This window comes from Syngnathoides biaculeatus, chromosome 14 (assembly GCF_019802595.1).
Source record: "Syngnathoides biaculeatus isolate LvHL_M chromosome 14, ASM1980259v1, whole genome shotgun sequence".
Taxonomy (NCBI): Eukaryota; Metazoa; Chordata; class Actinopteri; order Syngnathiformes; family Syngnathidae; genus Syngnathoides; species Syngnathoides biaculeatus.
This window is the reverse complement of record NC_084653.1, coordinates 18,569,577-18,695,887: the sequence shown is the minus strand read 5'-3', so window position 1 is coordinate 18,695,887 and position 126,311 is coordinate 18,569,577. Positions and strand designations below refer to the sequence as shown.

The 126,311-nt window shown below is 41.6% G+C and overlaps 5 protein-coding genes, 2 long non-coding RNA genes and 1 pseudogene across 14 annotated transcripts in view; 3 read left to right on the top strand and 5 right to left on the bottom strand.

Annotated features, from left to right (window-relative positions):
- Positions 1-6,669: 6,669 nt before the first annotated feature.
- cryba2b (crystallin, beta A2b) lies at positions 6,670-11,640 on the top strand. The gene is made up of 5 exons (XM_061841488.1): positions 6,670-6,692; positions 7,567-7,775; positions 9,369-9,510; positions 10,238-10,380; positions 11,086-11,640. Exons 2-5 carry the CDS (start codon positions 7,618-7,620, stop codon positions 11,231-11,233), a joined length of 591 nt encoding a protein of 196 aa, XP_061697472.1. The 5' UTR covers positions 6,670-6,692; positions 7,567-7,617; the 3' UTR covers positions 11,234-11,640.
- LOC133512144 (uncharacterized) lies at positions 7,637-13,701 on the bottom strand. The gene is made up of 3 exons (XR_009798109.1): positions 13,462-13,701; positions 7,834-7,904; positions 7,637-7,753 (listed from the first exon to the last, which is right to left on the bottom strand). It is a non-coding gene; the product is annotated as an uncharacterized LOC133512144 (long non-coding RNA).
- Positions 13,702-18,256: 4,555 nt separating this feature from the next.
- Positions 18,257-23,852, top strand: fev (FEV transcription factor, ETS family member). Of its 2 annotated transcripts, XM_061841595.1 has the most exons (4): positions 18,257-18,305; positions 18,780-18,851; positions 20,091-20,688; positions 23,507-23,852. In XM_061841595.1, exons 1-3 carry the CDS (start codon positions 18,257-18,259, stop codon positions 20,660-20,662), a joined length of 693 nt encoding a protein of 230 aa, XP_061697579.1. In that variant the 3' UTR covers positions 20,663-20,688; positions 23,507-23,852. The 2 variants fall into 2 exon arrangements, with proteins under 2 accessions (XP_061697579.1, XP_061697578.1); XM_061841594.1 differs by lacking the exon at positions 23,507-23,852 and having other exon boundaries at positions 20,091-22,773.
- Positions 23,853-32,745: 8,893 nt separating this feature from the next.
- On the bottom strand, positions 32,746-36,263 carry cdk5r2b (cyclin dependent kinase 5, regulatory subunit 2b (p39)). The gene has a single exon (XM_061841596.1). The coding sequence runs from the start codon at positions 35,889-35,891 to the stop codon at positions 35,043-35,045; it is 849 nt and encodes a 282-aa protein (XP_061697580.1). The 5' UTR covers positions 35,892-36,263; the 3' UTR covers positions 32,746-35,042.
- Positions 36,264-44,522: 8,259 nt separating this feature from the next.
- Positions 44,523-89,397, top strand: LOC133512463 (uncharacterized). Of its 6 annotated transcripts, XM_061842127.1 has the most exons (4): positions 44,523-44,675; positions 53,833-53,917; positions 88,460-88,892; positions 89,046-89,397. In XM_061842127.1, exons 3-4 carry the CDS (start codon positions 88,472-88,474, stop codon positions 89,135-89,137), a joined length of 513 nt encoding a protein of 170 aa, XP_061698111.1. In that variant the 5' UTR covers positions 44,523-44,675; positions 53,833-53,917; positions 88,460-88,471; the 3' UTR covers positions 89,138-89,397. The 6 variants fall into 6 exon arrangements, 5 of the variants coding, with proteins under 5 accessions (XP_061698111.1, XP_061698108.1, XP_061698106.1 ...); XR_009798196.1 differs by lacking the exons at positions 88,460-88,892; positions 89,046-89,397 and adding an exon at positions 69,234-69,493; XM_061842124.1 differs by having other exon boundaries at positions 88,505-89,397.
- wnt10a (wingless-type MMTV integration site family, member 10a) lies at positions 81,120-116,405 on the bottom strand. The gene is made up of 4 exons (XM_061842267.1): positions 116,368-116,405; positions 111,692-111,957; positions 102,135-102,508; positions 81,120-82,404 (listed from the first exon to the last, which is right to left on the bottom strand). Exons 1-4 carry the CDS (start codon positions 116,403-116,405, stop codon positions 81,874-81,876), a joined length of 1,209 nt encoding a protein of 402 aa, XP_061698251.1. The 3' UTR covers positions 81,120-81,873.
- LOC133512786 (5S ribosomal RNA) lies at positions 103,069-103,187 on the bottom strand (annotated as a pseudogene).
- Positions 116,406-120,542: 4,137 nt separating the features above from the next.
- The window catches only part of LOC133512464 (uncharacterized), a 9,884-nt gene continuing 4,115 nt past the window's right edge, over positions 120,543-126,311 (bottom strand). Inside the window, exon 3 of one of the 2 annotated variants that reach the window (XR_009798197.1) lies at positions 120,543-120,707. This is a non-coding gene — a long non-coding RNA (uncharacterized LOC133512464). The remainder of the gene's footprint in view (positions 120,708-126,311) is intronic. The other variant, XR_009798198.1, reaches the window with a different exon arrangement.

Below are 126,311 nucleotides of genomic sequence, written 5' to 3'. Positions count from 1 at the left end.
TAATCATGCAGCCCTCCATTTTGTACTGCTTTGCCCTCATTAGGGTCCCAGGTGAGCTGGAGCCTTTCCCAGGGGATTTTGGGACGCCCAATCGCAGGCCAGATGGAGACAAACTAACATTCACTGAATATTCTCTCATGTCATTCAGCCAAATGGTGCATAAATGCTGAATTCCATATGTTTCCAAAGTACATTTAATTTTATATGATCGCCAGCCGCTGCAGTACTACACACAGTTTGAGCATCCTATCATATTTAGATAAAGGGACATTTGAGAAAAGAATCAATCTCAATCCCAATCCCGATCGCAGGGCACATGGAGATAAACAGTCGCACTTACAATCACACCTCGAGGCAATTTAGAGTGCCAAATTAATGTGTAACGCACATAAATGTTCAATAAAATTGTAAATAAATGAAAGTGAAGCGGCTGGGATGAGAATCAGCACCTCCTTAGTCAGAAAAGGGTGGCGTGCCCTCTTCGGGTCGGGGATGAGATCCTTCCCCAAGTGGAGGAGTTCAAGTATCTCGGGATCTTGTTCACGAGTGAGGGAAAAATGGAGCGGGAGATCGACAGACGGATCGGTGCAGCGTCTGCAGTGACGCGGACTTTGTATCGGTCCGTTGTGGTAAAGAGGGAGCTAAGTTGAAAGACGAAGCTCTCAATTTACCAGTCGATCTACGTTCCTACCCTCACCTATGGGGATGAGCTGTGGGTCGTGACCGAAAGAACAAGATCCCGGATACAAGCGGGCAAAATGAGTTTCCTTTGCAGGGTGTCCGGGCTCTCCCTTAGAGATAAGGTGAGAAGCTCGGTCACCCGGGAGGGGGTCAATGTCGGGACGTTGCTCCTCCGCATTGAGAGGAGCCAGGTGAGGTGGCTGGGGCATCTGATTAGGATGCCTCCTGGACGCCTCCCTGGTGAGGTGTTCCGGGCATATCCCACCGGAAAGAGACCCCGAGGACGACCCAGGACACGCTGAAGAGACTACGTCCCTCGGCTGGCTTGGGAACTCTTCGGGATCCCTCCGGAAGAGCTGGGGAAAGGAAAGTCTGGGTATCCCCGCTGAAGCTACTTCCCCTGGGACCCGACCCGGAAAAACGGTAGATAATGGATGGATGGATAAATGAAAGTTTAGAAACAAGTGCAAAGCGTATTGTGCTAAAAAGTGAAATATGACTTCTGTAGCGAGGGAGTTGATTCTTTTGCACATCACTCGTGTGACGTTGAGGATCACCGGTTGAAGGGGTCTGACAATTTTGAATGTGATAAAACACAAACGGAAAATGACTCCTTTCCTCAACTCAGATATGAAGCGGAGTTTTATTATTCCGTTTTAGTATTTTGTACATGTAGGTGATGGCCCCCGGGCCTTTGTGAGAAAATATTTGAAGACTCATTTTGGGAGGAGCCTGTCACCTGTTTGGCTAAAATACACGTGCAATACTTTTTCAGTTTTCACCAAAAGCCAGGTCGGAGCTTTTGACGTCATCTTTGCTCCGTCGAAACGGAGCGCAGACGTTCAACATCACAAATACACTCAATTGGCTGAACCTCCATAAAGGCTTCCAACAGACAGACAGATGGACATCAGTGGCCTTGTGAACTCTGCTCAAATGTCGAGTTCCCTTTTTGTCTCAGCAGCATCAAGACTCGACTTTGTGTATCTGGACAGCAGCCACATGATTGCATTTGTGGAGCCTGCCAAACTGTCGCGTTCGACAATCTCCAAATGGCTGGCTGAGTAACTCCCAGAGGCTATATGTATGTATGTGTGCGTGTGTGTGTGTGTGTGTGTGTGCGTGCGTGTGTGCGTGTGGTTTCCTCTGACAGTTACTGATAATCAAGAGTCATGCAAATGCCCGAGGCTTGTTCCCTCTGCAGGTTGGCCAGTTTGTCGCTTTTTTTTTTTTTTTTTGCAGCTGCAGAAATGAACCCAACGCTGCTCTCATGCAGCTAATGGTGACTGGCCGAATACTACAGTATTTTGGATATGTCCTTTTTTAATTTATTCAGCGTCGGTGAAGGCGTCCATTATTGTTGGACAGTTTGTAATGTTATTTGGGCAAACGGCAATGCAATACATGTTGTACTTTTTGCTGATCATTTATAATGTCAGGTGTATTGTTTTAATATCATTATGGTTCATTTGATAGTACAGTATGTCCTTGGAAACTAAAAAAACGTACTCACAACGTATTTCATTTGAACATGTACATCGGGTGTGCATGATTAAAATGTTTTTAACTAACATATATTATTTTTTAACTAACATATATTCTTTTTCAATAAAAAAAGAGAAATTATGTCATTTTAGAACTTTTTTTTTTCATTCATTCATTTTAATTTTCATGACAAAAAATTGTCCAATTAATGTTGCTTGTTTTTGGAATGTAGGAAGAAACCGGAGTGCCCGGAGGAAACCCACAGAGGCACGGGGAGAACATGCAAACTCCACACAGGCGGGTCTGGGATTGAACCCGGGACATCAGAACTCTGAGGCCAACGCTTTACCGGCTGATCCACCGTGCCGCCTTAGTTTAATTATTATTAATATAAATATTGTGTTTGTGATGGGCTGGCAACCAGTGCAGGGTGTACCCCGCCTCCTGCCCATTGACAGCTGGGATAGGCTACAGCACTCCCCGTGACCTTTGTGAGGATAAGCGGCTAAGAAAATGGATGGATGGATAGATGGGTGGATGAATAATACCAGTGTTTAATTAATTATTGGAATTATTATTAGTAGCATTAGTAGCACAGGTTTATTAAGAGTGTTATTAGCATTATCTTTAGTTTTAGTTTTATTTGTGTTCTAAATTGTACTGCATCATTGTTATGAGTACTGGATTATTACCAGTATTAGTTGTATTCGCTTTTGTAGCACTAACAGTTGTATGAGAACAATTGCTATTGCATTAGCATTAGCATTAGCATAGTATTAGCACAAATTGAATTAATATTCGCAGTACAGTAGTGCTTTTGGTATCAGGTATCAAAATTCGTAGTATTTATGATGATCAGTAATTGTAAGATTGTATTCTATTTTCAAGGACTTATGTTATTGGGTTTTGGGATATTTAATGAAAAAAATCTTTTTGTCTTTACTGGTGACTCCCCCCAAAACAAAACAACAACAACGACAAAATACACATTTGCACTACTTGATGTCACTAAAGTCACCAACAATGATTCATGACTCAATAAATACTAAAAGTACCCTGTTTGAATGGTTACTACTGTGAATGTCTGCAAAAACTGCATTAATGCCACGAGGTCACCGTGTGTGTGTGTGTGTGTGTGTGTGTGTGTGTGTTTGCACACTGGACTGACATTTTCCATCTTGTGTGTGTGTGCGCACATGCGCCTGTCAACACAATTCAATACTGTATTATATTCTGCTGATCATAATAAATGATGATGCACCCTCGCACACGCACACACCCACAGACACACAAAGTTGATAAATTGTCGTTTTCCAGCTGCTTTGTGGGAAGTCCACGCTCGGATATCAACGCGGGTCGTGGGGAGCAGATGTCCCGCTCGCATCGTCCTTACCTGGATTAGTTGCCATGGCAACCTTCCACCTGAAGAAGGGCATTCAATGATGGGGCATAAAGTCACGTGTGTGCGTGTGTGTGTGTGTGTGTGTGTGTGTGTGTGTGTGTGCAAACAGTCGAATGTGTGTGCAGGTGCATTCACTGACTATTCAAATAGTTGTGTTCATGCTGATTTCGAAGCGAGCGCTCACTCATACAAAACATCTCCAAGCACAAGTCAACATAAAAAATGTCTAAGTGGTGTTCTTGAATGACATGAACGTTAGAGTGTTGTGAGGAAAGATTTTTTTTTTTTTTTCAAAACCCGGTAGAACAGCAGCGGCGGAGTCGGACGGGAAGTTGAGCGCTCATCGCATGCAAATCCACCGCAACGGATTTTACAGGAAAATGAGTGCGTTGACGTGAGAGGTCGGCTCGGTCGCCATTGTTGGGGATGTGTGACTCTGGAAATGTTGTCGGTAACAATTAATGAATTACAAGTGTAACTATTTCAATTAACTCTGCAATGGAAGTTAATTACATTTGATTTGATGTCTCTTAGTTTTGAATGAGTGCAAAAACAGGGCCGCTTGCATATTAACGACATTACTCGTATGTAAATATGCATGCCCCCATCCATCTATTTCCAAACCACTCATCCTCATGAAAATTTCAACAGATGTGGGAGTAACCAAAGTAATCCAAATATGAAAAGAAAGTACAGCAAATAAAGACCAGATATTAAGTTGTGTGTAACAATGTGAAATGACAGGGGGGAAAGTATTGGTATTTATTTCATACTTTACATACATACACTGTGCAATGATGTATGTGCAATGTACCAGTAGCACAGTTGTGGATAAAAAGCAGAACTGTGTGAGTGTGACTACTGGATCGTATTACAGTGTGCGAGTGGTCATTGTCTAGCAATTAACGATGAAGCATTGTCGCGCGAGGAGCTGTGAGACCCTCCGGTGCTGCAGGCTTTTGGAACAGCACACGCGTGTGACATCTGCGTCCACATAAGCTTCACCTGCCTCAACCTCACCTGCTCCGCAGACACAAACATGCCCAACAACAATGGATGGCTTACAAAGGTGCTGCTCTCTTTCTCCCCCCCCCACCCCCTTTCTCTCTCTCTCTCTCTCTCTCTCTCTCTCTCTCTCTCTCTCTCTCTCTCTCACACACACACACACACACACACCACACACACACACACACACACACACACACACAAATTCCCAACCCCCTGTGGTTCCACTTCTACTGCAATATCCATTTGAACACTAGATGTCACTCTAATAAAAGAAAAAAATATTTCCGAGAGCCAATCATTCACTCCGATCACTTCCAAAGTCAAACCTGTGGACAATATTGTCTTCAATGAACCTAAGAGATTCAAACCCAGATCTTTTTTTTCTGTGAGGCACATACTGTATACTAATCAACTAAAAGACTGCATGACGTTCCATTACATACAGTTTGAATTTTTAATTCAGTGATTCTGTCACACTAGAGGGAGCCACAAACCACTGATGGCACGATTCGTCCAGCCTTTTTCCGCCCGGCTTATCCTCACTAGGGTTGTGGATGTGCTGAAGTTTATCCCAGACTCTGGACAAGAGGCAGGGTACACCCTGGGCACATATAATAAACAAACAACCATCGCATTCATACCTAAAGAGAAGTTAGTCTTCAATCAACCTGCCATGCGTGATTTTGGATTTGGCACATGCAAACTCCTCATAGGCAAAGCTGGATTTAAACCCAAGACCTCAGAACTGGGAGGTCTAGGGTTGGGATGTGTTAACCAGTCATCCACCAAGCCACCTGTACTCGTATACAGCCTCTGCTTTAAACGATGGATATTTGTACACAATTAGTGTAACAACACATGTAAACAGGCAATACAGCAGTGCTCATAGTCACATAATTTTCTTTATCATTGTCAAAAATGACTATATTATCCACAGGAATCTAGGCAGGAAACACCCAGCAAATATTTGGCTGCTACATCAAGGCAGCAAAAATAAGTGTACAGTAAGTATGAATTGGTATTTATACTGCCCCCAGCAAAGAATGCAGGTGCAGCACGACGTGCACTGAATTGAAACAAAACATGTAAATAAAAAACGTGTTTTCCAATTATGTTGTTCCTAATGAGTAACAATTTCAATTAAGTTCTCAGAGTAACATAACTAACCACATATAATTACATTTCAAGTCCAAAATGATTTGAAACTATTCAAAAGTGGTGTAACTGTGGATTTATCCATCCATTTTCTTTGCCGCTTATCCTCACGAGGGTCGCGGGGAGTGCCGGAGACTATCCCAGCTGTCAACGGGCAGGAGGCGGGGTACACCCTGAACTGGTTGCCAGCCAATCGCAGGGTACATAGAGACAAACAGCCACGCTCACAATCACACCTAGGGGCAATTTAGAGTGTCCAATTAATGTTGCATATTTTTGGGTTGTGGGAGGAGACTGGCGGGCCTGGAGAAAACCCACGTAGGGACAGGGAGAACATCCTCAGAACTGTGAGGCCAATGCTTTACCAGCTGGACCACCATGGCGCCACTGTGGATTTAACCTTTTCAAAACCTCAGACAAAATGATAGATTTTACAAAAAGGTGGCACTTTCAGGTCATATTTGGAAAAATATGTCATTTTCGTACTCCACAGCAGAGTGGATTTTGTATGATTTGTAATTAAATGACCCAATGTCATTACATGTAATTACCGGGTCTCCAACACTGTTACCTCCACAGTCCTCCCCTGTTTGTGTGCGCATGAGTGACAGAGAAAAATCCAGAGAGGATCATCTCTCAGAATGTGTCTATTATCCGTGGCCAGCAATCAAAGTGTCACGTCAGTACGTTACCGTTGTCAGGCCGAGACCGGCCACGGGTGCCATAGTGATGACTAAGTCCGTCGCGGCCTCCAAGGACAATGGTGGCGTGAACCCGCCACAAAGCTCGGGGCTAATGCTGCCCTTTCACTGGCGAGGCCCGTTCGGTCTGCTGAGTGTGCATGGATTCCCGGCTCATGGACCGTAGGCGGGAGGGGGGGGGGGCGGCCCTATAAAAGCATAAGCGAGGGTCCCCACCTCATCACTGATTGTACTGGATCTGTCCCGCGTCGGTTCTGTCTGTAAGTATGTCAATATATTAGGCGGAGCGAGAGAAGTGAGATCAGGGTTGAAGCTACGTGGACGCTTTTGACGATAATGCTGGAGTTCGTAGTCAAAATGCGAATCATATTTTAGACTAGAGTGATGTGATGTGAATGCATAATCAATGTCATAGTTGGAATGGTAGGTATGACTAATCTTATATAATAAAAAAATTGCATCTGCCGAACCATGTCATCTATGCACGGCTAAATTTCTTATTTAATCTCTTTCCGATGAGCAAGTTCCATACGCTAAAGCAGGGGTGTCAAACTGTTTTTTGTCACGGGCCACAATGGAGTTCCAGTTTCCCTCATCGGGCCGTTATGATTGTGAAACTGTTAAAAATCTTTGATCGCCTCATCATATTTCCACATGGAATTTCTAAATTATTTTTGGAATCAGACATCAGGGGGAATGTGTTTTTCAACTATTGTTGTTTGGGAACACAACAATGCTTACAATACCACAGAGTTATCATTTATGATATGACAATTGGAAATTTTGGTACAGATTTGAAGAAAAGTTAATATGCAAGCTTTAGCTTCGCGGGCCACATAAAATCCTGTAGCGGGCCGGATTTGGCCCCCGGGCCTTGCGTTTGACACCTGTGTGCTAAAGAAAAATATTTTTTTCCCTTGTGAGATTTTCTCCGTCAAATTGACCCATTTGTGTTAAAAAACAAAAAATGTGTTCAAAATTGGGAGAAAAATGATAGGATAAACACAAAATTTTTAAAAACATGTTTTGGAATTTTGGAAAACTCAGAGAGTGTCAAATCGACCTGTTTAATAGTGTAAAAAAAGGAGATAAAACTCCTTTTATCTATTTAATAATGTATTTCATTGTGGTCAGTGGTCGTTTGCTCAGCGAGTCAACTCGAAGGCAGCAGCGGCAGCGGCAGCCATGAACACGCAACAGATGGAGCAGATGGGCCAGTTCAAGATCACCATGTGGGAGGAGGAGAACTTCCAGGGAAAACGCTGCGAGTTCCTGCTCGAGTGCCAGAACATCATGGAGAGAGGCTTCAACAAGATCCGCTCTATCAAGGTCGAGAACGGACCGTGAGTACAGCAGTAGCGCTGGCTGGAAAATCGGAATGTTGAAGAATGTCATACATACCATCTACACCGAAGAATGGTGGTGGTAGCGTCACGTTCTGGCTCTGATTTTTCCTCAGACGGAATTTGGACCTAAGTCAAAAACGAGGGAATTATGAACAGTTCCAAATAGCCAACATGGTAGCAAAAAAACCTTCCGCCTTCTGCCAGAAAACAAAAATAATGTCAGCAATAGCCTACTAGAACATCTAAACTTCATTTGGGGCTGCTTTTCATTAGCTGGAATTGGTTGCACGGACAAGTCGGAATTATGAACAGTTCAAAATAGCCAATGGTGTGAGGACAAAAACTACAGCTGGCGGGGGGAAAAAAATGCCATGAATAGCCTACTTGAACAGTAGAACTTTATGTGGGGTTAATCAGCAACCCTTGTGTGCAGAAAGTGGGAGGATTTCCATTTAACATAAATTTGAATGTGATTGGTTCATTCAGAACATCTCAATAATAAAGCACCATTGATTTTCCAAACATTTCATTGAGTTGGATAGCTTTAACGGCACATTAATGGGGCAAAATATCAAATTTTTTTCTACAAAAAAAAAAAAAAAAAAATCACGCTGGCATCCAAACAGGTGTGCGTTGACATTTTATATCCACTGTATGTCAAAACGCTTGCAAGATTGCAATATTTTTTAAAGTGATGACATGTTGCCATTTTGGGGGAAGACAATTGTGAAAAAAATGTATTCAAATTTAGCATTTTTTTTGGTCTCCCTTAGTCCTATTTAAAAGGTTATCGATAATTTTAGGAATTCATAGTCAAGGCACTGTATATTGACAGTTCAAAATGGTGGTGGGACATTGAAATATAATTCTTTTTATAACAATAAAGACAAAACACACAAGAGCAAAGATATAAAGAGCTTCATAAAAATCATGCAGGGGTGCACAAATTATGTGTTGCCCTTCAAACGTTGCAAATGATTGCAACGACTCAAAAAATCCATTGCACTCAAGTCTTATTACACTTGGAGGTAACGGTAAAGACAAACAATAGTTCTGACATGTTCACATATTCATACATATTCATTCATATCTCTCAAGTAATGTTAGAAACAGTTATGACCTTCAGATAGATTACAACTACCACTAATTCAAATACTCATATCATAAAATGCGTTGATTTGCAAAACACATTTAACCAAAAAAAAAAAAAGTCAAATTACATGAAAATGGCCCATGTATTAAATTCTCACAGTAATATATCTTGTTTAAAAAAAAAAAAAAAAAAAAGCACATCAGTGATGGAGTGTTATTGCGCCGCTGGTTAGCATGCACCGAGCGTGACCGGCTTGCGATATGAGCCGGACCGGGTCGGCGCATCTGCCGGCTCCGAGCCATCATGGCAGACTGACTGCTGATCAGATAACGCGGCTTCAGCTGCAGCCCTATTAAATGTTTGCTTTGTGCTTCCTTTCAGAAGAAGCAGCTGCGTGCCATGTTCATTAGAGGCCATTGTGCGCGCGGCCGTATTGTTGAACCAAACGTAAAGTCGCATCCTAACAACCGTCCGTCATTTCTCGCTCCTCTTCGAAGCTGGGTGGGTTACGAGTACCCCGAGTTCCAGGGCCAGCAGTTTATCCTGGAGAAGGGGGACTACCCTCGCTACGAGGCCTGGAGCGGCAACAGCAGCTACAGAACCGAGCACATTCTTTCCTTCAGACCCATCAAGTGTGCCGTAAGTTCCCGTATGCTTCTGGCACGAGTCTCGAGGTCCAATACGGTGGCTGAACTTGTAAAATTGACTGACCCGTACAAGCAGCTGCCTTGACGTTTCATTTTATCGCGTCTTATTGTAAGCCACTGTAAGATGCGCCTAAATATAGGAACATAAATAACAATCCACAAATTAAATAACTTCAGATTTTTTTGGGGCTATCATTTAATGGACATTGTGCTACTCCTTCTGGTGTAAACACCTGGGCCACATGGGGGCAGTATAACTTCCATAGAGACAGACATAAAGACCAGTTTCACAACAGACTCACGGCGTTTTATGCAGAGGATAAATAATATACGCCTGTGAGTATTGTTATATTATGTGTCTACTCCACAGTTGTTCAAATTTCCATTGGTTTAGTTAAGGATTACATAACACAAGTCCATCTACGCGGTTTTGCAGATTTGTTAGCATCAAGCTAAACGGGTCTGATTAAGGCCCCTTTGTGGTTTTAAATACGCAACATACAATTGCGTTTGTTATGTTTCTTTGACAGAAAACTTCAACTGGAAGTATCAAGAAACAGCTTGTAGTCTCTGGTTTCTTTTGGGAGGGTTGGGCAAAAGTTATTTACTCTCTGCTGTACTGCTTGTAACACCTGAAGGAGCCCACGTACCAGTAGCGGTACTGTTGTAGATGAAATCGTGTTATGACTGGTTTGTGGCCCAAATGTCATCCATCGCAGAACCACAGTGACAGCAAGGTGACTCTGTACGAGAGCGAGGACTTCCAGGGCCGTAAGTTCGAGGTGTGCGACGACTACCCGTCTCTCCAGGCCATGGGCTGGTTGACCAAGGAGGTGCCCTCTATCAAAGTGAATTCCGGAGCGTAAGTGATCTTCCAGTCTTTTGCACCTTGAATTATTGTTACCATTTTACTTCTCCCTTCCCTATTTTGTGATCTTTTTATGCATACGTCCATTTCCTAGCTATAGCATTTGCAATATGGTTGACAATGACTCTGCCAATTGATTTTACCGGCGGTGTTTTAAGCATATATTTTGGATTACTATATTTTGGTACCTTGTACTTGATAAACCAATTGAAAGAGCACCAGCAGCTGTTTTCATCCCTTCCCTCTATCCTAACCACCCGTTATGTAATACACTTTGTTTTAACTGGCAGTGGCAGGCCTTATTTAATTAGCTAATGGTGGTGTTAACTAGAGATGTATATTTCAGTAACTATACTGTACTGCAGTCTACAAAAGAAAAATAAAACTGCGATGCACTGAAGCCACAATAAGTAAACTGCAATATGGCGAGGGGTGACTCTACTGTCACTTTCAGCAGCATTTTATCTAAGACCTGTTGTACCATGCAGTTAGGAAGATAAATACAGGAAAATATCAGTACTCAGTCAGAGTTAAGACTAAAACAATAAGTGTCTTAAAACCACAAAAACTTTATTAATCAGTTCTATGTAGCACTTAGTGACCCAGGCGATTGCTCGATTGCCTGTTGGCCTGATGCTAAGTCCAAAGCATGGTCCTTCATGGAAATTGTGACCCGTCCCTGGCTCTCTCCCAACACAGCTGGGTGGCGTACCAGTTCCCCGGTTACCGAGGCTACCAGTACATCCTGGAGCGGGACAGACACCAAGGTGAATACAGAAACTACAACGAGTTCAGCACCCAGGCTCACACCAACCAGGTGCAGTCTATCCGGAGGATCCAGCACTAGGCTTGACCCAGCCTCGAAAAAACTGACTACTTTCGTCATCTCCGACCTGGACTGACCCCTGTCACGGAACTGTAGACGGACTCAGTCTTTCTATCTCACTGTAGCTCTACACGTACGGATATCTGAGCGCTTACTCCTTTTACCGTGCTCAAGCATGTTTATGGAAACAGGAAATAAAGGCTTTTCTTCAAAATTAGGGTGGTCTAAAATGATCTTTTGACATTAAAATTGATCACATACACGGTAAATACAGTATATAAAATTTATGGTACCTATCTGTGTTAACATTTTGTATTTTACATCCGAGTACACGCAGTTAAACTTGAACCCTGCACTCAAATCAGGACTTTTTTGTAACTTAATGATTTTATTAAAAATCTATTGCATATAAATTCTACATAGAAATAACTGAAATAACTGTTTATGAAAAAAAAAACCAAAATAATTCTTAGAAATACTCTAATAAAAAAAAAGTGAAATACAACTAAGGCTTTGATTCATTCGTGTGCCACTAGAGGGAGCCCATCCACACAGATCACAACACAGATGGAGGTTAAGTGAAGTGATTTGTTTATATGTATTTTTCATTTCTTCATACATTTCTTTTCATCTTAAAAGAATCTAGTGGTATTATGATTCAAGCTAAAGATACACCATTAGATTACTAAGTAAACTGCCGACTTCATATTCAAAGTACTTGGACTTTTTAATCTTCTTTGCTAGTCTTACCACGTATCGAATCTACAACTAGCCCTGCAGCTTATCTCCCTCTGCTTAACAGCGCAGGTACTACACAGAAAATATAACAACAGTCACAGGAATATATTTTTTATCCTCTGTGTAAAATGACTGATATTACTGCTGCTGACTGAGGGCTATTGACCCTCTTCTCCATTAAAATTGTATATTTGACTTGCTTTGCATTCGAGTGGTGTAGTTGTGTTTTGTTGTGTAGCATAAGAGGGGGCTCAACGAAGAATTATGCCACAATTAGGGAAAATGAAATAACAAGAGAGGAATAAATATTAAATGATTCACATTGCTGAAGTTAACTCTTGTAGCTCTTGTGAAAGAGTTACTAGTAGAGCTTGAGACCAAATGGATTCTTTTGTCTTTTTTGTTTTTGGTTGTTTTTACAGCCTGCTGTTTGTGCTGGAGTCATTTTAATTTACATGCTAATGCCTGCTCATTATTTATGCGTATTGTTTCGGAAGGATGTGTCTACAATCTTTACCCACAATGTAGTAGTGGAGTGTAAAATTAGCAGGTTGTCCGTTGCTGAATATTAGATACTCTTGGAGATTCTTAAACTTAAGTGGGGGGCATATTTTGCCATTTTGAGGCCTGAAGCAAACCCAGTCAGGGGGCCGTCCACATCCGTGTCCTGCAAAGATTTGGAATATTAATATTTGTCATCAAGTAGCATTTGGAGCACTCACAACTCGGTGATGAAGGTCACGTCACCCTCGCGGAGTTTTGCTGGCCCCTCCCTGGATCAAGTTTGCATTCGAAGAAAATGGAATAGTCCATTGCATGAGACTAGAAATGTAGATTTCCCATTTGAAAGAGTTTTGAAGCATTGGATTGAACACTTGAGAATAATTGCTTTCATTTGCAGAAGGAGAACTTTAGTAATGAATATCATCAGATGTTCAGGTCCCCCCAGGAAATCTCAGGCATAAAGTACAGTATATACAGTAATTTATGGGTTGTTTTCATCTGATGTCACCCGTTGGGCTGCCTCGAACGGCAGCCATTTTCAATCCCTGCGCTCCTTTACTCATACGTAGGCAAGGTGGACGACATTATGTTTTTAACCGCATTCATTGATGACGCGACTGACAGCACATCAAGCCCAGACTGACTATTAGGTTACGTGGCATACACATCATGGGACTCAGGACTGCGTAACATAGGCAAAGTATTGTGCCCTTGATCTTTAACTCTATGTGACAGAAATCACGAAGGAGGAGAAATTTACCTGTATGCTAACACGGAAAACAAAAGGCAGTGGAATAGTTTTTTTTTTTAATATTGAGGCAAGCTCCATTTATTCCATTTTTTTTTCAAAAACTAAAACCTGTATATTAGTTCACCAAAAGCAAAGCGAAATGGTTATTATTTGTTTAAAATTTGATGACAATGGCAGAAAGACAAAAGAATAAACAAATCTGGTATTTCATAAAATTCTTGAATCTTTCAAGTGACTAGCAAAAAAGGATCTTAACTGTATTGTTGGCCTTCTGGAAAGAGCATCGATTAAGCTCGTTAGCTTAGCTCGGCGACACATCAGCACGATGGAGGTTGAGACAGGGCAGCGTGATACCAGCGTCGGGCACTCGTCCACAAAGCCAGGTCTCTGTGAAGCACAGAGCCGCAGAACGTCCAAAGTCTTTCGTCGGAAGCGTTAGACGATGTCCCCGCTTACGCAGCCGGACTTGTGTACTGGATCGCGAGGCTTTGAAGAGCGCAGCGACTAGCAACTCTGGAAAATGTTTCAGCGAATTGGCGAGAGTTGTTGAAAAAAAGTCAAAAGAAAACTCAGAAGAAGGCTCTCTGATGGTTAGCAAGTCCTCTCTTGTGTACTCATACCTGTCAACTCGTACGGTTTAGCCGTAGTTCATACGGATTTTGTGGTGAATCTTACGTGTACGGCCGTATATCACAAATCATACGTATCCTGAAAATTTCCGTTTGTTTTTGCCCAGAATGGCACTAGTCTACTCTATTGAGGGGAAAACCCAAAGCTGGGGAATTCCAAACGTAGCCTGCATCAAAGATTTTTGTCGCAGCAGGCATGATGTTTAGCACAGCGGCAAATGTTGATTTAGATGATCAAAATACTTTCATTTCTGGTAACTTTCCAGTCAATCCTTGCCCCGGATCGAGCACCGCCGAGCCCGACACCTCACCACGGCAAACATGGAGGCTGCACCTGAGGAGCTGCTGGCGGGCTCTCGGCTACCTGTCACGATCGATCAAATTGTTAACGATACGCGATTGGTGACGCTGACCTATCGAGATAGGAGCTATACGGGGATATTACTTGACTGCAACAAAAAGTGAGCGTCATTTTTTTTTTATCTTGAGTTTGATCATTTCTGGCTCAAATTAATTTGACTTACCTCGTAGCTAATGTAGCATGTATGCTCGCTAGTTAGCCACCTGGGCCTCATTACAAATACATGGGATTATTGTATCTGACACTGTAGCTCTCTTGCTAGCATTGTAGCTCATGGTCATGTTTTTATAACAGCTGACAATAATTGAATGCAGTGTTTTCACCACAAGGGTGTCATATGTATGTCAAGATAGACGTTCCATTTACTAAGATTGAGAATGGCTTCATGGGAACAATGTCAGTCAGTGAGTTCCTCTATAGCTTATTGTTAGCCTTATCACACAGATCAGCTCCTTCCTTATTCACTCAAAATAAGGAATTGATCATCGGCATTCAGTAGATATGTAATCTTTCAAAACATTTTTCTTTTGCCATCACTGATTCTCTTCGGTGAATCTCTCTTCCAAATATCTAAGGTATTGTAGCCTGGCTGATAAATAGCCATCTTTTTGATCATTCTACTTAGTAGAATAAGACATTAACTTCAGATATTAGCATTATGGAGATCTACAATAAAAATCATTGAAAAACTTTTGTGTTTTTTTTCCCTCTGTTATTTTGACATATAATTTGCTTCGGTATGTTATAAGGATTTTTTGCTTTTTATAAGGATTTTTTTTTGGTAGTTTATACAGGTTGGCACTCTGAAAAGTGGACAGGTATGTATACTTGAGTCCCGAGATGCCCGTGAAACACAAAAACACAAGCAGTAACCGAGAGTATTCAGTAGACTTCCACACTGGGTACGCGTTAGGTAGGGAGGTTAAATGGCGGCCCGCAATGGTGTGTGGGAAATTCAGCAAAAAATGTGACATTAGTGAAAACAACCCGTAGGTCTGTTATATTTTTCCCAACCAACTAGCAAGTGGCAAATTAGTTTCAAGGACACGTGCAAAACGTTCAATACGATAAAGAAAAAAAAATTTTTTTTTAATAAATATATATGTAATATGCACGTGTTTTATCAAATCAATAGTGATAACAACAAAAACAAAAACGGTACAACAGTATCGCTATTCAAGACCACAGTTTCATTATCCTGCGACATTTTCACGATGATTCCACGAGGAGACCAAAGGAACTCTCTTGCAATATGAACCAATCATTGCAATTCTTCAACATTACCTGAGAATGAAAAATGGAATGGAAAGTTAACCTTTATTTGCCTATTCTAATCTACAATTACAGTCACCCACCTGGATCCTGGAGTGTGTTTGCATCACACACACGCACCCCTCCCATGTCCTTCCACGCGCACGAGCCCGCATCAACTCAACAGTCCCACGCCCAAAAAAACAGGATATTTTAATAAATGTGTAACTGTGTGCACAGTGCACACCTTTCTCAAATATACATTCCTCCGCAGCCGGATTAAAGCAGCTCCGGCGCAGCTCGGCTCGGACTGACGCCGCTCGCTTGTTCTCGTACACTTGGCGGCTTGGAGCACAAAATCGGTGAAGGTAAGTGAGCTCGCTCAGACGGGCCCGGCACTAATCGGAACTGCGGTTTTTGCTCAAGGACTCGGGAGCGACTCCTGCTTCTCTCCAGCGGAGAAAAAAATTGCGTGAGTGGATTCGGAACGTCGTCGCATCGCGAGTGAATGCGGTCTGGCCTTCGAGGCTTGTTTTAAGTTGCCTGCGACGTGTACTTGGACACAGGCAGCTAAAGCAAGTCTGGGATGCCAGAGACACCTTTCAGCCTGGGGGTCAAGGGTCAATTCCATCCTCTACTCCGGCCAGGATTGTATGAGGAGGGAAACACAATAGTTTGATAATTAAAGAACTGCATAGCAATTGTTTGATTAATTTTGTGGACATTTACGTGTATGTACAAATCCTAGTTGGCGTGATACGCATAAATAAAAAGGTTGCCCTTCTGTTTGCTGTAATTATGCTTTACTACATCTGTCAATAAAATGACGCCTCTATTTAGACGTAAGCACAAACTGAGTGAAATATATATTTTTTTCATCTTTATCTCGAGTATATTGATATACTGCGTGTCATTCTGCTTTACTAACACGTCTGATGTTGGAATGTCTACTGTTAACATGTGAACATGAAAAAAAAAAAGTTAAACACAGTTGAACTGTATCGAGGCAGCGATTCTTTGCAAATGGGCTCCCACTAGTGGCGTGTGGGAGAAATAACTATCTTCAATATTCAAATTGTCCTTATGGTTACAGTAGCTCGATTACTGTAGTTTGTTTTTAACCCAGTACAGGAGGGCTACAATAGTTAAGGATGATTTATGTATTAATATTATTATTATTATTTTGCAATTCCTCATTTTAAAACATTTACGTACATTCACAGGAATATTTTTCTTTGGTGTCTTTGCGCACTACATTTTATTTGAATCATAGTTTTTTTAATTTAATTTTCCAATTTAAGTGCAGTGTTAATGTTCAAACTGTGCATAATTGTATGTAATTTTAACATTATAATAGTCTCATTATACGTATATTGTTTCACACCAGTACCCATATGAGTATCCATGCTTCAGTACTCACTGATTCAGAGAACTGACATCACAAGTACTTTTGATACATAAAATTTCACTTAACAATGACAGATAAATGTAAACAAAACAAAAAAATTCTAGCACATGAAGACTCACTGAAGTATCACATTGTCCCAATGTAGTGCCAACTAGTGGCGAGGATGACTTACTGTATGTCAGATCATGTATATATCCATCCATTCATCCATTTTCTTCACTGCTTATCCTCACAAGGGTCGCGGGGAGTGCTGGAACCTATACCAGCTGCCAACAGCCAGGAGGCGGGGTACACCCTCAACTGGTTGCCAGTCAATCACAGGGCACATCGAGACAAACAGTCGCACTCACAACCCACGCAGGCACGTAGAGAACATGCAAACTCGACACAGGCGGATCCAGGATTGAACCCGGGACCTCAGAACTGTGAGGCCAACGCTTTACCAGCTGTTCCACCGTGCGCCTTATTATATAGCTTTTAAAAATGTAAAAATCTTGAGGGTTGGTACCATCACCCTTCACGGGTACCCAGTACATTGAAGTAAGGCCCGTACTGATACTTGGAATGGGTACTTGCGCGTACTTACTTTTTACTTGACTATTACGAACACTTTGGCCGACTGTATTTTAATGTTGGTCATGATGGTGGCACTTGGGGAGCTCAGTGTTTTGTTTTACAGGTGGAACTTGTGATAATGGAGTTAGTTGGGGGTGTCCTGCCCCCCAGCCTCCTCTTTCCACTATCTTTCCCAATGTAAGCGTTGCGTTGGTGCCATTTAGGATCTGTGCAAATCACAGAAGGGGAAATTAGGTAGCGTGGGGGCAGCGGGAGGTTTTGCACGTGGGCTGCAATGTCCATGTTGTCCGAGGTCCAGCGGAGCGTGTCTTTTTTCAAGGTAAATATACTCACCGCCGCTGACGCCCGCTATAAAGTCGTCGCTCTTCGTTGTTTGCAGAGAGCTAAAGAGGCGTAAAATCAAGCAAGACGTAAACTGGTTTCCATGTCAAACACTTCAATTCACCATAGAAACTCAGATCTTAACGCGGCGACTTTATTAAACTGCGATGGCGGATTGATAAGGGGCCCAATTTCTATCGCCCTCTTTTTTCCCCTTCTTCTTCTTTTTTATTGTGCAGGGCGCCTTGCGAGGCGGGCTGACAGAGGTAAATTGCTCTTTTAATTAAAGCAATGCAGCAGAGGAAATTGCTGTCTGAATATTGTCTCCGAGATGGGGGGCCAGTGACAGTTGCCTGGAAACTTCAATCTGGCCACTCGCGTTTATTCCAGATCACAGTTATGAGATAAAGTTTAATAAAAAAAAAAAAAAAAAATCCCCTTTTCCTCCTCCTGCTGCACCAAGCAACCAAATGAAATCCAAGCCTTTTGTGCACAAGTGAGCACAATGAGAAGGGACTGCGACGGAAAGCTCATGTTCAACATGTATCTCTCAGGTGCGTCATTGTGGCCCCCAAAAGGAGTTTGAACAAACGGAGGTTCGACTCGGTCCACTTCATTGTGCGGCGCGGGCGGGCAGGCGGAAGAATCCCCATCGGTTTTTTTTCTCTCTCTCGCTCGGGAGGCTCGTCCGCTCTTTTGTCGGAAATCGGAAATCCCTTTTCCTGGACGCGTTTCCTGCAGGCTCCTCAGCGCCGAACCCGCCCGGACCGACAAAAGTCTTCGTCACTCGCGCAAGCTCCTCACTGCCTCGCCACCTTTCGGACATTTGCCAAATCGTCATTTTCACATTCCATCATCAATAATCTAAATGCTTATTGTTTTAGTTTACGACATATTTTGGACTTTCATCCGATTTTTCGGGGCCTCTTTGAGATATTCCCATGCGCCGAATGTGACGGTCCAAGTTCTTAACATAATATAAGTCTTTTTTCTTTGTTTTTTTTTAAATTTTGCTTTTCATATTTCAGATCCGACAGAAAATCTCTTGAAAGATAACAAAGGAGCATCATGGGCTCCAATAAATACCGGAGCCCAAAAAGGTAAGGGGAAATAATAAAATCAATTAAAGTGTGTGATGTAAAAATAAGTGTAATACCGTACTGGATAAATTCAAAATATTTGTAAATATCCTCTAAAATATCAACCAATTAACGTATTGACTTTGATTTCTAAACAAGCATTCGTCGTTTTTATACCACACTTGCTTTTGTCAACATTGATAAAGTCGCAAAATGCATAAAATACGGAATACTTTGTGTAGCTGTCTTCGTTTCATAATACAGGTTATAAAGTATTATTTGTTTTGAGTAATCGGCATTATTACCATTACTACACAACACGACATTAACCCTAACCCCCTGCCCCACAAAAAAAAAAAGATATTCGAAAAATGTGTCAGAAAATGGTAATAATGACAAAAAAAAAAAAAAAAAGCAGGTTGGTGATAGTAATAGACTTGTTGAAATTAATATTACTAAACTACAATTATTATCATTTTTGATCGGGCCGAAAAACAAGTTATACTTGATTTTATTCACATTTCCAATTGGAAAAGGTGCCAGAAAATACTATAGCGTGTACTAGTAATAGTGCCAATTAAAAAAAAACAATTCGATAAATTATTATTTCTGATATTTAGAATGATAAAATAATATGTAGCATATAAGTAAAAGGCAACAAGTTCATGGAATAACCCGCCTCCTACCCGTTGACAGCTGGGATAGGCTCCAGCAATCCCGCGACACTTGTGAAGATAAGCGACAAAGAAAATGGATAGATGGAGAAGTAAAAGGTTAAGATCAAACATTGTAGACAATGTTTCATTTGATCATATCTTGCTTTTAAAATCTGTCGGAAAACAAAACGAGAAGATGAAAAAGAATACGAGTACGAAAACAAGAATTATATTTAATTTCATTCTAGGAATTAAACAGATGGAATATATATGTAAAAGGTTAAGGCTTTAAGAAAGTATCATTGCTATTTTATTGTGATCGTGTTTTGTTTTTGGGAGAGGGTGCAAAAATAAGGGCAAATATAAAAAGGAATGAAAATTCAATGTTGAGAATAAAAAAAATCGGTTTCAGACGTGTACATGAACTAAACACAATTACATATGAATCAATTGAGATAAAAGTAAAGTACGCAGCATCCCACAATATGTTTTATGTAAATCGCCATCATCGTGCAGTTATTACTATGATTGATTGCCTTCATAATTCTGGGCTGATTTTTCGTTCGTCCCCATTTTTTTTTTTTTTTTTTTTTTTTTTGCTCAGGGAGCGGTCAGATCCAGCTGTGGCAGTTCCTGTTGGAACTTCTGTCGGACAGCAGCAACGTGTCGTGCATCGCCTGGGAGGGCACCAACGGCGAGTTCAAGCTCATCGACCCGGACGAGGTGGCCCGGCGCTGGGGCGAGCGCAAGAGCAAGCCCAACATGAACTACGACAAGCTCAGCCGGGCGCTGCGGTACTACTACGACAAGAACATCATGACCAAAGTGCACGGCAAGCGCTACGCCTACAAGTTCGACTTCCACGGCCTGGCGCAAGTGTGCCAGCCGTCGTCGTGCGCGGAGCAGGCCATCTACAAGTTCCAGGGCAACTTCTCGCCCTGCATCCCCTTCTCGGGCATTTCCAAACTCAACCTGCACGTAGCGCCCGCCGTGCACGGGCCCTCGGGCTTCTCCTACTGGGCCGGCTCGCCGTCGGCCGCCGCCCTGTACCACCACCACCATCACCACCACCACCACCACAGCCACAACCTGCAGCCCCCCGCCGCCGGACCCTTCGCCGCGGTGCCCCCCGGCCACATCAACACTTTGAGCAACATCAACAATCACTACAACTGAGCCCGCGTGGGGTGACGTCACTGCAGGTAAAGGCTGCACCTTGGCGAACTTTTCATCGTTATGTGTAAAAAAAAAGAAAGAACGAAAAAAAAAAAATAGTTAAGATCTCCGTGTACTAAAATTCATGTTGACGAAAAAAAGGACCTTAAGCTATATTTAATATGGAACGTACTGTAACATACATGCACACACATGTATGAACAATAACAATGAAAAAGAAACAATAGTAATCAACTAAAACCGGCGGCACACAAAAGACATCAAAGATTTTTTTTGGCGGGGGGGGGGGGCGTGTGATTAAAGTTAAATAAAAGTTGACTCTACATATAGTTTAAAACTCACTTACATATGAGAAGAAATTACTTTGATAACTATTCAATTAAATATATATTGCATTTTGACACTTACAAGTATAAGATCAATAGATAAATAAATTGCGTCAAAAAGATACTGCATTATTGCCATAAGAAAAAGAAAAGCTGTACTCCAGTCGTGATTCAGTTCAAAAGCATTGCACTTCTTCACACAAAAAGTCGAAAATGAAGGCAAATATTGCACTTAAAAATGAAATACAAATGAAGTGTAACCACTAGGTCGGTCCAATTAAAATAAAAACGAACACTACTTCTGGTTACCCAAATCCTTTTCGTCCACGTCATAAATGGTAGAAAATAATAAAATCATTAACATTGACTTTTTTTTAATGTACACTTCTACAAAAAATGGTCTAGGTGACAAAATACAGCAGTTATTTACTTTCTCCTGTATTTCCTTTTTCACACCTGATTCATTTTGGACAAAATTTCCGGTGAAAAATTCTCACATTCTGGTTTAAAATGTAGACCAAGGGAGAATTCTCAAGTTTGAATATTATAAAAAAGCAATTCTTCAAGAGTCTGCGTATATAAATAGCTTTTATACGTGTATCTATGGTTACCAGTGCAAATTCAATTCAAAAGAATTACCGAGATGCATAATTAGTCTAATGGCGCCCTCATGCGGCCAATTGTTGACAATAAACGTCTGATGTATTTTTATCATCCAGTGGTCTTCAAGTTACGACGCGGCTATGCTACTCCTGGTGCAACGCGAATTTGGATGAGGGCCACAAATAAGGGATGATGAGAAAAAATGTCAGAACTCATCTTACGTTCTTACACTGCGTGACCGTTCGTATCTAAAGAAACGACGTAGGTCGATACAATCCAACACCACGTGTATGTTTGTTAGTGCATGTGGTTGTAGCTTGCAGTAGTTTAGAACAACACTGCATCTCACTCAGAGCTATTGACATTCATTTAAAATAATTGAACATCCATCCATTTTCTTCGCCGCTTATCCTCACAAGGGTTGCGGGGAGTGCTGGACCCTATCCCAGCTGTCAACGGGCAGGAGGCGGGGTACACCCTGAACTGGTTGCCAGCCAATCGCAGGGTGCATAGAGACAAACAGCTGCACTCACAATCACACCTAGGGGCAATTTAGAGTGTCCAATTAATTTTGCACGTTTTTGGGATGTGGGAGGAAAGCGGAGTGCCCGGAGAAAACCCACGCAGGCACGGGGAGAACATGCAAACACCACACAGGCAGAGCCGGGATTGAACCTGGTACCTCAGAACTGTGAGGCCAACGCTTTCAAGATGATCCACCGTACTGCCATACTAGAACATGTATTTGATTATTATTAATACAGAATGTAATTACCTGAAATCAGGATGATGAGTACAACTAGTCCTACTAGCTATAGTAGAATACACCGCTTCAAAATACAAGTAACTCTTCAAATAAGCATTGTGATCTTTAGGCAAGAAACAACAACAATAAAAATAAAAAACAATTATTCTTGTTAAATAGTAATTGGAATAATTTTCTTCCTTTTCTTCTTTTCCTCCCATTATTGTCGATGCAAAGTGATGCATATCAGATTTTTTCAAACTTTTCATTTAAAAGTTACTTTTTATTATATTCTTTGTTTGGATTTTATTTATGTATTTACTTATTTTTGACTGGTGCATTTGAAAACATTTATCTTTATGATTACGCAATTAAAACAGTACTTATACTATTTTTCTCATTTTCCTATTCTTGTTATTGAAAAAAGATCATTCTGTCATGTCGGGAAAATGTTTTCATTTTAATTTCATTAATTTATTTATTTGGAAATATTTTTTCTAATTAAGTTATTTTTGCATTTGATTTTGATTGTGATTAAGTTACTCATTTTATCAATCAAAAATGACAGTAGTAGTTTCCTTCTCAATGTGTGTTATACAAACGTGTTATTATTTTAAAAACATTTCTTGCACTTTTTATTAAAACTGTTCATTAGGTCAAACTGTGTTTTTACGTTTATTTCATGCTTTTTTTTTTTCTTTCTTCAATTTCACAACTGACAAAGCGTTGACCGGACTTGCGATGACCACCTTGCAACCAGATGGCGGCGCTGTCGCTTCATTACCCGGAAGAGCTCTTACATAACTAGCTATAGAGCCTGGATGCATCTGCAAATAACAGATTAACCCCGAAATGTGCAGCGGTAGCCCGCAGACACTTTCAGTAAGCCTAACCATCTATTGCTCGGTTAATAAACATAAACACACGCACGCACACACACTTTCCATATCTTAAGTGGTAATATTAATCGCATTAGGCCAACAAAGAGCAAATTGCAGAGGGTTTAATAACGAAGAGGTTGACTATGGGTTAGGTTACTAATAGGCAGCTCGTCTTTACTGCGACGCATGCGGCTAATCTTACTTTTACTGTTGCTGCTAAGCAACTCTGCTCATCATCAGCACCCTTGCATAACACTTGGTGGGTGTTTTTTTTCCTCACGATCCGCAGGAAGAAGAAGAAGAAGAAGAAGAAGAAGAGTGTGAGCTCTTAAGACGGGGAGGGATATGAAAACTCCATCATGAGGCAGAGCTGAAGACGTTTTATGACAGACAATGGAATGATACTGGAATCATGATTCCTGAGAAAGATGCGATTCCATATGTGCTGGAATAAAAACAGGACGTGACTTCAACTGTATTTATTTCTTCGTATGGCTGTGAAAAAGCCCGTTGATGTGGGAAACGACATATTTTTTTTGGGTATACTTTTGCAATATACCGATTGACGAACGCAAATCAAAAGCACTTTAAATAGTGGCAGGTGTGTACCACCTCCTAATTAACACGGCACAGAGACATCCCCAGTTATAAGAGGGTGTGTGCACTTTTGCAACCACATTATTTCACATTATCCACCTCATCTTCTGCTAATCTTTTCATTTTTTAATAAAACATTTCAAATGATTTATCTTGGTGTTATTTTTGTAAAAAATAAAACACTAACAACAACGCTGCTGTTTGATCAGGGGTGTGTAGACTTTTTATAGCCACTACAGCTTCCCTCATCTTCTTTAATAGTTGCATTATTGACTGCGTTGATTGTGTGAAGAGAAATAAATACACAAGTAAAATGTATGCTGGGGTAATGTTTTTCATAGTTGTATGAATAATTTTGGTGGTGTCAATTCACCACAATTACGTGTCACTTATAATAATAATATAAATAATCACTTGGTCCATTTCTACTGCAGCACTATTCGATCTAAGCCTAGAACCCCCCCCCCCCAAAAAAAGGTATCTTCCTGAAGAATTCTGTGCTATGTGGGCTCCAATGAAAAGTGTTCAAAATCATCAAATGGCAATGGCCCATGGTGTCCCTCTAGGGTCTGTTCTTGGACCCCTCCTATGTTCCTATATTCTACACTTGGGTCATATTCTTTTTTTGACTATCATCGCGATGCAGATGACACAAGTTATAGCCAGTAGAGTCTCCAGATGACTCCAGTTCAGGTGAGATTTTGTGTCACTGTCTAAAGCAGATAAATAACTGGATCACTATCTTTAAAAACCAAAGACCAAGTCTGAAGGTTTGGTGTTCTGAAAGAGTCCGACCTGCCTTTCAACATTCATATCAAATCAATGACTAAAACTGACTTTCTTTAGTGAAGGCTTGCATGTGTCAAGCAGACCTCGAGAAACTCATCCACGTCGTAGACTTGACTATTGTAATGGTCTTCTGACCAGATATGTCAGAGCATATAACGCCAATTCTAAAGTCTTTACACCGCCTTCCAGTCATCTTTAGAATAGATTTCAAAGTACTGCTACTGGTTTATAAATCACTAAATGGTTTAGGTCCTGAATATATAAAAGAAATGCTTATGGAATATAAAGCTAGCGTGACACTGAGTCTGAGATTGACAGACTCAGGTCAGTTTAGAGCTTTTAATTTATATATTTTTTTGCATTCGATGCTGATTGTACTTTGACAGTTTCTCTTTGTTTTAAACGTTTACAGGCAGTTTTTTCGTTCTTTGTTTTTAAATGATTTTAATCATGTCAAGCACATTGGCACCGTGGCTCAGCTGGTAAAGCGTTGGCCTCACAGTTCTGGGGACCAGGGTTCGATCCCACCCCCAGTTTGTATCTTCTCTCCGGGCACTCCATTTCCTTCCACATCCCAAAAACATGCAACATTACTTGGACACTCTAAATTTCTCCTAGGGGTGATTGTGAGTGCGGCTGTTTGTCTCTATGTGCCCTGCGATTGGCTGGCAAAAAGTTCAAGGTGTAGCCTGCCTCCTTCATGTTGACAGCTAGGATAGGCTCAAGCACTCGCCATGAGCCTCGTGAGGATAAGCAGCAAAGAAAATGGATGGCTGTCAAGCACATAGTATATGTTTGAACGGGTTAAAAGAAAAAGAATACACAGGTTAAATATATCTGAGTGCTATTTTCATAATTGTGTGAATAATTTCTTGATGGGTGCCTTCTTTTTGGGCTTGAGCGCCTGGCCACCGACAGTGTCTGTGCACATGCCTGTTTTTGCATACACATTGCCGCATGGCAGAAGATGATTATCGTTTGACCTTGAAGTTAAAATAATCATGTTCACATTTTCCAAACACTTTAACTCATGTTGGGAAAACTAGATTTCTATTTGCGAGCTCCAAGATAGTCGGGAACCAGCTCGGGCAGTCCGGGGGGTTCGTTCTTGTGGCTTTGTGTCAACACTGCAGTCATTGAGTCACTCTCCCATCTGGAGAGAATGCTAACTAATTAGAACAGAACACCGAGATGCCACTGAAATAGACTCGTGAACACGAGGGAGCGAGACGGAGAGTTGAAAATGGGAGGGGTGGTGGTGGTGAGAAAGTAAAGAATATGTTTGCACATCTGGGGCAGGCTGTGGGCTATGAAAGACACACTTTGGTGCAGTGTGAGTGGTGATGAAGCAAGCCTCCAAATAAATGTGATGAATATGGAAGCTCGGGGAGATCACACCCCTCTTGCTTGACAAAAACCACGACTGGACTAAGGCTGTTATATAAGGTAAAAAAAAAAAAAGAATGAATAGGGATGCGGATTCACACCGCGTGAAATGATTCATCGGCAAATTTGAAAGAAAAAGACACCAAAGAAGACTTTGTAGGTGTGGGATGAATGGAGCGAGCGAGCGCATGTTGCGTAACACATATGTCTCAATTCAAAGGAGGCGGAATTTATATCATGTACGAATGATGTGGCGAACACACGGAGGGAAGAACTGTCATGTGAAATAAAATTAGATTGGGGCGGCTAAGCCTCTGTTCACCTCAGCGCTTTGAAGCAAACGGGTCAACGCCGCAGTAATCTAGTTGGAGAGATTAGTCGAGTTGAGAGGACAGCAAAATAGAAATAATCCCAAAGAGGTGTCGTCTTACTTTGTTTACGTTTGTTCTCTTTCCCACTCTTCTTATGACGAGGGACAGTTGGCCTCCCTCGCAGGAGACAGATAAAAATACTGTGCCCGCAGGGTAGTCACTGCCTTTCATGGTAATCCTTCTCCGAATGTTGCGGTTGCAGCATCCATTGCAAGTGGAGCAATATCTTGTATATACACCAACCAAATATATCGAGTATATACACCTGATATTATGAGTGATTCAATTTACTGCACTGAATTGTTTTATAGTTGTATTTCAAACTCAACTGAAGGGATCTTTATCCCTGAGCCAACTGCGATGTGCTTTTGAATATAATTAGATGTGTACCTAATGGGCTAATGGAGCATGAAAGAGATTCTTATTTGAGGGAATTGCACATGATATAAAAATGTTGCGTGGCGGCCCGGTGGATCATGGAGGAAAGTGTTGGCCTCACAGTTCTGAGGACCCGGGTTCAATCCCAGCCCTCCCTGTGTTTAGTTTTCATGTTCTCCCCGTGTCTGCGTAGGTTTTCTCCGGGCACTCCGGTTTCCTCCCACATCCCCAAAACATGCAACATTAATTACCCCTGGGTGTGATTGTCAATGCGACAGTTTGTCTTTGTGTCCTGCGATTGGCTGGCAACGAGTTCAGGGTGTAGCCCGCCTCCTGCCCAAATGACAGCCGGGATAGGCTCCAGCACTCCCCGCGACCCTTGTGAGGATAAGCAGCTAAGAAAAGGGATGGATGGATAAAAATGTTGCCACCTTTCAAAATTTTGTCTGTAGTCTTTCTGTCTTTTTAAAAATTAAAACACTCCATTCATTCATCCATTTTCTTTGCTGCTTATCCACACAAGGGTCCCGGGTAGTGCTGGAGCCTGTCCCAGCTGTCAACGGGCAGGAGGGGGGGCTACACCCGAAACTGGTTGACAGCCAATCGCAGTGCACACCGAGACAAACAGCCGCACTCGCCATCACACCCAGGGGCAAATTAGAGTGTCCAATTAATGTTGCATGTTTTTGGGATGCGGGAGGAAACCGGATTGCCCGGAGAAAACCCACGCAGGCACGGGGAGAACATGCGAATTTCACATAGGCGGGGCTGGGATCAAACCCGGGTCCTCAGAACTGTGAGGCCAACGCTTTACCAGCTGAACCACCGTGCCACACCCCAAAATTGCTTATCTGGAATCAAATCTTCACAATCACATCATTTTATTTTTAATCATCCCAACAAACTGCATGAAACTTCACGTTTGACCAGCTCGCTAAACTGTCAAATTAGCTTGTCTTTTCTGACGTCGTTATTGTTGTGTTTTTAATGCGCGAGTTGCAACCCATGCAAATTGCCAACTCTTTTTGCAGACTTCATCAAAAACTTCTTCTTCTTCTTCTTCTTTTCCTTTCGGCTTGTCCCGTTAGGGGTCGCCACAGCGTGTCATCTTTTGCCATCTTAGCCTATCTCCTGCATCTTCCTCTCGAACCCCAACTGCCCTCATGTCTTCCCTCACCACATCCATAAACCTTCTTTTTGGTCTTCCTCTCGCTCTTTTGCCTGGGAGCGCCATCCTCAGCATCCTTCTACCAATATACTCACTCTCTCGCCTCTGAACATGTCCAAACCATCGAAGTCTGCTCTCTCGAATCTTGTCTCCAAAACATCCAGCTTTGGCTGTCCCTCTAATGAGCTCATTTCTAATCCTATCCAACCTGGTCACTCCGAGCGAGAACCTCAACATCTTCATTTCTGCCACCTCCAGTTCAGCTTCCTGTCGTTTCTTCAGTGCCACCGTCTCTAATCCGTACATCATGGCCGGCCTCACCACTGTTTTGTAAACTTTGCCCTTCATCGTAGCAGAGACTCTTCTGTCACATAACACACCAGACACCTTTCGCCAGCTGTTCCAACCTGCTTGGACCGTTTCTTCACTTCCTGACCACACTCTCCATTGCTCTGTATTGTTGACCCCAAGTATTTGAAGTCGTCCACCCTCGCTATCTCTTCTCCCTGTAGCCTCACTCTTCCCCCTCCACTTTTCTCATTCACACACATATATTCTGTTTTACTTCGGCTAATCTTCATTCCTCTCCTTTCCAGTGCATGTCTCCATCTTTCCAATTGTTCCTCTGCATGCTCCCTGCTTTCACTGCATATGACAATATCATCTGCGAACATCATGGTCCAAGGGGATTCCAGTCTAACCTCATCTGTCAGCCTATCCATTACCACTGCAAACAGGAAGGGGCTCAGAGCTGATCCCTGATGCAGTCCCACCTCCACCTTAAATTCCTCTGTCACACCTAAGGCACACCTCACCATTGTTCTGCTGCCATCATACATGTCCTGTACTATTTTAACATACTTCTCTGCCACACCAGACTTACGCATGCAGTCCCACAGTTCCTCTCTTGGTACTCTGTCATAGGCTTTCTCTAGATCCACAAAGACACAATGTAGCTCCTTCTGACCTTCTCTGTACTTTTCCACGAGCATCCTCAAGGCAAATAATGCATCTGTGGTACTCTTTCTAGGCATGAAACCATACTGTTGCTCGCAGATACTTACTTCTGTCCTCAGTCTAGCCTCCGCTACTCTTTCCCATAACTTCATTGTGTGGCACATCAACTTTATTCCTCTATAGTTCCCACAGCTCTGAACATCCCCTTTGTTCTTAAAAATGGGAACTAGAACACTTTTCCTCCATTCTTCAGGCATCTTTTCGCCCGCTAGTATTCTGTTGAATAAGTTGGTCAAAAACTCCACAGCCATCTCTCCAAATTGCTTCCATACCTCTACCGGTATGTCATCAGGACCAACTGCCTTTCCATTTTTCATCCTTTGTAGTGCCTTTCTGACTTCCCCCTTAGTAATCATTTCCACTTCCTGGTCCTTCACTCTTGCCTCTTCAACTCTTCCTTCTCTCTCATTTTCTTCATTCATCAACTTCTCAAAGTATTCTTTCCATCTATTTAGTACACTACCGGCACCAGTCAAGACATTTCCATCTCTATCCTTAATCACCCTTACCTGCTGCACATCCTTCCCATCTCTATCCCTCTGTCTGGCCAACCTGTAGAGATCCTTTTCTCCTTCTTTCGTGTCCAACCTGGTGTACATGTCTTCATATGCCTCTTGTTTAGCCTTTGCCACCTCTACCTTTGCCCTACGTCGCATCTCGATGTACTCCTTTCGCCTCTCCTCAGTCCTCTCAGTATCCCACTTCTTCTTCGCTAATCTCTTTCCTTGTATGACTCCCTGTATTTTGGGGTTCCACCACCAAGTCTCCTTCTCCCCTTTCCTACCAGATGACACACCAAGTACTCTCCTGCCTGTCTCTCTGATCACCTTGGCTGTCGTCGTCCAGTCTTCCGGGAGCTTCGGTTGTCCATCGAGAGCCTGTCTCACCTCTTTCCGGAAGGCTGCACAACATTCTTCCTTTTTCAGCTTCCACCACATGGTTCTCTGCTCTACCTTTTGTCTTCTTAATCTTCCTACCCACCACCAGAATCATCCTACATACTACCATCCTATGCTGTCGAGCTACACTCTCCCCTACCACTACTTTACAGTCAGTAACCTCCTTCAGATTACATCGTCTGCACAAAATATAATCTACCTGCGTGGTTCTACCTCCGCTCTTGTAGGTCACTATATGTTCCTCCCTCTTCTGGAAATAAGTGTTCACTACAGCCATCTCCATCCTTTTTGCAAAGTCCACCACCATCTGCCCTTCAAAGTTCCTTTCCTGGATGCCGTACTTACCCATCACTTCTTCATCGCCCCTGTTTCCTTTACCAATATGTCCATTACAATCTGCACCAATCACAACTCTCTCGCTGTCTGGGATGCTCAGAACTACTTCATCTAGTTCCTTCCAGAATTTCTCTTTCAACTCTAGGTCACATCCTACCTGTGGTGCATAGCCGCTAACCACATTATACATAACACCCTCAATTTCAAATTTTAGTCTCATCACTCGATCTGATACTCTTTTCACCTCCAAGACATTCTTAGCCAGCTCTTCCTTTAAAATAACCCCTACTCCATTTCTCTTCCCATCTACTAATCATCATGTCAACCAACTCCTGTGCTTCATCAAAAACATAATCCTTAAATCCAAATTTTGTCAGTTTTGGATCTCCTTCCATCATTGCTCATGCAGGCTGTCACGTCATACTGGCAAATGCGCACCTGCAGACTGTGTTGCCAGGTTGGCGCCAATGCAAAATGGCTATTTAAAAAAAAAAAAAGGCAAACATATTAATCAAAATACAGATTTCGAACTCTATCCGAGATGACTTGTCAAGTCATGTCAAGTTCCTTGGCTACCAAGTCTAAAGTAAAAAAAAAAAAAAAGCTCGCAGCATCGCTGATAATGTTTACTGAAAATGTAAAAAAATCAATTTTCAAATTAAATGTTTCTTGAAATTTAAATTGGCAGATCAGATAAAAAAAATGGAGGATGCTGATGAGCCTCAAGATGGCAAATAATTGTATCATAATTAATTTGTCCCGGTCAGTAAACCGACTGTCCTGAGTTGTTTTGTTGTTTATTTGGGGACGGGGGCACACAGGTTGTGCGATGGTTCAACTCGCTCTCTGCTCCATCAGCTCTCATTCACTTCTCGCCGTTGCTATAGCGACGCAGCAGAAGGAGAATGCAGCAAGCGCGTGACAGAAAGACAGACGGGCAGACGGAGACCTGGGCTGAATGCTAAGTGTGGTGCGAGCTTCTTACATAAGACTGCTGCAGGAGCTGCGACGAAATCACAGCACATTCCGCAAACAAGGGCTGACGAGCCTTCAGTGAATATTACCTTATTATAGAAATAATATCTTGTACAATATTCTCCCGGCAGAAAATGCGTCAATTGCACATTTACATCTCAAATGCAGGATTGCATCAAATTTGTACGACAGGATGCCGGAGAATTGTTTTGTGTGTGTTTAATGTGTTCTTGCGGTCCTCTTTTCTACTTTCTCATGGTATTTTTTTTTTCTTCAGTTGCTGCTGCTTCCATTTTGCTTTCTAAATAGATGCCACAAATCCCCGTGAATAGCGAGTAAGGGAGCGAGAGAGCGAGAGAGAGAGAAAGATGGTGACTGAGAGTTTGGAGACTGCAGCAGAATCCAGCCAATGAAATGAAGGGATTGTCCGGCCCACCTGACTGCGTCCTCCTCATTCACACAAACGAGGAGGAGACCAGGAGGAAACCTCATTCAATTCATGTGAGACCCTATTCCGGTTAACCTCTCATGCACAACTCAAATGCTCTCATACTGAGTGATTTTTTCTTCTCTTTCTCTCATTTGCATGACAAGTATTTTTCTCTCAGCTACTGTACACACTAGAAACACTCACACACACACTCATGAAATACTCTTGCAGAAACTACAGAAATGCTCTCACGCACATATTGTGAATGCTCTCACACCCCTGACAAAAACAAACTCACACCTTGTTTTTTGCTCATACGCCACTGAAAAGTTCCCTCATTTGCAACTACTGAATTGCACTCACACAAACTACAGAAACGCTCTCATACACACTCCAGAAATGATGTCGCACTCATACCTGAAAACACTCACACAATGTGTTTTTCTTGTTCATGCACAACTCAAAAGCTTTGTGTTACACACTCGAGTCAAATGCTTTCACACACAATAGGAACGCTCTTACACAGACTGCAGAAATCCTCTCACACACGAAGGAAATTCTTTTTTTGTATTTTTTCACTCATATAATCGGACTGGGCAGCATGGTGGTTCAGATGGAAAGCGTTTGCCTCACAGTTCTGACGTCCAGGGTTCAATCCTGACCCTTGATTCCAGATAAGCAATTTTGGGATGTGGCACGGTGGTTCAGCTGGTAAAGTGTTGGCCTCACAGTTCTGAGGACCCGGGTTCGATCCCGGCCCCGCCTCTGTGGAATTTACATGTTCTCCCCGTGCCTGCGTGGGTTTTCTATGGGCACTCAGGTTTCCTCCCACATCCCAAAAACATGCAACATTAATAAGACACTATAAATTGACCCTAGGTGTTATTGTCTCTATGTGCCCTGCAATTGTCTGGCAACCAGTTCAGGATGTACCCTGGCTCCTGCCCATTGACAGCTGGGATAGGCTTCAGCACTCCCGTTACCCTCGTGAGGATAAGCGGCAAAGAAAATGTATGGATGACTGAAATGTTCTCAAACTCTAAAATACCCATAGGTGCAAATCTGAGCATCAGTGGTTGTGTGATATGTGCCCCACGATTAGACTGGCGACCAGTCCAGGGTGTACACTGCCACAACAAAAAATGCGCTAGAGAAGATGTTTTAAAAGATTTATTTCACCCTGGTAACCATAAACAATAAACTGCACTGACCATTTACTGCTTAAACATGTAGCGAGAACGAATTGTGGCGCGATAAGAGTGTTGAACACACCGGTCAAACGGCACATTAAATAACACTTTCCAGTCCGATAAGAAAACGAGCTGTACAAAATATGAAGTTCACAGGTGATAGTCCTTAATTCGTAGCTGCAAATTTCAATAAATTAATGGCAAATAATCCAGCGTCCGGGAGGAGTTCTTTGTCAATGATCATGAGTCACGTGTGCAAAACATTCAGTTTGTTCACGGGTGTGCAAAAAAATGGCGGCGTGACATTCCACAACACAACATCGTACAAACGATGATGACCGTACAACATAACTAAAGATACCGAGATTTGTTGTCCATGTACAGTATAAAGTTGCTTTCTGAGGCATGTCATACTTTAGTTCATATAAACTGACACAAATGTGCAAATGATACAGGACTCACATTCACTATTTACATATCATCCGTCTAAAAAAAAAAAGAGTATTGTTTGTTCTTAAAATGCTTGGCCCACAAATAAAATAACAAAAATGCAAATTATGATGTAAACCGTATTGTAGCAGGCAAAGACAATGAAACGGTTGGCACATACGAGATTGTCCAAGTATTTTCTTGGCAAACCCCAAAATACATTCCCCGAAATACAGTGGTGCCTTGAGAAATGACTGCCCTCAACTTGGACCATTGGACAAATTTGTCATCTTGAGATTCGAAGCCCGAGACCTGCCACTGGTAGATGGCAGAAGCAAGCTTCATCGGACCCAGCCACCAAATCCCGCCAAAAAAGAGTAAGGAAGGACAAAGCATTAGGTGCAGTCGTGTTTGCGAGTTATGTGCACAGCAAACGCCCCTCAAGTGTTTTATACAGAACAATTCTTTAAAGTGCAGGTTTACATTCAGACCAAAAAAAAAAAAAAAAAAAACCCAAAACAAATCAAAGTCTTATCTCAAGGCACCACGGTATTCACACACACAAATACAATCAGCTGCGATACATATTCGACCAATAGGAAGATGACCTTGCTCACCTTGTACGGATTAAACTACTGTATCCCCTTTTGTGGATTAACCTTAAGCGTCATTTAAATTCAAATCATACAAATGTCTACCAAATATGATAATAGCCATGCAGCAGTTTGTCCTTTAACATTTTTACAAGTGTAAATATCAGTATGTGTATTGTCCCCAGTCAGCGGGCTGAGAATAATTTAAAACGCGTCCTCTGCTCAGTAGTAGCTAACTCGATTTAGAAGTCTCCGCCTTAGTGACTGTGTTGTGTAGCTCCAAATACTGCGGTGCCTTGAGATACTATTTTTTGTTGTTGTCGCTTTGACCTGCAAGTGCAAACTTCAAATGAATGTTGAACGTTATTGTCAAACGAAACACAAAACAATAAATATTAAACTTGTACTTTAACTAACAAAACAACTTTCCCGGATGAAGACCCCCTGCAAGCTTAATGCTAACACATATGGAAAAGCGCCGTTGATGGGCTAACATTTGCCATTGACAGTCGCACCGGTGGAACCGTTTAGTAATTTTAATAATATTATCATTAATTGAACAAAATTCAAACACAAATGGTGGAGCAACACATGTAGACATAATAATCACAATACTTAAAAGTATAAATGTATCCTCTTTAAAATACAACTAATTTTACTGTATTTTACTGAGTCACAGTTGTGAAAGTATACATATCTATGCAGTTTGTCTACACGCTAGAAGGAACTAATATCCTGTTTAATTCTTTACGTTGTATTTCATTGATACTATTTGTTGACAGTAAGATTATTATACAGGGATATTTTTATCATTAAGAATATATTAAATTGCATTTGCATTTTCGTTCATTCAAATGGGACATGCTGATTTGTATCTCAAGGCACCACCGTAGAAAAAAAAAAAAATACTTCACAGGTCAGCACCTTGGACAGCTCACTCTGAATGCGCACTTAACCACAAGCACTTCCCTCCTGATCCTCGAGCACTCTCTGCGCCTGCAAGCGGGCTAATCATGAATGAAATTTGCATTAAAAAAAAAAAAACAGGAAGAAAGGGAGGACGATACATCATCGATGGCATGCATGAGTAGTCAATTCTCCAGATGTCTATAAAGACATTAACGCCGCATTGATATCTTCGCAATATCCAGCCTCCAGGATTGGCCTTTTACATTCAAAGCCGCTCTTCGCTGATTTTCACTCGTTTATTTTTCTTTTCTTTTTTCTTTTTGCATTTGTGTCCGCCAAGTGCGACCCGCGGTGCACGTCAGCGGTCCAGGTTTGCCTCGCTGGAGTCCCGCTGGCTCTTGAGCTCCTGGAAAATCTCGGTGAAGAAGTGCGGGTCCGCGTTGAGCTGCAGCATTTTGCCGCTGAGCCGCTCGATGACGCTCAGCGACGTGTCCCAGAACACGTCCTTGTTGGCCTCCGTCATGAAGGGCTTGAGCGGGTACGAGATCTCGTTGCCCATGTACGAGTAGGCCAGGTACAAGCAGGTCTGGAAGGCGCCCTGCAGCTCGGCCGGGCTGGCCAGACTCTCGCTCAACGTGTCCTCGCACAGCAGATACACGAACACCACGTTGGCCGGCGTGATGAAGCCCTGGTCCTGCCAGCCTTGCAGCAACAGTGTCCGGTCGATGTTTCGGAACCACAGGATCACCTCCCCGCTGTTCAGCTCCTTCAACTTGTAGCATCGGCGGCACACGAAGTCCCCCAAGCAGCGCAGCAGCTCTCCCGTGGAAGCCTGGATCACGATCCGCCTCGGGGACACCGCGGACGGGCTGCCGACTTGCTTGTGCACCGCCTGCGCTTGCGGTTGCTTGCGGTTGTCGCTCTGCGTGGGCACCGTGGGCACCGGGACTGGGATAGGCGCTCGCGGTTTGCGCTCCTCGCTTTGCAGCGTTTTCCGGAGGTTCTCGCTGTTGCGCTGGGCCACCTGCAGAGCGCACGGCGGGTTGGGGTTGGGGGTCACCTTCTTCTTAGCCGAACTGGCCACCAGCTTCTTCCACGACAGCGACACGAACATGGAGGGCCGCTTGAGGCTTTTGTCGCCCTTGGTGCCGTCGTCGGCGTCCATGGCCTTCTTGGTGGCGGGGGAGATGGAGAGGACGGTGCCCATGGCCGCGCAGGAGGAGAAGAGAGCCGCGGAGGTGGGAAGTGACGCTTCGGCTGGGGTGAGGGGTGCCAAAAAACACGGAGAGGCGGCCTGGGAGTCACCACCACACGATGGAATCCATAAACGCGCTCGACGTCGGATCCGAAGCGATGGCTAGTCCGGCAGGGAACGTTGGACAATGACTGCATCCGATGCTTTGCGCACTCTGCGATTCGTCCTCGGCTCGCGCAGCATCCCGAGTGACGTGGCGGGCAGCCAATCACAGAGCCGATCACTGATCCAATCACCCAGTGGACTGAAGGGCCATCGATCGCTTATTTATGCACCACCTGCACTCTTTTAGCTCCAGTTCTGGCTTGGCCCCGAGATTAATTACCAGACTATTTGTGCCCCGCTTTCCATAATGGGATAACTGTAGGTTAATTGCACATTTAAAACAACATTACTGGTTTAGTACCTGCAAGTTTAAAAACAAACAAAAAATCCTGAAAAAAATCATTTTGGTTGTATAAACAGACTTGTTTGTACACAAGCCCTTTTCTGTACTTGTGGCATTGCCAGGATGATTAAGAAGAACCACGCAATGCTTAAAAAAAAAAAAAAAAAAAAACGAACATTAAGAAAGTTTTGTCTCGTCTTTAGTCTTTCATCTTTGTTTTGCAACGTTTTTAAAAAAAAAAAAAAAAAAAAACTGTTGGGACCAAGCCTGCAGTTTTCCACGTTTCTAATCTATTTTGTATAATTCATATCAGGCATACTTTTCAGTCAAACTCTTGAATGGTTTCCTCCAATGGGGATTCTGTGTGGTAAACAGTCTTTAATCCGACATGTAGATTAGAGCAGAAGTGAATGAATGCGTGTCTGAGGGAGCTCCAGAGCCAATCCACTTACCTGGGGCCGAATTGGCACCTCTCTGCCAAGTTACGTAGGCACTGACCGACACTTTCCATTCAGATAAACTTGAAATAGAGTTGACAAGTGCAGTTGAGTTTTTACAAGGAAAAAAAACCCCGACATGCTATTGGAACCCCATACCCTTGAGATGGTTGAGGAATGCAGAATCCTATGCAGTCAAGAAGTGGATAAATGATGCTAAATTCATTTTTTAAAACATCTTTGTATTGTCTACAACATATTATTTAATAAAACAAGTAATTTCGGTCAAGTATATAGTATTTTCATGACAATACTGAGCACTTTGCACATGTGCCTGAAATTGCTGCAAATGAGAGATATCAAAGTCAGTTTGGTTTGGGGGCCCACATTTGCCCCAGTTAGATCCAAAGCACAATATAGGATGCAAGTTAGTGCAATAGATGAAAAAAGTTTCCCGCAAGCCAACCTCTTTTTAAGTGAATCTTTTGAAAGAAATTTTGTAATCCATCCACTATCCAAGCTGCTTATCCTCACAAGGGTCACAAGAGAGCTGAAACCTATCCCAGGTAGCTTCGGGCAAAAGGCAGACTAAACCATGAAGTAGTCGCCAGTCGGTCGCAGGACAGATATCGACACCATCACTGAGCGGGAATCAATTCGTCGGGCGTGTGAACCACTACACCATCACTGACTTGTCTAAATTTTGTGATATTTCTTAAAACACTTCTACCGGAGGTATTTAATTCTCACTGTGTGAACATGGCAATCAATTTTATATTAGTTAGCCCTCACAAGTGGATCAAACGCATTTAAGTGTTGTCAATCCATCCTCCACTGAACAAAATTAGCACCAAATTACTTTTGTTAAAAAAAAAAAATTCCCTATCCCCAGGAGCCAGATTGGACCCCCTGATGGGCTGGTTCTTGCCAATTGCCCATTTTTTTTTAATCTCCCTGCTTGAAGAAAACTGGATGTTTTCAATGATGTCACAACCATAATTTTGTTTTCCGCAGTGGAGACTGAAACAGTAGGTTAATATTTTCCTCTTAAGTTTTGCAATTTTCCTCATATCACATGTTTAGTCGTATATTGCCAAGTATAACATGGCCAGCAAGTCATAACTACGAAAACATTTCAGAGTTCTTTTGCTTGCTGACTGAATCATGTTGCTAAGTGAAGATCTGCCATGTGCTCACAAAACATCACTAACATTATCCAAAACTGTCTACCCTGTCAGCAAGTTCCAACATAGTGTTTGCACATATGTTAAAAAAAAAAAAAAGGTGTAGAACACTGGTGTCAAACTCAAGGCCCGGGGGCCAGATATGGACCGTTGCATGGTTTTATGTGGCTCACGAAGGGTAATCATGTGTATCAAATTTCATGATTGAAAAAAAAATCAGTGCCAAAGTTTCAAATTGTCATATCATAAATGATAATGTTCAGATATTCCAAGCATTTTTTGTGCAAATAAACAACAACTGTCGAAAAACCCATTAGTTTTATTTTCTGATTCCAAGACTAGTTCATAAATTTCATGTATAAATATGAGGGAAAAGAGTTTCATGGTTGTCAGTCATAATGGCCCTCCATAAAAAAATCTGGCCAGCGACAAAAATGAGTTTCATACCGCTGGCATAGAAGCTTGACTAATATGCATTTCGAATAGCGTGACATTCATTTACGATAACCAATATGAATGGAAAATCTCAACTTTTTTGTGACACGAGTAAGTCTGAAAATGTGACATTCACACATGTAGCATATGAGGAAACATATCAATTTTATTTCATTGTGACATCATTTCATCCCAAATAGTCCAACAAAGTCAAATGTAAGATGTCCAAAATTCAGGTCAAGCAGTTTTTCGGGTGGCAATCTATTCCTACTTTTTTATTTCCACTTTTAATGCAAAGGTCAGATTCTTCGTTGTAGATGTTGAATCCACCCCCACAGTTGAGTCCTGCAAGTCGATGCAATCGTCGTCCACTTGGACATCGATCCATTTTCATCCAGGTGGGTGAACACGGCCACTTTCTTCACCTTTGCCTTCACGTTTGAAGTAAACTGCTTCGGGTCCGATATAAACTGGATCTGCTTCACTTTGGACGGGGCTGAAAGCTGGCTGAGCTTTTTCTTGACATTGCAGGTGAACTGCCTCGGTTTGTGTATCGTGTCCCACAGGCCGAACATTCTTCGGGTCACAAGTTCAAGCGAGCTCCCGCAGTTTTCATATGACTATAAGAGCGCTTCGGTTTGGATTCTGCAAATGAATCGTCGACTCAAAACACTTTCAAATGTTTTTGGGGGTCTTTCTGTCAGAGCTGGGCACGTTTTGATCGGGCGATGACATCACGCCCGCATCGCTGGTGACGTCATCCGTTTTGTCTGACCAGAAGGTGACATCATTTCGAGCTTGGATACTGGACTCTCATTCGACACGGACCTTCCTGTTACATCGTGGATTAAACCATTGTATTTTTTTTTTTACATTTTTTAAGTTTAATAGGTTAATGAGCAGAAGTGGGTAGAGGTTGTCTCCATGTAAATACTGTTACTGATACTTAAGGATATCATGACTAAGATGTTTGATAACATTCTTTTCTGACCAACACCGGTCCGAGTATTTACATTTAAGTATTCACCAATACTGAGCACTGATACCACTCTTACTTTTAAATCCACACAATTTAAATAAAGACAACAACAGATAATAACCCTCACATTGCAACGCCAGCCTACTGGCAAGGAGGACTTACTGAATGCCAGACTTTTGCCTTAAAGTGCCACGGTCATGAAATTGATGATTTTTAGTATGTTATTAATGAAAAAAAAAAAAAAAAAAGGCAGCCCGGATAGACCCATCCATTTTTACACCACAAAACATGATTTTGACGTATATGGCTTTTTGTAACTCCCACCATGAAAATCCTCTTGAGGGATTTTTTTTCGACAAGAAGCAGGAAGTGACATTGGAGGAAGTAGCACGCTGAAGCGGACTCGTTTCTTTCTATTAGTTTTACCTGCGGGAAGGTAGCTTGTTGTTCCTTTGTGTTAGCCAAAATGCTGGCTTGTTGCATTGCTGGATATTGCTCAATCACTCGGGAGGATGGATTTACCCTTCATAAATTTCCAAGAGACCCGGTTCGTCGTGAAAAATGGATTGCATGGGTGCAAAGGACGAGAGCTTCGTGAGTTCCAAATGACAGGTAGGTGTGTATACAAGAAGGACATAATCCTTTCAGAACGTAACAAAGGATCCGCGTCCGTAAATCAGGTTCTAAATGTGTCGATGTGCCCGTCGGCACCGTCCACCGATCACGGCTTCAGCCAAGCTTCCGTGTCCCACGAGCTGCCAGCCAAGCCGTGCCGCGTGGACAAGCACGGCTTCGGCCGGGCTGGCTCATACATACTGACTGGGAGTCTGTTGTTAGTTACAAGTGATCCGCATATCATCTAAATATGGCTCAAAACAAGGGTAATATTGTCCCGGACACTTCACTTGATTGTGAGATGTTCTCTTCTTCGAAAAGAGCTTCAGTTTCAGAAGAGACATGTTCGTGTCCCATAGTAGGGGCCACAGCGTGTTGTGAATGGCGAATGCCCGGGGTGATGTCACGGGCAGTAGTTGCAGCTAATATGGTGACCACTTGGATGTCGATTGACATTTCCGCAACTTGGAGCATGGATGACACGCTCCCCGCTCATATTTATTTTTTCGTATGGACATTAAAGTGAATAATGTCATATGTATTTTTTATTTCAATATCTATTTTTGAATGTTTATAGGGATGACATTTGACCTTCAAGTGTCAGTGGCTGGTATCAGCTGTCCCACAGTTATCCTGCGTTCCTCAGTTCAACACAGCACCGTCTGATTGAGCCGTGCGCGTTCACACATCAAACGCACCCACCACACTGGGAACGAGAGGACAGACGACTCTTTCATCTCAGGCAGACAAAAGACGACAGAGGGATGTGACCGAGCATAATGCATATTCGCAATGTGGCACTGAGATCAAGCATCAAGGTGGCCGATTGAAACGCCACGAGTTAAAAAAAAAAAAAAGGTGGGGGGGTGGGTAGGGTGTTTATTTGGCATCTAAGGAACATTTTGGGAAGCTTGGAACAGAATCAACTTTAACATTGTTTAGTCATAGCTAAAATATGAGACCCGTTGTTTGACTTATTCATTTTTCCAGCACATGAGAGCCAATCAAGAATTTTGAGTCATGCTTTGGACCTCACTTGATAACGAGTGTCGGTGGAATCGGTAGCAACTCATGACATGCTTTGCATTTGTTTGCAACAGTGATTGCTTAAATTGAGCAAATGTCATGCTTAAACTTATGATACAAGAAAAATGATGCTCAACAAATACATAAAACATGCATGCAGCTACCGTTTCGGTACAAGGAAACACCCAAAACAAAGAATAGAGATTAAATGCGTTAGTAGCTACCAGCCCACCCAATGTGGCCACACATTTGGCACATGAACACAAGCTTGAGGTCCTTTTTTGTATAATGAATCAATGCTTGCTTGAATCAAAAGTCTCCAAATGCCTTTAAAATCACAAGACTTTGTAAAGGTTGCCCATTATTGAAATGTGAACCTTGGAGCGAAAAGGATAACTGCAAAATGAGAGCAAAATAAAATGTACACATTTTAGACAAGCTGTAAATGGTGCACTGCATTAGCATGCACATCACATGGCATGCCGACACAATTCCAATAATGTGTGCATTAGTGATAATGAAAATAAATATATAAATCATACATAGATCCAGTAATGCAATCATTTCAGCACATGCTGACAAGCCAGTTTTATCATCTGCATGATAATGTCTACATTATCCACATTCATTGCTGAGTGAGCCAAATGTAAATCGAAAAGACCTTTTTTTTTTCTTTTTCCTGTTATGTGCATATAACATGCTGGAGGCGACGATGCGACTTTCACAGTTTCCTGCAGCAAGGCTGCCCCTCGGTGGTGCTTCACTGCCACTGACGACGGGTTCGAGGTCTGGTCAAAATGGACTGCTGCACGCAGCAATCATACGTCGACATTAGTTGCAGGCGAAGCAATTACAGTACACTTTTGAAAATTATTGTGCATGCGAGATGGTGTCAATTCACTTGGATGTGTTCCCAGATACCCCCCGCCCCCCATTTGCCCTCTTTGCTTCATTAGAACAGTGATTCCCAAACAGTGTGCCGGGGGTACATCAGTGTGCCGTCAACGCTCTTCAGGTGTGCCATGGGAAGTTATCCAATTTTATGTAATTACAAAAAACAAACAAACATTTATTTCCAATAAATAATGTGTCTTTATTCATCTATTTATACCAGTGAGGCACAATGACAGAACAACAAAAATCCTCTTCTATTAGATGGCAGGAAGTACATACAGTAATTAATTGATCCATTGTTGGTGACATTTACTTTTGTTGGTGTGCCGTGGGATTTTTCAATTGTAAAATATTTGCCTTGGCTCTATTAAGGTTGGAAATCACTGCATTAGAAGTTTAGAATTTACATAGCCACTCACTCCACACTTCAATTGTCCAGGCAGGTCCACTTCCCGGGTCCTGTCCTTCCATCACAGCGTGTAGCACTACTGTCCAATATAACACTTGAATCCGATATGTCAACGTTTTAGGTATGTAATGGTTTACTTTCCTTATCTCTCATACAGCTTTTATCTTCTCTTTCTGTAATTATCTTTTCACTCTTTCCCTTTTGTTGTTGTCTTTTAAATTTTGTTCTGTCTGACTGAGCATTTCGATAAACATTTATCTGAATATAAAACACCACAGTGGCCAGGTGTGGTTGTGATGGATATTTTGAATGACCCCCTCCCCCCAAAAAAGCATTTTAACTTTGCAAGAAAACACTATTTTTCAAATTTAGAACTACAATTGGATTAGAAAAAGATAGAACTAAAATAATGCTCATGACTCATTTCGCAAAGAAGCACAGCAGAGGATGAAAGTTGCCTGCGCTGCAGCAAGCAGACCCCTGAGCTCGATCCAGGACGTGCATCTCGCGTTATAACCGCCTGCAGTCGTGTCCCGTCCCAGCTCATACTGCTAAAATTAGAACGAGCGGCGATAAGCATTGAAAAGCTTTGATGCTCTTATCTGCAGCGGCCTAAAGCCACACGGAGACACTCGAGAAGACCCAATCTGCCTTGCTCACTAGTACACATGTGGACACGCAAAAACTGTTCCTGCTGTTGTTGTTGCTGGGAGGACAGCTAAACCTTTGACCTTTAAAGGAATTTAAAGCAATACTGTCTCGGGGTTTTCTTAAATGACGTCATAAACTTTCTAAAGTGCTCGTCGTCATATCATTGAATATCTCAGCAGAGTGGGCGTGGCCAATTCTCTAAAAGATTTTTTCATTCTATGGACCCGTGTTTATATTATCAAAATTCATATGCCATCAGAATACAGGTGCTATTTGAAGTCTTTTTATGTAATGTGGTCTTTTTGGGGCTATTCCTTTTATGACCATAAGAGAGCGCGCTTGTCTTGATTTTGAAAGTACTGTAAATATCTGTACTGTGTTCTCAAGTTCCATCTGCCATCTCCGACAGTTTCCATTTCATGAACATTTCAATGATACTAAGCAGCACAACACATGGAAGATCAATACATTAATCTATTCCAGACCCCCCATCGAAAATCACTGCAGGATATTGTACTTCATAAAAACATACAGTAATGGCAATGAAGTTGAAATTGTCCCACTTCGTCCATTAAATGGCCAGTGTGCTGCAATTTCTCGTGTGCCCACTTGGGGGCAAGGTGGTACTGTTGATTGAGACGTCTCAATTCTTCTCTGCACACCATTATTTGACAAATATTGGTTCTTTGCAGAGGATCAAGAATATATGACCGTTACATCTGGGGTGTCAGGTTATTCCTGTCATGTGCCAAATTGTAGTTATGATATTGTTGTTGCCAAATGGCTGTTGTGACCTCTTCATATTATTACATTGACAGCAAAAATTGATAACTCAGTTTAAAATCATAAATTTGTTCAGCTACAGTTATATTTAGTTTTCTTTCATTATTTGAATGTTGTTGCGGTAAAAAAATGAAAACATTTCAGTCGCTTCTTTATGTGATTTTCCAAGAGAGTGATTTAAAAATGTAAGGCTGCCAATAGAACATTCTGCAATATTAATTGAAGTCCAAATATCTGACAAATCTGTAAATATTTCATGAAAGATGAATAATAGGATTTAGTTGGACTAACATGCAGATGCACTGGCACCAAAACTAAAAAACACATGCTGAGTATAATAATTGTCTGGCTCACTATGTGTCAAAATTAGAACTAAACCTTTAATAAATTCGAGTACTATATTCATCTGAAAATATGCCTTTTCTGTTAATTTCTGCACTCAACTTCAAAATGTATATGTATACATATGTATGTCCATAAATATTCGAGTAAAAGTAAAACGCATGCTTCCTTAAAACTACTCTAGCAAATACAATAGATCCAAAATGAGTAAATACTTGAGTAAATGTAATGGAGTACTGTCGTGTCTTAAACGCACACAAGCCAATCGTATCTCAAGGGACCGTTGTACAGTATTTCAATTTATTGAGATAGATCTGAATTTTCGTTTCATAGTCAATACTTCATTCTCACGGTTGAATAATACTTTCTTGAGCGGGTTCTTGTCAACGTCCAAATATCCCGATGTAAAGATTACAGTAGATAATCCCAAACTTCGCAGGCAGGCTGAGCCGCGACGTGTTTACACCGTCGGGAGTTTCCTGCGCCACAGGAAGTGAACGTGGAGGCTTTGATGCTCGGTCGGCGCTAGCGAGTAGGCCGAGAAGACGCCGAAGCGATGACGACGGTTCAACAGTAACCTCCTGCTCCTCTTGGTAGGATCACGCAATATGCACAACAGATGTTTCGTGTTTTTGCTCTCGACTTACGCCAGGATCTTTGTTTTGGGAGGCGAAAGTTAGAATTTTTCCTCAAAAGTGAATCCTGCGTACAAACGCGGCTCCGCGTTAAAGCTCAAGAAACAAATGTGGCCGGGCGTTTTCTCTCGTCTATTTTCGACGGACAACGAAATGAAATAGTTTTAAGATCAATCGCAACTGCCATAAGGTGGAAATAAATCCTTTGCTCGTACACCCTTTCAATCCCATTTAGCTCCCGGCTGTTTTACTTTCGCTGAGCCTTGAGATTAGGGGGAGCATCGCAGTCCTGGGGCGGGGGGCCAGCTGGCTCGTACTAGACTGGAGTTCCCCTCCGTCTCCAAACTTTTCTTCTTCTTCTTCAGAATCCTCATTCCAAAATGTACAGTCCACATCCATTTATGTTTATTCTTCATGAGGGACGCCTATCCCAGCTGGCTTTTGGATGAGGGGCGGGTACACCCTGGACTGGTTTGCCAGTCCGTTTGACGGATATTAAAGGACTCAAAACCAAAGTCACCTAACAAAGTATGGGTTGAAATGCAGGTAAAACATCGACAAAAGCACCGGTAAGACAACAATAACAACGGAAACTGTAAAAGGGCCACAAAAAAAGTACACTGGCTCCCTCTAGCGGACTATGAAGGAATCACTGCGGTGAAATACATTTATCTTCTTCTTTTCTTTTCGGCTTGTCCCGTTAGGGGTCGCCACAGCGTGTGATCTTAGATGAACGCATATTTGTTTGGCACAGTTTTTATGTCGGATGCCCTTCCTGACGCAACCCCTTTTATATTAAATTTAAAAGTTCACAAACAAATATGAGCGTTCATCTGAGATGACACGCTGTGGCGGCCCCTAACGGGACAAGCCGAAAGAAGTACATACATTACATTTGCATTTAGTCTTGAATAACTGTTTCCTTTTAAAAAAATATTTGGGTATATTCTCCTCCACTTTTGTGTGCAATGTATTTTAGTTGAGTCATTATTTAAGTAGAATTTATGTCGCTATATCTAAGTCTGGTGTTAATGTTCCAACTGCACAATGTTACCGTGGCTTACAAAATATTAAACTTTTATTAAAAGTGGCTTCGTTCGTATGATGGTTTATTTTAGTGCTACATGAAAAAAATACTGGGAGTGTACACTTGAGTTATATTTAATCTTCAAACTCAATAAAATTTCATCACATCTTTATTAACTGCTTTTCAAGATTTATTTTTTCCCCAAATAGTTTTTTGTGCAATACATTTTAGTTGAATAATTATTTGACTACCATGATTTATTTTTAAAAAATATTTAATGCAGTTTCTATTGAAGCAGAGTGCTAATGTTCAAAACTGTGAACCATGCTTACAAGAATATTAAACATATATTTTATAAATAAAGCCGATTTTTTTGTCAAGACTTAGGTACTTGGTGCAAAAAGTTCGAGAACCACCGTCTTAATCTGTTAATAATCAGACCGTGACAAAAATGCATTACCATAAATGAATATATTCCCGTGTTAGCGAACTTTCCCTGTGGCAGAGGCCAGCGTAGTATCGTCAAATGTCTCTTTTGGGCCGTGTGTGTGTGTTTTCAAGCTGGAACACATGACACCGAGCCCTGCACGCTCCCATGTGCCCCACCAGAGTGCTCACCCAGCGGGTGAGGAGTCAGCCAAGGAAAACAAATCAAAGCAACCCAAAGGCTCTATTACTGGAATGTGGCTTTGCTACACCCACAGTGGGCTCCCATCTCCTCAACAGGTGCTCAGAATAAGGACCGCGTGCGCTCGCCACCTTTCATTAGGGAGAGGAAGCGCCCGCCAGAGTCGTGCTTTCACGGGTCCGCAAATCACAAATTGAAACATCGAGCCAGCTCCACACGCCGTAATTTCTTGTTGTGTTAAATTTAAAGTCAAATATTTGTTTGGAATTCTCATGAAATTAAAAACGAGAGTGTCGTCTTTCCTGTCTGTGTTTTATAGATCAATACTCTACTGTACCTACTACCAATAGTTGCAAAAAAGAAAAACAAAATAGAATGAAAGCTCACATTTGCATGCGTACCTCATGATCAATACGCCAGTCCAAATACATAATACTGTACTTAAAAATGAAATAAATTAAAAATGTACGTCAAATTGTTCACATTTGCACTCAGTAATCCAAACTCATCAAAAAAGTACTCCTCTTTGTTTTTAAGACTAAATGAATTAATTTCAAAATAGATAAAAATAAAATAAATGACAAAAAGGAATTAAAAATAAACAATTCTAAATTGAAAACAAAATCTACACTCAGTACCTCATAATGATCAATACAGAACTTTTTGTTGTAAAATAAAATTAATCAATCAAGCAAAATTAGAATTTAACTTTAACTTACAAAAATTACAATTTCTAAAATAGTTTTTTAATAACCCAAATTAAAAAAATATATATTTTTTTAAAATTAAAAATATTGTGTCAAATGTTTCTCATCTGCACTCATTTCCTCAAAATAATGAATACAATGCTATAACATGTTGTTTGAAAATAAATAACTAAATAAAAAATAAACATGAATAATTACCTTCAATCAAACTAAAATAAAATGAAAAAGTGTAGTATACCGTTACTTGTCCTCAGTCTCCCAAAATGTACAACTACAATATTGCAATACAGATTCAATGTACTGTATGAAAGGCAGTAACGTGTGATGATGTTAATAACACAAATCACTTTAATTTTTTTTCTTTTTGATCCCACAACAAGCGGCTAAATCAGCAGACATGCACTATCTCAAAGCAGCTGCTCGAGTGGGTGTTGCATTTGTCCTGGCACCCCGAGGTGTATTTGAACCCCCCGCGGCGCCGCACTCTCGCCGGGCCGCTATCGTTCCCAATCAGGCCTCTCCCACTTGATGTGGTTTGGGAGGACTCCACGGGGCCCGGTGGGGCCCCGAGAGATCCGTCGCGCTGTAACATCTGAAAACCATCAGCCCACAATTAAAGAGCGAGAGAAACTATCAAGACCGAACTTCGGCCCGCTTCCACGGGCTCGAGTCAAACATTTGCATGTGTGTCAATGTGCGTGCGTCTCTGTGCCATGTGTGTGAGTTGTGGTTGGGCGCCACAAAATCTCTCGCAGACGCCGTTGCGACGCTTTCCCATCTTGAACGGCGACCGAGCACTCCCACGTGTTTACTCGCCACCTAAATGAGAGCTATCAAGACCCGGAGACAAATAAGACGTCAACAAACCTGCGGTGGCTCGTGATGAAGTACAAACGCATGAAATGCTGTTAATCAAGCGGGAGTGCTGGAGTCAATCGCAGGTATCATAGGGCGAGGGGCGGGGTACACCCTGAACTGGTCGCCGACCAATCGCAGGGCACATAGAGACAGACTCAGTCGCACTCAATCACACCTAGGGGAAATTTATATCTATTTTTGGGATGTGGAAGGAAACCGGAGTGCCCGGAGAATAACCCACACAGGTACGGGGAGAACATGCAAACTCCACACAGTTGGGGCCCGAATTTGAACCCCAGTCCTCAGTACTGTGAGGCCAACCAGTTTTTCCACCGTACCACCTAGACTGCATCATACTGACACACATTTGTCACCTTGGGCAGAAACCTACACGTTATGTCGAAATTTGGTGAATTACATGTGTCACAAATTGACACTACTCGTCAGTCCGCACGTGTGTCTTTAATTTCATTATTTTGTAAAGTATTGACCCCCAAAATGGCTTGCGCATGTGTTGCTTCAACTGGTGCTTACATGCTATTTAAACATTTTTTAATCATCGCTGCAATGACGCTCGCTTCATAGTGTTTCCCATTGGGTGTTAGCATTAAGCTAGTAAATGTTCCCAGGACAAAGATGATGTGATTTGGTCAAATGCTCAGAATGTAAATCTCCTTGTGTCATGTTTTATTTTGCAGTCAACATATCCACCAATTTGGTGCCCATCAAGTTTGCTGACACCATAACTAGCTTTATTAACTAAAACTCGCCAAATGACAGTTTGTATTGAAAACCCCAAAAGTTCATTTTGTAATGTAAAATCAATTCGGTAGAGGTGATAAACATTCCTGTTCTTGCCATAGTTTCAGCAAAGTTCTCCAATTCAATGGTAGCAGGTGAGCGCGGGGCTGTGCAGGGCAAACGATCGACACCTCGTCAGTCAGTCGCACTTTCTGTCTCTGATTGGTCGTTATTCCTCAGGCGTGGTGGTTTCTCAAAAGTCAAATTAGAGGCCCAAGATCAACATTTCAAATCCCCCCTCTTTCATTAGAGTTTGTGGGTACCTTTAGCCCCTCTGAAAGAAAGTAACGGGAGCAGATGGTGACATGCTCGTTTCTTGCGAACATGTTTTGATAAAAATCCAGACGATTGTGTGTGGGTGAGTAGACACATCAAACATCAGAGTGGAGAGGATTCGATTGCCATCTTCAAATGTAATCTAACCAAATCAAGCCACCGACATGTGGGCATGTTCTTTTCCTTCTCTCTTTTGCCTTATACTGTAAGTGCGCGCACCCACACCCGCGCACACAAACCCCTTATACGTCATGATGTGCTCGCCATGGCCTCAGCCCAGCAGGATGTACGGCGCGGTGACTAAGTTGCCGCTCTTTGCTGTGGTGTCAGCGGTAGAGGCTATTTTACAAATATCCTCCACAGAGGACCTGTTAGTAGTGTTCCTATTTGGTCAAAGCCAAGAGCTGCAACTTCCCATGACCCTCAGCTTTCATGGGTCACATTTGTCCTCCAGTGAACCCAAACATTACCTTCTGGTGCAGCGCAGTGTTTTTTTTTTTTTTTTTTTTTTTTTGATCACTCCGTCTTCTGAACGGAATGAATGAGGCACGATTATGATAATATCGGGTCACGTCAAGGCTAATTATCATGCTTGGTGTGGTTTTGGGGTTAAGTTGCAACGTGTTGTCAAGTCATATTTGGTAAAGCGGCTCAATCATGACCCTTCATCTCATTGAAAGCATGTTCATGAGTGTGCGTAAGGTGGGGGAGGGGGGCGGGAGAAGAATTTGTGTGAGAGGTGCATGACGGAGCATGAATGAAATGTCGCTTTGGGCTGAGTTTGAATCATGACCTCTGCTAATGTTGACAAAACTAAAACTGCCCATCTTATTAAAACCTACAAACAAACATCAAACAAAAATAAAATTCCGTGCAAGGTCATTCCAGCCCAGCCTGTTAAGTGTGGCTCCATCTGCTGGAGATTGTTGGTTACAGCACCTCTTAAGCCCTGATGCAAACGGACTTTAACAAAAACAAAAAACAAACAAACACTAAAAAAAAAAACGGGTGAACAAAAAACTCAGAATGTACATGCCAGACAATTCCAAGCACATGGAAGGAAGGAAGCAAGAATAACCGAAAACCTGCACTCTGCCCTAAAATCCGCTGATTGTGAACACACGGCAGGTGTGTTGTCGAGAAACCGGACGACATAGCTCAGCCTGAACATTGTAACAGAAAAAAATATGACAACACAACATATGACAGTAAAAATGACCCGGCACAGATTGAAAGAAACAAGGAAATGAAATACGAGTGAACTTGCGAGACGATGAGGCACAGAGGGAGCTGATTGTTGACACAAGAAACGGGAATGACGGGAAGAGGTTGAATCGCTTTACTATAAATTGTTAGACTGGCGCAATTATTCTTTGTCATTTGGAGCACAACATCAATAATCTCCTGAAATCTTAGATGGTGCACAACGTATTTATTTGAGATATCTCCAAGCTTTGAAAGTCGTTGAAAGTTCTCTCTACTGTTTTGTTTTGATGTGTTTCTTTCATTTGGAGTCTTTGTCCAGCTTTTTGAAGTTTTTGGGACAGATCAAATATACCTCGAAACATGTTTGGTATTATATGACTCAGATGAAGTATTCCGTCTTTGCAGTCTATGTTTTACTCTTTGAGGCAGACAGTAGTTTCCCCAGTCCTCAGGCTCCACTGACAAAAACAACAAGCCGAGGCAGAGCGAGGTTTGGCGTATAACACGCTGGACTTTGTATTATAAAATCATCATCTTCATATCTGAAAAAAAAAAAAGTCATCATTCAGGTTGCTTGTATTTCAAGGCACCACTCACAGCAGCGTGTCCCACAGAACTGAAATGTAATTGTGGTGTCTGGCGGGCTTGTAATAAAAATAATAAAAAAAATGGATAAGTGGTAAAGAAAATGGATGGATGGATGTTATAGATATGTAATAATTTACTTTCCTCATCCTGCTTTGTCTTTGTCTCTCTTCCCCCTTCTAGGAATTCTGTTCTCTTCTATTGAAAATAACACATAAACACACAGTAGCAATCATCTTGGCTCTTAGTATCAAGTTAGCAATTAAAACGTTTGATATGAGCACCAAAGGCCGAGAGTAGATGCAAGTAATTGGCACTGAGACGACGCCGTCGAAGGATTATCCCTGTGATGATGTGCAATGAAAACAGCAAGGCTTAAGGCCTTTTTAGGACATACAACAGCAGCCAGAGACACTCACACACTCATAGTAGTGGTGAGGTCTTGCATGGAAAGCACAGGTTAACATGCTGATGTGCATTCATGCTTTCCTTTGAAACTCAATTTCATCGTCGGCCATTGGTCGTGACAATTGGATTTTACTTTATTTCTCATTAGATATTTAATCAAATGATGGAGTCCTACATTTGCGTTGAATCAGCTACAATTTGCAACGCGTATAAAATGATGACACCCATGTTGAAATTCCAGGATTTTGTGACGCACAAATGACACGAAGAGAAATTGTTTCAAAAACTTTTGCCTAAAATTCATCCATCCATCCATCCATCCATCCATCCATCCATCCATCCATCCATCCATCCATCCATCATCCATCCATCCATCCATCCATCCATCCATCCATCCATCCATCCATCCATCCATCCATCCATCCATTTTCTTCACCGCTTATCCTCACGAGGGTCGCGGGGAGTGCTGGAGCCTATCCCAGCTGCCATTGGGCAGGAGGCAGGGTACACCGTGAACTGGTCACCAGCCAATCGCAGGGCACATTGAGACACGCAACAATCGCACTCATAATCACACCTGTCCAATTACTATAATGCATATTTTTGGGATGTGAGAGGAAACCGGAGTGCCCGGAGAAAACACACACAGGCACGGGGAGAACATGCAAACTCCACACAGGCGGGGCCGGGATCAAACCCAGGTCCTTAAAACTGTGAGGTCAATGCTTTACCAGCTGATGCACTGTGCCGCCCCTAAAATTCAGAAAGGAAAGGAAAGGGGAAGTCAACATAATTGTGATAATGTGGTAGTGTGCACACTGTCTAACAACAGAGGGGTTTGGGGAGGGGGGGTGTTGGTGAAAAAAATTAATCTGGTGGGGGGGGCACCACCAAAAATTGAAAACCAGTGGATTAGGCCATGATCAGAATTAATTATAAGAATCAGGTGAAATGTGTGAATAGTTCCAAGTACAAGTCCGTACTAGCAAAAAAAAATAAAAAATAAAAAAAAATAATAAAAAATCAACCAACCAAACAAAAAATAAATAAATACAAAATGTCAGACTTTTGCTCGAAAGAAAAAAAAGCCAAGTGTCAGGAAAAGCCCACTAGAACATCTTAGCTTTAATCAAAGAGGGTGTGCACATTTATGAAGCCACCACATTTTACTTACTTCCTCAAAAACATTAAAATGTATTTTTCAATGGAGTTGCACAGGTTGTATGTCACATTAGTGGTGTAAAACCTTTTGAAACAACAAACACATGGCATTTACATTATTATGAATATTTTTTTTTTTTTTACAGGCACTGTTTCTTCTAAATTACAACTTTGAAGTAGATACATATGTGTATTTTATTTTTCTTTAAAACTCATTCACTGCCAGGCCTCCGTGTTACGGTAGCTATTTGAATTCAAGAGCCGTCCGTCAATGCCACTTTTAATAAGAAGCAAGACATAGCTACTGCCATCCTGCAACCATTCCTCACATTTTTTAAACTTTCTCAACACTGAGGAGGCGCATCGCTCCCATACAACCTGACGAGGGCGCACTTTCCTTTGCTCTCTCTTGCTAAACGACGACTGGTTTCGACACCTGCTCTCCAGATGTGCTCTCCTGCAAGCTTAGAACATGAGCTCAATTTTCAAACTTCAAACTTGTACTTCTCTGCTTCTCTCTCTCTCTCAGTTGATTTCACCAGCCATTTCTAGTAAAAGCACTCCAGTATCACTTTTTATAGTTCTGTGGCCTATAGTGTTTTTAAGCCACTAGTTCGTTGTGATCAAGAACTATGCGTTTTGGTCCCATTACAGAAAAGAAAAAAAATGTTCTGTTGCATGTTATACAATACTTAGTGTCCTTTATCTTAAAAAAAAATACTGTGGATTGTCGCAATTAATGAAAATCCACAAGGTTGAGTGATTGATTTTGCATAATACCAGTACAAAATATGCATATGCTGTGTGGGTATTATTTTTAGCAACCTGTTTACACTCTCATGTTTTCCACTGTAGTATTTGTAACATTAGATGTGCGTGACTTTAAAAGGCAAAGCCCGTCCTGATGAGTGACTTGTGAGTCAGTGAATGAGAGTGTAGAGTTGGCTGGTGTTGAATGAATAAAAGTTGCACGCTTGTTTTGTTACTGTTTGATCAATAAAGCGATTGAGACTGCACCGGCAGCTCTTTCCATCCGCCCGTATCTAAATCAGCCGTCATTAATTAATTGAATTGTTCTAACTAGTATTGTTAGGCTATATAATTAGTTGGGCACAGAAGTGTTGTCAGGTTAAGTCCAGGTTAAAAACTCTTCCTCCCCCCTCCCCCACTTTTAACTGATATTTCTTGCACTGTACGCAGTTTAGTTTTTTTCCATCTTAGTTTGAAATGTTTTTAATCGTGTGAAGCACATTTTATTACCTTGTGTGTGAAACGTGCTTCCTAAAATAGATTTACACCATCCAGCAAAGGAGTGCCGTAGATCTTACGATCCTGCTCCTTTATCTTCAATATAGATTATTGACCAAAAGTCACATTTAGAAAAAAAAAAAGTTTGTAAACTTCTTCAGCAGTGTCCTTGTGTAAGCGAACTATGTAATTTGTACATTTTTGCTGCAGAGAGAAGAAAAGGTGGGAGTGCCTGCGCGCAAGTGTTTTATGGAGCGTACGATGGCACGGAGAAAACTAGAGGCTTCTGTTCAAGGTAACAATGAAGTGATCCGTCTGTCGGCCGACTGTCCTGTGATTTTAGGTTGTGAGGTCTTCGTCCTTTGCCCTTGGTGCAATTATCCCCGTGTTTGTAATAAGCACGTAGCCTTGCCTTTGAAGACACGTCCACTAATCCTGTAAGCCTGCCAGGGAGAGGCACAGGCAAAGCTAACGGGATCCAAAGACAAGTAATTGTGTTTACGCTGGGTATTTTTTGATGAATGATCAGCCTAAGGGGTGTTTTCTTTTGATTAACATCACTACAAAGTAGTATGCAAATACTGCGGCCGAAACTGCTAAAGGGGAAAAGACACGACTTTAATATTTATTTGGTAAGGAGAGGGAAGCCACAGGGAGGGTGTTTCCTTTGGCCCCGGAGCCAGAACTGCGGTGACCGCTGCCTGCCTTGCCTTGCCCGCCTGCCTGCCGGCTGGGGCCGGGCCTGGGGCTGCCCTGCCTGCTGGTGAGGATGTTTGATCCCCGGGGCAAAGCTGCGCACTATTTGCCGAGGTCGGTCGAATGTTGGAAGCCGAACAATCGAGTCGCCAGAAGTTTGGCGGCCGCTCCGCGCAGCTGCTCCAGAGCGAGCCACCGCGAGACCCGCTCTGGGGAGAGCCGAGGGAAGTGCCACGGAACTGCGCGGAGGACCGCGACATGTGTTCTCGCCGCAATTTACAGAGCTGCCTGTTGTGAAATAGATATCAGATAGTAAGTTATTTTGGAAACGGGTACATGCAGGGGTGTGAACTCTCGCTGAGCCAAGTTGAGTTCAATCATGAAGTGCCTGTAAAACTCTTTCGCATGCTGTTTTATATTATCTTGTAAAGTGGAATGTTAGTTCAAACACAAAAGTAGACCTATCCATTTTTAAAAATTTAACGTTACACACATAAATACCATCAAATTTCCGGTTTTCAGGTTAAAGCTCACAGTTTTAATTCAATTTATTGTTCATGAAAAAAAAATCTACATTTTTTGGGAAAAAGGTCTTGCTTGTCAATACATCACAAAACGAGACAATAAAAACACAATAAATAAAACAATAAATAATAGAACAAAAATAATAATAAATGAATAAACAAAACAAAAAAATAAAAATAATAGAATCATACGCAAAGAATCAGTATGCTATGCAAATAATAAAATGGTAACAGGTGAGTGTGCGAGAAGTACTGTACACTCCATTAAAGTAATCCTTCACCCTTACTTAAACCAACCCATAACAATCCCAAACATTTCAATGGGAGAGACGAGTCTCAAATCTTGGGTCAAGATTTGATCTTGTCGATTTGATCCTTTTGATCTTGTAAAATCTGCGGACCTGATCACTCTCACTAATCTCACAGCTGAGTTTCTTGGACTGTTTCACGAAGTTAACCAGAGGCAATAACGTTGAAGGTTGCTTTATTTTACTCTCACTTTCAACCACAGTTGATACAATTTTAACCGAGAGAAACTGTGGGCCACTTTTAAGGATGTATGTGACAAACAAGGAGTGTGTGATGGCGTAAATACGTACGAACTTGTTTTATGGGCTTTCTTTGAAGGAGGTGACGCTAACCGCAGTCAAAAAAAAAAAAGTATGGTACTTGCCAGTTTCTGAAATACAACCTTTGTTTTAGCTGAGTTTTACATGGGAGTTGTTTCATTTTGCAAGGTTAGGAAATGCAACATCTCATGATGCCATGTGGACAGTCTGCAAATTGTCCAAATGGCAATTGTCCGCTTTTGCGTTCGAACTCCTCAATTTGTCTTTTAGCTGAGTAGATTTGGACTGACTGTAAATGATGTATCTGTAGTTTTACCCCTCTGACAGGCTTCAAAACCCGTGAGTATACTTTTGAAGTATTCCGTTGCGCCTGTTCTCAGTCTCTCGTTCGCAAGGTTCTCCAAATAAGAGGCAACGTATGCTTGCTTCAAGCTGTTGTAACCCATTTAAAGTTAACTGTAAAACCAACGGATGTATTGTTAATACATACAATTTTACATTGTACATTCAATCATGAAAGTGTTTCAAATATGTGTAATGAACTCTTGCTACATTTTACTGCTAACATATTGTGAAATGACCATAGAAGTTGCAGTCATTATAAACTTTCAAACAACTGCTTCTTGAAGATACACGAGGCAGCAACAGTAGACCATGTAGACCAGCAGTAGACCATGCTGGGTTCGCAACGCAGAACTCTAAATTGGGACTTTCTTGTATACTGTAAAAACCCATAAAAAACACACACACACACTCTAGCTCGACCGCATGGACACTGAACCATGATAAAGTTGCGCTTCGACGTCCACGCGTGATTTCATAAGAGTAATGCAGAAGTTTTGCTACAGTCCTACCAACGGTGACCAGAGCAGATGTCGCTTTTCCCCAGACGTGTCTACTATTTGGCACACAAAAAAAGGATATGGCCATGTTTTTACGACTGACCGGGAATTCATTACCTCAGTTGGCATGTCCAGTATATTCTTCCATTTGGCTACGACTCCCATTTCTCTTCAGGTCTCTTGCATGATCTCTAAAAGTAGGAATTTTACATTTTTCAGTCACTGCTCCTGCAATCACCACTGACTTTTATTTTTACATACTACATCAAAATAGGTTTTGCATCATTAAAGAGTCAACATTGTTCTCTTAAGTCCTAAAAGTTTTATACGCTCTGCCAATTACAATAAACCTCATTTTTTCCACAATGATGCAGTACCGTTCTAGACCAGGGCAAAGTTCACAAACACCATAACAAGGATATCGGTAAATGAATACTTTTCGGACTTTCAAATAATTCAGACTTGAATTTTTTAGACCATACATGTGAGCTTACAATGGAGCTGTTGTGGACACTTGTTTACCAATTTCACTGTTCTGTATTGTCGTTCAAGCGTGACTTTAGGGAAAAGAGTGGCATACTACCTAAGCGCTAACGCTGGTGTTTTTTTGACTACAGTTCACGATAGCTTAGCGGTTAGCATAGTTTCCCTGTCTCTCTCCATTTAATTACTCCTCCTTGTCCTCCTTTAGCGCTAACACTAGACCTTATCAGTAGTGTAGTTTATTCGCTTCTCAAACAATTCTGTGTTTACAGGAAACTTTAAAAACAAGTAAAAAAAACTTTCTGTCTGGAGTGGATCTGTGCTGTGGAAACACGATGCTTATACCGCCGCCAGTTGTAGCAAGCTTGTTCAGTACAAGTTAGCATGGAGGATTCCCACTGCTGATTGTTCGATGGTGGCTCATCCAGTTCTATGGTCAGACATTGTTGAAGGCAGTTACCAGTGATCACACCAAGGCAGGTCCAGGAACCCGATCAGGGAACCAAATGTGGAATTGAGGTCGTCACCGAAAAGAGGACGAAGAACGACGATTGAGGCGTTGGCTGTGCCCTCGCCCCTCATCCCGCTAAAACCGCATACTGTACGTCAGATAGGCTTGTGTCTGTTTCCTAATTCAGGCACAAAGAATCTTTTTATAATCTCAATCTCAATTTAACTCTCCGAGATCAAAGACCAAAGACCACAAACCAGATCAACAGAGCAATGTTTGAGAGAGCCGAGGCCAACTTCCATCAACGCCTTGAGGAAACACATCAATAAAAACTGGCACCAAATGATGGATGTTTTCCATTTGCTCAAATGGGATTCCAATCCAAACACGCTGAGGTTAGGAAAAAAAAACTGTTTGCAGCTATCAGCTCTCATGTGTTTTTCAAAAACATCCTTTGTTTGCATCCATCATCTTTGATCAAGAACTACAGAAATCAGAGAATATTTACGGTAAGACATTGAAATCAGACGATTTGTACAATTTTAGGTGAACAGATGTCTTGAAAGGATGAATCAATTTTCAAAATAGTTTTCAATTTAAATGATACTCCATTAGTTTCTCTTTTAATCTATTGCTTTTGACAGCTTTATTTGCTTTAACTGGTGGGATTAGTGGTAAATTACACTAGTTAGCAACAATTTCGCTTTTGGGTATTTTTAGCTCATTTAGGAAAATTTTGATATGCTGAATCCAAATATTATATTTGGTTTGCTGAATCAGGTCAATTTTTTAACTATGGCCATGTTTTTATTTCAATGTTGAGATGTTTTCACTTTAGAGGTTCAGATAAAGTTTCAGGTCCTGAATTTTGAGCAATTTACATGTTCTGTACTTATTTAGTTCTGTCTACTCTTCCATTTCCATCAAACATCCATCCATCCATCCATCCATCCATCCATCCATCCATCCATCCATCCATCCATCCATCCATCCATCCATCCATCCATCCGTTTACTTAGCCACTTATCCTCACGAGGGTCGCAGGAGTGCCGGAGCCAATCCTAGCTGTCAACGGGCATGAGGCGGGGTACACCCTGAAATGGTCGTCAGCCAATCGTAGGCCACATTGAGACAAACAGCCGCACTCACAATCTCACCTAGGGGCAATTTAGAGTATCCAATTCATGTTGCATGTTTTTGTGATGTGAGTGGAAACGGGAGTGCCCGGAGGAAACCCACACAGGCACGGGGAGAACATGCAAACGCTACACAGGTGGGTCTGGGTTCGAACCAAGGACCTTGGAAATGTGAGGCCAACGGTTTCCAGCAGTTCCACCGTGCTTCCCCTTAAACAAAACATGTGATAAATAAACTGGGAACAATTGGGCATTTAAAAACTGACCTTAACAAGAGAAACAGCAAACCAAAAAAATAATAATAAAATAAAAAATATGCTGAAAAAAAACAGTCATTTCACAAAAAAATAAAATCAATGTGGAAGGCCTGAGCTGTACATTGTAGAAAGTGAAATCCTCTTAATTGAAAGACATGAAAGAATTGCAGTGGATGTGAAATACACACAGCGTACACGACGAAATAGTCGACATTCCCACAACGATTGGTTGTGATGTCGGTGTACAATTTTGGGTACAGCAGCTGTTTCTCGTATCTGAAGTGAGTGTTCCCAGGCTACGGCCCTGACACCCAAATCCATAATCATCACTATGAGCGTTCAGAGCCACGTTGTAGCTCCTTGCGCGCTCTTATGCATGCGCGTCCAGGATTCCCAGACATTGTTGATGATGCGGGGAGCCTCGTGCTTCCGTCAGCGTGTGTTGAAGTTGCTCACTGGCGACCACATCAGGGTCTTTAACTCCACCCTGCTCGCCCACAACAGTCAACACTCAAACACACGCTAGTAACAAACACAGATGAACTAAGGGAAATATGCTTGGTGCTATATGCACATGCACACACGCACACACACACACACACACACACACCACACACACACAAACAGTTGCATACTTAGGCTGACCATAAGCATATGGAATTCAACCAGTAATGCCTTTTTAACTATTACATTTTGTTGGTTGGTCTTGGTTGATGTTACTGTGGTTGCGGTTCATCTCCGAAACACATGAAATATTCAAATATGCGCAGAAAGAATGTCGCTTGCGTTTGGACCAAAATGCCGTTTGTGAGCCACGCAAACTTTCTTTGGGAGTTGGCTTAGCTTGTTTTTGGTGTTCACCTACCTGGATACAGTTGGTGTAGGTCTCTGTTTTGGGCAAACAAACAGATTATTTTTGAATGACAGGACTGAAATGTAGCTTTGACACCAAATCGGCAAGTCACTTTGGTACTAATACTATAAAACTGTACTATAATACTGTAATAGGTACTTTCTACCTGTTATAGCAGATGGGTGAAACTCTAGGCACACTCATTGGTTTCTTGTCTTTATTTTGGCAGAAAATCTGTACTGAAGTTGTATTTTCTTATTTTCTGTTCCCATTTCCTGAGCTACAAATAGTCCTTCAAATGCTGTCCAAATGATTTGAACGTAATAGTTAAGAACATTGATCAGCATTTAATATAGTTTACCAGAATTTACTGAGGGAGCACTGGTTAGAGTGTCTACCTCACAGTTCTGAGGACCCGGGTTCGATCTCGGCCCCGGCTGTGTGTGAGTTTTCCCCGGGCACTCCGGTTTACCCCCACATCCCAAAAACATGCAACGTTGATTGGACACTCTAAATTGCCCCCAGGTGTGATTGTGAGTGCGACTGTTGTCTGTCTTCATGTGCCCTGTGATTGGCTGGCAACCAGTTTGGGGTGTACCCCGCCTCCTCCCCGTTGACAGGTGGGATAGGCTCCAGCACGCCCCGCTACCCTTGTGAGGATAAGCGGCAAAGAAAATGGATGGATGGAGTTAAGAGCATTAATCAACATTTAATATAGTTTACCAGAATTTATTGAGGGAGCACTGGTTAGAGTTTCTGCCTCACAGTTCTGAGGACTGGGGTTCAAATCTCAGCCACCACCTGCGATGAGTTTGAATGCTCTCCCCGTGCCTGTGTGGGTTTTCTCCGGGCACTCCGGTTTCTTTACACATCTGAAAGATGCACGGGAAGTTAAATGATAACTCTAAATAGCCCGTAGGTGTGAATGTGATTACCAAAGTTTGTTTGTTTCTATGTGGCCTGCGATTGGCCGGCAACCAGTTCAGGGTGTACCCTACCTCCTCGCTGATGATAGCTGGGATAGGTTCAAGCACTCCTGCGACCCGTGTGAGGATATGCGGCTCAGATAAAGGATGGATAATTTAATGATTGCAATTCTGGAATGAAAAGCATGACTCTGGTCACTCCTCGGCTAACACTGACAGCAGCGCTACTCCAACTGTTGTGGGTAATGCACATTCGTTGTTACCAGGTAAAAGGTTGAAACCATTAGTAGTTATGATTAAAGTTTAAGAAGTGTTGATTTTTTCCAATGTATATTTTATATTGAAAGAAAACACGTTTGACTTTTCAGGTTTGTGTCGGATCTTTATTTTAAGTGCACGGAAGATGGAACAATACAGAAGGATTCTCATCATGAGCCACCATTTTTCAATATGAACAGTCCAGCTTGTTATTTGTGATTGACTATTTCAAAAAGATTTGATTTCAGTTGCAGAAGGAAGAAGAAAACTTCACCCTCAATTTACTATGCGATTTTACATCCCCATATTTGAAAAAACAACCACTTTACACTACTGCCCTGCTTAAACTTGGCAGTCGAGCCAAATCCCAAAGAAAAAGTTGAGGTATTAGTCACTCCGCTGAGAACCTGTTGGACGCCCAGATAACGTTGCAGAAGTTTGTTGCATTAGCAAAAGGGCAATATTGAGTCAAGATCTCAAACAACATCTTTAGGGCAATTTGTCATGTCTGTGACTGAGCGCATAAACTTTCCTGTGAGAAATGAATCCACCCTTCCATCCGCATCATCTGGATACAATTGTGTCATTATGTCTCCGTCCCGCTTGTTAAGCGGTCCAAATGAACTTATATTTTCGCCATCCCTGAAGGTGCAATCCCCGTCTTCCCTTTTGCGCCACACATGACGCTTTACGACCGCAGGAAGTAATGTCACTGCTGTCAAGACAAGCGGGACCTCATTTGACCTTTGACCTCACCGAACGACTACTAACAACTGTGATTCAACACAAACACCCGCAGACCTTTACCGTAAGTCGAGGCTGTTTTTCCAGTAACGTTTAATATCAAGTGAAAAGGTTTGCGAATGTCAACAGCCGCAGGGGGGGGTTTGGCAATAGTTACCTAAAAAAAAAAAAAAAAAAAAAAAAAAAAAAAAAGATTTGGCCTGAACAAAACAACCTGGGATGAATTATAAATAACTCTTAATGTTAGCACATTGTGATGTCAAACAGAGTGCACCATCTTGATACCTTGAGCGCATGATATGAATACCCTGGTTTAGAGTCGGGCCCCTTTCGTTTACATAACTGTTTGTGTACTAGTCGCGGAGGCTTTACCCAGATAAATGCAGTTCTGACAACTAAAGTGAGGTACACACACACTGATAATCTGGCCTGATTTGAGCATTTGAAGTCCGCAAAGGCCAGAGTTTGGGAAGTTTCCATAGATGATCTTGAGCAATTATCCCGTGACTTCACGGACAGGGAAGAGACTTTGAACTTGAAAAACTCCAAGATCACTTCACATAAACACAGCTGTAGCGTCGCCACTTTGCTCCTGTATGTAATGATAATATAAAATATACCATATTTTCCGCACTATAAGGCGCACTGCATTATAAGGCACACCTCCAATGAATGGCCTATTTCAAAACGTTTATTCCTATATAAGGCGCACCGCATTATAAGGCACATAGTATAGAGGCTACAGTAGAGGCTAGGGTTACGTTATGCATCCATTAGATAGCGCTGCACCAAAGGCTCAATATTGATCCATATATAAGGCGCACCTGATTATAAGACGCACTGTCGGCTTTTGAGAAAATGAAAGGCTTATCGTGCGGAAAATACTGTGCATGTTAACAGTACATTTTAGCACATCTGCAGCTTGTTGTACTATGGGAGTTGATGCATGATTACATAATTTAGATACTCTTTGATACCACGATTTGTGATTGGATGACGTTGTTTTGGCTTCTCGTCGTCCATTCAGCCACTGTACTGAGGACTTTCAGGACTTTCATTGGTTTCTATCCCAGGATCTTCATGTGAAAGTGGCACAAAAATGTTATCACCAATTAAACAACTTTGTTTCATCACAGAGTTGACTGCAAAAAAAATCTTCAGTCCGTCATGCCTCCTGTGTTCTAGTATGCGATTTATTTCTTCCCATAATCTCCGCAGAAAATGGTCAAGAATCATCCTGTAAATGTCAAACCGGTTCATCTGTCAATCCTCTCACAGTACAGTCTTGAGGTTACGATTGACATTTCGATATCGCCGTGGGTTTGGTGTGCTACGTTGCTCGCCTTAAGTAAGTGCCAATTTTTTTCCTTAAGTCGCTTGAGATGTTAAAAATTGGTTTGTGCCTACTCATAAAGGACAACTTTTTACTTTACGTCCTTAAAAAAAAAACTGAGTAGATAGGCTGAGAAGATAGCCTTGGCCAATGAACTAATAATTTGATCTCAGTCTTCAAACGCAACAACTGTCCATTCATTTGGTGGGAGTAGGCCTCACCCTTTCATTTTGCGTGAGCCCTCATCACAGGTTACTTAATCTCCCCCTCAATCAAAGATGATGCGGAGAGCTCATCGTGACATCTTGAACAACCATAAAATATGGTGTACTGGCACAGTTTGAATGCAGCTCATTTTTGGGGAGAAGAAGTATCTAGTCAAGCTTGTCAAGTTGAGGAGGACGCCAGTTTTACTTGTTTTACAGTCCAATATTAATATTTGAAATTTTGATTGTACTGTATTTATTATATACAGAAGCGTAATGCTGCCACACCGAAAGAAAAACAAACAAAAAAAGCAGGTTGCATTTCACATTATAATGTGAATCATTTCATATTATAATGTGAATTGGTTCAAATTATAATTTGGGTAATTACACGTTATAATGCGAATCATTTTCACATCATAATGTGGTTAATTACACGTTTTAATGTGAATCGTTTCACATTATAATATTGTTAATTACACGTTATAATGTGATTTGTTTCATGTTATAATGTAGATTCGTTTCACAAAATAACGTAGAAAATAATAAATAAAAAAAATGACCCCTCTTTACCCCGCCCCCCAAAAGACAATTACTTCTAGTTCGGGTGGATGGAGACCTTTTAGAGTTATACATCAAACATATACATTCCTCTACATCAACCCACGTTTTATTGATTATTTTCTACATTATAATGTGAAATGAATCTACGTTATAATGTGAAATGATTCACATTATAATGTGAAACGCGACCTTTTTTTTTTTTTTTTTTTGGTGTGGCAGCAATACGCTTCCGTAATTATATACTATACTCAACGGATGGACTAGTACCACTTTTTGGGGATTTTGAGTAACATCTAGCATCATAGTAATGTATATTAATAAAAATATTTGATTACAATCAGCAGTCTTGTCGTTTTCAATGGTAAGCTTTATGCACTGAAGCACTTTGAAATGAAAAAGAAAACAGATCAAGAATAGCTTGAAACCCTCTGCCATTGAAGAGTGGATTTTTTTTCATGCATGAGTTTAAGGATAAGATATTTTAGGGTACCCAAGGCTTAAAAAAAGAAACCCAGATATCTGCATACCTGTATTTTGTCCATTATTAAAACTGCATTTTTGCCATACATTTACTTCTTAAGTGTGATGCCCGAGTAAAGCTGATAACTGAAACTGATAACAAAACATGACAAAATGTAAATACATGATGAAAAATGTGTTTGCTGCATTAAATGTGTACAGCATGTGGATACATGATACCATGTTGACCGAATCACAAATGTAGACAATCTAAACAACGTTTATGTTGAGAAACATAACATACAACAACATGGGTTCTTTTTATATGTCACAAGAGAAGTTTTTGGCTCTCTTCCCACACACACAATATTAGTTGAAGCAGTTTGATACAATTTTCAGACCGTGTGTACCACTAGCAGATCCCGGCAATCACAAATATTGCTCCGCTACTGACCTAGTCCTGCCAAAGAGAGCAAAGGAGACATCAGAGAAATCTGGACTTAGTCTGGATTTCAGTTCTAGAAGCAGAAACCGCGGAGAAAACCTCTGCGGGTGCTGCATCCATCATCCTCACGTTACTGCGATGGGAAGAGATTTCTGACCTCACCGGCAGATGTGCTTGCTGGTCTGGTGTCGCCGCACATTTGGATTCCTCACTTCACTTTCGGCTCCGTCCACCGGCCCTTCCTAGCATAGTTGACAAGTGCAATAAAAACATTTGCGTACATATTATTTCTGAGTGTATACTGCGCAATTAATGTTGAGATGATTACGAAACAATAACTACAGTGGACAGACGACCTCAATGAAGTGTTTTAGTAACCTCAACCTCTCCACCATAATTTTCTTAGTTTTAGTTGAGCAAAACTTTTTTTTCTAGAGATTGGTAGGGTTTCCAAATATTTGACTCAAGTACAAGTATGATTATCTTTGAATACTATTACAAGTAGAAGTTAAAGCAGTTCTTGAATAATTTGTGGTGTGGAATAGCCTCAGTAAGTACTCACTAAGGAAACTACTGAAGTTGAAAAATTCTATTCTTTTTTGTTACTCTGTGTCACGTTAACTTCCACCTCTACCATTTTCTATGTAATATTGCATCACGTAGAGTTGTAACTCTAATTCATCCACATTTTTATGGGTTGAACAGTCCCATAAATTTTAAGCTATAGTGAAAAAAAGTAAAGTTTTTCAGTCTGATTAACCCTTTCCGGGCAGGGGTTGCAAATTTGCAACAGGTTTATTATAATCAAAAATTTTAAGCCCAGAGTATCATTTTCTGAAAGTATCACATTTTTCTCTCTGCAAAATTTTATTTGGTCCAGAGAGGGTTAAACATGCTCTGGGTCAAATTGAGCCATCCGATAAGGTTACCATGTGGTAGTTCTCATGGTATTAAACGGCGTGTTTATAAAAGATGCGCAGAGTTTTTTGTCCATGAAAAGTGGCTTTTATCTACATGCCAAAACAACTCTCATTGTGAATTTTATCACTTGTTTTAAGGTGACGTTCATTTTATTTAAAACCTTTGTCTACCTATGCACGTCTGTCTCGCTTAGTTCCCCTTTCCCGCTTGCCTTTCCTTCTGTTTGACTTTGGTTTCTATACGTGTTGTGCCATTATCACTGACCTTGTGTAGTGCTTTCTCACGCCTCCACTGGAAAGTCCCCAGGGTGAGGGCGCAGCACCGTGAGCCTCACCAGTGCGACCCAAACACTGGTGAGGGGGAAGGCAGGCACGCTACTGGCAGCTGCCCTACCACATTAGAGGAGTTTTTTCCCCCCAGTGTGTGTTCACTGCATGTGTGTACAATAATAAGTGCCCTGCTGCCTGTAAACCACAAAGCAGCAGCTGCACAGGCGTGCAGATTAGAGGCTTGCGCTGCACTGGATGTCCCAACTGAGTGGTTAGATGGATGGAGAGGGGAGATGGTGGGAGGGGGACAAGGGGGGTTGAAAACTGGTGGGTTACCGAGCCCTTGATCTCAATCATCTCAGTACACCTGCCGCGAGTAGCACTACGACAGACAGTTTCATGTAATATCATTCAAACATTCCTCCATCTGACACTCTGTCCGTCCATCCGTCCCATAAAACACGGGCAGGCAGCATCCCTAAAGGTCCCTCCGAAACTTTTCCAGTAGCAAGTTGACAATCTGATTGATGGTTGGGAGACTTGACCTTCGATCTGAACCAGATCAGGTGTCAAAGGCTGGATTTACACTGTAGGTCAAAGTCCATGATTCTATTTCCATGTACATTTTAGATGAAACATAGCCCAATGTGGCTGTTTTTTCACTGACAGAAAACCTAAAACAACAATAATCTATCTTATTTAATATAAGAGCATGGATGAGCTTCTGGTCTCCTTGGCATATGCAAGCTTTCACTCTGGATACATTCTTTAGAAGGCAGAAGGCAGTTTTTGGTAAGTGATTTGATATAAATGTTGAAAGTCAGGTCGGAATCAGTCCATCAAAGTTTCCAACTTTGTTTTTTTAAAGATAGTAACTTGAGATATTTACCAACAGCAATCCTCTTCATAATTGCCAAAAACAATTATGTCAGTTTTGGTGTGGTCTTGGGGTCTTGTTTCACGACTGAGGGAAGAATGGAGCGGTAGATTGACAGACGGATCGGTGCAGCGTCTGCAATGATGCGGACTTTGTATCTGTCCGTTGTGGTAAAGAGGGAGCCAAGTCGAAGGCAAAGCTCTCAATTTACCAGTCGATCTACGTTCCTACCCTCACCTATGGGCATGAGCTGTGGGTCGTGACCGAAAGAATAAGATCCCTGATACAAGCGGCTGAAATGAGTTTCCTCCGCTGAGTGTCCCTGGAAGTCCCAGTCCCTTAGAGATCGGGTGAGAAGCTCGGTCATCTGGGAGGGGTGCAGTGTCGAGCTGCTACTCCTCTGCATTGAGAGGACCCAGATGAGGTGGCTGGGGCATCTGATTTGGATGCCGCTGAGATGCCTCCCTGGTGAGGTGTTCTGCGCATGTCCCACCGGAAAGAGACCCTGAGGACGACATAGGACACGCTCTCTTGGCTGGCTTGGGACCGCCTGGGGAAAGGGAAGTATGGGTATCCCTGCTGAAGCTACTTCTTCCGCGACCCGACCCGGAAAAGCGGTAGAAAATGGATGGATGGATGGATTGGCTCATCGAGTTATTGATCTGTTTTAGACTTATTTATGTTTTTTGGACAGTGACACAACACCTCAACTGTAATCATGTGGAGACACTGCTAGATATAACTGCACATCACAACGTTAATAGTCAAAATTAATGTTAAAGATGTTAAAGTCACATCATACTTTATGGTCTAGTCTTTCACTGAAGTTTAAAGGTTTTATTTGATCTGTATTTATGTTGGTTGGACAAACCACAATCAATGTATTTGTCTGATGTCAAGCTTGCATTGTAGCTGCACTCATATTTGCAATGTTTTAACTGAAGTTTGGAAGAGGCACAATTTTGGAATACTGCTCATTCATCTCGTGGCACTTGACGGGTAACAAATGGAATTGTGCCTCTGGAACCGTACAGGGTAACCCCAACTCGAGACATCTGGTTGTCCTGCAGTTTAGCCTTCTGCTCAAACACACTACAAATCGAGCTATTGGTGTTCAGGTTCAGATCGATCAGATCGTTCGCACTGGTCACACCCCAGCATAGCAGTTGAAGTCCTTCAGTCAATTGAGGATGGAACGCTGGCTATCCACAACTGCTGTTTTGGCCCACACGCGCAAGCTATGGTCGGAACAAATTCCCAAAGCCAAAAGTGCAGGAAAATGACTCTCTCGTTCACCAGGCATGACTAATGAGCCCACGCATGGTCCTTGCCTTTCCCCTGCGGCAAGTCCAGTCTATGAACTAGTCCAGCCCATTTCATTGGAAATGAGTATGACTGTATTTTTAGGTCATGTTTTGTATACCAGGAAACCAGAACCAGTTACTTGGCACTTCCTCCTTGGAACCACAGGCACACCAAAGGATGGGCTCAATGTAGCATGTTCATAGTGAGCTGAGATTGGGTCCACAGCCCTGATAAATGTATTCAGCTTTTTTTTTTTTTTTGGAAGATGTCATGTATACAGTAGGAATGATTGCTATGATGAATTTCACAGACGTGCCCAACAGTTATTATCAATCTATTACCATATGTTGTTTTTGTTTAAAGGAGGTTTTCAGGTGTAGTGACAAGGTATCATTACTGTTCACTTTTCCACTCAAGCACACAAACAGTAATTACAGTCCATCACTAAAATTGTGAAAGTGACACTTGGAAATGATTCTCATCGGTGCAACGATAGTATCTGGCATCTGTTCAAATGTTCGCAAACGGTGTTTACGTTTTCCAATAACGAACTGGGGAGAATCCAACATATTTATAAATGAAAAGAATGCTTGATCACATAGATTTCAGAGGTATTTATAAACGAACCAGCAACAAAATTACATACACTTGCACAATTGATATACACAGACACACACACACATCGCCACACACGCGCACATTGCTCTCCATTCAAAATGAAATGTGAAAATAACATGCATTCAGCATAGGACATGTTTAAACATAGTGTCGACAGTGACACTCCTAACAGACAAGTTTAAATCTGTTCTCATTGTTGATGCACCTCATCATTACCATGCTCAAAAAGATTCGAGCAAAAAAGGTCTGCCCGCACCCCTCTCAAATTCTTATTTTTTTTGCATAGTTTCCCCACTTTAATGTCTTTGTTTACATTGCTCACATTAATGGATAAAGTAAGTAGGTGTGTTTGTTTTCTTTCATAAGTGCTGATTGCACATAATAATGTTTTTTTTTCCTGTTGACAATTTGAAATTATTTCTTGGAACTATAAAACCATGCCTTTTTTTTTTAAATAGATGTTGACACCTTTTATGTCCATCTCAGTAAGAAAGATTATTACGGCCACTACGCAGACAATATTGTATATGGTGTTCTGGAAACATGATCTAAATATTTGTGACCATAAATCATTCATTATTCAAAATTCGCTCTTGGTCTTAATATCTGAATTAAAAACAACTGAATGATCCTTGCTGGTGACTGAAAAAATAACAATTGTGTTGTCACTATGCCATCGGTTGCCCAAATGATGGACTACGGAATGGGACTGTATACGAAGCCATGTGGCCTGCCATTTCACAATGTGATGGGTCCATTGAATAAGCTAAAGCGTCAGGGTGAGCCAAGGCCAATCGTGGATCTCTTTGGAGACACCTGACATGGAAATCTCATTCCACCCTGAGTAACCCACTATTTTGACATCCTTCCCGCAGCCAAGTTGGATCTAAAGACTGAGGAGCCGGGATGATTGACGTTCAAGAACTGCTGCAGCCTTCGTCCTCCTTCACACTTCACAATCGTTGGGTCGTTGACGTGCCGCCTCTTCTCCCTAAGCCATTGTTTGTATCTTCTTTGGTGGGTGAGTGCCAGTTTGTGGCGCTCCCTTGACAGATTTCAGTTTTAGTTCTTTGTAGTGGCAACATCTCCAAGAAATGAACACCTCAAGCGGGAAGACGCGTAACCAGGGAGGGACAGCTTAACATGGTTACCTGCTTCGACCCCAATGGTGGGGTCATCCCAGACCATGTTGAGTAAATAGTGACAATGCATTTATCAAATTTGAATGACTGCTTATCTGGTCGTCCCTTGCTTATCACAGTGGTTATGTTCCAGAAACCCATTCACAATAGACGAAAATCTGCAAATTGGTGACAATATAATGAAAACCCGTGGCACGGTGGATCAGCTGGTAAAGGCATTGGCCTCACCGTTCTGAGGACCCGGGTCTGATCCCGGCCCCGCCTGTGTGGAGTTTGCTTGTTCTCCCCGTGCCTGCGTGGGTTTTCTCCAGGCACTCCGGTTTCCTCCCACATCCCAAAGACATGCAACATTAATTGGACACTCTAAATTGCCCCTAGGTGTGATTGTGAGTGCAGGTGTTTGTCTCCATGTGCCCTACGATTGGCTGGCAACCAGTTCAGCGTGTACCCCGCCTCCTACCCGTTGAGAGCTGGGGTTTGCTCCAGCACTCCCCGCGACCCTTGTGAGGATAAGCCGCAAAGAAAATGGCTGGATGGATGGATGGATAATTACGACCCTCCCCACACTCTTATCATCTGTTCTCATCTAATAAAAACTTGCTATTAGATCTGAGACTGTTGTATATTTTCAGAACCAATTATTCTATACATTAACAATCAATTATTCGAAAGCGCGTTTTTTTTTTTGCACCGAGGGTTATCATCTGCACATTGGACATTTTGTTTTTACATTTTATGCAACTCAGAATATGGGTGGCTTGAAACTTTGTGCTCTGGCCTGATAAGTGACGTGGGGGTCAGTGAATCAGAGTATCGAGGTGCCTCTTGCTGGCTCATAATAGCAACTGGCTGCAATTAGGCCAACCATTAGCTAGTCCATGTGCTGAGCGCCCATGCTCAACAGTTGTGATCAGGTTAGTGTGTTATACATGCTCGTGTATGAATGTGCTTGTTACGCATTAATTTTGTTACCGTTTGTTGATGAAATCAACTGAAAGCGTGCCAGCGGCTGTGTGACCCACTGTGGATGGAGTACAATTTGCTCTAGCTAGCGGTGGTCACCCGTATTAAGTTAGGTAACAATGTTTACCTTGCCGTAGACATGCAGTTATATAAGACAGTTCTGTTTTTCACGCAGTACTCTGCGAAAAAGGAAACCACTATATGGTGAGTGATGAATGCCATTTTGTTTAGGCTTAATATTTAATTATTACATCATTTGCGATATATATACACAAGCAGTAGGTTCTTCAAACAAATACATTTGTGTAAAACGGAGCACGAGGTTAGCATGTTGGCATAGACTTCGACCTGCGTTCCAGGTTCTCACATGGCCCCTTAAGAAAATTAATTGCACACCCTGCCGTAGACGGCATTGCCCCGTGGGCTTGCTGGAAACGGGAGAGGAGGAAAGGAAAGGAGGGAAGTATGTCAGGAATGAAGAGTAAGCTCAGGCTGGCAGGTCTGTGCAGAAACGGCATCAGCAAAGAACTCAAGGTGAGGTAGCAGCTATGGCCTCGGGACACCTCTACAGTACGTCTCTCCCTCGCCACAAAGACATTGCTACTGATTCCATTATAGCTAATTGCCTCACTCACACACCCAATGTGGTTCATCTCACATTTGGTCCTCTCAGCAAATATCCTCTCGGTACATCTGAAAGAGCTGCTTTCCCTCACTAAATTTCACATTGTTGCACTGATAGGCAACATTTGCAACGAGAGAATAATTCATAAATGTGAGTATTTTCCGAATGCACTTGCAGTTATTTGCGCCAAAACAACTTAAGCTACGAATATACTGGTATGATCCCACTTCAGTTCAAATTTGCGTGAATACAGTCCGTGACCAAAAATGAATTTGAAGATCCGGTAGGATGAACGTCTCCTGATAAATGAACACATAATCCTTTAATGTTGCAGTTATTTGGAAAGATTCTTGCTCTGTAGTCAAGTCAAGTTAAATCAAGTCAATGGACTGTCTCAAATCATAAAAAAAAGTTCTTTCAAGGCATGCAGCATATACAGTACAGCAAGTCTAGGCCGTAACCCTCATTTAACAATTCCCCCATGAGCAACTCTGGCAAGAAAGTAGAAAAAGACTCATTTTTTTTGATGACTGAAAATATTTGCTGGAACGCAATGTGGTCGGTCATTTGACTCCACCCGTCAGAACTGAAAAATAGGAGCAAGGAGAAAATTGTCATAGTATGAAACAATAACGGTGTTAATTATAATCAGGACAAGAATGACAGCAGTTGAAGGCGCATTGTGGGTGCTTCAATCGGTGATCCAAACTGCGCTCCTTTCGGGGCGGAAATACTCGCAAAAAGCTCACGAAGAGTCGCTAGTGAGAATTAGATAACTGTTGGATGATGGAAACTTAATGAAGTGTCAAATATCATCTGACTAATATTGCCTTATCACTGGTTGGCTGCACTGAGTGCACACTCACCATTGGTGCTGACAAGTGTACATTATCGGTACTGTACGTGTGTGTTTTTGTGTCCTTGTGTGTGAATGAAGGCGCACAAACACCAACGCATATCAGGGACGTTTGTATCCACGTACAGCCTAAGGATGAATTTTTCTGGGATTGTGTCACAGGTATAAATGCTTCATAAATGAACGAAAAATAATCAAATGGCAGTGATGTTGGATGCTTCCGATTTACTTTTCAATCCCATCGTGATACTGATCTGTTGCTTTGTACTAAGGACTGGTGATTACCAATCCCAGGTATTAGTATCAACCTGATATCAGCCTTCTTTTAATGTATCAGGTACTTCTGAACGTTGCTGATATCATCCACTTCTGTTTGACCTAGTTGTGTATTCGCGTTGTTAATATTGGGCTCAGACCCGTGCCCCCCTTTCCTCTGAGTAGAAGATCCACTTGTGAGAGCAATCGAGTCTTTTATGTTGACAGTGCTGGCTCAAGAGCACAGAGGTAGGCAGAGATCTTTGCGAGTGGAAATATCGCAGTAGTTAAGCCAAGAGTAATGTTTATACCCACCACCCGCCCTATTACTTTTGTTTCTCATATATTCATGGAAATCCTATCATTCTTTTTCGTCAGCTATGGATCATGTAATATCTTAACTCTGTCATGAAACTATTGTATTCCAATGGCAAAATTAGTCATACATAGACAATATTTCTGTTTACATCCTGATGCTAAGTAGTACTTCATGGACTAAGCACAGCGGCTAAAGTTTTTTTGCTGTATTCCATTTATAACTTTGACATACGTCGATCAATATTTTAGAAAAGCATTTTCTCTACACCACCATATTCAATGCCGGGCTTCAAAAAAGTATAACTCGAATCCGGTGGAGCAAATGTCGTCTTAGGTCAAGCAGAACATGTTGCAAATGGTGTTAAAAGCATGTACTTGTTGGCCTCTCTTGTCAATAATTAATAAGAGAACTTGCACAAAAAAGATGATCCCCATTTCCTCTTCGATCCTTCCCTGGTGGGAGAGGCCATGAATAAGTAACACAGATCAAACTGTAGCGTTAGCGCAGATCAAGTATTTGTAAAGAAGCTGAAAGCGCTCGCTGTGCTACAAGAGAGGCACTATGAGATAATGCGGGCCTGCTTTGCATGTTCCCGGTCCCTGGCGCATTGAATTTTAACAGAGGGGGGGATGAAGCAACTCGACAAGGTATAAAACTGATGAATTAGTCATCGACACACGCTGCCTATCTTTAGACACAAGTCTTAAAGGCAAGTTTCTACAAGCTGTGAAAATGTTTCAACTGAGATACAGTATTTTCCAGCAAAAAAAAAAAGCGAGATGATAGCAGTACAGTGAAGCCTCGAGATACGAGTGACCCCACTTGCTAGTTTTCAGAGATAGGAGCTGTCCGTTAGATGATTCTGGCAGAAATTTGAGATGTGGGCACTGTTTCCTAGCAGGGTACTCGGTTCAACTCACTTCACACCAAAGCTTGGGCTTCAAGTTGTTGGTTGTCATTTTCTGTCCAGCTAAATATAAAAAAATAACTTTTGTGCATTTAACACAACCACATTGCTTTGCTTTACTTAAGTTTGATTAGCTTAACCGGAAAAACAATGCAAAATGTTATAGAAAGACTAACATATAGCATCGGCGTTGCAGTGATAAAACCTTTAACCAATGGATATTTTTAACAATAACAGTTTATCAACGCATGTAGACAGATACTATAACAATACTTACAGGTATACTATGTATACTTTATGAGCTGTGAAACTGACAGGCCCCATGAATTTCCATATAACGTAGTGAAACTGCTAACTACGACTGCTATCTATGAATGAAAAAAACTGCAATCATAAGTTGTTTTTTTTTTTGGATGAAAGAAGGAAGCGTTCTCTTTCTTTTGATATTTTTTGGCAGTATATTTTCAAGTTATTCCAACAATATTCTGTAGGCCTTGAAATTTCAGTCAAAATGGATTCTGGTTGACTGTGAAAGAGTTAAAGATCATTGAGGTTACGATTAATGAATGGACGTGATGACAGATTGATATGGGAGGCCCAAACTTGTTTGATGGCATCCGTTAGCTTTTGTTATAAGAGCTGTTTTACATATTCTTGTTTTTCAATTTTTCAGGTGATGCAGCCGTGCGAGTTTGTGCCAAGTGATCGTAACGCCCAAAAAAATCTCAATCGCTGCCATAATGTTGTTAGAGCTCAAGTCAGTAGTCACTTTTGGAGCAACTGCTCAAATAAACTCAACACGCAAGCCCGGGCCTGATGTTCTATCAGTCAGGATTTATTCCAATTACTTTTTCTAAAACAAGCATTTGTCATAATCCATTCAGGATTTGATGTGATCGTTTGACAACTGTTTCATCTTTCATAGAAGGCGGAAACAGAGAAATAATACTAGATGTTAACACTTTGTACTTATTTCACCATGTGGAGGAATAGCACAACTTTAGAGTTGATGACCAACTGTATATACACACACCCCTTTTCTGGTGAAATTGAGAAATTATATAAATGTGAATAAAATCAGAATGCAGTCATTCAGAAATCCTTTTCACCGTACTTTATATGCTGTACTCAGATATTTAATGTTCAACCTGATAAACTTTCTAATTACAAATTTCCTTCCTAATTTGATGCCTGCAACACGTTCCAAAATAGATTTAATAAATTTACCACATTATGATTTTACCTTCCCCTTCAACAACACTGATGGAATGTTATAAACTTTTTTTAATTTTAATTTTTATATTTTTAGCATTTTTAAAAATCCCTCAAATATCCCAGTCTTTTGTTGCTCCTGTCGAAAATTTTTTTGGTTACCTATTTAAGAATTCAAATTACAAAAAAAAAGAGAATATAAGCACAAAAAAAACCCACAAAAATAATAACAACAACAACAAAATACAAATAATATCATTCATCAGTTTGATCATACTGTATGTCGTACTACTTAGACTGGCTCATGATTGGAGACACACACCATCCAGAATACCAGAAAAGAGAAAGAAAGAAAGAAAGAAAGAAAGAAGAAAGAAAGAAAGAAAGAATAGTAGTAGAAAAAGTAATAAAAGAAGCAAGACTAAGTGCGACTTTAGTCCAAAGAGGCCAGCCATAAAAAAACAAAAACATTTTAGTGAGTTGAGTTACAAAGAATTATGCCACCAAGTCGTAGTCATGCTAACCTGTTCTGTTTGTTTGGTCATGTGATGTTAGCCATGTAGCGAAATAGCTATTGTTCCGTTCATTATCACAGAGTGCATCGACCAGCAAAATTCGACGTTGATTTTTTTTTTTTTAGCAGACAACCTGTCAAACTTAGCTTTTGTTGTGGTCCTGGAGCGTTTTTTATGCACATCGGGGAGGGAAATCTTAACGTAGCCCACACAGCAGGATAATCACTCACGAGAATATTTTAGAGACTTCTGAGAATCAGGTCCTTCCTGACTTTGAAAATGCTCACATTATCGGTACGTGTGTTGTACGTAGCCCACTTTAGTTCGCGGCGTTTAATGCATCCGCTTCCCAATTCATTTAAACTCACATGATGGTCAGAGGGAAGAGAAATTCTTGTATACAAACAATCACGCACAGGGTTGTCGCCACACCTTCACAGTCACATCAACTATTCAGCAAGATGAGACGAGGACCGTGTTTACTTCTATCAAACTTTCATTATACTGAAAGATGCACGACGCATGCTACACTCGATGTACAGATGGTGTTGCAGGAGAGAGCCGAGAGCGAGATGAGAGATGCGGGAAAAGGGAAGCTTTTCCCCTTTCCGACTCGGAACAGTACCTTTGGATATGAATAGAATCGCCTGACTCAAAAATAGTACTTTTCTTTTTTATCGGTTTGCTTTGAAAGTGGATCTCGAGCATTCTTACACTTGATTCAGTGACTTCATCACTTCCCTCGAGGCGGAGGAGATATAAATGAGTCAGGGACGCTCAACAGGATTCTTCTCTGCACGCAAGCAGCAACTAGTACGGGAGGGCTGATACTTTTTACCACCGAGTCGTGCTACTTGGGCTCCAACAACAAAAGTCAGGCAATGTCATGGTGGCTGACTAAGAAGTTAGAAGAGTTATTATGAGATGAAGTAGGTTGCATTTGATTTGCTCTGGATTATGTAGGGCAGTGTGATGTTTTAGTGGTTACCACGTGTGGCCCGCAGTCGATAAGGTCCTGGTTTTGTATTTTGATACTCTGGTTTCTGATGGACCCTACGATTAATTGGCAATCAGTCAAGGGTCCACCTCTCAGCCAAACCTGGCTAGAGTAGGCTCACCAGTTGTTCTGTCATCCATCCATCCATCCATCCATCCATCCACCCATCCATCTATCCATCCATCCATCCATCCATCCATCCATCCATCCACCCATCCATCTATCCATCCATCCATCCATCCATCCATCCATCCATCCATCCATCCATCCATCCATCCATCGTACATATGTAACTGCGTATTCCTCAACCTATCCCAGCTGACTTTAGAAAAACTAAACTACAACCTGGACTAGTCACTAATCACCCCCAGGGTACTTCGAGAGACAGACAACCGTTGGCATTCACACTTAAACTGGAACTGAGTGAAAACTGAGCTCCCGATGCCTGTACAGAAGTTAGATAAGCGAACTATTACACCATCAATACGACCAAGCTGCACTAAAAAAACAATATGCTCTTTTTCCGTTGGAGCAGGTGAAAAATTTAAATAAAACAGAAAACGTCTTTGACTTTATTCTTAATTATCTTTGCATACAAGTTGACATAATTTGATGTAGTTTTGGAGGGGGAAATACTGTCTCTCACCAAATGAATGAATTAATTACAGTCTTCTTCTTTTTTTCACCGCTGTTCTGCTGCCCTCATACATGTCCTGCACTCTTCTAACAAATTTCTCTGCCATGCTGGACTTGCACATGTAGTACCACAGTTCCTCTCTTGGTACTCTGTCATAGGCTTTCTCTAGCTCTACAAAGACACAATGTAGCTCCTTCCGACCTTCTCTGTACTTTTCCACGAGCATCCTCAAGGCAAATAACGCATCTGTGGTACTCTTTCTAGGCATGAAACCATACTGTTGCTCGCAGATACTTACTGTACTGTCCTGAGTCTAGCCTCCACTACTCTTTCCCATAACTTCATTGTGTGGCTCATCATCTTTATTCCTCTATAGTTCCCACAGCTCTGAACATCTTTGTTCTTAAAAAATGGGGACTAGCACACTTTTCCTCCATTCATCTGAAATCTTCTCTCCCGCTAGTAGTCTATTGAATAATTTGGTCAAAAACTCCACAGCCACCTCTCCGATTGCTTCCATATCTCGACTGGTAGGCCATCAGGACCAACTGTCTCTCCATTTTTCATCCCTTTCAGCGCCTTTCTAACTTCCCCCATACTAATCACAGTGTTAAATTGAAAAATTCTACTACTTCCCGAACTGGATAGAAGGAGTTTAAACTAACAAGGGAATTATCACAACACATTCCTTGTAATTGACAAAACATATTGATCACCAGTTAATATACGTGCCCACTTGAATACATCTTGGTGATGAAAGATGTCACATGTGCCATCCAACTGCATATACGTTTCTGACAAACTCCGCAATGTACTTCTCGTTTTATCGGTCACGTGACTGTGGGAAAAAAAGTTGAAACCTTTGGTAGTTTCCCTAGTGTGTGTTGTGTCCCGTCAATACAAGAAAATCATCTGCCACATTTTTCGACAGCAGATTTGACATTTATTAACTCAGCTTTCAGAGAGGCACTATATACATAAATACATACAGTATGTTCCCATATCAGGAGGGCAACAAGCAATGATAAAACTGTGCCAAATAAACAATTTTGGTTTCAACATTTCATATTTCTATGTACACATTGAAAATAAGAAGTAGGAAAATAAAAATATTCATATCTTAAATACTTCATGGACAAAACTTTACATAGCATACACAGAAAAGAAGTTTATAGACATTTTTCATGGAAACCATTTGTACTTTCGTCACAGTAGGAAAAATAGTGGCGTTCATAAGAGGAATAACGTCCGGACCCAATGATAATATGTCAGTGTAAAATGTGGGATACACTTCACACAACTGACGCTGTCGAAAATTTGAAATGTACATGCTCGCAATAAATGTTATAGATGTCGCTCTTGTGATGCGAACCAAAGACACTTTTTATAAAATCTTAAATGGCTCGATATTAGTGTGAAAGTTACCAGCCACAATGCACGTAGTCTGATTTTGGATCATTTGTACTGTATACAGGCAGCAGCTATTTTGTGACCCCCCCCATAAAGAAAATGTATTTTATTATTTAATGTCATTCCATACAAATTTTTACCGAGGACAATCTTTGTTTTACAAATATTAAGTTATCCACAAAAATAAAATAACTTAGATAACACACTTATGAAAACATACACTCTTTACATTTAAGACAAAATACATACATATTAGTAATATCTCCCAGAGTTCTCTTGGATGCAGTTTGTGCTTGTGCAAAAAAAATCAATGGAACGCAAACAAGTAGGATTCCTGATTTTTTTTTCTCAACACAGGCACAAAGTGTAATTAATAATTAGGAAAAGATCTGACCAGAAGCCAATCAACACGTGCACAATTTTATCAACTTGTAACCATGTCAACGTCCTGATTGACATAGTCACATAGAATCGGACCTCGGAATATCCACAGATGTACATTAAGGGAAGCTTGCAATGTGTGAGTGTCGCTACTGCAATACAAAGGCCATAGCGTTACACGCAAAGCAGGAAATACTCGGTCGCCTTGGCTATTCTTAGCATGTGATTTTTGGCAGTGCGTTCATACGGTGACAATACATACGCAGCATAACTTTATTTACAGTGCTGCTGTGGAAATGCTGGAAATGGCAGCCAACCCCATGAATCCAACGTTAAGGGTCAGACCGCAAAAGTGTGATTAGCGCGGGATAGCACTTGCTCTACCGGCGGCTAATTAGTTTTTTATTTCGGCATCCTCAATTAGAACAGGAGGAAATGGTGCCAGTTGTGTGGGTCTGATAGGAGCCATCCCAGGAAGCAGCAGCAGCAATCAGATTATCAGATCTGGCTCTCGTTTGCCTTAAAGACCCCGTGAAGTGAATACCAGGATTTTTTTTTTTTTTTTTTTTTTACCATTTCAGTTTTCCTGATTTTTTTGGGTGTACAGGGACGCACTTTGGCCTCATTCGCATCAGGGGTTATTCAGCGGAATTGTGATCTTTAGTTATCGCCCCAGCTATGCCTACTATAGAGCTTGAGCATGTGACGTCACCATTTTCACGGCGCCATATTGCCAGTCAAAAAGAGTTGCTCGACATTGTAGGAGACATTGAACCGGAGGAGAATATTTACAATACCCGAGACCTGCTGTGGTGTTTGTTGTCACAACAGACGAGACAGATATTCAAAGAGATCATTCTGTAGCTTATCAGCTGAAAAGACCAGAAAAGATCGATAGATTTTGGCAATTAAACGTGATGGCTGGTGCCCAACCAACTACACACGACTGTGTAGCGATCACTTCACGTCAGGTAGGAATTATTCTTCTCAATCTCAAATTCCCAAGAAGTATTTATAAGAAAATAAACTTTCCATCACACGGAGGTTTACTGAAGTTTAACGTGTGGCCACAACGCACTTCCGTGTAAGGGGGCTGAAGCCTATCCCAGCGGTTTATTTTCTTTTTTTAAATACGCATTGGACACATTTGAGAACAATGCATATTTAAAAAAAAAAAAGTCTGTCACGGAGAAATTTACCAAAGTTTAACGTCTGGCCGCGACACGCTTCGTGTACGGAGGAGCTGACTCGCTGTCTTTTTTTTCTTTTTTTCAATCATTGTTAATGAATACGAGTTTGTGGAATACCAGGGGTCATTTATTTAAATATTGGTATTTGTATTAAAAAAATGCGAGTGGCTCTATCACTTTGTGGCATTTAGTCTTAATCAAAAACAGATCCAGTAACAAAGTATTTGTATGCGTCCAGACTTTTCTACGCTTTTGAAACTCTACTGTGTAAATCTCGACGACTCACTTACCAGATACATGTGTAGATCCAGTAGTCCAAGATAAGCGCAAGCGGGGTACTAGTCCAATTTCTTATAGGCAACATCCCCTTTCGGCATTAAATATAAGTCCTCCATGCCAGGTGTTTCTCATTTTTCCACGTACCGTCGTTTATTATCACCTTGTAAATGCTTAATGGTATCGGATAAAAGTCTGGGCGTCATGCTATAAGACGTATTTTCTCGTTGTCTCCAATCGACTTAGCATTGAAGAATGCTTTGCTGGACCGACACTTCCGGGTTAGGGTTAGGGTTAATCCTAACCTGATTTGATGACGTAGGTGCACGAGCTCTATACCCGGAAAAAAATTCTTCCCTTCAGATAGTCTGGTGTCATGGTTGCTATAGAGTGCCTCATTGTTGGCAGTGAGTAAAGTATAGTGACTAGGGTGGATCCAATTACTAGAGACAAATTCCTTGCATGTGTTTTACATACTTAGGGATTAAATCTGATTGGCATGTGGATCGGGGTTTAGGGCTGTTTTAGCTGCTTTGGAGCGCCTCTTTGCCAACCATGAGTGCATGCACTTTATGACGAGAAAGACGGAAGTACCCGGTAGTGGGAAAATAGAAAATAAACGTGTGGACTGGAGCTTCGTGCGGGTGTAGCAACACTGGAGTGCTATTTACTGTACATAGTTTTATGTGGCCATAAGAAAGATGCAAGACAAAGTAGCATCCATTTTTCCAAGTTGAAATGGGGGTATTTTGTTGACTGTTGACCAGAGTGTGATTTCAGCACATTCACCTGTGTTCATATTATATATATGTATATATATGTATATATATTGAAGCTTCAATGAATACACGTCATTTCTTTTAATCTAAAAAAAAAATCTTAGCAACCATTTCAGGGTTTACCCCGCCTCGTGTGCGATGATAGCTGGGGTCGGCTCCAGCACTCCCGCCACCCTTGTGAGGATAAGCAACTCAGAAAATGGATGGATGGATGTTTGTAGCTGTTAACAACATTCTTCTCCGTGGTGTGTCGACTTTAAAACTTTTACTTTACAGGGACCTTAAATTTCAGCCTGTAACATTGGCTCCTCGTTTATTATTAAAAGAGTCTTAGTTTCACTCCCGTTCTAGAAGCAGTACATTCTGCTTTGGTCTAATTTGCTTGACAGTGAGCTTTTATAGCTGTGATATACATTGCACGGCCAACAGAGTGTTAGTTATTGCTAGAATTACCAAGTCCTAGTCTAATCCACAAACATAGAAAAAGGGGACATTGATGACGAAACCGGGCCCGGCATCTGGGGGCTCCGGACGTACGCTACCAAATTCCCGTGTCTTTGTTGCTCTACGTAAATAGCAGAAACATTATGTTACATTGTGTCTATGCTGTAAAATACTGTCTGTGAAGCATTTGTTTCATAGAACATTCATATTATTTTACCTGCAGAGCGATGCTTTTTTTTTTCTTTTTCTTTTGGTGTTGTTGTTGTTGTCTACAGTATTTGCATTTACAGCTTTCAGATACCTGACAGAGGTGTGCTCCTTTGTATCGGAAGAAATGCGAAACATCCAACGCTCGTAGAGTTGTGGCAGCTTTGGGCACGTACTGCATGTGCGCACGCTATTCCGACATGCAAATCAATCTTTCTGCCGACTGAACTCTTCACACTCTTCATACATTTTTGCCCGTCGAACAGAAGACAGAGCCCGGCGGTGCAAGGGAGTGGGGGAGCATATGAAACAGTCGCAGCCCCCTTTCTTGTTACGAAAGGGGGATTTGAAAAGGGTATTTTTTGCAGGGTTTTCTTGAGGGTGCAATTCACGTGCTACTTCATTTGCACACGCTGACCCACTCGGTTATCCTGCACTCTTCGCACACCACGTAGCAACACCAGTGAAACTTGCAGTTGCAGCGTTCACTGCGCGTCTGCTGCAGGATGTTGTGGCCTCTCCCGCAGCACAGACTCTCGCAGTTGTCCATGCCCGGACTGGTCTTGTTGCAGATGCGACCCTGCGTCCCCGCCGAGTCCGAGCCCGGGTCCCGCTCGCAGAAATCGGGTGACTTTTCAAAGTAGACCAGGTCGTTAATGCTGGGCCTTCTGCGGTGCGCGTGGTGGTGGTGGTGGTGATGGTGGTGGTGGTTGCTGTGATGGTTGTGGTTGTTGTTGTTGTTGTGGTGGGAGTGGTCCAGTTGCCCGGTGTTGCGGTTGTGCGCCTTGATGAGGGTGGCGACGTGGAAACGCTCCTTGAGGATGGAACCGACCACCCGGAATTCGGGAGTGACCTGCCAGCAGGTCTTCAGCTGGCAGCTTCCCGATGTCCCGTGACACTTGCATTTCCTCCGCATGTGATCCAGTACGACCTGGAGAAAAGAAGCGAGATGAAATTCATACATTTTGGAATACAAAGAACCAAAGTAACCAAGCAAAGAAAATCAGGATGTTTTTGTCCTGATTTTGCCGCTTTCTCACCAAGAATGACAAACACTAGACACTTTTATGTCATATGAGATTATCATTTAAAGATTCCTGGAAGAAAAATTGTCTCTGTAAGGAAACAGGAATATGGGAAAATTGTTTCTTGGCTCCTTTTTGGCCATTATAGCAAAATATTGCGTTAAAAATGTTTTTTTTAAACATACTATTCTATTTTCCAATCGAATAAGCAAGAAGAACACAAATCCACTCAAATCCTAGACACCTGCAATGGATATTTGAAGCTTCCAACAGTAATGATTAATAATCAATTAATTCATAATTATTCCATGGCTTACATAGCTTTATTTTTGTGGTCCAACAGTATTATTTTCTAAAACTAATGGAACTTAATACCCTTTATCTAATTAAATATTCCATTGCACAAATTTCTGATGGAATCATTGCAATAAAATGATCACCGGCTTTGTTCAATCATCCAACCATAAGTGTTTTTTAACAAATATAGTATATTATCTACTTAATATATACCAGGTCTCTTAAGATTTAAAGGCTGATTCTTATTGTCATGTTATTTTTCTTTCCATTGCAGCTCTCATATTCCTGTTTAAATAAAACATTTGTTTTTCATGTAATTGAAGTATAAGTATAAAGATAAGGAGTAAAAGTGGAAACCTGTGTTATCACTGGAGAAAATTCCCTCAAGATATTTTTGAGATACTGAACTGTACTAAAAAACAAAACAAAACAAGATGATGCCTCGAGCCAGAGTGTGCAGATAAATGAATGGATAGCAAAAGACTGAAACAGATCCTGGAATTAATTTAATTCTTCTGTTTGAAATGGATCCATTAAAAAATAAACAGAGCAAGAAAAAAAACATTCCCTCGAGCTACGTAGCCAAAGTCAATAATATTTTGTCACATCCGTGTGAAAATGAGCGCCGCGGTATGAAAGGGAAGCTATCAGACCACCTGTAGAGAAAGCACATTCCGAACACGTCACTACAAAGGTGTTGAGAGTGATGATCAGAGAAATACTTCTTAATTTCTCTATTACACTACCTATTCTTGGCAAAATTAAAACTTATAAAAACGTACATAAAAAGTACAAATACATCAGTATCATTCTTCAATGTGACAACATAGGGTTTGGAAGGAAGATCGCCCACTGCACACCGGGAGTCAGTGATGAGGTATTCAGACCATTACAGACTATAAACCCTCACCACTGAGCTGTGACAGCTCCACCTCCCTGCAAAATGAGCTGAATGACTTCTTTGCTCACTTTGAGACCCACAACAGATTCCCCCCTACTGGTGACCAAGTGTTGACACTGACCCAGGACAGCGTGAAAAGACCTCTTGATAGGATCAATACACGAAAAGCCCCGGGCCCAGATAACACACCTGGTTGTGTTCTGAGGGACTGTATACATGAACTCACAGATGTCTTCACGAACATCTTTAACACCTTCTTGTGTCAGGGTGTTGTCTCCACGTGCTACAAAGCCACCACCATCATCCCGGTCCTGGAGTATTTGTCTCGCTCCTGTCTCAATGACTACGGTCCGGTAGTGCTCTCTCCCATCCTGATGAAGTGCCTCAAGGGGCTAATCATTCATCACATCAAGCACTCCCTCTCCCCCTTCTTTGGACATCATCCAGTTTGTCTATCGGTCTAACCTGTCAACCGATGATACCCTCCACTCTGCCCTCACCCACTTCGACTCGAAGGACTCAAATATCAGAATGCTTTTTCCTAAACTTCAGCTCAGCATTCACTACCATCATCCCTTAACAACTGATCTACAAACTAGACCACATCGATTTGCGACTGCCTGCTGGACTTTCTGACAGAGAGACTGCAGGCAGTAAGGGGTCCATTACCCTACACACCGAGACCCCTCAAGGTTGTGTCTTAAGCCCCCTCCTCTTTTATCCTGCTGACATATGACTGCACACCAACATACAGCTCTTTTATTTACTGTGACATGAGCAGCTGCGTTAGTTACCCCTTTACTCAAATTTTCACCCCTAATAAATGTAATAGAATACTTGGGGTCAACAATAAAGAGCAAAGGAGAGTGTGATAAAGAAGTGAAGAAACGGGTCCAAGCGGAGTGGAACAGTTGGCGGAAGGTGTCTGGTGTTCTATGCGAAAGAGGAGTCTCCGCTAATATGAAGGGGAAAGTTTATAAAACAGTGGTGAAGCCATGATGTATGGATTAGAGATGGTGGCACTGAAGAAACATCAGGAAGCAGAACTGGAGGTAGCAGAAATGAAGATGCTGATGAAGGTTCTCGCTTGGAGTGAGCAGGTTGGATAGGATTAGAATTGAGCTCATTAGACGGAGAGCCAAAGTTGGATGTTTTGGAGACAAGGTTAGAGAGAGCAGACTTTGATGGTTTGGACATGTTCAGAGACGAGAGAGTGAGGATGTTGCTGAGGATGGAGCTGCCAGGCAAAAGAGCGAGAGAAAGACCAAAGAAAAGGTTGATGAATGTTGTGAGGGAGGACACGAGGACAGTGGGTGTTAGAGAAGAAGATGCACGAGATAGACTTAGATGGAAAAAGATGACACACTGTAGCAATCCCTAACGGGACAAGCTGAAAGGAAAGAAGAAGAAATCTAATAAAATACACTTGGAGTTTGTACGTGTGTTAAACATTAAAGAGGCCTCTTTTTGTAGCTCAGGCCAAGTGATGCTGGCAAGGATTACATTATGTACATGCAACTGTTTAAAAATAGGAAGGGGAAAAAAAAAAACATTTCCCGGGTGGTTCTTGTGCAACTGTGGCCTTTTAAATGTATTTTTGCTGCTATCACTCATCAAACTGCTTAGAAATATGAAGCATCCGAGAAAATGCATTGCAAAGTGGCTTTTTGGTTAGAGCAAAGAAACAAAAATAAGATAAAATATCCCCCGTCTTTTGCGTTTGCCTGTGCCCATAAATGCATTTCAAGATAGCGGCGAGTAGCTAGTGTGGCGTTTTGAATAAACATCTCTTATTGGGAGTGTTGAAAAGACATTGTGATCGGGGCATGTGTGCGTCTAAAAGGCTTTTTTGTAAACACCGGCATAATGGCTTTAGCAGCAATCGCAGCGAGTTGGATTTCAACCCCAGAAACACAAACACACTGGACTGAAACACATGGCAACGTCTGTAATCATAAAAACTCTCCAGCCTACTTAAACTTGAAAGAGTCAGACTGACCTACTGTCAAGAGTCGTAATTGCAGCCACATTGCTACCGTTTGATGGTTCACTCACAGCGGGTTTGTGGTTGTAATGCGACGGAGGTGGCGGTGGGTGGGTGGGGGGAGCGAATCCTGAAGCATTGTTGTCGTTGCGGGGTTAAAGCAAATAAGACTAGATTAGAAGTTTAGCTTCACAGCAACGAGACGATTGCATCTCTTGAAATCCCGAGTTTAGTTTAGGACAGAGCCATCTATTAATCACGCACCTGGAATGCAGTCAACACTCAATACACATATTAGAAGGGAGTTTAGCTTTTGCTGTTTTTTTTTTTTTTTTTTTTTTTTGTCTGCTGATCTCTTTGGAGATTTGGAGGCATCCATTGGCATGAAGTTGAAAGGAAAGGCGTCACACACTTCACAGGTAGGGCGAGATCGGGACGCTGCCTGCGCTTGCTCCAGACGTCTTCTGACAGAACGTCGTGCGAAGTGCCGCTCCACGCCACAAAAACGAGCAGAGAACATTTCATTCAAGCAGAAAGCAAATTGGGTGAAGTTGCTGTATGTGACCTCATAAATGCGTGACACCGATTGTATTTTTTTTTAAAGGGGCTTTATTATATAAAAATAAAAGACCCTTTTTGAAAAAAAGGTAATAAGAGCAAAGTTTGTATAGTTCCGTAATGATATTCAAAAAGTTAAACTTTCATGGATTATAGTTTCAGGACCCACATTTTAAACAATTGTACATATTTGGACCAGCCGACACATTTAGTGTGAAAGTAAACAACCCTTACATTTATTATTTTTTTATTGGCCTATTTCTAAAAATAAGCCTGTGAGTGAGCTCGTCTGCCTTTGCACGCCACTATAACTGTATGTATCAATGTTTTTTTTTTTTTTTTGGACTAGGGTTAGGTTATTAGGTTGGGTTAATGAAATTATTTTCACTCCCCACATACACAGATTTTTCTATAAATATGCATAGGCCTAGTTTGCAATAACCAATAATTACTCCAGTGGTCACTTTTACAGTTGAAAAATTACACTGGTGAGTTGATGAAGCCACCAAGAATAAACAAAAATGTAAACTTTTATTTTGGGGCTAAAACTCAATTCAAGTTATTATTTCATTTCAAGGGTTGGCTTCACAGTTCTGAGGTCCCTGGTTCAATCCCGTGCCCTCCTGTGTGGGGTTTGCAAGTTCTCCCCGTGCCTGTGTAGGTTTTCTCCAGGCACTCCGGTTTCCTCTCACATCCCAAAAACTTCCAACATTAATTGGACACTCTAAATTCCCCCTAGGTGTGAGTGTGAGAGCAGCTGTTTGTCTCTATGTGCCCTGTGATTGGCTGGCAACCAGTTCAGGGTGTACCCCGCCTCCTGCCTATTGACACCTGGGATAGGCTCCAGAATTCCCCGCGCCCCTCGTGAGGATAAGAGGCTAAGAAAATGGATGGATGGAAGTCATTTGAGTCGCTGCTGTGGGCTTGTGTGCTCTGTAATAAACCAATAAATAACCATCTGCTGGGTGTAAATTCATCATGAAAAGTGTTCATGGTAGCCCTGCGTGCCCCCCCCCCCCCTGTCATAACGGCGCGCCCCCCGGTTTGAAAACCACTGATGTAACAGCAGGCTAATTTATATATAAGAATTTACGTATAGAAAAATAAATACCAATACTTTATTTTCACACTATGGGCAGATCCAACGATAGATCCAATAGAATAGAAACGCAATACAGCAACATGAAATAAACATTAGGCATGGCAGCATGGCAATCACGTTATATGTACAGAAACAGCAAAGTCAGGAATTTTGAATGTAAATAAACGGTAATAAACACAGGGGGTGGGGGTAAATGTAAGTTAGCCAGTGGTGGCTTTGCGTGAGCATCATTCATTTGCATTTCCCATGCAGCTCGAGCTGTCCAGTAGTCAGATTTACTATATCATAGTGCAATATAAAAATCGACCAATATCGTTGTTATTTTGATCTGAAGGGTATTATGTTAGCTCATCTGCGACAATAATGTACACACATCTTTTCTATAACGTCATCCTTGTGCCTTACTCTCCAGGCACGCTCAATCAACCCATGCTTAATCCATCTACTACATAAGTGTTACAGTTGGATTATTTCTGAATAGATTAGTCACGCCTGTATGGGGAGATCGGGGGGATGACGTAATAAAGAGGCCGCTGTTATTGTTATTCTGGTTCTAGTCAGGTGACTTTAATAAATGGAGTCTGTACGGTGTGCACGTGTAACAAATGTTGAAAGTACGTCGGTCAAATCTCACTCCTCGAGAGCTTGATGGTGCATTCCCTCCAGACGTGAATTGAAATCGTTCATGGCGATCCTGGTGAGGATAAGCGGCTTGGAAAATGGACCATGATGTGCACAAATAGGTGAACATTCGTCAAGGGAAAAACATACGATGGGATGCGACTTAGGGAACCGTGAAAATTTGCTTCTTCACTGATTCGAAAAACATGCTGACCACTGGTTAATAACACATTTATTGTCTGAGTTTATTTTCTTTCTTTCATTCATTCTTAAAACCCCTTTTTTAAATGGCTATTCAGGGTAATATTAATAGAATGAATTTAAATATTTCCTCGGTTATGCTCAATCAGGTCAACTTTTTGAATTATGGCCACACACCCGAACTTCTTTTACCTTTTTGTCAATATGTAGACGTTTATTTTTTGCTTTAGAGGTTCAAATATGGGTTCATGCATAGAAGTTGTGTCGGTGTCGCCACCTTCTCACGTTGCTGTCCAGGAGGAGGTGGTAATGGTGTCGCCGCCTTCTCACGCTGCTGTCCAGGAGGTGGTGATGGCAATGGTGTCGCCGCGTTTTCACGCTGCTGTCCAGGAGGAGGTGATGGCGATGGTGTCGCCGCCTTCTCACGCTGCTGTCCAGGAGGAGCTGGGGAGTTCTGTGGAGCCACCCCGGAGCTGGAGAGACTTCGGGATGGCTGTGAGGGTGGCGGTCTTGGCTCTGGTCCTTCTCTCAATCATCCTCTTCGCTCCTGAGGGCTCCCAGCCGCTTCAGGACCTGGAGTCATTGGTGACCAATCCACGGCTGCCTCCTGACCAAGCCTCGGTGGCGACCAGTCCCTGGTCGTCTTGCAACCACGGCGTGGGAGGTTCTCGTCCGGAGCAGTTGCCTGCCTCGGCCTGGTTCCTGCTTCGTCGTTTGGTTCCTCACAGAGGTCGTCCGCCCGAATCGCCCCTTGGGGACCCTGGTGCTTGGCGTCCGGGTCGTCCTCCTGACCTGTCCACCCGGACGCCTGCCGTTTGGTGGCCTGGACACCCCTTCCGCCCACCCCTGCCTGTGTTAATTATTGTCTGTTTCTTTCGTTTAGGCACGTCTGGGAGCCGTGACTTTGAGGGGGGGTACTGTCATGATCCTGGCGCTCCAGCCTGGGCTGTGCGGGTGTCCGCGCGGTTGCTCTGATTGGGAGGTGCGCCTCATACAGCCTGATTATGCTGTGTATTTATATGACCCTGATGACGACTGGCCGGCGCCAGTTCGTTGAGCTTCATGTCCCGTTCCAGCACTCTCGTATCCCTGATTGACAACCTGTGTGTGTACCGACACCTGCCCGCTCACCTGCTCTCTTCTCCCGACGTCCCAACTGCCGCTGCTGCACCGAACTGCCTGCTCGATCCCTGACCTCGGCATATAATAAACATTTCTCCTTGAACTACCTTGCATCGTCCTAGTCCTGCATTTGGGTCCTACTCTCGTTCCGATGGGACGTGACAGAAGTTTGAACAATGACAGCGAAACATTCAGTTCGCAAGTTCTTACTTTGACCAATGTCTTCTATTCAACAGTAAGTCAAGTTGGTAACATTTGAATAATGAACTGTTAAAAATTTGTCATAAAAACTGGACCTGAACAAAAGAAATAGATTCAATTTTCAGATTCATCAAAGAAAAATTGTCCTCAATAAAGCCGAAAAACATAACATAAAAAAAAGGGAACCCAGTCTAATTGGTCAATCCCTATTGTGCACCTCACCTTTCGCAGATTGAATTACAGAATCACTCTCTTATTCTGCAACTACGGCACGTGACTCAACAATGGGGAGTGATCATCTCTTTTGTTGATCCCAGCATTTGTGGGGCGTGGTTGGGTGAGCTGAAAGGGGGTGTACTGTAAACGGAGGTGGTGGGAGGAAATGAAAGAAGAAGACGATGACAGGAGGAGATTATTTTAGGATCGGCTCCCTTTGGTTTTTTTCCTCTGCTGCCTGTAGCGAATGTGTGTGGGTGTGTTATTTGTTGAATCACTAAATATTTTTTCTCGTTGACTATATGGTAAAAGTCAAGCAAAGTCAATATTGATATACTTGCACAGTACAGCAATCCCCTACCCTTTTTGTATCATGGGATGGACGTGAAGACATACTTTGAAGGACTGACATGAGATAAAAAATAAAATGATTACAAATACAACTTTTGCACAGTGAATCAGCTGGTAAAGCATTGGCCTCACAGTTCTGAGGTCCCGGGTTCAATCCCGGACCCGCCTGTGTGGAGTTTGCATGTTCTCCCCGTGCCTGCATGGGTTTTTGCCCACATCCCAAAAACATGCGACATTAATTGGACACTCTAAATTTCCCCTAGGTGTGATTGTGAGTGCGGTTGTTTGTTTCTATGTGCCCTGCGATTGCCTGGCAACCAGTTCAGGGTGTACCCCACCTCCTGCCCGTTAACAGCTGGGATAGGCTCCAGCACTCCCCGCAACCCTCGTGAGGATAAGCGGCCTAGAAAAATGGATGGATGGAAAATACGGGTAACCATTACACTGAATATACAGTGGTCATTGCAATTTGTGGAAGTCATGCACATTTTCGAAAAAAATCTTCCGGCCTCATCCAGTGTTCCATAACATAATGAAGTCATTCCTAAAGTATGGTATGGCTAGTAGTACTTAAAAATACGATATTTCCCTTTTAGAGTACGACATAAAAAAATGCACACACACACACACACACACAATGAATATTTCCCCAGTGGAAAAAAAATTCTCAACTTAATTAATTTACTTAATTAGTCACGTTTTTGTCATAAAATGACATTTCATGAAAAATATATAATTTAACTTGTCCCCCCAACCCTATATTAAATTAGAGTTTTTGTTCAAACCAACATTAAAAACTTCCTTCACAACCAAAGAGGGCTGTTGAATTCAAATAATGATAACGAGAAGGGCTGGCAGCGAATGAGGTGTTTTAAATGTACTTTTTCATTTAAAAAAAAAAATCTACTGTGTCATTGATGAACTCGAAGGGCCAGTATGATCCTTTATTTTATAGCTCATCAGGATTATGGTACTTGGATAGCTAAGAAACCACTGGCATTGCACCTTTAAATAAATAAACATTTCTATGTTTCACTCGTTCTATTATTTCTCTTGTGGTTTTACTGGGCAATATTTGATGGTCCTGGTACCTGTCTTAGTGTGCTTGTAATATCCATAAGGTACAGCATACTGACGTCAATGTCGTAAAGTGATCCAAGTATTGCGATGTTCTTGTCTGTTGTATCACACAACTTCTAAAGGTGTCATGATCCCGCAGCTTTTCTGTGCACTTTATCGAACGCAACATTTTGGGACCAAAGACGTAATTTCAGTTTCCCCCGCTGCTCTCGTTCCTCATTGCCAGTCCCCTTGGTCCTTCCGGTGTGAATATTTCCAAACTAGATTAGAACAGCCAAAGCTAGGCATGCTACGTTCTCTCAAAATGGGTGAGTCGCAACAAAGTTCTGCATTTGTCTAAACAAGACGAAGCACTTTCCATCATTTTAAGTTTGGCTAATAGTTCAACCCATGGCGATTGAGTGAGTGCGCATGTGTCTGTTGCTTGGAGCGGTGTAGGACTGCAGTGCATCATATCAAGTTCTTTGAAATGTTTTGGCTCCCATATTTTAATTTCTGACGCACGGGGTTGCACTGCACGTCGACTCGAAAGATGGAATCAGTTCTCATAGAGGACCCCAGTGGGAGACAAACATCTGGCGAGTTTCAATTGGCTCACAGAGTTGAGACGGAGGCGTCTATAAAATAACCCCAGACGGAGATCAAACACACGCTGCTGGGCGCAGATTTGGACTGCAGGATGCAATGAATGGAGGGTGGGAGTGGAGAGGGGGGAGGGGGAGAACACCTCGTTGGAGGCGACTACTGTGCAGCAATGGAGTCGGTTTAATACCACCGGAGGTGGAATCCGAGTTGGTTGCGGAAGTCTGATCGTTTCAAAATGCTTCATCGCTTAATGTCTGACCCGTTATCGTATTCTTTTGTTACATAACACAGATCCCCAGCCAAACTCAAAATTGCAAAGATCGACTCCTGCGCTGCTCAAGCAAGAATACGGCACTTGTTACTTTTAGTTTAGATTTTTTAACACATTTGGCAAGAGTCTATCAGGGTTGCACATTTGCACATGTCAATAAGATATGGCCGTTAGCGGGAATGAGCAATTGGAGCGATTATTTGTCAATCAAGCAAACACAAGGAGGCGGTTTTCAGCATGTGATTGCCTGTTACCGTTCGGCCAGAGTGCAAATTGCGGATAATGACGGAATGCCCGCGGTGAGGTATTGCCACATTAACCTAATAACACAAGTCTTTTTTATTCATTTATTTATCTTCCTTAAATAACTACAATGGCGGCTTCGGCATTGTTACTTTTCAGAGGCTTATTATAGATGAAAGGGTTATGAAAATGTTATAACACGATTACAGAGACCACAGTTTTAATGATTGCGAGGATGATCACGATATCGATGGCCAAAACCACAATTGCCTCTGTAATTTTTGAACATTTGTGGAAAATAAGAAAAGACACAACGAATGAAACAAACAAAAGTTCAGTCCAATGTATAATTAGCAAACCTGTGCATAATTTGCAGATTGCAAATTGTGAGCAAACAGGAAGAAAACTTCTTGAGAATGAATTTTCATCCATGCTAGCCTCCTCTAGATGGATTCACATTGAAGTGAACTTGATTAGGGGGGAATTAATTTTCCATCTGGAATCATTTCAAAATAAAATGTGGCCACACATCTGTCTCTCGCCATATTTGGCCATCGATGGCGCTGCCTTCCGCCATCTTTCACAGCACCCTGAGAAATGCATTTGACATCATCTTCTTCATTTGCAATTTGTATCATCTTCTTTTGTCACAGTGCAAAGCAGATGTCAGAACACCAATGACAACTGCTCCTCTCCAAGATGCAAAATACAGTGGCAACGATAAAAACAAACAGTGCCATCATTTGACATGTGAACACTGTTTACTAGGTATATTTTTCATGTCTATTGTTCATATGCAATGAAACCTTCAGCTCGGAAAAAAGGCCAGAATGATAGAAGCTAATAAGGGGTTAAAGTGTTTGCTGTTTAACTGCAAGCGGCAAAATTAGAAATCACAGATGATGATAGGTGAGTAGACCTACAAACTCACATACAACAGTAATCAAACCTATTTCCAGCATTTTCCCTCTCTTACGATCAAAGTCAGCAAATCGTTATTACAAGACGGCTCTAAAATACTTTGCACGAGGTGTTAAGAGTGATTTTTTTTTCCTCTGGCTGAGGAGAAACGTATGTTGAGGTTTTGCACAACGTGTCGCTCAAGCCATGACCGCAATAAAAATGAAAACAAGAAGAATCTGCAATGGCCTCTAGTTACCAGATAAGCAAAGAGATAGCCTAGCTTCTTCTTTTTCTTCTGCCACCACTCTTCTTTGTTTTTTACCGCGCTGCTCATCTCAAGTATGCCACACACTTTGTTTTCTCATCACATGGCACGTCCGTGCACAGCTTTAGAAATCCCATAACTGCAATTTACCGGAATGCACGCAATGCCACTGCAAGTGAGCGAGAACACTGTCAAACATAGCTCCACTTAAAATACATCCTGCCATTGAAGTCTCACATACGGTAGTGTGTTCGAGATGTAATCACCAGTCAATCCCTGTGTCATCATGACTAAGTAGTTGGGGGTGGTGGGAATCCGAGTCTGCTCTCTGCGAGTTCCCAAAAACAACCGATGAACATTGCTAGCTTGCCCAGTGTTTGTTGCTTCAAAGCAAAGTACCTTTAAAGCCAACCAGAGAGCCGTGGTGATAGCCAAGCACACAAACACTCCCACAGCGGCGCATTAACCTCGAGAGCCACTTGAAGCAAATCAAACGGCTTGCTTCAAAAAAAGAATGTACATCGACAGCTCACGCTCTCTTGCGAGCTCAACGGCACGTGGAGCAAATACGGTCACGCACATTACAGCGTATGTCTGGGAGGGCAGCGGGTTCGTCCACGCGAATTGCGTCTGCGTGCGTAGTATTTACCCGCTCAGTGTCCACCACTCTCATTTAGAGACCATATTAAAATGTTGTTAGCAGCATAAGCGCTTCCACCTGTTGAGCGCTTACCATGAAGCGCTCATGTCAACGCATGAGTGTGAGTAAGAAGGTGGCGCTCTTAAGGCGGAGTCTGGCGCATGCGTGTGTGGGGTGAGTCACGGCAAACGCTTCACTGATAAGGGGGAAAAAAAAAGGCTTAAACCCTCGGTAATTTCTTTTTAATAGGTTTTGGGTGGCAGCTGACTCAGTTCTTGATTCAATTAATGAATGCCACTGATCACCACTCAGCTACTACTGTGCTATTGCTGCAATGGATCCAAGATCTGCTCCCAATTTCTCATCCTGTTAATCACTTTTACAATATTGACACTTACTGGGTACACAATTTCCGTGATAAATGAAGCTTTTGGTTGCACACAGTTGTTGGCTGTGCATTATCAGACATAATTTGGTGCTGCCGTTGTGTGTCATCGCCAATCCCGAGGTACTGCTAGTATTGTATTAATATTTTGATTGTAGTGGTGAGCTGAACAGTTGTAGCTAATGAGGCTAACCCCTATTCTCATCCAGCATCGGGTCATTTTCGTGATCCCTGACCCCGTGCAGATGTACAAAAACTGTGTCGCCTTGTTGGCCAGATGTTTTGCTCTAACACGGAGCAATAAAGTCAGACGACGGCAGCAGATGGGCAAGTCAAAGTTATGTAACTCGGCAGCCAAATGTCAAAAAGGTGAGTGGTGTTTAGTCGGTGTGTAAACACTCTTGAAAGAGTAACATCTATGCCACTCTTTGTGGATTTGTCTGTGAATGTTAAGATGACGCTCCCATTCTTGCAAGATAAAGTCAGGCCAGACCGACTAAAGAGTCAAGTAAACGTTGATATTTTTACTACCAGCCAAATTTGAATGAAATCATAAAAAATCATTCTGTCATCTCCAAGGCTATGATATGGACTTGTCTGCTGAATGGGCTAACACCACACCCTGCTCAATTGTCAAACGTCCGTCAAATAAGTACCTCGAGTACCATGTGGAAATATGGAACTTCGTCATATCTTAAGAAGTATCTTTCCCGTGCTTACACATAACTATATGTTTTAAAAGGAAAAATATATGTGCTTTAAACCTTCGGCGGCTGGAATATTTTCCACTGGGTCATCAGAGGGCTTTCCGCCCTCCGACGAGAACCCACCAGCTGGCCTCCCATGTTCTTTGGAAAATAGGCGATAATGGTCCAAAATCAGAAATTGGGCGTTCGGACCTTCAATGAAAATTCGGGCTTGTGAAGATGAAGCACTAAGATCCAAGGGCAACAAAAGGGGCACGTTCAACCACTGATGACTTAATTCAAAAAGATGTGCTTCAAAACAAGTTTTCCATGTGCATCGCCAATACGACGCGTTGCACAAGAAGAGCCTGGCCCCTTCCTGTAAAAGGCCATAACATCTCTTGCTCTTTGCCTCGAGTCAAGCACTGATGATAAATGATGATTACTGCAAGATGTTTGCCAGTAACAAACCACACCGTTACACTGTCAACACCTCCCTAATGAACAGACAGGACTCAACAAAACCCTGGCCACCACTCAAAAAGCTATCCGGCACTACATGCACATAGGGAAACTTACCAACCATTTTGTTTAGAGGTGTGTTCGCACAACGATTGAGGTGAGCCCTTGAATACAAAAAATATTTCCCATGGCTTTGAAGTTTTGAGCCAGAGAAGTTTTGTTATGTGGCACCTTGCTACGAGCAGATGTACATAATCCACTTTTGAAACCATTGTTAGTGACGATAGAAGGGAAGTGTTCTTCGTTTCACGGCTGATTAACCACAACATGCGTTGTGCTGAACTGATGGTTTTACACTGAAGCGGTGCCTTGAGACATAAGTGAACCGATGATTTACGAGTGTTTCAAGATCCGAACTGTCCCTTTTTTTGTTGCTTTGACTTGTGAGCAGAAACCCGAGATACCAGGTCCTCAACTCACTGAACTCACCTCGCAACAATTAGTTTGCTAGATAAAGTTTTTTAAAAAAGAAGCTTCACTCAGTTTAATGCCACTCCCAGTTAAAGTTCAGACATACCAGAAAGATAAAAAAAAGACAATTACACAGTGTATTTAAACCATCATATCACTTGCCCTGAAACTTAGCTAGCTTAATGCTAACGCACAACGCAAAACCGCATAGATGGGGGTGTTATAATGCTTTAAGTAATGCGTAGTGGAACTTCAAAACATGCAGAGAGACAAATTTAACAATGCTCATCAACCTATAGTCTTTATCCTCTGCGAAGAAAAGAGTAAAGTGACTGCATCTTACTAAAACTTTTGTAGGAACAAATACCCACAGTGGTGAAACACTACTTCTTCATTTGTGTCTGCAGGACTGTATTAGACCGTCTCCCAGTGGCCGAGTCACACATGCACAAACACACAACAGAAGGAAACTTAACCAATTAATCATGGATGGCGTATAAACTGTTCAATTCTGTACATTGTATTTGATTACGATCCTACAGTTTCATCGATTGAGTGCTATTTTCCTTACGAAAACACATTATAATAAATGTTTTCGTTGTTTTTTTTGGGGGGGGAGCCAAGAACAGATTAATAGCATTACCATTCACATCAGTGTGGAAAGATGATTCGAGAAATCAATGCTTTGAGGGACGAGTGTGGTCACTGTACAAATTAAATGCGTATCTCAAGGCACCACTGTGTGTGTGTGTATATATATATATAAGATGCATTCTGAACTTGATGTTTATAAAAATATGAGCCAATCCATTTTCTTTATAGTGCTCACTGCTTGCCTTTTTTCAGGTCTGGGCTGAGCTGGGTACTCGATCCCAGCTGCCTTTCGGCCAGAGGCAGAGTACACCCTTGACTGTTCACCAGTCAGTTGCAAGGCACATATAGGAAGGCAAACGTTCACGCTCACATTCACAACCTACGGCCTATTTTGAACAACGTGCGTTTTTGGAATGAGGAAGGAATTACTTGGCTGCACAGCAGATTCAAACATAGAACCTTAGAATACACAGTTAGACCCTTTTAACATCTTGTTGACTGTAATGAGAATGGCAATAAAGGCACAACCTGTCAACGTAACCCCTTGCAGAAATTTAACAGACCTCTCATAAACCTAAATAAGGTAACTAAAATACTGTACTATAAGCACCACTCAACATGAAGCTCAATGTACTTCTACAATTATAAACACGTTTTTGTTTCAATAACTCAATATAAACAGTTTTATAGTTCAAAGGAATCTGTATCTTATTAAATTGTGCAGGTGTACCTAATGTTCCAGTCCGTCGATGTAGCATTTAATAGATCAATTTTTACTGAAAGTTGCAATAATTTTTGACATGCTGTTTGAAAGAAACACTCTACTCCTCCCACCTTATTAACTTTTCATTGTATGTGAAGTAACAGTCGTAGTGTGAAACGGTAGTTCCAGCGGAAGGAAAGGAAGGCCTAAATGTTTTCTGCTTAAACGTCCAGAATATTTTAAAGCATGATTTTAAACGTCGGTCACTGCAGCCACTAATTAGGACAGAAAACAAGATGGGTCGTTGTGAGAACCCTGGGGTGGGCATGAGGGGACATGCGCACCCCTGCCAAAAGAACCACCACATTCCTCTGTTTAAACGGTACTTCGCTTTAAGGGGGGAGCGGAGTAAGTGGGTGGCGGCAGCAAGGTGCTCGTCATACGTCCACTGGGTGACACATAAGAAGGGCATTATTTTTATTGTCTCTCCTGGTAGTCAACAGGCTGAGTCAAGAGTCTTAAAGGGATGTTTTCCAATGTTCTTTTCCAAAGTGAAAAGTAAAGTGGACCATCTTAACTTTGAACAACCCTAAACATCAATATTTGCCAACTGTGCTACTTTAAATTTAAACTTAAAAACATCTTTGAAAAAGCACAATAAAGCACTGATTACTTTGTGAATAACGCTTCAATTTATGACCCTGGATACCAAAAATTATGGGGTGTGTATTATGAGGAACAAAATCATCTGCGAAATGAGAAATTACAGTATTTCTACTGGTTTTATTCTTTACGGGGTTCAAATAATTGAGCAGCTTCCAAAAATGGATTTTCCCACCTCTATATGGAAATTCAGGGTCCTGCTATTTGGTTATTTTGGAAGTGCTTACAAGTCAATTCAAATCACTGAAACTAGAGACCAAAACGCTAAGGACTGAAACGTTCAGAAGCAATTAGCCTTCGCAGGCCGAGCTGGCAGGTTTCGGTCCGAGCCCCACTGACCTGTGAGTTTCATAACATTACACGTCGGAGGCCCCGGAAGACAAATTATTCTCTTCTTTGGCTGGTCAGCACATTACTGCATGTTATATGAGCCCCCACTGAAGACTGACACCCAGTCCACAGGGCTGCTTGGAACTGAAGTCACCTTTTAAATAACTGTGCTATTTCATTCTCTATTACGACGAGCGATGGGAGGCCCCACGTTGTCCTCTGCAATGTTATGTTTTGTCTGCATAATCAAGGGGACCAGAAGTCAACTGATTGAAAGATTCAGACCCAAATGACTAAAGAGGAAGTCAGGAACAACGTGCCATAAACAGACGCTTCGTGTCTCCGTGGCAGCGCTGGAGATCGTCACGGCTCATCGCAGTCAGTCACATCAACCGAGGCACCGACGCAAGTGACGAGTTAGCTTGGTGAAAACAATGCAATGAAGAGCGACGTTTTGCTTCAATCAATATAGGTATTGAAATATGAAAAACAGATCAAAATCATCACAGTTCATTTGCCCAAGTCATGATAATAAACACATTATTAAGTAGTTACTTGAAATAAATTGTGACAATAAAAGTGATTTCCCAGTGGGGGGAAAAAATCATTTTATTGAAGTCAATTTGTGAAGGTACTGTGATTTCTCAAGGCTCAGAATTTCATTTTATTTTTTTCCAATTTTTATCTTAATCTATGATAAACAGAAGCAAAGATAATCCAAGCAAATAGGGAAGTCTCCTACTTAAAGTCCGTGCAAAGTAAAAATAATGTCTTCTAAATTTGTCACACCACAGAGAATTAGGGTAAGACCTGACCTCTGAATCCTTTTGCGCACACTACATTATTATGTCCTTTGAAATAAACAAGTTATTTCCTGAACGCAAGTCGTGTTCTCACGCAAGTGCGACGTGCCTGCCAGCAATGGTGGCCGTGGCCGCACAGAATCGATTGCCAGATACCACGTTTAGCTGATGACATGTGGAGGTTCGGAGAGAGTCTTTTCAGTCCGTCTCCAACAAAAAGTGGCGCTCGCGAATGAAAGTACACTTTTATTTGAAGATTGTTCTTTGACAGAAGAATGAGCGTGTTCTTGACTACGCTCATCAGAAAGACGTGAACTAAATTCCGCTCACGTTTGAACAAAATACGAACAACTTAATGAACTTGCATTCATTGCTCTTATTCTGGTAAAACACTGTATATAAATATCGGTAAAACTATAAATATCAACTGTGTGTTTTCACAGTTCTGTCTGCTGTCACCTTTTTATTTTTTGACACCCAAATGATCTGGAAAAAAAAAAGCTTGGTGAGAACTTCCCAAGTGGATTTCCTTTACGACGAGTAAATTATTTTATTTTAGTATAAGCTCTCTGTAGAGTTTGGTAAATGACAGAAGTTCCCGGTGATTGTGGAGTACAGAAGCAACGTGATAAGCAGGCCAGGAGGTGAAAATCCACCCGAGGCGATCAGATTGAAGAAAAGGGAAATCTTCAGTATGTTAGCATAACTTGAAGTCACAGTGATCAAATATAACCACAAGAAAGAAAAATAGCCTGATATCAAAGCACTCGTAAAGCATCAGAAGAGAAGGCGCTGAATGATTTGATGCTTCCTGTTGGTCCCCCGCCCTACCCTCAAGGGACCTTCTGGAGCGTAACCTGGCTTCAATATTATTTTTACCCAGCTACAGTATCTTAGCATAACGCTACGTCCTGAGGAACCTTCGAATGGTCAAGCCCAGTCCTGTTTTCAGCTGAGAACTAATTCATAGTCATTTTTTAAACAGACGACCCACAAGAACGGCTGGTCCTTCCGCTCACGTTTGTGAAGCCTCGCGTGCAAAAACATGATGCTTTGGGCTGTATTGTGTGCCGTTCTGTGTGTGTGTCTGACATTTTATGGCCTTCATTTAACTCGCAAAGATGGGCTTCATGTGTTTTGTGGCGTCCCTTTTCCATTCAACCTGTCAATCAGCACTGTCAGTCACTGCGCAGCAACCAAAGGCATGTTTGCGCAAAATATAGAAACTATTTGGGTGCGGATGTACAATATGTGAAGCGGTCATCTACAGTGAATTTAAAATGAACAGCCCTGTTATAAATCTATGAATTGTCTCGCTCTCATTTTCTATCGGACAAAAAAACTAGCGTGTAAACATGGTGGATAGAGTTTTCATGGCTTGGTTTTCGCAGCTGAACCAAATTTCCAGCGAACGTTACTGTTTGTCTTGTTTTTAAATCCAGGTAAAGAGAAGTTACATCCCGACATGACAGGTGAGCCCTGAGGCAACGCATTTCAACCGGAATGAATGACAGAGGCATCGTGGAGAAAATCTTCTTCCTTTTGTGGCCTCATTGACGGAACGCGCTGCGTGAGTAACTTCTATGTAAACACACACAATGTATCACATTAAATTACAAACCTAAGCTTTATGTATAGGTGTGGCCAAATAAACTTATTATTATTTATAGTATGACGCAAAACAGTCATTTTGAAGACGGTTTCTAATAGCTGGTGTTGGGAAAGTTCGTTTTCAAGTTCAGTTCCCCGTTCCAAAAATGCACTAGTTTACTTCATAGTCCATAATTCAAAATTTTGAAACCAGTTAACTTACAAATTACTCTCAAAATACTGGCATTTAATCTTCACATAATTGCCAACTGCAGCGCTCACCCAACAATCTCGAAAACATGAGGAATAACGTCTTTTTTTTAAAAATGAGTAATCAAAACAAAAACAAGGCTTTTTTTTTTCCCTAAATGCGAAAACAAACACAAGCAACACATTATGATAGGAACATTAATGAAAGTATATTGATAACTTTCCATTCTGAGCAGTTCTGGCTGTATACATTAACAAAATATTTTATTTGATATATTCTTACATCCATCCATCCATACAACACGATTAAGATACAAAACACCCACCACTGGCCAGGAGATTAATCGAATGCTTAATCGATATTGAATTGGGAAGGAAAATATTGCAGTGCGTCTATTAATCCATTTTTAAAGCAACTCCTACTAGCTTGCCAAATTTTTTCTTACTGGATTGCAGAAATGTCAGTAGTGGAAGGCATGAGTTCTGTTTTAATGCTGTTACATATTTTTGTACATTATTCTGCCAATCCTTTTTCGATTAATAGATTGAAACATGTTTAGATTTCCATACCTCTATTTTAAAAAAAGGACGCTATTTACAATTGACAATGCAGAAAATGTAAAAATATAAATTGATTATGATTCAGTTATTCATTTGGTCCGTAACATATCAGAAAATTGGCAAAGATTTTGAACCCTGTTGACCAAAGTATAAGCACATTTGTAAATGTTTTATTTGATTAAACACTGAAGGTAATCATTCTATTTTCAGGGAGGAAGACAAAAATCTGAGAACATTTACTGATGAGAAGCTGAAATTCTGATTTCGGGCTATTTGAATGCAACCTGTGTCAGCCTCTAAATGATTCATAGATTACCAAAATAATCAACTAATTGTCGACTAATGAATTAATTGTTGCACCTCTCGGTACTAACAGTTGTTCTACTGGTGTTTTAATGAGGACACTGAGGATGAACCCCAAGATGAATATTAAGGATATCTAATAAAGGATCAAATGGCTTTCCACAGATTGTGTACCCCAAGATGTTCAAGATTGCATTGACCAAGTGTATCTGATGATTAAATTGGTCATTTACTTAGTCTTCTACTCAAGCATACAAACACACTTTCATAGTTATTGTTGCAAGGAATGAAAAATACCCCACATTCGCCATTCGTCATTCCGCCCCTAACTCACCTGTCTGCCAACTCGGTTGTTGTGAAGCCTCATCCTGGCGTGGATGTCCCTGTAGGTCTCACGGGCATCCAGGAAGTCCCGTGAGAATTTTTCTCCGAATTCCACGTCGGGACTGCAGCCGCCCCACTCCCAGGAGTCTTGAGGTCCCGGCAGCTCGGGGGGGAAGTGCTCCATGACGCCGTGTACCATCCCCTTCCCTCGGTGGATGGCCTCCAGTTGCAAGCGGTGCAGTTTGATGCGAAAGGCCTCTTCGTCGCCGCGCCGCTTCTCGTCGCAGCTGCAGGCCTTCAGTTTGCCCATGGAGCAGGCATTGGCCACCGCGTGCACCACGCCCGCTGCCGCGATGGCATAGGCAAAGGCGCTCTCTCGGAAACCTGTGGGATGCGAGTGCAGAAACAAATGCTGTTTAGTCCAACTCACTTCTATTGCACCAAATGACAACAGAAGTGCTGTCCAGGCAATTTGCATGTGGAGCAGGTCTAAAAACCACACTCACTTATCAAAAGACCATCTGAGCACCTTGTGAGCACTAGGTGAGAGAGAGGGAAAAAGTCTGCCTCTTAGTCTGCTTCAGACAGTTGGAGAGAGAGCGAGAGAGAGAGAGAGAGAGAGACAGACAGAGAAGTATAGTAAAATTATTCAGTGCTTACAAATGTATGTATTGTCATTTTTGTACTCTTGGTCCTATATCCTGTGGACTGGTCGTCAGCTATTTTCCCAGCTCTTATACATTATTAATATACGTTATTGTGTCGGAAATGGATGGACAGTTCTGTTATTGTTTTTTCATTTTTCTTACACTTCTTTTCCTTTCGGCTTGTCCCATTAGGGGTCGCCACAGCGTGTCATCTTAGATGAACGAATATTTGTGTGGCACAGTTTTGCGCTAGATGCCCATCCTGATGCAACCGCTCCGCATTTAGCCTGGGAGAAAAGCTTACAGTGCCTGGTATTCCCAGGCAGTCTCCCGTCCAAGTACTAACCAGGGCAAAACCCGCTTCGCTTCCGAGATCTGATGAAATCAGGCGTTCTCAGGGTAGCATGGCTGTAAGAACATTTTTCTTACACTCCTGTGATCAATTGTTGCATGTTATTATTGGTCCAGTGACATTTTGCTGAGCAAAAACATCAATCCAGTGTATGACAGGTTTAAAAAAAAACATCTCACTGGGGAGAAGTGTCTGGCTATTGATTCCTTTCTTTTACTGCTTATCATTTGGAGTCTCACGGGTACACTGGAGCCGACTCGCAGACCATTTGGAATCAAACCCGGGACTGACAGTTGAGACAGGCAAGAGCTCTCACTCATATTCACAACTCCAGGCATATCCAAGTCTTTAAACTAACATGTATTGGACTGAGAGAGGAAGTGGGGGTATCTAGAGAAAACCCGCACAAGCGCAGGGAACAAACTTGCTACAGAAAGGCAGAACATCTCAACCAACTTTGCTCATGAACAGTTAAGACACAGGCAATGGTTTCCTGCGCAATAAATTCAGAGCGCCTAAGAAAATTTCATTTTTCTAAATTGTACAGAGCGATATGACGATGCCCAATATCAGCTAACATTTAACACGTTTACCTCACAGTTCAAGGTTTTGAATCACGACCTTCCTGTGTGGAGTTTGTATGTTCTCCCTGTGCTTGTGTGTATTTTCTCCAGGTAGTACGGCTTCCTCCCGGCCGGCCATGATGTACGAATTAGAGACGGCGGCACTGAAGAAACAGCAGGAAGCTGAACTTGAGGTAGCAGAAATGAAGATGTTGAGGTTCTTGACATGACATGAAGACTGTGGGTGTCAGTGAGGAAGATGCACAATATAGGCTTAGATGGAAAAAGATGACACGCTCTGGTGACCCCTAATCAGGACAAGCCGAAAAGAAAAGAAGAAGTAGTACGGTTTCCTCCCATGTTCCAAAAATGTCTTATGAGCAATGAAGATTTCAATTCCCAGAAAGAGATGTCTTGACATATGAGTTTGATTTGACCATTGTTGGAGATCAGTCATATTTCAAAATCATCGTCCCACATTTAAATGAATGTACATTAATGACAAAATAGAATTATCAAAAATTAAACTTGCATCCAATAAATGGCCATTGTCCTGCTGCCCACCTCTCCCACCTGGACGACAGTACAAGACAAACATACACTTCACACAGATGTCTGTTTGGTATGAGTGTTTTAGATTGTCGCACCTCCTCACAGAGGATCAAGAATATATGACTTTTGGTCCTGTTCTATTTAAAGACAACAACATTGCAGCTCTTTTTCTGTAAAAAAAAAAAAAAAAGGTGATTTAACAGTTATGTATATAGATTTCCACATATATTTCTCTGGATATTTGAAATAACCAAGGTGTAAATTGTTTAATGTTTAGTTTGACAGAAAACTTCAGATGGGAGTGGCATTAAACAGCTTGAAGCCTGTTGTTTTGAAGATTTCGTCACTTTTTTCTCAAGTCCTGCTTATTGTGACACACTTTGACCATTACAGATAGTACTCTGCCCCTCCCCTGTAGTCAGGATGATAAAATATTACTGCTCAATACGCATCACTTGCCGAAACCTTGGAGAGATTAGAAGCAAATGACCCGCATCCCAAAAAATAAAGCTTCTCCTGTGTGACTAAGGATGCACAGACGATTTGATTTGCCCACTCAGTCTGAAATCAACACACGCCAGGAAAACAAAACAAAACAGGAAACCATCTGGGACACCAGCAATTAAGTGTTGCTTTGTCTCCGAAGAGCAACTCAGCTCGAGCAGAACTCCAGCACTCCCATCAGAGGACGGGCAGAAGAAACGCACATTGTTCCCAGACAAGATGGTGACTCTGTCTGACTATCCTTTTCATAATATGCAGGATATTCAGTCACCTGCCAGCTGTGTCCATGAGGTCCATTTCAAAATGTCCTGATGGGTCTTTAACACACAATGGGTGCATTAATAGTTCTATTCTTTCTTTCACTTTTTCTTTTTTTACACTCCCCATCCTCAATCAATTCCTTGACAAGATTCTTTATTATTATTATTATTATTCTTTATCTTTACAAAGATCCACTTTTCAAGACTTTTAAGACCTCTAACTGACAGTTGGTTGTTATTTTTGTTTGGCAGAATGATTTGACTAAGAGTTTACATTATTTTTTTTCTCATTATCACTTACAAATATCAGATTACACTAAAATTATAGAATGTTTTCCAAAAGATTACGTTGACAGGGAACTGCATGGACTGAAGAGGAACTTTTGAAATTTTGGTGAAAATTTGCAAATGTTCCTTTTCATGTAACATTTCACTTTCAAAGGCGCCTCATGGTGCAAAAAAAAATAAAATAAAATAAAAATAAAATAACTTTGTGCGTAGCAGTTGGCCTCTTGTGATTGTATTTAAATCAAAACTGTCTAATAGACATGTTTAAGATTGATCAAACATGACCTTGTTTGAGCTTGCTATTCTAGTTTAGTTTATTTTTCTTTAAAGCTGCAAGAATTGCATCCAAATGGTTGTCACTGTTTGTGTAGCAAGCTGGGTTCTGTTCCCACTAGGTGACTGTGTGAAAACGAGTATGGATGGTTGTTTGCCCTGTGACTCCCTGGCGACCAATCAGGGACATTATTTCCTTTATGCCCAAAACTCATACATTCAAATGACGTGATTTTCTATCCATCCATCCATTATCTGAGCCTCATCCTCACAAGGGTCATGGAAGGGCTGGAGCCAATCCCAGCTATCTTCGGGCAGGAGCCGGGGTACACCCTGAACTGGTCGCCAGCCAACCCAGGTCACAGGTAAACAAACAGACTTTCGCACTCACATTCGCACCTATTCGTATTTAGAGTCATCAATGACCCTACCATACATCTTTTTGGGATGTGGGAGGAAACCGGAGTACCCGGAGGAAACCCACGCAGGCACGGGGAGAACATGCAAACTCCGCACAGGTGGGGCTGGGATTTGAACCCTGTTCCTCAGATCTGTGAGACAGATGCTCCAACCTGTTATTCATTGTGCTGCCGTGATTGTCTAATTAAAAGAATAATAATAATTGCTTTAAAAATGTTTCGGTGCATTTCCAATTCCTGAATTATTGTAGATTTTAAATCCAAAATAATTTATTTGGTCACTTACAAAAAAAAATACTATTAAGGAAGAAAGTATGTTTGGCAGCCCACTATTAGCCAGTATAAGTATTAACAAGTATCGAGTAATCTGCAGTTACCATGGCAGTGAAGTTATTCTTCTTATCTCATGCCAAGGCATCATCAAAAGGATTACAGTTTTTGAAGTTATTTTTTTCCAAGTGCAATGACAACAGTGCACGTCTTCTGGAAAATGTAGCTCACGTATAAAAGCACTTACTCCAGCAGTAATTAGAGAATTGCTTTGATGTGGCCTTCATTAGGCTGGGCGCCATTATGCTAAATGTTAATTATTTTCCATTGTTAGCTAGGTGCACAAATATGATGCGAGTAGCAACATACTGAACAATATAAATTGTACTAGAACAAGGGAATACACATTTTATACATACAATATACATATTAAAATGCTTTTATAAAAACATTTCATGTCAAGGTAAACAAAAGTGATCATTGACTTTTCAGCTTTTGCGATACAGTATTTAACAAATTGTTTTATTCACTGATTCTTACTGTACACACACACACGCACGCACCGACACACACGCACACACTCCACCTCATGAGATTTGGATAGCACTCAGGTTCTGCCTGATACACAAAAACCCCGTTTTAGGTCTTCCCCTGCATCGGGCCGGGCTCTCTGTAATGCAGGCCCCCAGAAGACGGGGGAACAAATCAATCTAACAAATAATTCACCGGCTGCGGCATGCCCGGCTGAACTGATGGCAGAGGAAGTGGCAAAATGGATGAAAGATTCAAAGGAAACTGTCACTTTGTGTTACAGAAACCAACGGAACTGGTTTACGCTTTTGCCGCCGAGAGTTGGGAAAGTGCTGAGAGCAAATTCGCGAGCACTTGCACTGGCGAGGGAAGTAAAAGCATTAGAAGCAGCCCAGCCTGCGGGAGGGAAGATGCTAACAGGGAAAGTAAGAGAATGAGAGGTATTCCCCTATTTCTGTCTATTCATGTCTTGCCTCTTGAGGCTGCTTTTCATGCAAGATAAATACCGCTGAAAATGGGCTTGTAAATGTTCTGAAACCCTTCAAGAGAGCGATACGTGAAAGAGGATGCGAGGCCTTCTGGCGCTGTGAAATGACACAAATGCTTCGAGGAGGCACGCGTACACAGCTCTGAGCGGTACCGTCAGTAAGGCTTTTGGTGGGGTGAAGTTAATTTGCGACTTTCTCCAAAACAAAAAAAAAAAAACAATGCATTAGTAATTATTAGTTAAGAGTAGCTCCACAAATAATTAAATAAAAAGGAGTGTAAATCTGTCTCTATTACAGTAGCAAAGAGTAGTTGTGGCTGCATGCTATTCTGGTTGTAGCCTGTTAACTTGAGCCACTTTGTAGCTTTTGTGAAGCAGAGTAAGTCAACATGTATCATATGAATCATCAGTTTCAAAGGGGTTGTTTATGACAGCGGTTTGGAGTTTTCGGCACCGGAGGCAAGGTAATGATTGCTACCAACAAGCAACCATCTCTTCTAATCATGACAAACAACTTTTAAATGAGATGCCGGTTAGGGAAAGTAGGATGAAAGGTGAGACTTGGATGGTGTGTCGTGGAGCCTGATGGCGTTACTATTTTGTCTTTTGAAAAGAAGAGTGCATTCAGCTTGTAATATTGGTATCATATCAACTCCATAATTTGGTCGTGATCTCAAGAGTGTCCAGCAATATTTGATCGCAGGATAAGCAGTACAGAAATGGATGGATGAATGGATGGGGTTCAAGTTTTAATGCTATTTACCAGTTATATTACCTCCTTAGCACCATTAACCCCTCCCCCAAAAAATATTGATGTAACACAGTTTTGCATATCATGTATTCATTCATATCATGAGCTTATTGTATAATTTATCAACTAATTCATAGCATACTGTCACAATATCAATGCAGAATATAAGTGCAAGAATGAGAGGGGCGGCGGGGGAAGAGTGAAGCTCCAGGGAGAAGAGATAGCAAGGTGGATAACTTCAAATACTTGGGGGCCAACAATCCAGAGCAAGGGTGAGTGTAGTAAGGAAGTGAAGAAACGGGTCCAAGCAGGGTGGAACAGCTGGTGGAAGGTGTCTGGTGTTCTATGTGATAGAAGAGTCTCCGCTAGGATGAAGGGCAAAGTCATTAAAACAGCAGTGAGGCCGGCCATGATGTACGGATTGGAGACGGTGGCACTGAAGAAACAACAGGAAGCAGAACTTGAAGTGGCAGAAATTGAGATGCTGAGGTTCTTCGCCCGGAGTGAGCAGGTTGGATAGGATTAGAAATGAGCTCATTAGACGGAGAGCCAAAGTTGGATGTTTTGGAGACAAGGTTAGAGAGAGCAGACTTCGATGGTTTGGACATGTCCAGAGGTGAGAGAGTGAGTATGTTGGTGGAAGGGTGCTGTGGATGGAGCTGCCAGGCAAAAGAGCAAGAGGAAGACCAAAGAAAAGGTTGATGGATGTGGTGAGGGAGGACATGAGGACAGTGGGTGTTAGTGAGGAAGATGCACAAGATAGGTGTAGATGGAAAAATATGACATGCTGTGGCGACCCCTAATGGTACAAGCCAAAAGGAAAAGAAGAAGAAATACAATGTGTTTGCTATATAATGTTTATTTTCTTAATGCAGTAGCGTATGCAGTGTATACATCACTAGTGAAGATCTCCACCTACCTCTTCAGTCCACAACCAAGATTGTCAACATAACAAACACACTGGCTCTCACAAGTGGGTCTGCGCCACAGAGGCAACCAATCAGAGGAAAGGGGCAGTCTTAGCCAAATATGGAGAAAGCAGATACAAAACTGCTACAAACAGAAGTAGCTGTCAGAGGGGCCTAGTCTGGACACTAGTTTAACGAAGCAAAGGTGTTTTGTTTTTTTTTTAAATGAAATTGACGCATCTATACAAAGTCCATGATCGAAAGTCACTCTATGGAAATTGAACTAGACAAATCAGGGGACCTTCAATGAATCTAACTTATTTTAAGTCACATATGCAGTAATGCAACGTATTGGAACTAATTGAAATTTACATTTTGAATTTCCTTCCTCAAAACACCAAGTAAAGCTAATTTCTCACAAGAAAGGTGTTGAAAATGAGCAGCTGACACCGAAACGAATTGGGAGATCCGCCATTGTTCAACAAGATAATGAGGCAAACAGCTCATTAGGAGAAAAAGCTCCATGGTTTTAAACTGGCCAAATCAATGAAACACTACAGAGCAAATCAGCAAAGGAAGAGGAGGAAAGGAACAAACTTTCCCCCCAAAAAATGTAATTTAAAAGCTCACCTATGATGAAAAAAAAATACTCTTGATCGTCATTGTCTTTCGTTTGTTCTTTTGTTTTCTTTTCTTTTATTTTCTTTAAACCTGTCCTGTTCAGATGCCTTTTGTGGTGAAACAGATTTGCTGTGCAACAGGGGAGTTTGAAATACTGGTACTCCTTCTCCTTATTTTTGTTTTTTATTTTTCTGATATTGTTGGAAATGAAAAAAAAAAGAGGGCAGCAGAGTAAAATGTTTTAAGGGACAGGCAGAGGGACAGAGTGGACAAGGGCAATAAGGAGTGTGAACCACAGCAAAACAATAGTTTGACAGTCTAGATATTTGACAGCAAGTAACGGTACAACAATCAAATCGTGTTTTTCTTTTGAGGGCCAGGGGGCATGCAATAACTAGCCAAGAAAACAAGATGAGAGAAGAAAGACAAGGGCAGGGCAAGATGCGGGAAATGAGCAAGGCAGTGCCACTGATGAGTTGCGCAGTGGGATGATTTTATAGTCTCTAAACACGTGGAAGAACCTGTGAGATGATATCTTAATAAAACCTTTGATACTGTGAGTTGTCCCAGCTTAAGCAATTCAAGCCTATATCTTGTCTAAGGAATTTACGAGTGTATGAACACAACAATCACATGCAAATGAAATATGATTATCTTGCTTGTTTGATGAAGTTCCCTCCAAGGCAAAGAGTAGGCAAAATGTCCCGCCCATCAATCTTGGTGCCCCAAGAACCAGATGCCATTTCCAGTCAGTAACTTGGGTTGAGTCAACGCGAAGATCCTCTTTCATCCTTTGTAGCTAACATGTAAAGAGCTTGGAACACTTCAAACGACGCCCGAGGAAATTGATCTGCACCAAGTTTGGTAATCTGCAGGTGACCAACTTTTGAACTCTATCATCTTTTGTCTGAACCGCTCAAAAGGCAGCAGTGTCGGCTGGGTGGTTCCAAAGTAGGAAGAAGTCAGTGGAGCTAACCATGTGTATAATTTAGTCTTGTGTGCTCCCGGTCAAAAACAAGAGAAAACATGATCTGCTTTGACTGTGGCGAAATTGACTACACTAACATACAGTATGTTCATTCACACTTGTCATTGTGGCAGCTTATGTCCTTGAGCTTCCCATTTCGAGGTATTCCATCAATGTGAAGTTGAGTGTGAAACCACAACCTGTTTGAACATCAAACCTTGGATGGCTGCCTCCATACTTCCCCCATGCGTCTACTAAAACTTGCTCTAACCTTTACATGCAACATGTTGGTTCACATTACGTCTTTCCAGTGAAACGATGCAAGCATAACAAGAGAAATTGATGAAAAAGGCCACAACGTCTGTGTTTTTTAAGAATATTTACACTCTCTTCCTTCGACGTTTTTATTTGTCAACTAGAATCCAACCATGGACTACCAATGACGAATATTTTCGTTAAGTACATTTTTCAACAAGTATGCGTGAAAGAGTGCCTCACTCAGCTTGTCTGTAAAATTAAAGTTTGTAAACTACTTTAACGACTAACAGATTGCTGGAGAATACGGCGATTTTAGTTTGGGAACAGCACTGCTTTTCAGTAGAAGATAAAGATTAGTCGTTGAATCCCCGTTTACCAAATCTTGATGCTATTGATGTGAAAAGATTCTGCCATGGTAGATAGGAGAAAGGGTGAGAAAATATGATACAGGTGATGGAGTGAGTGGTGAAAGCCTAAAATAAAAAAAGCCACTGAGGTTAAATTCGAGCCACTCGGTGAGTTCACAGTGCTCACGGCACGTTTCGTAGTTGCGTATCTGTAAATAAATGAGTATTTTAACACCATAACTTCTTCCTCAGTTTTGTTTTTGTTGATTCACAGTATGAGCTATCACAAACGCTAGAAACGTCTGTTCTGTTTGACACATTTTCACAAAAAGCACGTTTTTTCATTTTTTGGATAGAAACTGGCATTTCTGGTGAAACCAACCCAAGTTCTACTGCTGATTAAGAATTTATTGGTTCTCATTCTGAACTGATTCTGGTGAGAAAACAAACAGCTTCTCTTTTCTGAAAGTATCAGTTCTTACAGACAATGCTTCTATTAGCACAGAACACAATATTGTGTGGGTCCTAAAAGATCAAAGTACTTTTTGCATGAAGTGTACAAGTCTGACCTCTTTTGAAAACGATGCTGTCGTAAGGAATTTTGTTCCGCGTCTCCAGGCTGGAACAGTTCCAGCGGTGTCCCCGGAACTGGTGCTGGCACTCGTGGATGGCAATCTGGATTCCCTGGATGGCCGAGGCCGTCACGTCCGGGTTGCGCATGCATACCTCCAGCTGGCGCCGGGTCAACCCCGGAAGAGTCAGGCACACCGTGTTGGCGTTGAGGATCGGGTCGATGTTGGGGAGCTTCAGGCCCAGAATTTCATTGGAGTCTACCCTGCATGGGGAACAAAGGTTTATGTGACAAGTTCGCACTTTCACGCAGTCCGACTGTGGAGGGGATCCAGTAAAGATGAATCCCTTCAACTTTCTCTGGATTGGAACCCCATATTTTATTGGGAAGGGATCCACATTAGGTCATTTACAAGGCCTGCACATGCTTCCCTGTAGAACCATGTAATTGCAGGCACTCAATGAGAAAAGTGAATAATAGTGAAATAAGCATGCTGTAATTTTCTGCTAAATTGTGTGAATGTGGATGTTTTTTCAATACGGTGTGGGCCCTGTGATTGGTGGGTGGCCAGCTAATTAGTAAATAAAGACAAAGGTAATGATTTCTTATTGTGACATTATATCCATCCATTCAGTTTGTTTCACTTTTTCCCACTCATTAAGGTTATGGTTATGTAGACCCTGAACTTTCCACACATGTAGAAAAAGTCATTTTTATTATAATCACAATAATAATAATAATAATCACATTCACACCCAAGGATATGGCTTTTCAGTGGCGCAAAAAATGCTTGTTTTTGTAACGTGCGAGGGAGTACCTGACAAAATCCACAAAAGAAGGCCCGAGTAGAGAATCAAACTTAAGACCTCAGAATTGCTAAAAAAAAAAAGACGTGCTGACCAAAATTCCACAGTGATGACGATGAGTCATTCTGTTCAGCAGTATTATAATAAATTCAATTTTTGAGGTCCCTACAGTTCAAAAGTCTTGAAAAGTTGAATCTTTCATGGAATGTGGCTCCATGTTCTAATTTTTAAGCATCGTGTGACTTGAAGTTTGTATAGCCTCCTTAACATCGGTGATCTCAGTTTTAGAAGCAAGCAAAAGTTGTTTTTTGAGTAGAAATGTTTCTATGCAGGGTGATAATACTATAAGACATATTTCTACACACTCACATTTGCTTAAACTACATGGAACTTGTGTCTTGCCCTGCCTCACCTCTTGACATCTGGATGTTGTCCTGTTTTCCTGCCCCCCAAGACCTCCCACCCACTCAGACATGGGCCGAGGAAGTGATGATCCCGCAGCACTTCATTAAGTTGATTCCCATGATTATTTGTCTAACATTGTACACAATCATATCAAATGATTATTGTTGCCCTGCCTGATTAACATTGTGTGAGGCGCAGCGTGTATCAATCAGTTTTAGAATCACGTAAAATTGGTTTCGGAATAGAAAGTTGGTCTTGCAGGTCGATCATTTAAAGCAGTAAGATCAATGCAAAATGTGTTCCCAAATACAAAGACGAAAACATTTCTACATGCTTGCATTTAGTTGATGTATATAGTATCACCAGTATGCAGCTGCTTTCTTTCTCTTTCTCACCCCCTGCCAGATTTTGGCCTGTTTTACTGCCGCTTCTCAATAGCGATGGTCAAAGCGAAGCTGTTTTTTGTGGAGGATTCGGCATCGCGCAACCGGGACAAGCTGAGGCTCTGGATTTCATTAAATGGATTCTCATGCCGTTTCGACGAACATTGTAAATGATTATCATGGTATAAAATCAGCATCCACTGCAGCCTGGTCATCCTGGATGGGGGATCCCTCCGTCTGTGATGCCTCACAATTTTAATTTTTTTACCTTGAATGGGTTTCCTCAGAGTTTTTGGGATGTGGGGGGGTCAGTCTAACTCAGAGCATATCATAGATTTTCTTAAACGGTGAGCTGTGAAGCCCTTTGAGATGCTTGGAAGCAATTATGTGACTTCAGAACAACTCGAAGTCGAGAGGCTCTATTTTCGTTGATGTCGCTTCTCCGGCGTTAGGCTCGCTGCATGTTTACCAATTTGCCAGACCGATCAGAGACAATTTGCTTGTTATGGTGCCAGCATGAATCCCTTGACAGTCCCCCAGCGAAGTGACAATTTGGTGCCAGAAAGTCAGTCTAAAGTTACACCTGCTGAGACCACGTCTAAATCTTGGCGCAGTTCTCACGAGATTAAGATGGATTTAATTGGGCTGTAGGGAGACCGATTCTGAGGTCTGTGGACCTGTGGTGAATATCAGACATATTTCGTTCAAAAATACTGTATGTGATCATTGGGCATGAAACCCTCATAATAAGTTTTGAATTTGTCAATCATCATTGTTACTGTCCATCCATCCATTTCCTTAGCCGCCTATCCTCACAAGAGTCGCGAGGCATGCTGGAGCCTATCCCAGCTGTCAACGGGAAGGAAGCGGGGTACACCCTGAACTGGTTGCCAGCCAATCGCAGGGCACATCGAGACAAACAGCCGCACGCACAATCACACCTAGGGGCAATTTACAGTGTCCAATTAATGTTGCATGTTTCTGGGATGTGGGAGGAAACCAGAGTGCCCGGAGAAAACCCACGCAGGCACGGGGAGAACATGCAAAGTCCACACTGGCGGGGCTAGGATTGAAGCAGGGACCTCAGACGTGCGAGGCCAACGCTTTCCAGCTGCTCCAGCGTGTCGCCCATTGTTATTGTATATTTATAAATCATCACACTGGCTGGCATTCAGCTACAGAAGCCACATGAACGATCGAGGGTAGGGTTAGATGCATGAAGTACACAGACTTCACTTTAAGTCACTAGCAGTTATCACCAGCTCAAACTGTATTTAATAATCTCGTCTTCTGACACAGCTCCAGTGACGCAAAAAAAATCGCTTTTCTGTGCAACGATGTTGCCATGATACTGTCATTGCACCACATTTAAAGGAAATAAGAAGAGCCGCTTTAATTGGAGGCGGATGTCCTTGTATTTTCCCCCCCCCGTGCAACTGGATATACGCCGGTCAGGAAAACTGAGACCAGGGTACGCGTTGGTGTTTAAACATCATCAGCGACCGTTGCAGATCAATCATGTGAAACACCATCATTGAGCTGACAGCAGCTAAAGAGAGAGCGCTTTTCCACATCACAGACAAACAGTAGGAAAAAAAAAAAAAAACACACACACACACAGGCTGCCCTCATGATGAGAGAGCTCGTGTAGCCGAAAGGTGGCCAGGCCGGAGTTTTTCGAGAGTAGGCTGTGTGTGCGTGTGTCACACAACGCGTGGCTCAGACACACAACCTGGAGCGTGGCTGCAGGCGCTCACGCACGCACATCCGTACATGCTCGACTGTGACTTGACATGCAGCTGGAAGTTTTGCACGCGTTCTCGCCCCATTTCATCACCGTGTTTGTGTGGCTCCACTCTTTAGTCTGCAAGCCAATTAGAGAACAAACGTCTTTTGGTCTTTTTCGGGGAAATTAACCCCCCACTCCTCCTCAAAAAAAACAAAACAAAAAAAAAAAAAACAGAGAAACACAGAAACGTTGGACATAAATCAAAGAGCGTTAGATGTTGATCATCCCTGATGGTGGCATTGCGTTTTGATTGCGCGCCCTCAGCTGTAATTCCATTTAGGCTTCTGTTATTACCTGTTGCGTTTCCTGCTTTGAGGTTAGGCCTGTTTCAACAGCTCTTTCCAAAAGGCAACATCTAATTAAGAGAAACATTGTTTGGGAAGGAGGGGAGCAGGGTCAACCGCGTAATTGGCCAAAGATAATAAACGCCAGGAAACAGAAGTAATGATTATTTCTTCATTTTCTTGCTTTGAAATTTTCAGCTTGACTGCACACATCAATCTCATACTTTTGGTTAGTTTCCACTTACCCAAACTGATATTTGTCCCATTAATATGTTTAAATAACCATGATTACCTTTAATGGAGTCGCTGACACATTTTAGGGCGTAAATAACACCCATCAAACATTCGCAGTGATTGTCAAAGTGGGATCACAGTCGCAATACACAAAAAGAACCTCAACTTCATAACATTTAAAAAATAAAAAAAAAACAATGATAAATGATGGATGGAATGATGGATGGATTTTGTAATCCAGTACAGTACTACATCTGTTACTTTGCATGTACAGTACAACTATAAAAGTATTTTAGATATATTTAATTTTCAAATATAGTACAATATATTGGCTTTGAATCATTCACCCATTTTCAAAGACACTTATCCTCATAAGGGTCGAAGAAGTGGCGGAGCCTATCTCAGCTAACTTTGGACGAAAGGCAGACTCTACCCTGAACCGGTCGCCAGTCGTATAACCATACAACCATAGATATCTTTGGTTGAGGCGTTGACACACTTTAGTACAGTGATTCTCAAAGTGTGGAGCAAGTGGAAAGAGTTGCTGCATCAAATGCAAAAAAAAAAAAAAAAAAAGCACATTGAAAATATGAAAACCAATTGAACATGTAAGAACAAAACTTGTAGCTCAGCATACAACCTATACAGCACAGTTCAGTTGTATTTAATGTTTAAGTACTGTACATTTCATAACGTTCCTACTGGGAGAGTTTTGGAGTCAGTACAAAAAGTTTGCTGAAGTAGGTTGGAAATGATCTCAGAATTTAACTCACCTTTTGTCAAATAGGCAGAAAACCACAAAGATGCACATTACGCTGATGAATGAGTGTTCCATTGTTGGCTGCCGAGATTTAAAAATGAAAAAAAAAAAAAAATTTAAATGTGTTGAGTTGTAAAGAGGTAGTCCAATATTCCAAGCACAAAGTTGAGTCAACTCAAAGACAAGCGTGGTCCCGGGGTCCACATCAAGAGATGTTCTCTGACGTAAGAAGTGAGAGGAGGTGGGGGGTGGGGGGGAGGGAAAAAAAAAACAACCTCCGAGTTTGTCACACACCTGCGAGTCCAATAACCGGCGTCACATTCCACGGGGAGAAAGCAGAGTAGAGCAGAAACTGAACACGCACCGACAAAAGACGCTCGACAAGAAGCCTGCGCGACTTGGGACGTTTCCCCCAAAACTGCTGCACTTCGCACTCCGCCTGCCCACTTGGGTTTTCTTCTTCCTTTTTTTTTTTTTTTGACGTCACTTGAAACCCACGATTGTCGAGGAAGGACAAGTGTCCCGTTAAAGAACGATAGAGATCTGTTTAAGGCAACAATGCCCAAGTTCGCCCTCAGCGCACTTTGGCTGGACGACGATGCGCTGGCGTGAGCTCCCCCCCCTAAAAAAAAAAAAAAAAAAAAAAAAAAAGTCGCACTACATCGAACACGAGGCGCACTTCACGTGCTTTATGACAAGCGCTTGAACATCCGGAAGCTTCGTGGAACTGGAGAAGCGGATTTTTCACATTTTCTCCCAGGGGATCTCACTGTGGAGCTTCTGCTGTGGCTTTTCATTTGTAAATTGTGATGTAAGGAATTTTGCGTCGGCCAAACTTCTTTTGGAGTGGAGACGGAATTTTCTACCTCGCCAAAAGATTTGACGTGAAAAAAAAAATGAATATAGTGTTGCAGATAAGGAAGGGAACGTTCAACTTTTGAAAGTAATAAACAAGATAAAGTCATAATTCTGAGGTACTGAGTCATAATTCCAATTAATTGAAAATCATAATTATGAGATTAGGTTTGAGATACTAAATCATAACTTGTGATACTAAGTCATAATTGGGAGATAGGCATAATTAAGAACTACTACTGTGTGTTTTGATTTTGAGATACTAACTCATAATTATGAAATATTATGATGTATTTACATACTATTAAATCCTACTTATGAGATTATTGTTCATAATTACCACATAGTAATACATAACCACAAGATACAAAGTAATTATTACAAGACACGAAGTCATAATTACGGGATACTCAGTCATAATTAAAAACATTAAGTCATAATTATGACATTAAATTGTAATTACAAAATACTTGCCAGGTGAGCATACAAATGCCAGTAATGATTCCACAGGAAATTCAAGTAGAACGCGTTTTAAAGATTTTATTAAACACAAAAAGTATGCGATCACTACCAATAAGGATTAATAGGCACAAAGATTGAGAATCTCAACACAGCACACCATACGCAACAAATATATGAAGAGATTTGGTAGTAAATATGGAAAAGGTTCATTAAGATTGTCAGGCCCCGACCTGTTTTGTCGCTATAATCGGGACGAATCCACTCTTAAAACACATTAGACCTAAGGTGAATCTTATAGAATAATCTTCGGAGATTCAAGATTGTCTGGCGTTTGGCAAAATCACCGCAAAGACAGGCCGATCGAAGAAAGTATAATTGGCATAAAGTTATAATTGGCAATGGGAAACAACAACCTAAACCACACTACAAAACAAGCAACAAAGAATCACAGTAGTACTTAAATACAAACCAAAGAGGAGACATAACTGCTGGTGGGATGAGTGAAAGCATGGGTGCCTCGTTGTTGGCTCTGAGTGCACGCACCTCACACAGAGAAAGTCAGAACTGCGACTAATGCCGGATGTTACAAAAAGTTTCCCTTATTGTTCAAGACCGCATTACTGTTTGTTTGGGTTTTTTTCTATGTAGAATGAAGATATAGGAAACATGAATATATACATTCTTTAAATCCCTCACAGGGTTGGGGTCTCAAATCTATACCCGCAAGGAGCCACCAGAGTCTTAAATCCCTCCAATCAACTCCTCGCTCAGATGCAATTAAGACGCCAAAAGCAAATTTACTGCGGACGAGCAAGAACCGTTTGAAACATTTTCTCATCTGTATTTATCACACCACTGCTTTTTGGGGATTTAGTAAAGCGAGTGTTGTGTCCAGTTACTGGAATTGCTTGTCAGCGACGCAGACTTGTTGGCAGATTTGGGGGGGGGGGATTTTGAAAATTTAAGATTGGTGTAGAAAGAAATGTTTATGATTGCTTCCATGCAAATTCTGGCCAGCTGCTTTCGTTAAATGTGAATGATGTGTTACTCTCGACAAAAGTGAGCCGTAGCGTTCATTCCGATCCAGTTATGCATTTCTATTAAACAGATTAGTAACACATTTGACATTCATGTGAAATGATAAAGGAAGAGTACTTCGATATTGTACAAAAAATTAAATCAAAGATTCAGGAGGATGGTAAACACAATCCATGAAAATCATCCAAAATTCACATTCCTATTGCCTATGCAAGAAAAATGGGGTAAAATCCACCTATAAGCAATTGATAATACAATACGCATCATGTGACGCATTCACTTTGCTGACGTGTCATCGGCTCCTCAATAAAAAAAACAAAATTCCGTCGCCCTTTGATAACAACTGATCGCGTAGATTGCTAGCACAAAACCACAAGCAAAAATGCATTACATGGTAAAATAAGCGTCGCTAAACGTTGATTATTACATATATTTGTTCTTGCTTATTTTATGAACGTGTCAGGTAAGGTTTACATTCTAAATGCAAATTTCATTTGATAAAATGACTGCATGTCTGGGGATTGTCTGCTGGTTTCAGTAAAATGTGGACGATATCTTCGCAGATGTCTCGTTGAGTCTTTGTATAATTCAGTTGGCGGTACACTTGCTTTGAAAGACGTGATACTGCCAAAATAGGCAAAGCTGCATTAGTGAAATAAACATACGAAGAGAGATCACGGATGATGAGGAACACAAAGTATAACATACGAGCCCGCAACTCAACTCAGGCGCTGTGGTTGAAGTAGAACCAGAAATGTGTTGTCAACTTTGTCCAAGTGTTGTAAGGATTTTAATCACTATTGCATTCATGTATTCTTCACCCAAAATATATGGGTTGAATCTATCCAATTCAAGTGGAAGAACAAAATTTATTTGGTGAATTGTATAGGTTGTTTTTTACAGCGTAGACTTTTAAAATAAGGAAATACATGACCACGAGTAACTGCGATCGGCTGGCGACCTCCCACGCAAAGTTTTACTCTTTGATGATCATGCACTGATTGAAATACCGTAATTTCCGGCCTACAGAGCGCACCTGATTATGAGCCTCAACCAGTGCATTAGTAAAGGAAATATCATTAGGTACATACATAAACCGCACCTACGTAAAAGGCACAAGTGCCCACATTGAAAGATATTTATGAAAAAAGATGGTACACAGAAACAGTTTTCAAAGTTTTAATACCTGAAGTTTATCTTAATACGGTAGCACGAACACGGCTGGTTAAAAAAAAAAAAAAACATACCGGTAAAAAGAAAAAATAGCTGTGGCACTGTACACGGTGGCACAGCACTAATAGGGCCGGTTAAAAAAAAAAAAACATACCTAAATCACTAAGACGCGGCAGTAACACAGCAGCAACACGCTAGCGCGGAGCTCATGCTAGCGTGGAGCTAACGCTAGCGTGGTGTTAACATGGCCAGTTAAAAAAAACATACCGTTAAAAATCACCGACACACGGTAGTAACACAGCAGCAACACGCTAGCACAGCACAAACGCAAGTGCAGCGCTAACAAGCCCGGTTAAAAAAAAAAATACCGGTAAAAGTAATTTCCTTGGCACATATTTTCTACCTGTCTCACTCTTACCTTTTCCGTTCGAGTGCAAAAAAACCACAAAGTAGCCACTACACCGCTGTTGGGTCGAAAGCATGTGAAAAAATTAGCGTTTTACAGGCTGGAAATTACGGTAATAGTAAGTGACTGACCAATTACTGAGTTATTGGATAGTTTATTCAATCAGTGCTTACTTACTCAAATGTACTTATTTAAGTACTTTTTACTTTTACTTAAGAAATACTTTTTTAAAGCAACAGCACTCTTAACTGAGAACAATTTTTGGCTCCTGCCCACGTCTGCTCACGGTCATCCATCCAATAATGTACTCGCCGATCTTCTGTAGTACTGTAATGTTGCGGGTCATCTTGAGCCTCTGCCAGCTGACATTGAACGACAAAAGTGGTCAAACCTGGACTGGTCGCCAGCCAAACTGAAAGCTACCATAAACGATAAAGCACAGATCAGTTTTTTTCAATGTAGAGGTACAAAAATCGAATTGGACACGGCTTCAAAACGTTGTTTACTTCATGCAGTAGTTTTGAAAGTGTGGTGTGCCTAACAGAACAAAAATTGGAAACACAAATTGTTAAAAGACACTTTTTATATAGTTGTGCAAAACCATTTGGCTGGAGCTGACACTGGGTCCACAGTGTCCAACAAAGGGTTTTTGACCTCAACCGGGTGGTCTCCGTCTCCTAAACGCTACTCCAGCTACACCCTGGACTGGTCACCAGCCAATCGCAGGGCACATAGGAACAAACCTCCGCAAAATTGCTCACAGGAGTTCTCCTGTCAATATTTTTACAATTAAAATGTCTTTCAGGAGACGACAATGCAGCTAAGGGTCAGATGAGCAGTGGATGTTATGGGGGGCGGCACCAGAACTGATTGGAGGGGGGGCACACCAATCAGTTCTGTTGCAGTACTGAAGTATGACTTGTGTTACAAACTTGACATGTGACTGGTCAGGCTTTCGAATACCACGAAAGAATGTTTTGAAAATAAAGACAATTATCATGAAAATTACTTTTGATGTGAGTATGTGGGTATCACTCCGACAAATAAAGCCCTTCACCCAGAAAATTTGGTCAGGAAGCGTCGTTATTGACGAGTTCCCTCGTCGTACTTGACCCCGTCCAGGTTTTGTTACCAACATGAACCACAAAGCTTGCGTCTGTCGGGGTCAGTTTTTTTCTTTTCTAACTTCTGACTCAACTCATGGGCCTCGAAACAGTGTCACCAACCCTTTCTTTCCCGAATGTATTTGTCAAAATAAGTGAAAACAATCTTACTTAGAGGCCCAGTTGGAATTTGACTGACAAACGTAGGTCCCAGCTGACATTAGCATTTTTTTTTTTTTTTTTTTAAACACACATTGCAGACACACTGCAAACACAAACGGCGTCTACATCTGGACTAGAGTATGCTGCCAAGATGTCTGTCTCTTGCAGTCTTTTTGATTCTATTTTTTTCCTTCTTTCACACACACGCACACGCTCGTGTCTAATTGCTTCCCATTCGGCACTGCTAAGTATGTTCCTGTTCCATTACATTAATTCAAATGTGGGAAAGCCGTCAGTCGCAGTCTCAGCTGAACCCAACTGCCGCGTCTAGAGACTTAAAAAAGTTTTAAATCGGAAAACCCAGCCAGGTTAACATCATACTTTGTCATTATGGGCTGGAAGGTTTTTTGTTTTAACTTTTTTTTTTTTTTTCCCCCCATGTAGCCATTGAAAACATGGTTATTTTATCTTGCACTGCTCCCTTTCCCTGCAATGTGAAACATGAAGCTGCTGAACATCTAATTTAATAATAAACGAAAACACCAGAGTTTTCCCAGTCAGACTTTTTCAGAATTGACAAATTTGGTTCAATCTGAATCTAATTGTCCTGCGGGGAGAGACACGGCCAAGCTACGTTTTCTCAGTCTGGTTACAAGTGCAATCTAAACAGTTTACGTCATACAGTATTCATGAGCATGTAGTTTATAGTCTTGTGCAAAAGGAGTGTGACTGTTTTTTTTGGGTTGTACTTAGTGAGAGGTCTTGAAAGTAAATCGATATATTCCTTTAACTGACTTGGAATGGAGGTCCAATTGGGACTAAAAGTAAGAATTGGGTACACACGTAGGGTTTTAAGACCCCAATGGATTTTAAATGTGAGTCCACCCCACATGTGAGGAATGCTGAGGAAAAAAAAAACTCCATGTATGCTGTTGCTGCTCTTTTAGTGTGTTAAAGTCGAGATGATCAATACAGCACCAGTCACGCCAGTAACACATTATTTAAGAAAGTGTTGATCACTTTTTACAGGAACAAGAAATCTAAAACACTGGTATTTCCAAACAGATTATCAGGCTAAAGTTATAAATCCTAGCTACTGTGGAATACTACTGCTGCAAGGACATGTCGCCTAATGCCTGGTAAACACAGACGATCGAGAAATATTCCCTGAAAGATCCCTCGAGAACTGTGACACCGATTGGACCTTTGACCTCAGAGATTGGACAAAAACAGCATCCATGCCAGAGTTCCAAGGTGAAAACCACTGCTGAGCAAAAACAACATAGAGCCTTGTCTTACGTTTGTAACATAAAACAAAAAAATACATTTGAGAAGTTAGTCATTGATGGTGTAGTGGTTCACACGCCTGACTTTGGTGTGGCCATCGTCAATCAATTCCCGCTCGGTGATGGTGTTGATATGCACCCTGTGACTGACTGGTGACCAGTTCAGGGTATAGTCTACCTTGCGCCTGAAGTTAGCTGGGATAGGTGCCACCGCTCTTTGTGAGGATAAGTGGATTGGAAAATGAATGGACACTTGAGTGATTCACAAGACCTTTGAGAGACTAACAATGAAAGGTGAGCGTTTCGGAACTTGTGGCGTCAATGTAACACAGCTTCTTCTTTTCTTTCGGCTTGTCCCTTTAGGGGTCATCTTTTTCCATCCAAGCCTATCTCGTGCATCCTCTTCTCTAACTCCCACTGTCCTCATGTCCTGCCTCACAACATCCATCAACCTTTTCTTTGGTCTTCCTCTCGCTGTTTTGCCCGGCATCACCATCCTCAGGACCCTTCTACCAATATACTCACTCTCTCACCTCTGGACATGTCCAAACCATCGAAGTCTGCTCTCTCTAACCTTGTCTCCAAAACATCCAACTTTGGATGTCCCTTTAATGAGCTCATTTCTAATCCTACCCAACCTGTTCACTCCGAGCGAGAACCTCAACATCTTCATTTCTGCCACCTCCAGTTCAGCTTCCTCTTGTTTCTTCAGAGCCACTGTCTCTCCATCATGGACGGCCTCACCACTGTTTTATAGACTTTGCCCTTCATCCTGGTAGAGATTCTTCTGTCACATAGAACATCAGACACCTTCTGCCAACTCTTCCATCCCGCTTGTACCTGTTTCTTCACTTCCTTACCACACTCACCATTGCTCTGTATTGTTGACCCCAAGTATGCGAAGTCATCCACCCTCGCCATCTCTTCACTCCGCCCTTCTCATTCATCCACATATATTCTGTTTTACTTTGGCTAAATGTAACACAGCATTTTAGAAAAAAACATCATACTCACAAACTTCATGGTGTAACTGTAATGGTCTTGCTCTGCTTTGGTTCTAAAGGACTTGAACAACTAGCTGTGATTGATTGAATCATGAATTCGGCTTTTTATCAGAAAATCCCGAAAGAGAATATTTAGTCATCAGAAATGTGGGGGATTGTTTCCATGAGCCTCTCAAATATCAAGACACTTTCTTTAATTCTCACTGTTTTCCTCACTTTGTTTTACTTTTCATATAGCAATTGCAGCCAGGGCACCCCTGTGCTTCTTTGACGATCATGGTATGTTGGCTGTGGTTCAATAAAAATATATATGTACAGTATATATTGACATCAATAAAGTATCTGTGGCACCTCCTTGTGCGACGGTCAATCGCCTATTGTGTGGGTCTGTATCAACACCAAATATGTTCGATTTTTTTCCCAAGTCTCCAGTTCAGTTGTGTTATGTATTGACGCTTGGTGCGCAATGAGTCAAAGTTTTCGACAAACGAGTCAGAGTTCATCAAATTGGAGACTTAAATTTGATTTACCGTAATTTCTCACGTATAATGTGTCCTGAAGTATTATGAATAAAATATCTATCGTAGCTAACTTCGGTGACTTGGTCCAATTCTGGTGCCCTCTGAATTCATGAACAGTTATCCTATTTTGCTCCCACAGCATGTCATCCTCTGTGCCATCCATGGCATTTGTAGGGAAACAGTTTTTGAATCCCAAGAGTTTTGGTTCCGCAGCGCAGCCTCTCGCCCACCTGACGCAGTGGCTATCAAAACAACGTGAGCTCAGACTACGTAGAAACAAGGGTAATGGGCACATTTACAAAAAAAGAAAAAAGCGATCATTTCAATTGTGTGTGCCCTCCCAGTTTCTTTTTTTTTTCATGTGCCCATCACGCTCGTATATCGTAATCTGCGTTCACGTTGTTTTGATACCCGCCTGAAGCCATTGAGGCGAGCTATCGTTGTTTCGGAGTGCAGCGCTACTTTCGTGTTGGTGGCGTCATCGGCACGAGAGAGGACATTTCTTTTAAAAGCACCTGCACAACTAGCAGTTATAGTCGACATTTTTTTTGTCTTGGTTTAAGTTGAAACAAACTCAAGGGCAGTTATTTCTGATCTTTGGTGTAGTCGCCTCCAAATGCAAGCTCTTGGAGGAGCTCTGAGAGCTCAGGTTGGGGAGCGCACATCACTGTAATAAATATAAATGTGTAACATCAGACATCAAATATCATATCGAAATGTATATGTACAGCTTTTTTTTTTAACCACTCTTTGTACCTGTATACAACCATACAATGTGATTGTATTTTATATTTTTCATCCATACCTAAATATAATGCGCTTGATTAACTTTTTGAAAATATTTTTGGAAAAATGTGCGCATTATTTCTGACAAATTACACTAGGTCCCCCACACCTGGTAGAAAGAATATAACTTTCCACTTTTGACATCATTCAAGGTACACAGTATCAGTATACACAATAGCTTGTTTTAGGGACAATACTGACTATTAGTAGTACCGATATTTGGAGCCGATATTGATTTATAGTAAAAGGGAAAATACTGGTGTCAGAATGGTTCAAAATATAAACTCCAACACATTTCATTTAAATACTGCATCTTAAAGCATGTGTTTATTAAACAGTTTCTTTGATTTGCAAGATATTGAAGTTTTTATTTCTAAGACAATAGACATCTTTGTTTTAAAATTGTAACAAAATGTGCAGGGAGCTGCCAGGCTCAGCAGCATGTCTTAAAAATTTTAAAACTTCAATAAATAGCTCTCTAGAGTTTTCTACAGCAAATAAAGTTTTCTAAAGTTTCATAAGAACTGAAATATTAAACTTTGACTTGACTTTGTTTTAAGTTCAAACAAAAACAAAAAGAGCAGGAAGTTCCCAGAGTCAACACCATTGCATATAAAGTTAAGTGAAAAACTAAATAAATAGCTCCCTGAAGTTTACTCGCTTTTAAATTAATCGCTTGTTGGCTGTCGGATTTTAAAGAAGTGCCAAAGCTGATATGGATCAAGATGCAAAATATCAGCGCCAATAATCGGCCTGGCCAGTAATCGTTCTCTCTCTACTTCCTGTTTGTTCATCTTTTAGAGGAAAGACATTTCTTACGCTGAGTGGCAGATCCATGTAAACACTTGTTGCAGAAATACCACCGTGTGTACCACGGCTACATCCAGCCGTTGCCCGGTTGGAAATCGGACGAGTGTTTCTCTCCAGCAAGCACTATTTAGAAGTTACTGTTTCAGACGGACTTTTGGGGGAATATCAGATGACTCAAACGATTCCCGGCCCCCTCGTCCTGACCTTTCCGTGCACTGCTTTCTTACAGCACGGGGCCAACGACATTATGTTCATATAGTTTTGTCCATGTAGTGCGTTAAGTACACGAGTCACACCCTCGCTCTATGTGCCTCCCCAAAAAGGGGGTTCAAGAAAAGTTCATTTTTCTGG

What these genes read in the sequence shown, in the direction of transcription:
- cryba2b (XM_061841488.1), top strand. Translation starts at nt 7,618, where the DNA reads ATGAACACGCAACAGATGGAGCAGATGGGCCAGTTCAAGATCACCATG. An exon ending in TCAGACCCATCAAGTGTGCC is followed by an intron (nt 9,511 to 10,237) that starts GTAAGTTCCCGT and finishes CATCCATCGCAG; the next exon opens with AACCACAGTGACAGCAAGGT. An exon ending in ATCAAAGTGAATTCCGGAGC is followed by an intron (nt 10,381 to 11,085) that starts GTAAGTGATCTT and finishes CTCCCAACACAG; the next exon opens with CTGGGTGGCGTACCAGTTCC.
- fev (XM_061841595.1), top strand. Translation starts at nt 18,257, where the DNA reads ATGAGAAGGGACTGCGACGGAAAGCTCATGTTCAACATGTATCTCTCA. An exon ending in GTTCAACATGTATCTCTCAG is followed by an intron (nt 18,306 to 18,779) that starts GTGCGTCATTGT and finishes TTCATATTTCAG; the next exon opens with ATCCGACAGAAAATCTCTTG. An exon ending in AAATACCGGAGCCCAAAAAG is followed by an intron (nt 18,852 to 20,090) that starts GTAAGGGGAAAT and finishes TTTTTTGCTCAG; the next exon opens with GGAGCGGTCAGATCCAGCTG.
- cdk5r2b (XM_061841596.1), bottom strand. Translation starts at nt 35,891, where the DNA reads ATGGGCACCGTCCTCTCCATCTCCCCCGCCACCAAGAAGGCCATGGAC.
- LOC133512463 (XM_061842122.1), top strand. Translation starts at nt 88,472, where the DNA reads ATGGTGTCGCCGCCTTCTCACGCTGCTGTCCAGGAGGTGGTGATGGCA.
- wnt10a (XM_061842267.1), bottom strand. Translation starts at nt 116,405, where the DNA reads ATGTGCATCTTTGTGGTTTTCTGCCTATTTGACAAAAG. An exon ending in TTCTGCCTATTTGACAAAAG is followed by an intron (nt 111,958 to 116,367) that starts GTGAGTTAAATT and finishes TTCCCCATGCAG; the next exon opens with GGTAGACTCCAATGAAATTC. An exon ending in ACAACCGAGTTGGCAGACAG is followed by an intron (nt 82,405 to 102,134) that starts GTGAGTTAGGGG and finishes TCTTTTCTCCAG; the next exon opens with GTCGTACTGGATCACATGCG.